Source organism: Takifugu flavidus, chromosome 11 (genome assembly GCF_003711565.1).
Source record: "Takifugu flavidus isolate HTHZ2018 chromosome 11, ASM371156v2, whole genome shotgun sequence".
In the NCBI taxonomy this organism is placed as follows: domain Eukaryota; kingdom Metazoa; phylum Chordata; class Actinopteri; order Tetraodontiformes; family Tetraodontidae; genus Takifugu; species Takifugu flavidus.
This window is the reverse complement of record NC_079530.1, coordinates 5,999,974-6,140,280: the sequence shown is the minus strand read 5'-3', so window position 1 is coordinate 6,140,280 and position 140,307 is coordinate 5,999,974. Positions and strand designations below refer to the sequence as shown.

The 140,307-nt window shown below is 41.4% G+C and overlaps 12 protein-coding genes and 1 long non-coding RNA gene across 19 annotated transcripts in view; 5 read left to right on the top strand and 8 right to left on the bottom strand.

Annotated features, from left to right (window-relative positions):
* LOC130534352 (uncharacterized) overlaps positions 1-3,245 on the bottom strand; it is a 7,636-nt gene extending 4,391 nt beyond the window's left edge. Inside the window, exon 1 of the long non-coding RNA XR_008952876.1 lies at positions 1,350-3,245. This is a non-coding gene — a long non-coding RNA (uncharacterized LOC130534352). The remainder of the gene's footprint in view (positions 1-1,349) is intronic.
* Positions 3,246-29,309: 26,064 nt separating this feature from the next.
* On the bottom strand, positions 29,310-51,914 carry anapc1 (anaphase promoting complex subunit 1). The gene is made up of 53 exons (XM_057048425.1): positions 51,707-51,914; positions 50,970-51,209; positions 50,650-50,814; positions 50,512-50,554; positions 50,329-50,426; positions 50,150-50,232; positions 49,950-50,023; positions 49,720-49,865; positions 49,482-49,639; positions 49,119-49,247; positions 48,800-49,018; positions 48,623-48,718; positions 48,416-48,506; positions 47,994-48,059; positions 47,762-47,899; positions 47,297-47,440; positions 46,726-46,786; positions 45,533-45,588; positions 45,308-45,439; positions 45,059-45,133; positions 44,590-44,712; positions 44,184-44,353; positions 43,072-43,163; positions 42,594-42,742; positions 41,967-42,045; positions 41,309-41,345; positions 40,715-40,782; positions 40,346-40,524; positions 39,852-39,938; positions 39,638-39,777; positions 39,177-39,295; positions 38,891-39,021; positions 38,604-38,744; positions 37,224-37,376; positions 36,930-37,011; positions 36,604-36,695; positions 36,262-36,396; positions 36,067-36,149; positions 35,730-35,808; positions 35,545-35,619; positions 35,132-35,184; positions 34,857-35,004; positions 34,559-34,752; positions 34,367-34,453; positions 34,145-34,262; positions 33,620-33,697; positions 33,418-33,485; positions 33,075-33,213; positions 32,074-32,160; positions 31,089-31,184; positions 30,797-30,986; positions 30,176-30,307; positions 29,310-29,859 (listed from the first exon to the last, which is right to left on the bottom strand). The coding sequence occupies exons 2-53, from the start codon at positions 51,183-51,185 to the stop codon at positions 29,717-29,719; spliced, it is 5,937 nt and encodes a 1,978-aa protein (XP_056904405.1). The 5' UTR covers positions 51,186-51,209; positions 51,707-51,914; the 3' UTR covers positions 29,310-29,716.
* A 5,330-nt stretch (positions 51,915-57,244) lies between these two features.
* vip (vasoactive intestinal peptide) lies at positions 57,245-60,733 on the top strand. Its single transcript, XM_057048229.1, has 6 exons — positions 57,245-57,395; positions 58,088-58,192; positions 58,560-58,664; positions 59,246-59,371; positions 59,681-59,792; positions 59,948-60,733. The coding sequence occupies exons 2-6, from the start codon at positions 58,098-58,100 to the stop codon at positions 59,954-59,956; spliced, it is 447 nt and encodes a 148-aa protein (XP_056904209.1). The 5' UTR covers positions 57,245-57,395; positions 58,088-58,097; the 3' UTR covers positions 59,957-60,733.
* A 5,288-nt stretch (positions 60,734-66,021) lies between these two features.
* On the bottom strand, positions 66,022-69,145 carry fbxo5 (F-box protein 5). The gene is made up of 6 exons (XM_057048218.1): positions 68,989-69,145; positions 67,696-68,306; positions 67,437-67,607; positions 67,212-67,302; positions 66,837-67,043; positions 66,022-66,724 (listed from the first exon to the last, which is right to left on the bottom strand). The coding sequence occupies exons 2-6, from the start codon at positions 68,280-68,282 to the stop codon at positions 66,464-66,466; spliced, it is 1,317 nt and encodes a 438-aa protein (XP_056904198.1). The 5' UTR covers positions 68,283-68,306; positions 68,989-69,145; the 3' UTR covers positions 66,022-66,463.
* A 772-nt stretch (positions 69,146-69,917) lies between these two features.
* Positions 69,918-73,149, top strand: mtrf1l (mitochondrial translational release factor 1-like). Its single transcript, XM_057047525.1, has 8 exons — positions 69,918-70,844; positions 71,063-71,142; positions 71,274-71,378; positions 71,593-71,671; positions 72,031-72,194; positions 72,307-72,424; positions 72,553-72,689; positions 72,809-73,149. The coding sequence occupies exons 1-8, from the start codon at positions 70,430-70,432 to the stop codon at positions 73,019-73,021; spliced, it is 1,311 nt and encodes a 436-aa protein (XP_056903505.1). The 5' UTR covers positions 69,918-70,429; the 3' UTR covers positions 73,022-73,149.
* A 283-nt stretch (positions 73,150-73,432) lies between these two features.
* desi2 (desumoylating isopeptidase 2) lies at positions 73,433-80,532 on the top strand. Of its 2 annotated transcripts, XM_057047527.1 has the most exons (6): positions 73,433-73,985; positions 75,746-75,812; positions 76,236-76,308; positions 76,417-76,510; positions 77,188-77,329; positions 77,836-80,532. In XM_057047527.1, exons 2-6 carry the CDS (start codon positions 75,798-75,800, stop codon positions 78,109-78,111), a joined length of 600 nt encoding a protein of 199 aa, XP_056903507.1. In that variant the 5' UTR covers positions 73,433-73,985; positions 75,746-75,797; the 3' UTR covers positions 78,112-80,532. The 2 variants fall into 2 exon arrangements, with proteins under 2 accessions (XP_056903507.1, XP_056903506.1); XM_057047526.1 differs by lacking the exon at positions 75,746-75,812 and having other exon boundaries at positions 73,434-73,985.
* Positions 80,533-80,914: 382 nt separating this feature from the next.
* Positions 80,915-84,786, bottom strand: LOC130533819 (cytochrome P450 3A30-like). Its single transcript, XM_057047524.1, has 13 exons — positions 84,543-84,786; positions 84,379-84,472; positions 84,239-84,291; positions 83,652-83,751; positions 83,446-83,559; positions 83,255-83,340; positions 83,009-83,151; positions 82,798-82,922; positions 82,316-82,400; positions 81,852-82,012; positions 81,556-81,782; positions 81,254-81,416; positions 80,915-81,173 (listed from the first exon to the last, which is right to left on the bottom strand). The coding sequence occupies exons 1-13, from the start codon at positions 84,653-84,655 to the stop codon at positions 81,099-81,101; spliced, it is 1,539 nt and encodes a 512-aa protein (XP_056903504.1). The 5' UTR covers positions 84,656-84,786; the 3' UTR covers positions 80,915-81,098.
* Positions 84,787-85,925: 1,139 nt separating this feature from the next.
* Positions 85,926-90,982, bottom strand: LOC130533604 (cytochrome P450 3A27-like). Of its 2 annotated transcripts, XM_057047164.1 has the most exons (13): positions 90,804-90,982; positions 90,605-90,698; positions 90,425-90,477; positions 90,016-90,115; positions 89,639-89,749; positions 89,434-89,519; positions 89,201-89,343; positions 89,005-89,123; positions 88,302-88,386; positions 86,953-87,113; positions 86,633-86,859; positions 86,377-86,539; positions 85,926-86,297 (listed from the first exon to the last, which is right to left on the bottom strand). In XM_057047164.1, the coding sequence occupies exons 1-13, from the start codon at positions 90,872-90,874 to the stop codon at positions 86,223-86,225; spliced, it is 1,488 nt and encodes a 495-aa protein (XP_056903144.1). In that variant the 5' UTR covers positions 90,875-90,982; the 3' UTR covers positions 85,926-86,222. The 2 variants fall into 2 exon arrangements, with proteins under 2 accessions (XP_056903144.1, XP_056903145.1); XM_057047165.1 differs by lacking the exon at positions 90,804-90,982 and having other exon boundaries at positions 90,016-90,129; positions 90,605-90,669.
* A 1,030-nt stretch (positions 90,983-92,012) lies between these two features.
* mrpl57 (mitochondrial ribosomal protein L57) lies at positions 92,013-92,324 on the top strand. Its single transcript, XM_057048299.1, has one exon. The coding sequence runs from the start codon at positions 92,013-92,015 to the stop codon at positions 92,322-92,324; it is 312 nt and encodes a 103-aa protein (XP_056904279.1).
* Positions 92,325-94,010: 1,686 nt separating this feature from the next.
* On the top strand, positions 94,011-116,131 carry kcnh1a (potassium voltage-gated channel, subfamily H (eag-related), member 1a). 5 transcript variants are annotated; one of them, XM_057047157.1, is made up of 14 exons: positions 94,011-94,304; positions 95,886-95,912; positions 97,052-97,175; positions 99,366-99,472; positions 99,706-99,834; positions 100,048-100,166; positions 100,256-100,648; positions 103,260-103,286; positions 105,069-105,226; positions 106,220-106,491; positions 108,737-108,936; positions 109,799-110,051; positions 111,675-111,871; positions 112,749-116,131. In XM_057047157.1, the coding sequence occupies exons 1-14, from the start codon at positions 94,232-94,234 to the stop codon at positions 113,610-113,612; spliced, it is 2,943 nt and encodes a 980-aa protein (XP_056903137.1). In that variant the 5' UTR covers positions 94,011-94,231; the 3' UTR covers positions 113,613-116,131. The 5 variants fall into 5 exon arrangements, with proteins under 5 accessions (XP_056903137.1, XP_056903140.1, XP_056903139.1 ...); XM_057047160.1 differs by lacking the exon at positions 95,886-95,912; XM_057047159.1 differs by lacking the exon at positions 103,260-103,286.
* Positions 116,132-116,385: 254 nt separating this feature from the next.
* hhat (hedgehog acyltransferase) lies at positions 116,386-125,786 on the bottom strand. Its single transcript, XM_057047163.1, has 12 exons — positions 125,616-125,786; positions 125,062-125,209; positions 124,890-124,954; positions 124,682-124,795; positions 124,405-124,599; positions 123,341-123,553; positions 123,004-123,181; positions 122,671-122,821; positions 121,310-121,345; positions 119,532-119,733; positions 119,104-119,248; positions 116,386-116,800 (listed from the first exon to the last, which is right to left on the bottom strand). Exons 2-12 carry the CDS (start codon positions 125,180-125,182, stop codon positions 116,715-116,717), a joined length of 1,506 nt encoding a protein of 501 aa, XP_056903143.1. The 5' UTR covers positions 125,183-125,209; positions 125,616-125,786; the 3' UTR covers positions 116,386-116,714.
* Positions 125,787-126,131: 345 nt separating this feature from the next.
* Positions 126,132-129,625, bottom strand: myoz1a (myozenin 1a). Its single transcript, XM_057048119.1, has 6 exons — positions 129,406-129,625; positions 128,053-128,139; positions 127,668-127,855; positions 127,271-127,535; positions 126,936-127,098; positions 126,132-126,854 (listed from the first exon to the last, which is right to left on the bottom strand). Exons 2-6 carry the CDS (start codon positions 128,135-128,137, stop codon positions 126,623-126,625), a joined length of 933 nt encoding a protein of 310 aa, XP_056904099.1. The 5' UTR covers positions 128,138-128,139; positions 129,406-129,625; the 3' UTR covers positions 126,132-126,622.
* Positions 129,626-131,389: 1,764 nt separating this feature from the next.
* On the bottom strand, positions 131,390-139,682 carry synpo2la (synaptopodin 2-like a). The gene is made up of 4 exons (XM_057048118.1): positions 139,304-139,682; positions 137,131-137,282; positions 136,298-137,016; positions 131,390-134,797 (listed from the first exon to the last, which is right to left on the bottom strand). The coding sequence occupies exons 1-4, from the start codon at positions 139,403-139,405 to the stop codon at positions 132,294-132,296; spliced, it is 3,477 nt and encodes a 1,158-aa protein (XP_056904098.1). The 5' UTR covers positions 139,406-139,682; the 3' UTR covers positions 131,390-132,293.
* Positions 139,683-140,307: the final 625 nt, after the last annotated feature.

The following is a 140,307-nucleotide window of genomic DNA, read 5'->3' as shown; positions in this document are numbered from 1 at the left end:
ACTCGGCTCAGGGAACGTTCTTCTTCATCACCCTAAGAGCAGAGGAGATGGATCAGCCCTTTTTAGCAGAGAACCACTTTGTTTCAGACGAGACACGAAGCCGTGAAAAATAGCCAGAAGCCCAACGTTGATAAATGAAACAAAAGGGAAACAAGCAGCAGCAGCTGATGCAGTACTGAGGACCTAAAGTGAGCGGGCGAGAAAGGAACTGCTCAGACGACGGCGTGGAACCGGGATGAATCATTGACTAACGGGACAGCTCAGAGCAGTCTGATGGATGACTGGCTGATTCATCTTCACGGCCTGATGAAGTGGAGCTGCCATCAGCAGCTTTAAACTCTGATTTTATGGAAACGGCTGCAGCAGGATGTGATAAAATCTTGACAAAGACAGACTGGCGTGCACCAAAATCCTTCTGCCTTTAATCGATCAGCCGTGACACACTGATGACGAAAAATAGTCAGTGGAAGAATGAAAGGGGGAAGAGGAGAAACCTCCTCTTACAGCCTTAAACTGAGAGCATGAGCACAGACTCGTGTCGTGACCCCTGAATCACAGTTTGTGTTCATGTTCTCAGTTTAAGGCTGTGAGCTGTACATCTACTCGTACATCAAACAGCGTCATCGTTGTCCTCCTCGGATAAATACAGGTGCAGGACAACATTGACCCATTATGATGTAGGAGTAGATGTTTTCCCCCAATGATGGAACGGGACAGGAAGAAGAGGACTTAACGCCAGCCATATGGATGGTCTGGAGCTCAAAGGTGAAGACAACAGACTACTGCCATGAATCTTTATCCTGTTAATCCTCCTGTAAATCCACCCATCTCAGCGTCACTATCACTGTTTCTAATGCAACAACACTTTCTCTTTTAATAATCCACATTGTACATGCAGCGTGATTTACACAAAGACTGCGAGGATGACCATCCGCCCTAGGTCCAAACTCAACAGAATATTTACACCAAGTTCCAAAATTACAGTTACGATTACAGCTTCAATATCAACATCTGGGCTACAGGCAGCCGCATGTCAAGGATAACACAACTCTTTCATGGAGAAATCCCTGGAGTTCCCACTTCGGGTAAGACCAAGGATATTTCTTCTTAAGCTTATTAATCTGAGCTGCTGCGGCTGCACTCGGAGCCCTGCAAAGGGAGGAAAAGACGGGAGGGAGGACAGGAGGGAGGAAGGGAGGACATTAGATCCAGGAGAGGAAGGAGAGAAGCAGTGTGTGGCAAAAGGTTTGGGTTTGGTGTTAACAAGCTGCTGCAGTGTGGTTACACTCCCTCATAAACCGCAGCAGGTCTGCGGCACATAAACCAGACAGGTCAGACACAGAACCAACCTGTTCGGACCTACGAGTTCACCGAGGGAACATGACCGGAGAGCTGTGATCACTCTTCATTGTATCCTAACAAAGAAAACCTTCTGAAAAGACAAAAAAAATCTCCATCCAATCCAGCACCAGTTCAGAGTGGGAGTGGGTTTAACCCTCTCGGTGCCGGCGTGTGTCATTTCCTACCAGATGGACACGGAGTCTGCGTTGGAAACCACACCACAGTTCTGCCAGTATGTCAGCGCCGCAAAACCAAGGTAAAATCATCATTTTATCAGATATCAAAGTCAACTTTTCACCAGCTGCTCTGTCCTTTAGCCAGCGTGAGAGTCAGGTGACAAACATTAGAACTGCCTGTGATTATATCAACATCAAATGCCTAAGTAGTGTGTCATCACACACACGTTTAATTTACTGAGAATTTTCCAGTTAGTATGTGGTGAAACCTCAGCACTCCCACTGGAAAGACAAACATCGCTTCAGCCGCCATTCTCTTTGCTTCCCGCAGAAAACCCGCAGTTTTCCACATTTGGTCAGACCTTTTTTCCTCGCCGTGATACCAGAATGTCTCCGCGAATGGTGTTAACCACTGAGAGATGCTGGATGACTACAGCTCCTTTCATGATTAAATGAAAGTTGCAGCCAAATGTGTCATAAAAGATTTGTGGAGTGTTAGTGTATGAATGGAGCCAGTTTCCACCACTCTTGAAGAGGTTTTCACTCATGCTTTTAAAGTTCATATTATCATATTATTTCCTGAATCTCCTCCATTGATCACAACATTTCATAATAGTCACTGTCATTTTGTGTAGAATCAGGACAATGGAAGACAGGACATTTTTACTGCAGAAAAGGATCACATGTTTTGGGGTGACAGGAGGGAAATGGATTGTGTAACATTGTCCTGCCAGTCTAACAGCAGCCATCATGCATGCAGTGCTGCAGGAGAAGGTGCAGACATTCTAATAGAGTCAGTTTTGTCTGTGTGAATGAGTTCATGATGTTCTGCTGCGAGTCTTTAAACACCAACTGGTGATTTTGTTTTACCCAAAACACGACGCCCACAGGAAGTGTCTCACACGTCACTCAGTAACAAACCGCTGTATAACCTGGTAAAAAAAAAAAGTGAAGAAGTTAGAATTCCAGTAGCATTCTAGCTGAAGAATAACCTGCGTAGCTCAAACAGATCACTGTCAGAGCCAACCGTACAGCCGAGCAAACGCACTGAAAAGTTAGGCCCCAGCTGAGACATGTGCTCAAGACAACGTGTCCTTTTCATCGGTAAGCTGAGCTGAGCGGAGCAGCCTCCAGTAAAAATAGCACGCTGCCTGGTAAACAATGCAGCTTCAAAAAGGAAGTGAGAGGTTCAATATCAATGAGCTGCTGAAATGACTGCGTGCAGGGAAAATCCTGCCCATGTGTTTCAATTCTCAGTACCTGCCTAGCGGAGCCCTGAGTCCTACACGAGTCACAGACAATGTCACAAACACTAGGTGACTGTTCCAGAAGAGCCGCTCGCTAATGTGCCCCAGGCGACAGTTTGGTTCACCACAGCCGGAATAATTATCCTACTCTCGCCTCTGGATCCACAGGAAAGATGCATTGCAACATCACTCATGCAGGACGTGCACACTGGCTTCCTGTAACGGCCTCCTGGCACTGTGTTGCAGCTCTGGGAAGTCCAACAGACACTACTGGGTAAAATAATGAACCAGGCTGAGTTTGCATGAGCTGATATCTGTGGTTGTGTAACGACATCAGTTTACAGGAATAATACTGCAGAGGCAGTGCGTTTATCTCTGTTATTGTACGTACAGCCTCACCCTGATGGTGTGATGCTGTGGTTCAGCATCACACTCAAGTGGTTGGTCATGCGTACAAATTAACACAAAGAGGAGCGACTATACGGACCTACAGGTCTGGCAGGTTCCTTCCAGCACGTCACAGTCTTCACCAGTTTACAGCAGGTGCCCCCGTGACAAGAATCTGGGAAACACAGTGACAAATATGGAAAATATGCCGTTAGGTCAGATGCATTTCCAGTATGTCCAGTTACTCCAGTGTGTTTACCAGAGTTTCATGAGGATATTCCAGCGGCTGAGAATATAATAAACATTATTGTTGCCTTTAAAAATGCAGCTGAGCAACTGAATTCTGCTGAATTTTCTATTAATTATTAGTGTGCATTCAAGTAAAAGCTCGTCATAAGACTACAGAATGTGGTGTAAATGTTTAGTGACAAATTAAAAAGGAATAATAAACAATTTGTTCATGAGCTACATTTCCATTAAGATCGCACCTATACAGAATTATAGCTTTGACTTTTCCCAACATGTGGAGGCAGAGCGGCTGAAACATCACCCGACTGAACGAACAGCTGCTGCACAGCAACACGACCGTCTTAAACAAAACAAGAATCCTGTCATGTGCCTCAAAGAATAATAAACAGTCGCTGATTTGAATGCGTAAATGTCAGCGGAGGCAGACGGATGATGAGTGGCGAGAAGAGGGAAGAAGCTCTTTCATGAGTCTACGCAAATGCAAATAAATTCACATTCACACATATGACAGAAAAAAACTAAAAGAAAAACAGTTTTAGGATTTACGATTATTAAGGCAGCACACACACGAAGGCGCAAGAGATTAAAGTTTACAGACGAGACCTTTAATTTCAGTAAACAGGAGGACTATATAATTCTAATTCACCATATTTAATTCCAAACATTCTATGATCCTGTTTGCAAGGTCATGACCTGTGACACATACCACATTTAACCATTATTTATTAATCATATTAAATATATTTCTGATCTTCAACATGAATTTGAGGATGTAATAGAGGCACTTAGTGTATTTAAGAATTACCAGTTGTTTGTACTGAAAACTGGGGGGGAAAAGTTAAATCTACCAAGACTGAAAACAAACAAACAAACACACACACACACACACACACACACACACACACACACACACACATACACACACACACACACACACACACACACAGACCCCAACTTAAACACATACTTAGAAATCAGCAAAGATCAACTACACAGATAAACACACACCTGTATAAAAATATGATGGTCTTCATGTGAGATTATACCGATTGTGAGAGCACACACCTGCAAATCTATATGGACAATTACTGAAATCACTCACACACACACATCAATATATGAAAATATTGTGTGCATAAAATGTCCCTCTGTTTTTAGAGTCGAGCAACACAGAGAAATAAATGTACACAAAGCACAATGTATTAAAACAGACATAAGTTCATGTTCAGAAATGTGGTGGAAACTTTTCACATCACTATTTTGTCATTTACTGTCAACACATAGTCAGAAACATCAGTGAAACATTGGTGAGACATGTTGTTGCTATTGAACCAACATAGTTAAAGAGCTACAGCCTTGGGGAAAAAAATCTACAGTGTGCAAATACCACTCACTTACTCACACACACACACACACACACACACACACAAACACACACACACACACACAGCAGAACTATAAGCTGTTAAAAAGGAATTGTAATATGTATAATAAAACATCTTTAGACAGCTGGTGCACATGCACACATGACCAGACACAATACGGATATTTTTCAGGCAGGTCAATACGTCAAAGATGTCGAGCATGCGCGCGCGCGCGCACACACACACACACACGAACACAACACGTCTGTGAGCTGATTAGTCTGTTTGATGCCACCCACGGACCATGAAGCACCGTGGCCTGAACCCGTGACTAAGATCTGATTTTTTTTTTAAAGTATGTCAAGTTCATTAACGCCGCTAATGTTACCACTAATGTCAATTTGATTGAAATATTTGGACACGGTTCAGTCATATCATCTGCTGCATTCAGCCACATTACTATTGCTAACTTTGGAGGCGCATGACTCATTTTAAAAATCGTTCAACATCACAGAAACAGAGATGACAAATAGCAAATGCGAAATAGTGTTGTACACTATTAAAACGATTCTGAAGTACTGCAGCAATTTCTTTCTAGTTTCACAATATAGATATGAAAATTTCAGCGATTGTCACTTTTTTCCTTTTCAACTTTTGGTTTGAAATGTGTTTGTTGCTACTGGAAAGGTTAAAAGATTTTTTTTTTTTCCAGTCGAAACTGAGTGGGCTCAAGTCAAATGTTCCCACATGCTTCATACTTCATAATTATCACTCCAGCATCATAGTTTCACTTTAACTTGAATGCATTTATTTATAGGAAAAAAAACAAAAGTAAAAAAAAGACGACCGGACCGAATCGAACAATAAAATAAAAAAAGGAACCAAAGCATTTACCTTCGAAATTGCGATTAAATAATAATGATGATAATCATAATAAAACTGTTGCGATGCCCAAGTGTAAGATTTTAAATTACTGACATGATTTATATAATTCACAGCTCAAAACGAATCTAAAAAAAAAATTATGAGAAGCTTTATTTTAATACCGGTGTGGTTAAACTGTTATAAATATGGCCGACAGCAATTCCACATGTCAAATGTTTTCATTTGTAACCTGAAGCATTCATATAGATTTTTGTTTTTTTTTATTGTGCAAAAAGAAGAAAAGAAAGAAGATTTGAGGACATTTTAGAGCTCTGCGCCCACACTCGGCAGGATCATCGATCAAAGAGATTCTCGGTCTGATTCACAGTTTCACAACTGCTGCAGACTTTATTTATTAAGAAAAACCCAAACCTGCAGCAAACAAACTTTGTGTGTGTGTGACAGGTCATATTTCGACGGCACAAAAAACACACACACGCGCAAACACACAACCCAGAAACTACGACATCATGATTTGAAATTGTTGTCTCTGAAAACGCTGGCGGGAAATTTCGGGGGGCCCGACTAAGAACCGGCTTCGGGCTACGATTGTTTTACTTTCAACTGAAGCTGCAAAGAAGAAGTCAGATCGCAACGATGCCGAACAATTTTTGCCCGGACTGCCGAGGCTGAATTCGGCTATGTGGCGCAAGCAGCCGCGGCCCGGGGAGCCGGGGAGCCGGGGGGGCGGAGGGCCGGGGAGCCGCCGGCTGCTGTCCCCAGCGACCCCTGGCAAAGCCGACGTCACCCGCCTGGCTGCGTCACGTCAACTACAAGTGAAATTCACTTTTCCTCTGTCACTTCGAAAATGAGTCAGAGAGCAGAAAAGACGGAGGCTAAAGCCCGATACGAGCCGCAGATAGTCGAGAGGATCAGACGCGTCTCCTCTTCCTCTACTCAATCTTAAATGCAGGAAATAAGCCTCTCCTTTCAGCCTTTAGCAGATAAAAAATCAGTTTGGAGTCTATCTTTAAATATCAGGTCTTTATGCTGATGGACGAAAATAAAGAAGCAGATTCGATTCTGATTTGAATTCGAAGCAGGCATTTTGCGGTGTTTAATGGAGCGTATTGATCATGGTTTGAATTTGAAAAGTCTGAATCGCCTTTAAAGCCTCGCAGATCAAACGAGCCTCTCGTTTCACGTCAAGTTTCACAGGCAGCAGACTGAAGCGTTTGCCCAAGTCTCGAAAGAGAAGAGTGAAAGAATAAAATGAGAAGAGGGAGGAAAGCGAGAGAGACCCGAGAGCGATGTGGGAGGCTGTCTGGAGGAGAGCTGTGGTCTCCATTTTGAAGTGGCACCAAAAAAAAGGCCCTGCACACCTCCACAGCAACTGAAAACACAGCAGGAGTCAAACTGCTGCTGGGGGGTCGCCCAGACTCACACACAGAAGAGGTGCACTCCCACTCTCCATGTTGTGACACACGATGCAAAATAAATGTGTGTGAAGCACTGCTGAGTGGAGGCGATCGCAGCATCGAGCCCGGAGGAGAGGATGGAGCTAAAGCACCAGCCTGGAGACTCTTTAACACCATCGGCCGCTCTTCACCACACACCTTTACACACTCTGCAAAGCTTTGAGGATGCTGAACTAGGTGACACAAACAGCTGCTGAAGGGTGGCCCAACACCACCTCACAGTTGCTGCTCCCACGTCCACTTGAAGTGCACAGGCTGACCGGCTTTGATGAACAGGCCATTAAACAAAATCCTCTTATAGAAACCAAAAGCACCTGCTGCTTCTAGGGGCAATGAAGCTTTTAGAGTGGCTCTGCTCTGACTCCCACTCTCTTCCTATATGCAAAATCTGAAGGATCTAAAAACAATCCAGCTTGTTTCACCACATACAACCAGCAGTATGAATCACCTCGATGCATTTATTTTCGTGTGTCTGTGAAATTTATATTGTCACTTGCACCTGAACGATTCCCCGATTCCCTGAGATGTCATGTGACGATCACCGAATTCCAGCTTATCTTGACATTTCCCAGCATGTTGGACTGGGTTGGACTGGAAAAGGTCATTTTGTCCTGGTGATGTCTTTTGCAACCCAAGTCTAAAACCAGCAATGCGGGGTCGACGTTGAAGCCTTCCATCCCAATAAGCTCTTTATAGTGTCTTTTTACAGTTCATAGAATGAAACATCCAATTTCCAACCACATCTGTAGTGTTCTTTTGAGTAATTTGTTGAGAGAAATGAAGATTGTTAGTCTTCGGGTTTTAGTGTCACCTAGTGGCCACCATTGGTATTACATCGAAATCCACTCACTTTAGCTACTGATACCAGGAAACACGGCAGCTAAAGCATCTCGCGCTTCAGCGTAACAGTGCAACTCATTTTGCATTTTATGCAAAACTATAAATAAATACAACAAATGAAAACAAGGCTGAAGAACAATTCAAAAATATCTTGCTTTTAGATTTAAGTTTGTTTTCTATGAGACAAATTTTATCTGATCAGGTGGGAGGTAAACTGAGAAAGGACTCAGTGTTTGTTTATTGGGTTATTTATCACAGAACTGCGAATGAGTGTGTGTGTGTGTGTGTGTGTGTGTGTGTGTGTGTGTGTGTGTGTTGCAGACATTTACCCACAATGGCGTGAGAAACTGCAAGCCTCCTACAGTCTGGGACATGACAACCACAAGTGGGAGAAGTATCATATGTATGCACACAGACACACACATACACACAAGCAGACAGACACAAACACAAACACACACACAGGATGTACATGTAAACCTCCACGTTCAGCTAATAAACCGATCTAGCGGATCACCTTTATTTATACGACAGCTATTAAGCAAGAGGCTGAGGCTGAATCTTGTGATTATTATATTTTTTTCCATGCACAGAAGGTCAGTGGTGTTTTCATTCAAAAACGAATGTAGCAGCGGTGATTCAGACATATTACACAGAGAGAACATGTCAACAAACCTGATTCATAGTCTGTCCTTGGGATTAAGCTTACTTCAACCAGATTGAAGCACTTATAATAACACTCGCTGATCACTGACCGTTTTACTGTAAATGCACAAACAAGAAACACCGGAAGCATTAAAAAAAGATACAAATCTGTGTGTTTCAACAATGGACAACCACTTTGTTCAAGGACATTCATGGACCTTTTACCTACTGGTGCCTGTGTGGATCAAAACTCTTTCACTTCCCACCTGAAATGGTTTGATCCTGCTCACAAACCCAAAGCATCATGGTGGATGAATGTTGCTTTGGGGTGCATATTGGATTATACAGATTATATAAATCTAGGTGAGGAGGATGCACAAGAACCTACATAACTACACAGGAAAAAGCTGGTTGAGTGAAAGGGAACACTTGAAAAAAAAAGTTTGACTTGTAAATTCATGTAAATTCCTCTGTGAAATGCAACAGGGTTGTCCTCGCCTGCTCCGGGTCGGCTCAGACCATCTTGGCCAGTCATTTCCACTGAAGAGGTCAGCGATGGGTCAAATTACGTAACTCTCGAGCAGTCGGGATGGAGAAACTATCTGCAGCTGGGTCAGTTTAGGTTTTCAGGGGGTTAAATCTGTTTCAGTACAACCTTCGGCATCAGCGGTCGCTAGTTCCTCTCACCTGAGTCCAGCTCAGACGGGAGATCGGCATCAATAAAGTGCTAAATTTTAAAAAAAAAAATTATCATGGAGAAAGTAAACTTTCTTTCAATTCATACCGTTGCAAAAATAAGTGCAAACTGCACTGTGGGTCTGTCGAGCCACAAAAGGTCTCTGCAACTCAGATGTGGATAAATGCCACCCACATATTTACTTTTAGTTTCTTCAAGTAAACAAAGAAACAACTCATTACTATATAATGATAATAAATAATTATTATGATAATAATTACTATGATCATAATCATTATTCATTAACAACAACTGTGTGTCCTTATTTGTAACTTTACATTAGTTCAAACATAATATAGGCCTGTAGAGCTAATTCGCCTCGATGGATGCTAGATTAAAATGCTAATAAGAAGCTAAATAAAAGCAGCTATTCATGGTACGTACACCATTAGCAGATATCTAAAGGAATGGGGCTGAATCAGAGCAAAAATAAGCAGGGCAAGTCTGAAGTACCGCTTTAAACTTTATACAGCATCAGATAAGAAGCAGGTCAGCTGTGGTGGATCAACACATGCTGAAATTTGCAGAATGCCTCCCCACACGGGGTTCCAACATTTCAAATAGACAGTTACAGCTACAGGGGTGGACCTATGCTGTGGGAGTGTGAAACACATCCTGGCTCAAAGCATATTTAGCCAGTGAAACAACAATTTTTGTCAACTTCTGAAAAACCAGACTGAGAAAAGGTTTGTGGTTTTCATGCTTTTTTACTATTCAAAGCGGCATCTCTGAAGGGAGGCAACTTTGACATTTAACATTGTGTTTATACCATCTGCAGAGCCCACACACTCCTGACACCTGATGCTTTCTTCTGCAGTGACAATAACACTCATGCATGGCCAATTTTGGAACAAACAAACAATATTCACACGGCTCAGAATTCTCAAAATTCTCCGTTCCCAGGCTTAATGTGTTGCACGTAGAAGATTATTTCTCTGCTGACTGACAAAGGAAACCAGCAAAGTTTTGTACAAGTGTCACCGGTTGGCGACTGCGAAAAACGCTGCCATCGCACACACCTGACTCTATTTTCACAATTTTGTGATGTCGCCGATTTAGTTGCAACTGTGCTGAACATCAGCTTCTTTTCATCATTTTAAAGTTCAAAGGTCGTGCACATGAGTCACTCAGTAGTTGTTGCTGCCACTGCAGACATTTTAATTACTGCTGGAGAGTCAGACCGCCGTATGCGTTGGGCTAACGTTATATTGGCTTTGTTGGATTTATGTCCAGTTCATTATCCAGCCACTTCGAAAAGGCCGGCCTAAACTTTGTAAAACAACAACAAAAATTCAAATATGTGCAGTTAAAAACCATCCCTGAACACACACACACGCAGGAGGAGAGGAGGATCAGTGGGGCCAGTGACACCATAAACCCTGGTCAACCAAACACACACACACACACACACACACACACACACCTACATGCATCCAACTGGTGACCACATCTACCAGTAACTATGAACAGAGCAGGACCATCATCCACTTGGCTCTGGTCCCACTCGGTGCATTGGCCATTTTACTCTGCATCTCAGCAGCTGGTAAACATACGTCAGCCCTGTCGTTGTCATAGTAACCACAATAGTTATAGTCTTGTCATGGTTCGCGGTTTGTCTGGGTGCAAGTACGGTGCTTTAAAACAGAACCGAATTGAAGATTCGGGGTTTTAGCATCTATGGGAAGAGGATTAATAGAAAATAAGGCAGGAAGATGCCGGTTTGAGACGCGTGACGTCAGGACGACCTCAGGATAATAATCTCTCATTTCCATATAGGCAGCAGGATCCACGCCTCATTTCCTCAAACATTTCACTCCGCACCGACCCCCCAAGATAAGATCTGCACCTCCATTTAAATGACGGGGTTTAAAATTAGACCAAAGGCGACAGAGCGAAAACACGCCGTGGGAGTGACGTGGTCGGCCGTCAACGCCCCAACACGCACACCTTTTTCACATTTATTCCAGAATTAAAATACAACATCATTTCATGCGTCCACCCTTGGGCACGTTACAGTTTTCCCTATTTGCAAATAATCGCTTTACTCAACTCTAACTTGTCTGGGCGCAAATGGCACAACAATGAAACGGTTAGTTTGCTCCTTTATAAAGACAAACTTCCGGCGAGGCCAGACATCGTTGCGGGGGGAAAAGTGCGCAATGAACAAGTGAGGCGCAAAAATAGCGAAGAAAGCACCAAAAGGCTCGCGAGAGGAAATAAACACTATTCATATTTAACGCTATTTTAACACTAATGTATTTCTAAACATTTCTAATTAACAGAATTCATTTTCCAGACAGACTCGCAAGGTAAACAATTAACCTTTACAGTGTTGTTGAGGTTTAGACAACCTGCGCGTTACGAGAATCTTCCACGTATTCGTGGAAGAAATAAACGCAACAATCTCACCAGTAAAGCGCCTCACAGCCACCACAGCTCCACTTGTTTAGCTTTGATGCCCACAGAGCTTTATCATGTGGCTTTGATCAGTAAACACCTGATCTTGGTGCAGGCACCAAGTCCACCATGAGAAGCTTAATCAGCAGTGAACGTTCGGGCCTCTGAAATTAGAATTGAAATAGCGCGTAAATTAGTTTCAAATTGCGGAACTTTCACATCAAATTGTGCAAAATGAGGGTTACACGAATACACATACTTATTTAGCTCACTAGTGATGTGAAGAGAATTCTGTGGAACAGATTTGTCTTTATTAAAGTTCACAAAAACGCAGCGACATTTCATGTGACGACGGAAATTTTCATCATCGTGAGAGTAAAGAAATCATCTTTTTCGCTTTTCTTCTAAGTCGGTCCAAAGTTTTATAGTACATTTCAGCATCACAACAACCCAAATATCCATTCTGCTGACTTAAAGCGAGACACGCACGGGCTGAATATTATCCTCCTCACGACCGCAGTTGACTCAGAAACACACAAACACACTCACACAAGAATAAAGATGTGAAACTTTAGATATCAAGGTTCAAAGTGAATTAACTTCAAATGCCGGAGCTCATTTCCATCAGCGGGCAGCAAGTTTGGGGATTTAACCAGCAGTTTCTTCGAGATGATTGAGACATGACATAAAAATCATTTTTGTTCGTTTTTAATCGATGTGCAGTTTCAGAGACTTTTCACTGTGAAATTCTACGACCTTTTAAATAAAACAAGAATTTGCAGGGTTTGGTTTTTTTTAGATTAGTTTCTGCACCCCCGTGTCTGTACCTCATGTCCACCTGAGTCATGAATCCTTGCACAACGTGCGAGAATGTGTGAGAAGGAAAAACAAATTTCAAATGTCAAACGTCTACTTTCTCATCACACAGGAAGCTTATCGGCCCGTGACATTTAGATTGCGACTTTCTTGCTGTTTGGTTGCCTCCAGGAGACTAAATATGTCAAGAGACCGACTCGGTATCACCTGATGTACAGAGGAAACCGTGGCATCTTTTTTTTTTTAATGTGTTATTAGCACTTTATTTGGATTTGCATAAGAACTAAAGTCCGTCGCTGCTCATTTGATTGTCTGAATGGCCGAAATAAGAGTCAACGCCTTTGTTTCCCCACTTTTACTGTAACTATTGATCCGAACATTTTTTTAATTTGTTCAGTTCTGATAGCATAGGGACCCGTTTTAAACTATTTTGAAATGTCGACGCAGAATCGCGCGGTGCGCCGAAATGGAGACGGCAATGGACTTGGGGTGTGAACAGAACACGAGAAAGAGATGTATTGGATTTATTTCTGCTTTTCACGGTTTCCTCGTTGCTTTAACCAACTTTCGGTATCGAATATTGTCAATGTTGGGGGCGTCCGTGCGTAAAACGCCTCCAAAGTTGATCGTTCTGGCCATCTATGACCCCAGGATTGCTTCTTCTCTGGCCTCGAAGGCTTTCCTGCAGATGCAACTTGAATTTTGTCTTCTCGCTGCAAGAAATCAAAGACAATATTGGGGATTTGGGGTGGAAAATATCAGATATCGTTTTGATTTTTGCGTAATCTGACCTCAAAACATGAACATATACTCTTTACACACCCAGAACAGGCGATTGTCGACGTTGTTCCCGTAAAGTCTAGCTCAAAGATTATTATTCTTATTTTTATACTATTACCATTATTATTACTATTATTAACATTAACAATGACATTAATAATAATTCTAATTTTTCTACTACTACTACTAATAATAATAATAATAACAATAATAACAACAATAATTATAATATTATAATAACAATAATAATAATAAACCGTCCTGAAATGTTTGAGAGTAGACTTGTAGGTTTGATAAATCGGTAAATGTTGCTATTCACAGAGAATTACCGTGATCCAACAGCGTCCCGTCAAAATTTCTCACACGTCTTTACTACCAGCATTGTTGATCGAAACTTGCTCACTCAAACGTTGGAAACGCATGACACGAAATATTTACTTTCGTGTGGTAGAATTTCCACCAAAAGATCCACCAGCACAAATCAACAAGAGAAAACGGTTTTTTTTCTCCTTTTGAATTGTGAAACTCAACAATCTTGTTGGGTTTTTTGTCTGTTTTTTTTGTAGCATATAGTGTCAAAGAAGGGCCTGGATTTAGATAAAACCTAAAGGACAAAAGCTGATTGTTGGTAGGATGCCAGCGATCAAATATATTTGTCAGTCGAAATTGTGCTTTAACCCTCAGATGACGGAGAGTTTTCAGGTCAAGAGCGGCTGCTTTCTGCGAGAAGATGCTGCCACCTTGTGGCAGGAAAAGCAAACTACAACTACCTTGTCACCTTAGCCAAAGTATATGACACACATGCACACTCACTCACACACTCACTCAAACCCACACCCACACCCACACCCACACCCACCCACACACACACACACACACACACACTCACACCCACACACACACACCGAACCGAGTTCACGGTGGGAACAGGCACCTCAAACCAATTGTTTCTCTCCGTTAGCAGTTTGAGCTCCAGAGAGGTATGAGACAACATGTCACAAAGCTCAACTATAAATGTGCATAGGATGGAATTTTAAAAGATAACCTGTCTACAAAGCAACCCGATTTTCACTGGCTCCTAAATAACATTTGCATATCAAGAAACGCATTTGTATATCACGAGACTGTGTCAGAAGAGACAGAGGACACTGGCCATAAGAACAGAAAACACACAACTTGGCACCTGTTGACTAATAAAAATAGATAATAATTCCATGTGAATAAAGTTTATTTAAGGAAGGAAAGAGGTAAAGCTCTGCCGGGAGAGCTGTGCGAAAAAATCCGCTGCCCTTTTTTCTTCCTGGCTGTATTTGGTGCAAGCGTTAAATGGTGTGATCTGATGTAAACCAAGGAAATATTTCCGGGTTGAGACACTTTACAATATAGTTGCAGTCCTTAAGTTTTAGAGTCTGTCAAAGTTTTTGCTGTTATTCGCCGTACTTCTTTTCCAGGAACACAAAATTGAAAATACCAGATATAATATTAAACCAATTCATCTCTGTCTCTGCAAGTAAGTCATTTTTGGACGTGGTGGTGTTCTTACACATTTACTGTTATCTCACACCAGCCGATGATGCGTACAGAGATAACAGGTCACACACGCCTGCGCACACTAGTGACCTACTACCGTTTTTACTGAGACAGGATATTCAGCTGTGACATTTATCCATTTGGTCCTGCCCTCTGACTCATGACAACATGCACACAGATGGGGTGCTATCACAGGTTCACAAAACCCCAAATTTGCCAGATTTAGTCAGATTTCACAGCGTCGTGTCTCCAAACTCATTTATATGCTAGAAAAACTGCAACTACTTCATTAAAAAGAAAGATTTCCTGGCTGGTACAGTTATAAAGTAGCACTATCCATCTTATGTTTGACCATGTAACCTGCAAAAAGAAGAATCTGTCCACATCTGCCGCCAGCTCAGCAGCTTCCTTTTGCCAAACGTCCACTCACTCAGTTCTGCTCGTCTCTGCAGAGCGCACGTGGAGCTGCACACACCAGAACTACGGTACTCTGATTCAAATTAACACCAAGCTACAACCAAACACTCATACATGTGATCGTCTCTGGAGGGAATTCTGCCCCAAAGTGACTCAATCTGATCCTTTACTCCCACATTTGTGATGAGAAATGATGTCATAGGGACAGAAGCTGATTTGGCATTAAGAGGATGGGAGAAGAGGACAGAAGAGGACAGAAGAGGACAGGATGGGATGGGATGGGACAGGACAGCCAGTCACTGATGGAGAATCAATATTTTATATAGTTAAACTGACTGCCTGGTGTTGACTTTTAATCTCAGGGACACGTGCCTGGAATATCTGGAAGGTTTTGACCACCTTAAACCAGACAAACACCAGTGAAACAAGATCTTCTACAGTGATTCAGTGAGTTAAACTTCACGTTTTGACAGAATTAGAACTTAATCTGAGATTTGGGGCTTTTTCATCATTATCAATATTGCTATTATTATTATTATTATTATTATTGGTTCTATTGTTACTATTATTATGGATATTATACTTATTATTAATAGACTAGAAGTAGCAGTAGCAGCAGTCATAGGAGTAGTAGTAGCAGTAATAGTAGCCGCAGTAGCAATAGTAGCAGTAGCAGTAGCAGTAGCAGTAGCAGTAGCAGTAGCAGTAGCAGTAGTAGTAGTAGTAGTAGTAGTAGCAGTTACAGTAATAGCAGTAGCAGTAGCACCAGTCATAGGAGTAGTAGTAGCAGTAATAGTAGCCGCAGTAGCAATAGTAGTAATAGCAGTAGCAGTAGTAGTAGCCGCAGTAGCAGTAGTAGTAGCCGCAGTAGCAATAGTAGTAATAGCAGTAGCAGTAGTAGTAGCCGCAGTAGCAGTAGTAGTAGTAGCCGCAGTAGCAATAGTAGTAATAGCAGTAGCAGTAGTAGTAGCCGCAGTAGCAATAGTAGTAATAGCAGTAGCAGTAGTAGTAGTAGCCGCAGTAGCAATAGTAGTAGTAGCAGTAGGAGTAATAGTAGCCGCAGTAGCAATAGTAGTAGTAGTAGCACTAGCAGTAATAGTAGCCGCAGTAGCAATAGTAGTAGTAGCGGTAGCAGTAGCAGTAGCAGTAGCAGTAGCAGTAGCAGTAGTAGTAGTAGTAGCAGTTACAGTAATAGCAGTAGCAGTAGCACCAGTCATAGGAGTAGCCATAGCAGTAATAGTAGCAGCAGTAGCAGTAGTAGAGGCAGTAGCAGTAGTAGTAACAGTAGTAGTAGCAGTAAGAGTAGTAGTAGTAGCAGAGGCAGTAGCAGTAGTAGAGGCAGTAGCAGTAGTGGTAACAGTAGTAGTAGCAGTAAGAGTAGTAGTAGTAGCAGAGGCAGTAGCAGTAGTAGAGGCAGTAGCAGTAGTAGTAACAGTAGTAGTAGCAGTAAGAGTAGTAGTAGTAGTAGAGGCAGTAGCAGTAGTAGAGGCAGTAGCAGTAGTAGTAACAGTAGTAGTAGCAGTAAGAGTAGTAATAGTAGTATAGGCAGTAGCAGTAGTACCAGTCATAGGAGTAGCCGTAGCAGTAATAGTAGCAGCAGTAGCAGTAGTAGAGGCAGTAGCAGTAGTAGTAACAGTAGTAGTAGCAGTAAGAGTAGTAGTAGTAGCAGAGGCAGTAGCAGTAGTAGAGGCAGTAGCAGTAGTAGTAACAGTAGCAGTAGTAGTAACAGTAGCAGTAGTAGTAACAGTAGTAGTAGTAAGAGTAGTAGCAGTAGAAGTACTATAGTACTACTACAAAGGGACGTGCAGATCTAGGTTGGATTTCCAGCGGAGGCAAGATGGCTGCTGAAAACATCTGTATTTTACCAACATGTGACCTGTAATCAGATTGAATCTAAAACGAGCAGCTGCACGAGCGTCATTTTTAAACTTGGTGGCGGGGGTGTGTTTGGTTATTCTCTACCCGGCAACAATAAGCTGAGTCATCTCTGGCACAGCCCTCCCACACCTACCCATGCTGCACTGCTCTCGGTCTCTGTCAGGGCTGGAAATGCATCGCCACGGAGACGATACCAAAACTAACTGCATCACTTGGTCCAAGCCCACAAACAACACAATGGTAGATTTACTGTAAAGGGGGGCCATGATGGAACAGTGCTGGCACGGATGTGTGTGTGTGTGTGTGTGTGTGTGTGTGTGCCTTCATTTAAACCTAGAAACAACCAGAGACCAAAAACACATCGGTATGAACAGTTTGTAAAGCGAATGACTGAAAGCGGTATTACAGATTTAAGTGGCGCAGTGAACGAACCAAATATCATTTTCACAATAACAGATGTGCATTACGGTTGTGGGGTTTTAATTTACAGGAAAGAAAGGTGGGGAAGGGGGGCGGAGAACCTGTTCAGAAAACCCATAGATCCCTGCTGAGGGGGGGGGGGTCTGAGGAAGGGCCTCTCGTTAGCTCAGGGAGAGCTGCCTCCTACACCCAGAAATTAAACCAAAACTACTGTAGATCGTAGAGTAGAGTAGAGTTTGAAAAAGTAAATTAGCCGCTCACCACCATGCTAGCATGTGACATAAAAGTTCCATGCCACCTAGTTCGCCCCCTGGTGGTGGGAACCAGTACAGAACACTAAGCATCCCACTGCATCAACAAGCTGAATGAGACCAAAGAGTTTTGTGCGTTTGTTTCTATGGATTGAATTGAAAGACAGCGTCACTCTTACTAGCAATGGGAGGAAGCAGAGATGTGTCACAGTCATTACATCTAAGGTGACAGCTGAAAAACAACAGACCACCTTTCTGCATCACGATAGTGCGCTACAGCCGCGCTACAGCAGTGGCGCAGCGAGCGCATCACCCAGACCGATGGCTTCACAAGCGTCTGAGAAGTCAAATTTAACTACTATCCACCAGGAATGGTGACTGGTGACTATTTTGGCATTTATGAGCAGTTTTTATCACGTCGCTTTCACAGCCGCCAGGAAATAACCCAGAAATGTTCCTCAAAGAGGATCCGTTTACACAAAATGGAGATCCGCCGCCTGTTTTTGTGGACTTCAGATGAATGAAATGAGAAAGTAGCTACAAGAAATCATGAGACACATCTAATCCAAATGCTTGTGTCTGGCTCTAAAAGTCTTTTTTCCTTATAATAACACAACAGCCCCAAAGAGAAAAAAGCCACATTTTAGTCCGTAGATTGAAGTTTTTAGTCAGTGTTACTCACCCGTCTGTCAAACTTCATTCTCTTCTTTATCAGAGAGCCTTTGCAGCAAACTGAAAGAGAGAGAGAGAGAGGGGGAGGGAGGAAAAAAGAGAGAAGGAATGTTTTAATCACTCTGAAGCTCGTTACAGTATCTTCCTACACACATTGTTGGGTCTCCTACCCTCTCTCTCAAACACACACACACACATCCTCTCACACACAGCATTCTGAAGAAAGGATGAAAGGAGAAAGGATGGAAGAGTGATTGAGAGGAAGACCAGAGAGAAATAAAGAGGCAGAGTAAAGAAGAATGAGTAGAATGCAGTAAGGGAGCAGATGACGGAGGGAGGAGAGCGCCGAGGCAGAGGAGAGGTGGAATGCACTGCAGGGTCGGGCTGAGTCATCTCTAACCACCGCTTCCTCTAAGAACTCTTTACTAATGAGTGGCCAACTTTTCTGAGGCAAGCACACAAGCAGACGCACAAATACGCATGGGAGTGGGCGTGGCCGAGACCAACGTGGTGACCTCCAGATGTGTGTGAGGAGAGAAACCACAAGGTCTAAAATAAGAAGAAAAAAGGCTTTTCCGAGAATTAACAGGCAGCCTCTCTTCACTTGTGCGTCTACACTGAGGTCTCGGCTTCGGCCTTGGCCTACCATTCTCCATGGCAACCATGCAAAAAGTCACCCTTACAGTTCACCATTGAATCCCAGCATGGTCACAAAGTGTTTAAACATATCATCTCATTGTTCAGCACCGTGCTGTAATTAGTGAATTCTGAAGGATGATTTTAAGTCTTCCGTGGGTCAGAATTTACAAGAACCTAAAGAAAGCTGATTAGCACAGAAAGGTTAGAAGACCTACGTCTAAAAAAAGACAAAATGCCATGCAGCATGTCAAACTGTTAAATTGTAACACAAATACAGTTTGTCATGTCATGTGTAAGAAATGGCACCATGAGAAAACCATGATACGGCATTTACCTTTGTATTTTAGATAAAAAGCCTGATTTTGTTCGCCGGAATGATGCCATCACGGTATTTCGGCTGTGGTGACTAGAATTTCAGCTGAATGCAGCAGTTTTGCTTTGATGCTTTGCTCTTTGGCTTTGATCTTTTTACATGGGAGCTCAGGAAACATCTCCACGCTCTACTTGACAAACACCGACTGAGACGTTCAGAAATGTGTCATCAAATTCAGAGTAAAGAGGCAGATTCATGCACACGCCTGTGATCCTGCCGGGCGAATCTGAAGCCAGTGATTGTGTATCTACAGACCAAAAGATTCGCCAGATGAGTTCAGGTAATAAAGCAAGCTGGAAGTCATCAAGCCACTATCATGCGTGCTCCCCTTTTATCAATCACATGTCAACTTCAAGTGTTCTTCCCGTCTCTCGTCCTGCTGACTCAGCAACCCACCTCCCTCCTTTCACCTCGGCATCAATGCTCTTCTGGCCTTCACCCTTCCAAAAGATCATCTTCACCTCCATCACTGGCATGTGGAGAGCATTCTCTTCTGGACACCAGTAACAGAAATAACCATTTAGGACAAACATCTCGGGAACCAAGCGACTTCAGCACCAACAAGCTTTTTCTGACACTTCAAACAAGACAGAAGCTTTTAAGACGGAGCCCTGGTGATGTGCTGTAGTTGAGAAGTGTGAAATGTGGTGAAAAGATCAGGTATTTTTTGGACGTTATTCCCTCTCTTTATATCCAGCACCTACGAAAGCAAAACTAAGTAGTGTTCTTTCAACCAAGTGCCCGTCGTGGGTGGATCGAGTCAACAGATGAGTAAGTGAGAGCTCGTTACAGGTGATATCACAACGAACACACCTCCTCTGTGTTTTCAGCGTTTATGTGGAAACCACACACAGTGTAAGTTGCAACAATGATGACGTCACATTTAAAAAAAACATGAAGATAACCCTATATAACGTATCTTTTTTTTTTAAAAAAATCACACACGCACAAACCCACACAATCACACACAAACCCACACACCCAGAGCACATCAGTCTGGTGTCGTGAGTCAGGGGTGTCAGGAGATCTGACTCACCACCCCACTTTGATGCTTCTCCGAGACGCTATTGTGTTGCTGATTAGCACCCAGACAGGGAGGAGGTGGGTTTGGGAGACGAGCGCATATTTCCAGACATGGGTAGCCTGGACGGTTGTGCGTAAGAGAAATGGAGACCACAGGGTCTGCTGATGCCCCCCCGCCGTCCCCCCGGCTCTGAAGAAACTGTGTCAAGGCTCCCCAAAAATGCTGCTTGATTTTTTTAAACACATCACATTAAATTCAGAAAAAATATGTGGTGTATTGACCCTAAAAGGCAACATCTCTTTTGCCCTGTGTGAAATGAAACCTCAATATTTCTCATCATTCTCTCCATTGTTGTGTCAGAGTTTGCTGCCTAATACCCTTCCGATCCATTAGCCCTCTGAGAGTTTAAAGGAAGCAGCAGATTAGCGGGGGGGGGGGGGGGGGGATTCTGTGGTCTGGCACTGACCAGTGGTCTCCTGGTGGTCTCCACCACTAGGGCTTTTGTGCCCTGCCGTCTTTATCACCCGATTGTTATTTGAACAGATTCGGAGGGGTCTTTGGTTATTATTTTAGATTTGAAAAGCTAATTTGCCTCAATGGCATTTTGTGGGCAAAATAAACTAGTCATCTGTTTATTCCAAAAATTGTGTATTACATCCTTTCATCATTTCATAGACAAAAGATTATGAGCTCTCACATTTATTCATCCAACTGTCTTGTCAACAGAAGAACAGGGAGCAAAGGACAGACCAGACTCTTTTGCACCCCATAGTGGTACCGATCATTGGTCTGTGCCATAGATAAGATAAGATATCGAAAGAGACCCACAGCCTCCCCAGTTAGAAATGAAATGTGGTGAATGAAATGAATCCCCAGTACAGGGGGAAAAAAATCATAAAAATGCACAGCTAGGACATCAATAAACATCAGTTCAATGATGAAACATCTGTCAACGTCAGTCTTAATGAAACTGGTTGTTGCCATGACAATTGAAGTCAGCTGATGGGGATTATTTTGTTTACATCGCCCCCTGTTGGTAGGTTTGAGAACAACCCTAATCCTATCCGAGGTAGTTCTCTCTGTCAACTGGACTGTGTTTCTTCTCCTTGAAGTTTCGCCTTCTACCCAGAAGGCTTCTTCAGTTCTGAACTCGCTGGGGGCCGAGCTTGAAAATATAGCCCCCGTGGACCATTGGCATGTTAATGATCTGAGTGGTCACCCGAGAGTCGTTGGCAGGGTCGTTGGTAGGGTCGTTCACCTTAGGTGAAGAAGCCTTCTGGATAGAAGGCGAAACGTCTTCAAAGAGAAGAAACACAGTCCAGTTGACAGAGAAAACTACCTTGGATAACGATGACCTGGATGATTGAGAATCTACACAGACAACCTCATCCTACAAATATTTACTTTAAATGTTGCTTTTGTGCATTTCTTATATATGAGCATGCTAAACACATTGCTAAATACGGGTTCTTTCTTCCAGGATTATAGCCTGAGCATGCCCTGCCTATAAAGATTGCTACAGATTATTCTAGGATCTATATTAGTCGATATGTTGCATTTTAACCAACTCGTGTTTTTCTTCAAACCCATGATTTTACACCTATATAATGAAATTACACGTATATAATTTAAATTCAGTGTCTAGGAGCCCCTCTGTCCAAATTTCAGATAAGGATTTATATATTTAATTTTACTTTTTAACGCATTCTCCAATTATGACTAATATTGGCCACTGGGTGGCAGTATAAGCCGGAGTACAGTGACAGATTGCTACATGAGCCTCAGAATTTTGCAGACCGTTATAAAAAAATACATTTAATCTAAATTATTTACAAACAATATTATATGGAGCAAAAAAGCTCCATTCAAAACTAAGTAAAGGTTAGATTCTTTCCCATTTTGAATATTTGCACATGTGTGGTTAGGACACCTAGGTGACTCAGATGTAATCTAATCTAATCAGCTCTCATTTTTGTGTGGCAACCACTGACCTTTGTTAAATTCCTGTTTGTTCACAGCTAAAACTGGAACATCACTGAGATGAAATAAGCAGCAGATGAAGCGCAAATGAGCCAAAAAATAAAAACTGATGAAAATGAAAAGATAAGAAGAGGGCGCGTGTTTAGGGCTTTGTCGCCACCACTTCCTCTAAAGTGAAGCCACTGGTTGCGTTGCTTTACTGGAAACCAGTAGCTATGACTAAAAACCCCACAGTGACACTGTACAATGCACCCACTACACATTATGAGGCAGTTAACCCCACAGTGACTGCTGTGCAAAATAACTGTCATCTTAACAACACGATGAGACCACACCATACTGGAAACCAGGAGAAATAACTGCAAATATAGCCCTACCTACAAACGGCCAGTTCAGTGTGTGTGTGTGTGTGTGTGTGTGTGTGTGTGTGTGTGTGTGTGTGTGATAGAGAGAGGCTTACATTCAGAGCTGATAGCAGCATTCTGTGTAAAGTTAGGATGAGAAAATCAGCAAAGCTCCAGTTCCTGTTGTCACTTCACTTTCTTAAGCAGAACTGAGAGAAACTGCTTCCTCATCGCTTCATTGACCAATGCACAAGATTTACAGCACATGCCAGAAACACAGGAGAATGCTGATCCAGTGAGGACACACTGAGTATTCTGGGATGTCCCGAAGTTTCAACGGGAACTGCTGGAATGTCGCGCCAAGGTCACAAAAAGGAAAGTCCTGCAGCATGTGGCTCTTCTGGCAGCAATAGCTGTGATGTTCATGTTCTCTGCAGTCAAACACCTTCATAAAAAACTGAGAAGACACTAAACTCTGTTGTATCAGTCCCAAAGCAACAATTTGAAAGCCAGTGATAAGAGAGGAATGCTGCTGAAAGCTCAGCTTGAGCATTCCACAGAAATCACTCAGATAAAAGCTGTTTGCATCTCTTGCATGTGTGAGGATCAAAAGCTTTCCTCCATTTTCTCAGTCATGTAAAACGTTGAAGAGACCCTTAAACTGTGAACAGAAACTGCTGCTGAGAGCAGTGGAGCCGCACATTATTTAAAAAAAGAGGAAGGAGAGCCGAGATCCTGTGTAACGTCATCAAATGTGAATAAAAGAGTGGTGCACAGAAGCACGTGGTTCCTCTTCGAATGCAGAGAGATGGAAGGCATGTTGGAGTTTTCTGACTATTATTTAGTGCCACACTGTGGTGGGAGATCTTTATCGTGCTTGGATGACGACATCATTTTAGTGCCTGTGTGATGAAAGAGACGCCTGTGCACACACGCATCCCTTTTATTTGAATGAGCCTTTGGTGGTTTGCATCTGCGCGGAACTGAAGCTGCCTGTCCCGACTGCAGGCTCATCCTGTGTGTTGGAGGGAAAATGGACTGAAACTGAGCTGCTGGTTGCATGGTTACCGGTGCTGGGCGACATAATCTGCTGTCACATTGGAAGACAAACTCAAGGAGTTTTGGCAGGGGCCGATGATTCCGTCTGCCTCTGTATCACCATAGCAATGCCCCTTATGTTTATTTCCTCAAGTTTATCTATAGACACTGCACACAAAGGAACCCATAATCATGCAGTTCCTGAATGCTGTTGTTGCCACACACAGCCCAGACTCACAGTTCTGCTGCTAATTATAAAAGCTATCAAGGGGAAAATACTGTTTACTGCTGTAATAACCACAATGTGATTCATCTCACCCCGGTGACTTTATCCCGCAGGTTTATCCCCCGCATTCAGTCACATCTACATCAAGCAGGCCAGTTTCTCTGAGAACCTTTGTCGTCAGGCCGCGGGTCGGATCACTGCTAAAAATATTTTTATGACATCAGGTAGCAGCAGTTGCACATCCTGCACAAATCAGGCTGAAGAGATGCAAAAGGGTGCAGATGACAAAGGAAGCTTGTGCTGCCTGGGTCACAAGGAAACCCAATGAGGAAGTGAATGAGCTGCTGACTTTTATCACTTTGGTTCTCTCTCTTTCTTACTCACGCTCACATTTGCAGTCACAAGCTCAAAGAACAAGCTGCTATTAAATTACAGTTGTGTAAACCTCCAAAATTAGTTTCATTTCACTGTACTTTCTCACACACACACACACAGACACACACAGACACACACACTGAAGGTCTCAATCAACCACGAACCATCCACTTCATATTTGGGCTGACAGATCTTTGACTTATTAATCTTTCAGCAGCATGAATGGAGGAAACAGGATGTAGGGAAACCCCCCCGCCACTCATCATGAAACTCTCTCTGCCCCTCACTGTGCGGGAAAAAAGAAAAATCTGACTGAAAAACTGCTGCTATGAGTTCAAGTCAGGAGAACTTTCCTTGATCCACTCATCCATGATTGATTCAAGTCACACTTTAAACAGTTTGACATAAAAAAAACCCTTGTTTGTTATTCTTCTCTCTCTTAGATGCAGACAAATTTCTTAATTTGTGGTTGCAAAAAGAATGAATCATGTTCCACAACTACTGGACAGAAACACCCTTCAAACCCACCTGTGCGCGCGTGACTGCAGTATTTCGGGAGTTAAGAGACGCCCCCTGCATTTTAGTACATGGGACCGACGCGCAGTTGCCAAACCTCAAGCATTAAGAAGTTGAGCCCTCAGTCAGGGGATCATTTCTGTGGGATGGGAATGCTGTGCGCGCAAAACTCCCAGAGACTGGAAAAAAAAGGCGGAACCGGTCATATTAAAGCATTGCTGGTCGTGTCATTCAATAACTTCTGTACAAAAGGAAGAGGAAGACCAGGTTACTATCTGGGTTTGATACCGCATACTTCCTATCTTTACGAAATCCGCCCATTACGCACAAGTGCGCGCTGCTCGGCCCTGAAATACTTCTGGACTTTTCACACTGATTATCAGTTATATGGTGACTAAATCTCCCCCTCAAAAGGTGAAATTCGTGTGTCTGAATGCGTCAAAATTAAGTTTGATCACCCCAACAGTCCGCTTTCCTTAATGAGAGCGCAGCGGTTCATCTTCGTCACTTTTAGTCCTAATTCAGAATTATTCAGAATTAATTATTAATATAATGTTAACTTACCACTTCATTGTCGCGGACTTCCCGTCCTTCCCTGGTTGAGCTCAGCCAAAAGTTGGTGAGCGCATCTTCAACTATTTGACCTGAGAGACTTTCTTTCACTTTGGAACTTTCTCCCAAATTCGTCCTTATCGCGGCGCCCGACGTGCGCGTCTTCGTCCACTGACTTTAACTGTTGAGGCATACTTGTCCTCTGAAGCTCCACCATTCATCTTGAGGGAACCGAAAGACTGGCAGTGCGATACATTTTTGTACTTGTCACACCCACCTCCTGCCCCTCCTTCCCTCCCTGCTGCGCCTCCATTCATTTAACAACGGCTCATGCGCTCACGCACTCTTGACCTTACCAAGGACGAACCTTCCAGTCATAGATCACATTCCATTTTATTCCCAATGGAATCCAAGCAGAGTGAAAAGTTTGGTTAAAAACCTCAAATTCTTGTGTAGACCACCTGATGATTGATTCAGCAGATTTTCGGATGGCGTCCCACTCTAATCACGTGTGTGGCCATAACAACACGTTGATCCATCGATGAAGTGACCACCATTAACAAGACCTGAGAGTAACATGTTAGTGTCATAACACTGGGTTAGAGTCTACAGAAAACTGCAGCTGAGGCTGAGCCTGATATTTTTCACCCAACAGGAAATACCAAAGTAATAGTGTCGATAATAATCAGACGCACAGGCTTGCTGTGGGGATGAGAAGGGAATTTTGAATAGACCCAATGAGCACAGAAGTAAAAATGGTTTAAAAGCAGAAGTTTTAGCCAGAAACCAACAGTGACTTCAGGCAGCTCGTGTCACTCAACTTTGAATAAGTTCCCCAAAGGAGATGTGAGCTGTTCCGAACAGTTGGAGGACAAAACCAAAGTGATGATTCAGGCATTTTTAAGGGGAAGAATATGGGGGGGGGGGGGGCAGGAGAGCTGGAGTCTTGGATTTAATGAACCACAATGACCCTTGCAAAAGACATAAAGGGAAGTCAGGACATGTCACCATTTCAAGATTACAAACATCTTACGGCAACAACGTGTCACATTGTTGCCACATATGTTGTATTATGAAAAGAAAAATCCTTCTTCATAATGCAAAATGTCCATTCCCTGTTTATTTATGGGATGCAACAATGAATAGCCACTAAGAGGCCCCACCTTGTCAAGGACAAAAATGGGACAATTATTGAAGCAGACTGGAGAGTTTTACATCAGGAAATTGGAAAGGTAAGAGGAAGGGGCAGGGGCAGGGGTACCCCCCCACCACCACCACCACCACCACCACCTCTTAAACTTTAGCCCTATTGCCATAACAAACACAAAATGATTGTTTTCACTAAACGCTCAATGCAGACAGTCTGGTGATTCAAGGTTTCCCAACACGAGTTTCAGCGACAGACGTCTGGAACAGAAACACCCTCCACATCATTTTCCAATCATCCACTCTGGAGAATTATAATCAAAAGCAGAATATAGTTCAAATAGAATGCAGCTTCGATGGCAGGAGACGATCTTCCTCTATTTCGAGAGGAGTGAAGGCGGAGTGGTTATTTTTTTTATTTCTTTGGTTTCTTGGGCTTTATAGCAGCATTATGTCAGAGGAGCAAACGTCTACTGCTGTAACAAAGATGGAGAGAAAATTAGGTTTGCATGAAACGTTTACGAATCTGGAAGAAAGTAAAATGTCTGCAGGCAAGAAAAATTCAAAATATTTCAAGAAATTAGACATGCTAATATGTGCCACAGTATTAAGGTTTTTACCATCATAAAAAGAGGATTTAGCTATTACCAACCATCTAAGGTTGTTCCTGGTAATGACTGGGATGAGAGTGGCAGAGGCCCTCAGGCGCTGTAATTCTTTATTATCTTTTGAAACACTCCACTCATTTTAAGTTCAAATGAAGACTGCAGCTGTTAACCTTCTGAGTAGCTGCAGCATCTGTGGAAAACTGGAGGACAAAAATCCAGACTGACCTTGTACTCCTAGTGTATCAGGACACGTCAGCTTTGGTCATTGACGTGAGGATTTCACTGCAGTCCAGCTTTACTTGGATTGCTTCTTCACTACATTTTTGTGTGTTGACGACTTTCACAGACATTCCGCCTTTTTTCTGGGGAAAATCAGCCTAAAAACAGGAAAAAGACTTTCGAAAAGAATGTTAACCGGCTGGTAGTTTAACATAGAAGGCAAATAAAGTCTAATGAGGACAAGATAAAGCCAGTGCTGGTTAAGTTTAATTCCAACTCTTATCTTTGGTTCCTCATTGATTTCCCTTTTTAATCTCAGACCCTTGTTGCAGCCAGGCATCCAGACGCATCATCTATACATACTGCATGGAGTTCTTAGTATACAAACAAGCATAAATAACCTGGATCCACTTAAGAGCAGCAGTTATTAAAGGGCTTTTGACAGTCTCCTCGTCAGCAAGAGGCCTTACTTTCCTCATAAAAAGTGTTGCCTTTGCTGAAATTCCCTGTATATCTTATAGCACACAGCCTTAAGATTGGAGCAGGAATGGTTTTAAAGTTTGAATAACCTTAAGTAACACCGGGGTGTTTAAAACCAACACTTTGATCAGCAACACCCAGAGGCTGTGGCTGTTCCTGTCTGTCCAGGACATCCAGTTTTGTTTTCTTTTTTTCAAATTCCATGTGACATTTCCCTGAAATGTTTGCTAAGAATGTGTGTCAGATGGAGCCAGTGCACATTTCCAGTATACCATATACGCTATCAGAAAAGCAACACCGGATGCCCGATTATCTTCCTGGTATAGATACAACATGCTCTTCATGGTTGGCATGTTTGCAAACCCAGGAGGAGGAAGAATGTTGACAGACAGGAATTATTGATACACAAGCATGTTGCAAGCATGCAATTCCTGTTTGTTTGAATGCACTGCAGTTTATCTGCATTTCATAAAGTCACAAACTGCCGCTTTAATAAAACACCAGACCATCCCAATTTATTGGAACCAAAGCTAGTGAATAAATAAGTATGAGTCATATCTGGCTGCCATGTGAGAACCTTTTCAAAATGCCAAGAAATTCCTGGAGCAGTTTAATATTTTATAAGGACTTTGATACTTTAAGCATTTAAATGTGGGTGGACCAACATATTTAGAGATTAAGAGATGTCAGTCAGCACAGTCCACAGGAAGTAAAATGGGTGTGATAAAAGGAGGGTTTAAAATAAACAAAACGGCTGTTAACTCATCAGAATGGAATGATGGATGATCGCTCGATGCAGTGGTAACTGAAATAGCCCCATATGCTAAACTGATAAAGATGGCATTTTTAAGGCCTAAAATAAAATACAAAATATGAACCATTGAAAGCATCTCATGTCTGACTGGGGGTGCGTGCTCGTATGCCTTTATTTAGTTTGAAATGTTAACTGTGCAAGCGTGCAGTTTTATTCTAAAAGAGTATAGGATGAAATGAAAGGAGAACCAAACAAACAAACTGCTTGACTATTATGGACTGTTTGTTTTTTTCTTGTAAACACTGTTAAACTAACAAATCGCACAAAGATCTGCAAGTATTTCTTTTTTTAAAAATACTGGTTTTTGTTAAGAACCTGAATCTTCCTAATATTTACAAATCACACATTTATTACAATTAAGTTCTAATTCTGTTGAGAACACTCCCTAGCTTCTCTGGGCCCAGGTTCTGGAAGAAAAACTTTTCTTTAGTCACACCACGATTTCAACCATTTCTTCCCAGAGAATTAAGGTACCGTACAAAAAAAATGTGTCATTGTCCAATTTATTTACTGACCTGACTATAAAAGTACCAGAAAATGTAAATGTTCTATTTTTATTGGAATCTTTTTAACAAAGAATTGCTCTCTGGTTCACTTACTGTACAGCCAAAATCATTTTGAATTTCCACAGACTGGTTTGTTCTGTCCATCTCTGGTGCCTCAGGGAAGATTTCAGCCACAGTTGCCATAAAACCCCACATTGTGGAGTTGTTTTAGGCATGAATGTAACATTTTTAAACAGTCCTCCAGAGAGAGAGAGTGAGCCACAAGACCTCAAGACCTACTTCTTCAGTGCTCAGCTAAAAATCAGACATCAGTCACACACCCATTGTGAAGCCGTGAACAGTGTCTATCAGAGTGGTCCTGTAATCCAAGGACCAAACATCAGGATGATCAAAATGCCTGCAGTGGGACGCTCTGCAAGAACTGTGGCCCAGACGCAGAACCCAAAAGAACTGGTGCCAGCCTCAGCAAGTCTCTGACAGGGACGCCCATCTGGCTGCTACGTGACAACAAATCTCCGAGGGAGCGGCAGCCTGCAGGAGAGAGACCTTCAGATCATTCTTAACCCAAAACAATAAGATGTAATACACAGTTTTAGGAAGTATTACAAGGCAAAAACTCTATTACTGACATAAGAATTCATCTTAATATATACAGATTGCCACAGTTATGGCTACTCAAGATGGAGAAAGGTTTTCCACAGTGGAGCAGTTTAATGGAGTCATAAGATAAATTTGAGAGGGAAACAATAAGATAAGATGTGTAGCTTGGCATAAAACAGCAAGGGTTTCTTTCCCACTACATTTATGGAAGAATTTCATCAGTTTAAATGAAATATGATTGTCCTACCCTCCAGCTGTATGTGAGTGTGGCGGAGACAGGGGATGGAGCGGTACACCAGAAAGCAGGCCAGCATGGTGGACAGGGCACTCTTGGGGAGGGCTTCACCCCTCAAATATGACCTCAAAACTGAGCTATTACCTGGGAATGAAAAGACAAATCGGGAAAACAAGTGTGTTGCTTTTGAGGTTTAAGTGCTCCAGCAGTTAGGCAGAAAATTAAATCCCAAGGTACTGAAAGTTCCACTCTGCATCGAATTTTCAGAATCAGAATTGTAATAATAGATAAAAGTGACGAGAGCTGATAATCATAAATTAGCACCATAGTGCTGCAGGTGTGAAGAGGCATGATGATACCTTTGACTTGTTTTCGTGATTACAGTCGTGTCCAACTACAATACTTCACCTGTTTGCCACACCACCAAAAACAGGTATTACTTTGATTGTGTGTGAGCACAAGTCTTTGATCAAATGTGATTGTTCAGTGTGTAGTACACAGCCTGTCCTGACATGACTGTGCTGCACAAGAACAATTCAGGACACGCATTCAGTCAGGTGACATCTGAAGATGTAAGAAAATGTACACGTGTGGTTTGAAACCAAATTGCATCCATCTTCTGCCCTGTCTCACCTTTGAGCCAGGTGTCTAATGCCACGTCCACCATGTTCTTCATGACAGGCAGAAACTCGGAGGTGAGCAGGGCGTCGTGGTGTTTAGCGGGGCCGCGCATCACTCTGCTGTTCCACAGCTCAACAACCAGACGCAGCTGCCACAGGGGGAAGGTCTGCAGCAGGTCGCCCCGACTCACAGCACGAACTGCCTGAGCAACACAGCAGGAATCATGAACGCAACATACATTTAATAATGTCTTGTGCTTGTCCAGGTTGCATTCAGGAAGTCAGTTTACGCATGTTTGTGTTACCTGCTCAATAGCAATATATGTAGGCAGCATCTCTGGACATTCCTGTGTCACACATTCATACAGCATTGCAGAGAACAGCAGCAGGGAATCTGCTCTCTGCAAAACAGCCCAGAAATTGTGCTCAAAACACATACGCTGAAAAAGACTCTACAAAGTAAATATCAAACACATGTTGTACTTCTCTATTAAAATATGTACAAACTGTATATGGTGCAAAACAAATTCTAAATAACTGCCATTATTGAATTCTCCAAGTTGTTAAATTCAATTATAAAGCGTTATGCTAGAAAATAGGAAAAAGTTTCCAGTTTAATAGGAAGGCTGGAAAGCATGACCTCCAACAATCCAACAGAAATTACCCTGTAGCTGCGATGAAGCAGCCTCTTTACTTAGAAATCAGGAGTCAAGTGATTAATAAGCAAATTAAGCAGTGAACAGGACAATTCTGTTGAAAGTGTTTATGACCTTCTGAAGGAGTCACGTCAGAGAAACTTGACATGAATATAAAAGGCAAATTAAAGGTACTGAATATAAGCTCAATAAAGCTTTTATGCTGCATGCATCTTTATTTTATAAAAATCATGGAATGTGCAAAATTTCAACCTTCTCTCCACCATTTTTAATCATTCACCTCCTAACTGTGAATTATTTGCGTGAGCAACAGTCTAAATGTATCATACAAGCATGATCATATGTGTTTTAACAGAAAGTGCCTATTTGTGCAGCTCAACACTGAAAGAGCACTCTGCTTTTACATTTTAACTTACAAAGGATGGATTATGACGAGTTAACCCTGAGTTCAATCCTTTAAACTTGGCCACACATCATTCTGTTGTGATGTATACATCTAAATAACACGGTTCAAAGTAAGCCATGATTCTGTAATTCTGGGTTTTAGACACATCAAACACGGCCCAGGCTAACTGCGGACAGTAAAATAACTCCAGGAACATTCATGTACGTCGATTTCAATGTCTGAACTTACAAAATTGTTGTCTTCAGATGTTTTACAGAAAAATTTGGCAAAGGAAATCAAGGCAGGCTCCGAGGTGAAAGTGGAGATGGCTTCAGGCTGCAGAAACATAACCGAAAAATATTTTAAATCCTGAGTAGTGGGGGGGGGGAATGCAGAAGATATGAACAATGGTCACCACAAAGGGACAAGGAGAATTAGCAAAGGGAAGGAAGCTGAAAGACATACAGGCATAACAGTAATAAGAGAGAACAGGTGGAATAAATTGAGGTTTTTTGTCCACCCTGATCAGACCTGCAGGTGTGCTGACGGCAAACACTGAGGCCATCAGGTATCCAGTAATAGTCTGTCAGCTCTCAGCTGCCCAGTGAACCAGCAGTGACAACCTGACAAACCACTGGGGAGGAGCACAATTCAATTCCATTCACTTCTGCTTGGACTGTGTTTCGGGAGAGATGCTCTTAAATGTGTTGCTTCGGTACAAAGCAAACTTATCAAAGATGATTATTTTAGAAGGCAAAATCAAACTTATGATCATAACTTACAATAATTGTTTTGTATTACTGACAAGTGATAAATTTATGCAATTGAGATGCATATATTGTGCTTATATCTGGAAACCCTGTAAAGATCAGACACTAATTTACACCAGAGCGGCCAGAGGTGGTGGTGGTGTCGATTACTCCATTATGTTGCCGAACCTTTTAGGCAAAACAAGAATTATCCCAATCAGATGCTCAAACCACAAGTCCTTTGCTCCGTTTTAACACAAGGGAGCAGCTACTCTACTTGTTTCACATGTCTGAAGGGCCGAGAAAAAATTCTAGGGAAGCTACTCTGAGGCATCAGTGATCTCATGACCATCCATGATGGGTAGAGCAGAGACCAGCTTCACCTTCATGTCTTAATGCCGTCCACACCAGTGGTCCATTACATTGCTGTTATGTTTATTTGGGGTCTTTGAATAGGTATTGTTTCTTTCTTCCACGGTAAGACCATTTCACCAATCTCACCTTGAAAGCTTGAACTCCAGAGTTGCGTTGGTTAACGGTGGAAGCCAGCAGGCTCTTCCAGCCTTGAGGGTCATCTTTATAGGGCAACTGACCAGCACGAAGCTTCACGTACAGCACTCCATCTCTGGACAGGATGGACCTGAGGAAAAATATATAAATAGTGTCCCTTTAATCAATCAACACAGGTGCAATCAAATAAATAGATAAGATTAGACCTGCTCATTAAGGATAAAGACTGCTTTTATTGATGAGTGACTGCTGGAAACCTGTGGTTTCAATTAACACGTTTGTGGTCAACCGATTATATATAAAAAATAAAAAAAATAAAAAAGTATTCTCATACTTTAGATGCTGTGTGTCTTTGCTGAGATCTACAGACAGTTCCCAGTATCTCGGTCCCTTCACCTTCACCTGAAACACAGTAAAAATTAACAAAAAGGTAAGAACATGCTAACATCATCTACAAATAATGTGCCTGGCAGATAGAATCGACTAATCCAGCCCCAGCAAAAAATACTCAAGCAAAAAGTGCTGTCAGACTTCACCCGTTTGAGAAGGTGCAACTCAGGAAGCAACGTGGGAGCCATCAACTCTATCGTCGTCTCATCGTACCATCTTGTTTTCTGAAACAAAGGTGGCAACAGAATAACTCAACTATACTTCCATGATGGAAAGCTCCAACAGCACTATGTAATGAGTGCGTGTCAGTTGCTCCTCAGAGAAGAGGCCTGTTGCACATTTGCTTTTCTCTTTCATCTTTCAAATGATGTAGGTTTTATAGAGTTCAACTTTTTTATACACCAAAGAACAAATTACAGAGCTACAAAATCAGGATAATGAGGAGAAAGGCAAAAGCAACGTGATAAATGATGTTAGTGTGTATCTGGTGTACAGCGTTCTATGTCTTAAAGTCCCACAGTAAAGCCTGCCCCCTAGTGTTTAAGACAGAAAGGATCGTGTGAGGTACAAGTTAAATATTTGCACGTAACAGAAGTAACTTTATGTTTGGGAATGCACATTTTTGTTGATTTATTTTTCCAATTCTTCGTTGCCAATCCCCCCCAATTCACCTTATAGGTGACTTCTAACAGGGCATAGCATGGTTTTAGGTTGTCAACATCCACAGGGACAAGCAGGCGTGGCTCTGCAGCCAGAACAGCCAGGTGACGCAAGGCCTGCAGGTGGTACCTGCAAAAATATGAGTAGAAAAGTTTTGATTACTGCAGTTACCTAAGAGAGAAAATTCCAGGAATAAACAATATTAACAAAAAAAATCAACACTTTATTCTCACCGGTTGTCAGTACTGTGAGCTGGGAAGTGTGGATACAATGCACACAAGAGAGCAGCAATGGCTGAATTTGAAGTACTCAAAGTGTATCTGAAGCAAAATAAGATCAAACACCTTGAACACCTTCATTGTAGATGAATACTAACCTGTCGTTGGTTCTGGAACGACAGAAGTATACGTGAGCACAAAACTTACCTGCCTCCTCCCAAGAAAAGGAGACCCAAAGCCATGTGATGAGCCATGTGGAATCCGTAGTTCATCTCACCACCAGTTCGCTTGTGTAAGAAGCGACAGAGCTGCAAAACCTTCAGGTTCCCAGTGCCAGACATCACCATGGACATGGCCAGCAGAATCATTGACAGACCAGTCTGTAGATTGTAGTAGCCTGTCTGTTACAGGGACATGTTGATATGTCAACAGCCCGAAGAAAAGAAAAAAACTTAAAGCCAAAAATATATAACAATGACCCTTGATCATCAACTTAAGCACTTACAACAGCAGGTGTGCTAGCAAAGAACATGTTCTTCATAAAGGTTCTTGCAAACTCATACAGACAGTCAAAGGCGTCAGAGTTTGCAGAGCCAGCAAAGCGTAAACCCAATGCCAAACAAGCCCCCGCAGTTATGTAGTCCTGAACTTGGCTGAGGAAAAAACACATAACATGTCAGAGATGGGATAAAATTTAAGTTGATTCTCTTATTTTATGTTTTAACGTAACAATGAAGTGATGCCAAAGGAGAAGATGTACGGTAATGACGGAGCACTCACGTCATTGTCTCCACGTTGATGTCTTCTAAAGGGTCAACTGACTCTCTTATAATCTAGAAGAAAACCCCAAAACAATCAAGGCTTACATGTTAGTGACCCAAATGTTTTTTCCTGCTGGTTTTGAACAAATCCCAGTGAATATCAACTGGTGAACAATTACCGTACATCCAAACAAATTGTTTCTGTTTCAAAAGAATTCAGTGTGATTTAGAGCAGATTTGCTGGTGCAGTGAGGTTAACCATAATATCAAATACTGTAAAGGCTCAAAAAAATCAACATCAATCACTAAAATTACTGAATCTCTTGAATAAGTGAGAGAAAGAACTTTTACTAGACAAAATTCTTTACATGTCAGAGTGACTTGGTGTTTAAAATTTGTCAGAGCAATCTGTGTGAATGTGTGTGTTCTCACCTGAGGCATATTGCTCTTGACCCACTCAGCATTAGGCAGGATTTCATCCCACATGATTATACTCCGAGCAAGAGTCTGTGAGGACAAAGAAAGACAGGATATCAGGCAGACAGACCATAGAAAGGTGGCAAAAGCACAGACAGGAAAATGTGTATGAGCACACACTCTCATAGTGGCACACTAACCCTCAACAGCAAGAACTCGGGCTTGATAAAATCCAGTAGGAACCAGGTATCTGGAGGTTTCAGCCAATCAGCTATCGCACTAGCGAGCAAAAACAGGAAGAGACAAGAAGGTGTTAATGTCCACCTTTGCAAAACTCTCAACCAATACACAGACAGCATTATATGAGGACTAAAAAACAGAGGAACCTCTTGACCAAAACCAGGAAACTACAACTACAGTTACTGAAAAATAAAGTTTTGATTTGATCCCTGTGAGGTAAGATTTGCGCAATGCTTAGCTGATGAGAACTAGATGATGACTATGGCCAACAATTAAGCACTTCTTCCAAACAGACACCTGTTGTTGGTCTTGAGGTAGATCATGGCAAGGGCCAACGTGGCACCGGGGCATGTCACATCTACGTTTATAGTGTCACCCTCCTGGAAATAAAGTATTCACATTTGAAAATGTTTTTCTCTTGTTGAAAACATAACTATTTATTAGATAAAAAGAACAGAAATTACAAAATGAGACAAGGATCTATCCAATTACCTTGATCTGGTAGCTTGGAGATTTGTGTCTCTCCCTGCTGGCTCCAGCCTGAGCTCTGCGGTGACCCCCCACCATATACTGGTACAACTGTTCTGGGACATTCAGGTCTGTCATTCCAATCAGGTTACTGCCATGCTACAAAAAAATAAAAATAAAGACATGGCGGTTGCAGGGAAAATGATCATAAAATTGACACAACAATTAGAGTAAAAAATAGGAAGAAGCAAAAAAAAAAAAAAAAGTAGATATAATCCTTTAAAGTATGTAATCTATTCCGGCAGAAGAAACTGTGCAGTTACACTGACACAGACATGAGAATAACAGATTGTTGGTGTGAGTTACCCCGAGGCAGACCATGCCCAAGGCCAGACCAGCAGCTAACGAGTATGATTCTCTGTCCGTGCAGTACTCCATCTCTGGTCCAGGCGGACGACCTAAGAATCCAATGTTATGAAGAAAACCCAGGTTAGGCAAGTTTGGCTATGTTTTTTTCCCAACTGTGACTTTTATGTAAGCATTTTATATAAGTAATCAGGCAGTGAAAAATATTAAGACACAGCTGTTCAGTTAACATATTAATTCTAAGAATTCAGAGAACTTGAAAGGCAAATAAGCATACAAATCTAGGAGATGAAATGTAACACACGCTCACAGACACAGACACAGACCTATCTCAGAAAGCAAGACTTCAGCATTGTGTCTGTGTCCTGTTCCCTGGTACACCAGCCCAATACCAATTACAGCAGCAACCTGCAGAACAGAAAACAGGAATTTAAAAGCCCATTCAGAATTTAATTTCTATTTGTGTATGTATATAATTGTGCGTTTTTCCACACTCGTGTGGAATAATGAACACCGACACGCTATCAGCCATGTAATCCACATAATCACCATGTATACCAAAGTTTGACTGCCCAAATCTATTGTTTTCTTCTAAATATCCTCCCCACTCTTTAAAATACCTGAACGTTGTGTGGAACATCCAACTCGGTGGAAGTGGGTGGAAGAAGTGCAGGGATGTGTATGCTAAGCAGGCGAGTAATTGACATGTCCATGGTGCCCAGTTTGGCTGAAGACACACCAAGAAGAAGCCCAATGCTGGTCATCTCGTGGCCCTGATGGTGTCAAACAGAAAGAAAGTTGTTAAGTAACTGTAGATCTTTAGAAAATTGAAGACCAAAACATGTATTTTACTTTCAGAGAAGGGACATTTTGGGGATGTAAGGTCATTTTGGCTGGTTCTCACTACGTTAAAAGTCTCTTTGAGGGTTAAGCCTTGCTTATTAGGGTAAAGATTCTAATATGTAATATAAACGAATAGCATTTGTTGTGATGGGTAGGGTTAGGGTAGGAATATGTGTGTGTCTGTGTGTTTTCTGACTTCTGAATAAACTAGACCCAAAATTTAATTGGATTTTCTTCAGAGGAGAAATATACTTGTCTTAATCAATTCTACAACATGCTAAGCATATTACACACGAATAGTAAAACCACAGGTAAACTATGACAAACAATGCCACAGTCTTCACCTGTATTTTGCAAAAGGTATCTAGCTGAAAAACTGGAATGCTCAGAAGATGAATGCAGAAACACCTCCACATCCTCTCAAAAACCACAGCCATAGAAAATTCTAATGAACTGATAGAAAGTATGTCACAGAAAAGCGTCACACAAACACAGAAATTCTGAAACCAACCTCTTTTTACGCTAGACTCTTGTGTGCAAACGTTCGTCGTCAGTGTTAGTAAAAGACAACATTCAAGGACGACAAACTGATCTATGTAATTTGTGTTCATCTTTTGAATTCAGTTGAAAAGCATAATTTATATAAAATAAATAAATAAAATATATGCAATGATGTCAGATAGATTTAAACAGCCTCTGATCTAAACTGTAAAAAAAATGTAAAGAAATTGCAAATAAGGACTTAATTGCAATGATAATTCTTTTGTTCTTTCATAGGAGTTAAATTGCAGGGCCAGCTTTGTCTGTGTTTCAATGAGGCAGAATGGTTACTCTATCTTAAACCGCATTTCTAGAATCTAGTCTTTTGTAATCTGGCAAAAACATGGTTTGACATGCGCCATCCTGTTGTTTTTCTCACATGAAAGGTGGGACGATTCAACTCAGTTCGAAGTTCTCAGAGGACTAAGTTTCATTTTGACTAACTGCCTCGCTTCTCATACAACTTTACATCTCTCATTTACTGTCATATAGAAAACAATGTGTAATTGTGTGTGTGTTAAATGAGGACAGGGTAGTGACAAGAAAAAATATCGACAATTATCACTAAGCCAAGGTGTGAGCTGCGTAAAGATCTAAGTGTGTTTAGCACTCTGTACCTTAGTGAGGTAGTCATGTATGTTGAGCGTGGCTAGCTTAGTGAGGTGGCCATTGAGGCCCAGAGCCATAAGAAAGCCTGCATATTCATTGGCAAGCTCAGGGCTCTTTGGCTTGTTGTAGGCTATCCAGGCTGAATCCACCTAAAAAAAAGGAGCAAGTTTGCAATGTAAAAATAAAGTGGAGCAAAAATTTCTTTTTGAAAATAAAAATAATGTTTATTATTGACTAGCATGTATTATGTTTTTACTTTCAAAACGGCCTAATGACCACAAATGCTGACACAGACCTGTGAAGCAGGAGCTATTTTGAGTCCAGCAGCTACCCCATTATGGAAGCTGGCCCAGCTGGTCATGTTGGGAGGAACATCAATATTCCCGCTGTTCAGATCTACTGTAGTGTTCCTTGGAGGGGCTCGGCCTTTGCAGAATAAAAAAAAAACATTTGTACAAAAAATCCCGAGGTTGTGCAAAGATGGGTGCATTATACATGGACTCAACGTAATATGTACGAACCATAGCCAGTCTATAAACCAGGCATTTTATGCGAGTTAAACATCAATACACTAAAATTACCTGTAAGGTTGAGTTTTGGAAGAGGTAAAGGGTCCGTTGGTACCGGTTGATAGGAGAAGAGCGTAAAGAAGCCTCGGCCAACAGGTAGTGCCATGGTCCTCTGGCACAGCTGCAGGAGTCTGAAGAAGACACAAGGCGTTTATGTAAAGATCAGGTAAATCAAACTCCGGAACACGTACAGACTCTGAGTCAAAATAATCTATATAATTGACAGAAGATGACGGCCACCCATGATTACAGGAGGCACCCAAATGATTTCTCCTAAGATAGAGTCCAGGAGAGGACAGAGCTTGAGACAAGTACGAGATCTACAGCTGAAAACTGATCCATTTTCAGAATGTTTTTTCCTAGGTGGGAAAAAACCAACTGACGGGATAAAAAAATTATACATTATAATTTCAGATTTTGTCTCAATTTTGCTGAAAAACACTAGTCGGGGCAAACAAAAAAGTGATACTCACTTGTTCTCTTTCTCTTCTATGTACTCATGGTCAGAAACCTCCGGTAACTGGACCACGTTGACCCTCACTGGCCTGGAACTCTGCAAAAGCCTCCTAACTTCTTGGACTCTAAGATCATGACTCCAGATTAGTCCTGTGACCTGGAATAAAAAGTTGAACTCAGGCCTCTACTGACTTTCTGTTGAGAGGTAAAAGTGATTAAAGCACTGGGTACCGCTTGAATAATGTCTGACATCCCGTCTTCTTCCTCATCTGGCTCTGTTGTTGCAGGAGGCTCCAGGGGTACCCCAGAACCAACAGACTGGAGACAATTTATTCCACACATTCAAGTTAAAGCTACCCACCAAACTAATATTGGTATAAAAATAAATCAATTTTGGCTCTAAATCATTTCAAATTAATTCAGCTAGACAGAAGCCTTTTCATATATGTAATTAATTATAAGTGAGTTAATCATTTTTGCAGATGCATTGCTTGTAAGCAAAATGGGCCCTTCTGACAACACAGCAAAATGTGTTAAACTAAGCATATACAGTATCTCCCTCTATGGTCTGAGCTCAAGCAGCAAATAAATTTGTTCTGCTTCAACATTTCATAAACAATGGCAGGTGAGTCGGGGTCATTCATACAATATTACATTGTGACCACAGTTAGTGGAACATGAATTCTAGCAGCCAGGATCAAGAGTACGGTAGCTGTTTCACTCACAGATTTGCTCTTCGCCAGCGTCATTTTATGGGCTTGTTTGGTCAGATCCTGTCGTCCAATGAGCAAGCAAACATCCTCTGACCAGTCAGGGCACGGCTGCTCCCGGCAACGATAGATGGCCTCCCTGATGGGCAACGCCACCCCAAAGGGGACAGACTCCAGGTCCTTTAAGGTGAAGCCTAAATCACGAAGTAAAACAATCAGGAGAAAATAAAACAAGTGACTTTCAGTTGAAGACTGCCTGCACTGAATTAAACTTGTTTAGATCATCAAAATTATGAAGTGTGAAGTATGAAATGTCTACATTTCTAATAATACCTTCTCTTGCACATTCCATTTTAGATTTCTTAAACACCTGCTGACTCTTACCCTCTGAGGTGAGCCAGACCACCAGCTGCTCAGCCAGGTTCCCACTGCAGATCTTCAGGTTGCTTGGTCTAGATTCAAAAAGCAAAAATCACACATACAATGTTCAAACAACAAGTGAAGAAAATATAAAATGGAAATGAAAGAAACTTAAAATTCTTAAATCTCTTTCAAACTACTCAAAAAATTATTTTCATGATTTTTCATACAATGATGTATGAAAAATGGTTTCAGAACTACCACAATCTGGTCTTGAAACTTTTTTAAATACCGTATATGCATGCAGACTTCTACAGTTCCCTTTTTTGGATGAACTGGTGGCAAATTTAATTCAAAAAGAAGAATCTGGATCTGGATGGTGACCAAAATCAGTTGCTCAAGAGCATTAATGCATTTGATCAAATCATAGTAATAAGCTATTACTCAAATAATACAAAATAAGGTAAATGATATAAATTCACAAATCTGATGTGCTTTTTTTTTTAGTTCTGTTCTTTACGAATAAAATTTTAAATAAAAATATACAGTAAAAATATCTTTCATAATGAGTAAGAACTTGTAAGTATTGTTATTTTCTCTATTTATAAGTTGAAGTACCTTTTATACAGCACATCACTTGTGCGAGACTTCTGACCTGTGGGAAGAGAATAATGATAAAGATAGAGATAAGAGAGACAGCAGGTAAAAAAAAGGTCAATGGGTTTACTGGTCTTTTCTCATTTTACCCTGTTAAATTATACCCAACACATTTACACTGCACTTGAAGGAAACACCTAATCTGAGCGAACTGGAGTATTTTCAATTGTTGCTAAAATGTGGTACTGAACAGAAGAGGCACTCCATCTACAGGTTAAATGAAGGTGACAATTTGTTCCAGATGAGTGGAGGACAGCAGGTCACGTGTGCACGTTTGGTTTTGTTTTGTTGCTGAAAAATGTCAAGATAAAGCAGGGAGAGAATTCCCACAAAGTCAATGACCACTTCTCTGTCATACCTCCAGCAATTGCTGTCACCTCAGCAATATACTGCTTTGCCTTTTGTCAAAGCAAAAACAAGCAAAGTCAAGTGACCGGTGAACCTGCGTCATTATAATTCACCTTTCTTTCTGTGTTATAGGAGCCTGAAGCAGGAACTGATGGGGCTGAGATGCAATAATGACAGCTTGTCAATACATGTGCACAAATGCAGACAAACAATGAGAGGGCTACACCAAACATTTACAATGATCCCCCAAGGTAAATGATAAAAAAAATACCTGCGGAGACCTTGGCCAGGTATTTTGAAATATCAGTTGAAGTAGCATTTTCATCTCCAGTGATGTAAAGAGCATAACTCTGAGAAGAAAACACAGGCATATTTTCAGGACCATGACCAATACAGAAGCTCCCATTTTTTAACCTACATTTATTTCATCCCATCTAGGTGCTTTACCTGTGGAAGGTACACACATATATATATATATATATATATGTGTGTGTGTGTGTGTGTAATATGTGATGTAAGGCAAAACAAGGAAAAACATTTTTTTCCAATAGTTAACCATGAATCTGAAGGGTTTCCACTGTTTATCTTGAACTCAACACTCTCTCTCATCTGTCAGGAAAATAACCGCAAAAATACTAATCACACATGTACAGTACATACTGTATCTCCAGCCATACCACTTCATAATTGCTCTTTATCTATAGTATGTACAGAAAAATAAATCAGTTACATGGTACACAAATAGATTATCTAACTGTCTCTACTAAAACTGACCTCTTTACCCTCACTTGCTTAGCAGAAAGTCTAAGAAACGGTGACCAACTAAGACAGCACAGACAGTGGAGTGTTTATTATTAAGAAGACAAGACAAAAGTTTAGAATGAATGTTTAGTTGTACCAAAACCAGCAGCCTGGTCCTCCAACAAATGCCAGGTAGGTAGGGGAATGGCTCCATATTGTCACCCCGCAAACAATTACTGAGCCAGCCGAGCACACAAGGAGGCTCCGTCCTCAGGAAGGACAGACGCTGCATCTGAGCAAAGAGCGCTGAGGATGGACCAGACGATAGGCATTAGGGAACACATCACAACATTACTCCATCATTGCTCAGCTCTGCTGTGTTAGAATAAAAGTATAACCAAGAAAAATCTTTCACCTGCAAGATAAAAATGTCTGTTTCATTTTGGGTTTCATTTTTGGGGGATGACAGAGAGCATCAGTACTTACGCTGATTTCTGGTAACTCTTACCGGTAAATTAAAATTCAGACTCCAATTTATCAGTTCTTCAGCTGCAGACCATTTAGCCTTAATTCAAAATGTCTGGTCTGTTTCCTGATTTGATAACTCATACAAGACTGTTAAAAAGGAGCCTTACTCTGGTCAATGATGCAGGTCTCATTGCAGCCAATAATTAATGAAGGGTAATCTCTCCAGTAAAGATCCACATACTCTTCCAACTGGAGATCTCTGCAGAAAAGGGAAAAACATTACATACATTCTGATACAATGGCAGATTTAATCACATATGCTGACAATATACAGCAGTGATTTTTGTCCTTCACTTCACCCACTGAATGAACAAGTATGTCTAATTTTCAATTATTGCATTTTGCTGCAGTAGTGTAGACAAAACACTCCCTAGCATCCAATTTGCTTCTGAAAAGTAATTTAACACAATTATTGTGTAAAAAAAGAAGCAGGAAACTAGCTCTGAGTCATTAGCCTTCTGCTTCAAATAATCAATTGCTTTTAATCTTAGTGCAACCAACCAACAACCTCAATTGCATATGTTTATGTGTGAAGAATTAATAAGCAGTGATTCAATTCAGTAAAAGATTCCTCTGGGATGAATCTTAAATTGTTTTGCTTTTCTTAATCCTTTTTTTTCATCATATCCTTTTAAATTTTTTTAGACAGATTCTAGTGCATTGATTTTTACAATACTAATGGCCACACAACACCATTGATTTGTTTTAATTTTGCCACTTCCAAAAGTCTTCTACAAGAATAGTCTGAAGATACAAGGTGATCTAAGGTAAATGTAACTTTATATTTGTGTGTATTGCATTCCCTTAAAAATTCAAAAGAACTTTCCTCTTATTTAAATAATATTTTAAAAAAACTGCAATAAAATGCAGTCCACAATTTAACAAGGAACCAATTAGTCTGAAGCGTTCCAAACCCTCCCACTTAACCTGTTCATTTACTGTCATTCTCACCAATCACAGCGCTCACTTGACATCGTGTTCAGGCTGGTTGCTATAGGTACAAATCATTTCAGACTTGTACACATGTACAGGCACAAGAGAAAAGATTGGTAAAAACTGCCGCCATCACTTTCTAGAATTATGAAGCCCAGATTCTCATAGGGAAGAAAGGTATTTTTTTTAATAATCATCAGATCCATAATCATTTTTGTACTCTATACCTCCCTCTTCTTTATAATCCCAAACGGTAGGATAAAATATGAAAACAGGTAGCTATTACCTGGCCAGCTGCTGTAACAGACAGACCAGCGACGCAGCCGTTTCTCTCTGCAACTCATTTAGTTGCAGTTCCTGATAGAGCAGGTGAAGAACGTAGAAAAGCCCTGGGATGTGAGGGAAGAGTGGAGCTGAACTGTCCAGCTTCAGAGATGAACTGGTGGGAGCAGACATCTGCAAAATACCAAAGGTGGAATCCTTTGATTCAGTTTTTACATTCCCAAGACCCTTTTTTTGTAAGGCTAATCTGGCCTTTAAAAACAACATGGCAGGTTTGCAGTTTGTGAACAAGTTTCCAAAAATTAACATCAAACTCCAAAAAAAAGGTACAAACAAAAAACGTTTTAAAACATAAAATGTTGGGAAATCAAGTATTGCAGCATCAGAACCACGAAAAGTCAGTTACTTACAGTGGGCAACTCGCCAGTGTCAGTTCTGCATGTATTGCTGGAAACACTAGCATCGACCGGGCCGGAGACCGGCTGGGAATTTAACTGACGGTGGTAATTAGACACCAGTAGGTAGTCCCAGTCCTTGAGAGGGTAAAGAAATAAAAATAAATTATTATTATTATCAGGGCTTTCTGGAAAGGCCACATTTGCATTTTAAACTTATAAGCAAGTTCCAATAATTTTCAATTTGTGATTTAAATATATTGAGAGCATCTAAAGACATTCCCAGAATATTGTCTTTTTCTTTTTAATCTGTGGAGATCTGGGTTATTTGAATCTGAGTATATAGTTTGAAAGTTTCTCATCGTGTTTTCTGAACCTCCACTGCAGTTGAGACTCCTCTAACCTGGGCCAGCCTTCTGAGACTGCGGGTCAATTTGGACGAGACAATAACATCAAGATAAAGGATCAGATGTTCATGACACACCTCGTCAGAGCCTCCGTCAGAAGGACGAGCTTTCTTTGCAGCAATCACCGGTGAGAGAGGCAATTTAAAGTGTAGCTTCGGTGGGGAGAAGGACAGATGAAAAAAATAAAACATTTCAGGGTCAAATAAGAACTTGGACATTACATTATAGATTTATTTCATTATCAGTTCCACTGGACATTTTCTAAAGTTGATTTTTGACAGAGTGTCTCCACAAATACAAATTGTGAAGACTCTTGACTGACTCACATTTCGCGTCCACGTGAGGCGTTCAGTGTTGTAGCCCATTAATGTCATGAAACATGTGACAAACTGGTTCCACTCTGCGTGAGCACTGGGACCACCGGGGGCATTGTAGATGTTATACCACTTAACCAAAACCTGCAATATAACAGGAACAGAACGTATCATATCAGTCAGTGAAAAGTCATATTTCTTTTTAATTAAAAGGGATTCTAGTACATGTTGACAAACCTTCATGGCAGCGTCTTTGGGCAAGATGAAACGAATCGCCTGAAGGCATTTCCTCACTGAAATGTATCAAAAGAAAAAGGTAACTTTTGGCTTAAAGTTAAAAAAAAAATGAACGAGGACATTAAATGAGAACCACTGATACCACAGCAATTAGTGTTACTCTTTTCAATTCTGACTAATAAGACTTCTAATCACCTTTACCAGGATATCTTAATTGGACATCATTGGTTAAAAAAAAGAAAAAAAAGAAAGAAAGTCAATAGAAAGGTGGATGGATACCACTTAATTAGGGTGAGAAATGCAAGTCCAGAGGATTTATTAATAAAGGAGAGCAACACACAGACACAGACTTTCAACAGAGAGAAACCTGGTTTGGTCAGAACAGATGAGTAGTGGACTTGATTGTAGATCTAAACACTATCAGAAATTTTACAGTTCTAGATAACCTGAGAGTGTTTCACAAGCCTTATATCTTATCGTTCAGTTTTTTTTTGCAAATGGTCATCTGGGAGTTTTGACTGAAATATAAAAACAGATTAAAAATTAATTTAAGGCTTCAAATTAATATGCCACGATTTCATGGAAATAAACACTCACACACACACAGGTAGATGGGTAATCTTTGCTCTACCGCATTGTACATATACCACAGCTTATGTATAAAGATAGACCTGTTATGAATTTAGGAGTAGATGGATTATCACAAGACATTTCCAAACAGATATTACAGTAACACTCAATTAATCCACAATCATAATCCTTCCCAGCTGTTTTAAATCATTTACTTGCGCTAAAATGTTAATTTACAATTTATTTGTGAAAAGCCAATTTCCAAAAGGAGATAACCTTCTGAGTTAAGTCACATTTGATATAAAAATATAAAAAGCATATTTACCACCCATAGTTGGGATAAGAAGCAGATTAAAAGATGTACACATTATTTCTGGTGTTGAGATGCAGCTGACCTTATCTAGAAGGTACATATAGAATCTTTACTGATGTCACAGTCTGACCATCAGCAGGAAGCTGCGTTTGAAAGCATATTGAATTTATCTAAATTATGTCATCAGCAATTTTGATCAGCCCTCAAAACCAATATTTCCGACCCATCCAACCACTAAACCAACCTGTGTAGATTGTTTCTGGCATCAACAACTAGAAGCATTGTCATTATACAGTTTGCGTCCACTCACCAAGTTCTGAGGTAGCAATCTCAGGAATGGAAATCCTCAGCATCACGCCACTGCTTAGCTCCTACACAGACGGCAGATAAATTCAATTTATACACTTTCAGTCCAATTTCAAATCAATATGGCCGGATTAGCTCTGTCTGATGGAAAAAAATTGTGCTTATCTACATTGTAAATCTTCACTGATAGCAGAGAGGAAAATAAGAAACACCACATAATTGTTTTTTACAAGCAAAGCAAGCCTGATGCTAACATATTTACAGTGATATGTTTCTATTTAAGCGTCTCAGGAGGTCCTTAACAATGCAACAACCACCTGACTAAAAAGACACAGAAACAAAATGAATTTTAGCCACACTTACACTTCTACTATTATGCAATATTATTATTCAAAATACATAAAACCTGGTATATTTTATCAAGTCTGGAGCTGGAAAACTTAAGGCACTATAGCTTTCGGACATTTTGTGCAGTTTTATGGTCAATTTCAAGTAACGTGATACTTTCCGTGCAATCTCATTCTAAATTTCCCTTCAAGACACAAATACACCCACATTAACTGAAATGACCCTACCAGTGTGACCCTGTTTGAAACCGGATCCCGTAAGGCACGGATGCAGGGTGAGGCCTGTTGGAAGGTGTAATCTTCCAAAAACGAAGCTTCGTGGTGTTTAACGTTTAGACCCCTGAGCTCTGAAACTGGTGAGGGCATAGCAGCCTGAAAGAGGGCAAAACAGAGAAGTGATGCAAAAACTGGGAAAATGAGAGAAAAACAGTAAGTGAGCAGCCACAATTGGGTCACATAAAAGTCAGTAATAACTGTAAAACAAAAGAATAAACAAGAGAATGTACAATATGTAACGCTGCAAGATCCAATGAATTCCCGGACATTACAAAGAATAGAATTATATTTTTCTGGAAACTGTTTACAAGACAAGAATTTCAGCGGCCAGGGAATGGTGCCAGGGAACATCTCGGCTCAAGGCACCCAGATATGTTAACACACAGAACCTTTGGATACACAAGACGTAATCCTCACCTCGTCTAGTCTTTGGAGGTGCCGACTGCCAGCATTAGCCGGTGTGCTAACATTGTCCACGGGGGCATTCGGATGAGAGAGGTGATTTGGGAGGCTGAAGTTAGATGAGAAGAGGCCCGAAACAAACACTTTACTGACCTAGAGAAATTCAAAGATCACACAGAACAGAGTTCATAGCAATATTGTGGAAAACTACAGTTTAAATTAAATTAAAATGAGTCTTACTGCTTACCCGGGTGATCCCAGTATACAGCACCAGACTTCCACAAGCCTCAAGAATCAACATGGCATCTATTGTCTGTTGTTAGGAGGAAAAAAAAAGTGCAATGGTAAAAACTGCCTAAAACATAAATTGCAGCTTGAACAAGTGTCATACAAGAATACAAGAATTCAACATACTACATTAACAATAAGTCACACAACAAAATACCCTCCTAAATCCACTAAAGTTGATATTTCCCAACATATGTATATCATAAAGTCCACATCTATAAGATTTTTTATATATCCATTTTTTATATATCATGGGCGCTGATCTGGCAAATAGCAGAAAACCGTAAACATTAAAAGGTCTAACTGGAAATGATCACAATATTTAATTCCCTTCCTAACGATGCACTGTTTGGATATTAATAAACTATAAAACTAAATCACCTGGAGCGGCTCTGCATCCTTGGCAGGGATGGTTGTGACAGAGGCAAAGATGAACTGAGATGTATCGTTGCTCTCAATAAACTTCACACATCTGTAGAAACGATTTAGAAAATCTTTTAAAGGTCATTAAAGGTGTAATAGTTATCCACGGTGAAAAGAAGGGGTGTGCTGTTTGAAATGTGGCTGATATTAACATTAACTGTTGACCTTAGGTGTTGATGAGATTCCACCAGGAAACAGAGGTAGCGGTTTTCACAGAAATCAGAGGTCAGGAAGACTTTAGACGCCTGGCTGTTCAACTCCCTGCAGGAATAAATATACGTGACAAGGGCGTAAATCGTCAGCAGATTTTTTTTTGCAGGGGGGGGGGGGCAGTTGTTTTACCTGCAACAGCCAGCTGTTACTGTCTCGCTCCACACCTGCTCCATGCAGAGGTCAGGTATGATCGGCGCCATCTCCGGCACCAGCATGGTTTCATTGATCGTGCTGTTGGGGGAAGGCAACACGCTGTTCTGACCCCTGGGGTGCGGGCTGTGGAAAGACGCGTTGAAACGAGACGTGCTTGAAAAGGAGGGAGCTGCCATGCCTGGGGAATGAGCGCGGCTTAAAAGAGAGAAAAACGATCAGAACACTCGAATGAACTCTGGTACCAACTCCAAATGACGTCACATTTGGATGATTTCTTCACAATAAGCACTCTTACCTGAGGGCAGCCATGTTGGATAATGGAGAGTGAATCCGCGAGTGATATCCAGGCGAAGATGTTGTCATCCTGCTCTGGTGACTGTGTAAAGGGCTGCAGTGGAGAGGAGGCGTGGTGCCGACTGTACAACTACATGAAAAAAGAAGAAAAGGACCCGGAAATGGACAATACTGAGATCCTTTCACTGGTCTCAGACAGAAATGGCCTTTTTGCTATATTTTAGTGGCTTTTTCACTGTAAATGTAAATACATCCAGAAAATAGTGACATTACCTTTATTTGACCAAAAAGGCCCAAAACACTTATATCTGCAAGACTGATTCTTTCATAATATATTCAGAAAAAGAAACAACGTATCACAAACCTTGGACCAGTTCCAGAACCAAGCCCATGTGCCCCAACCCCACAAGGAGAGTCCAGGTTGGACATGTTACGAAGGTGAGAGGTCAGAAATCCTGACGCCATCAGACGTAATGGTGTTCCGACTGGATCGACTGGGCACCGCAACACTGACGAACGCTCCTTGAGTGGTAAAGGAAATAGAGTACAGACGGCTGTATTTGTGTTTATGCACTTGTGTGTGTGTGTGTGAGATCTCTTACATCACACGTGACCTTGCGTAAAACCCAAACAGAGTGTATTGCCTGGACCGTGTCATAAGAAACGACCAGAGAGGGCTGACAACAGCTGAACACGATGGTCATGGTGGCATCCGAGGCATACTGCACACGTGACCCCTCAAAATGACCTAGAAACCACAGAGGGTGGAATTAAATAGGACATCTGATTCAGACAGAGAGGAGCAGAAAGGGAAAGAATGCAGACGCGTTACCTCCTGGTTTACACACAACTGGAGCAATCTCATCCAAAGGATGAAGCATGCTGAAAATTGTGGGCAGAGGTTCCCTTTAGAGGACAAGAAACAATTCTGTAAGCTGCCAAATCCCAGTTGTTTGTGTGCAACTGCATCATTTCACAATCCTTTCATGTGTTATTTGTGTGTGGGGGGTTAGATTGTGATGCTTTGCGTACCCGGGGGGACAGAATTGTGCCTCCGTTGCTGTGTTTTTTCTTTCTAACAAAAGTCCAAATTTTGTCACCCAAACTTTGGAGACCTGGATGAAACACAGACGTAAAGGTGAATTTAAATTAAGATGTTTGTCGGAGATTTTCAACTCATTTCTGGCTCGGATCAGCTTCCCCTCTCTCACCGGAAAGGGCAGTGGCGGGATGAAATCCTTCCCAGTCATCGTGTGGACATTGATACAGGCGCTTTGAACGATGCAAACGGTTTTCTCCACTTCTTCCTCTGCAAAAAAAATCCAATGTAGCATTTGAAGAGTTGATTTAAACTTTAATAGCTTGATTATATAAAAAGATAGATAATGGAATACCATTCTTTTTAGCCTGAGGAACAGCAAAATCACACCATAAGGCCTGTCAAACAAAGAAGGAAGCCCATTTGAACTTGGAAATTCTTTTTCAAAGAATGCTGCTTTAAAATATTCTTAAAACAATATCCAGTAGCCTACCTGCTGCACAGGGCTGTCAACGGTAAAGGCCTTGTACACATTGGAGGCTTGGTTCCGACTGCCCTGGCTCCAGACCACCACAGTTCCTGCTGTATACAGCTCCTCTTCAAACTCTATATCCTCTTCACCAGCCCCAGTGCAGCCTTTCCTTAACTGCCAGGACTCCTACCAATGAAACCATTCAATTAAATATTACACACAAAAGCGACATTGCTAGATTTCTGCTTTCTGCTCCGTTGACTTTAAGAGTTAACAAAATATGAGCTATCCATATATGTAAAAGTTGAATCTTTTTGGCAGTAAGAACAATGCAGTCCAACCCCTTCTTTCTCTTGTAGGCTAACTTCTTGCAAGGATCCCACCAGGCCAGCAGCACCATCTGAGGACCAGAGCTCTGATGCAGGCTGGAGCTCTCTCAGCTGCAGGTTGAAGGCATTTGGATGGTTCCTGCAGTGTTCACGTCCAAACGGGACAAACGACTGCAATTCCCCTGCTGCAATCATTGTGGCTGTCTCTTCATACACAACTTCCGACATGAGTTCCAGATATCAGCATTATTTCTGACATGAAGACATGAAGAAACTCCTTTAGAGAAGATCTTTGGTCATACCTCGATCACAACAATCTTCAGCAACCAGACAGATAAAAAATACTGGTAGTGTTACCATTAAAGCACTTTTGTAATGTGATTTAAGAAGGCTTTAAATTACCCAATAGGTGACTCATCCTTACCTTGTTGTCATATGTTTTCGGGATTATTATGACAGTTTGCGACAGTATATATATATATACATATTCCAAAACGCTTTCCTTGTCTTTAAAACTCAAAACCCGTCTAAAACTCGGCTCTAACGAGTTCATGTGATTTTATAGGACATAAAGTAACATGTTGACAGTTAGCTAGCGTTACCTGGGGTAGGGGCTAAAAAGTATTATAGCTTTAGCATGCTAACGCTAAAATCTCGCAGCCTTCCCTTGTTTTTTATTGGCTTGTATACGCTAGCTGGGGTTAGCCCAAGCTAACTTTGAGCTAGCGGGGAGACAGTTAGCCGCTTACCTCATAATAAAGAAAAGTCTAGCTTTTGTCGCGGGGTCTTTGTCGTTCTTTCTTCCAGTGCGTCTTTAAACACAACGTAGCCCCAAGTGACAGCATGAAATAGGTCGGATAGAGAAGCCAAACTCCTTTTTGGGCTAAAGCAGTTTTCAAATCAGCGCGGACATCATTGCCGTCCCGACATCCTCTTCCTCCACGACTCAGCCAATGGGGAGGAGCTTAGCACAGGGCCGGTCAGCGGGGTGTCTCCGGCGGGGGCGTCAGCTCGCCACCCCGCTGTGATGGTTGAGCGAGTAAAGTTTAGGACAAAGTCCGAAAAAAATGACTTGTGGAAATGACTGGGCACCATTTCCAGTGCATCGGTTGAAAGTAAGCCTGGATTAATGTTGAGGCTAATCATTGTGTCTCATACAAGGCGGCCTTGACCATAAAGGTGATTATATTAAGTGTTGTATAGTTCACTGTCACCCCAGCTGATCAGTTGATATTTAGTGGGGAAGTGGTGGGTAATCAAGTGGGTCTGTTCACAGTCACACCCCCATTCAGTTATAATTATCTGATCATCTCTTGGAGGCCTATACTGCCGTTACAATGTAGAGGCGTATGGTGTACAATAATTAATTGGAAAATGACTAACTTTACCCTCTTTTGCAATATTCTCTGTGATATTAGATATTCATAATGGGATTTGATTAATGTTACAGGGTAATTACACTGTAGCACAGTGGAGTTACTGTCCCCTCAACATCCTTTGATGATGATGATGATGCACCCATGTTAGAATTTAAATTAAAAGAAAGAAAATACAGTGTGTAATGAAATGACTGTACACTGCATGAAGCAATATAAATTAAACTTCGCATTAACTTGCAACCAATTGGGGCCTCGACTACTACTGACATGCTCCCCAAAACTTTCCACACCTCCAAAATCTGACAAATGCGCTTCGTTTCATTTTCTGAGACATCTACCTAAAAACATTTTGACATTTCCAAGCAGAAAAGCCCAGCCGCAGCTTACAGCATCCGAGGCGGCGCCGTTATTTTCAGGTGTGACCCAGAAGAGCAGGACGACGTCAGGCTGGAAGCGCTGCCATTACACCTAAAAACGCCTTAAAATTTGGACAAGATGAGAGGAAGAACCCGTGAGGCACTTTACACATCCGCAGGCACACAGACAGACAGACAGGCAGGTAGACAGGCAGGCAGGCAGGCAGGCAGATAGATAGATAGATAGATAGATAGATAGATAGATAGATAGATAGATAGATAGATAGATAGATAGATAGATAGATAGATAGATAGATAGATAGATAGATAGATAGATATAGATAGATAGATAGATAGATAGATAGATAGATAGATGGATAGATGAAAACAGAAAAGTACTCGGTGTAACTGATGAAGCTTGGCTGGTAATAGGGGGTAATAACAGGTCTGAGCTCTCTCCCTCTCTTTCCTTCTCTGTCTGTCTTTCTCTCTCTCTCTGCACTAATTAAAGTCTCAGGATGGCATTGCAGTGCGTAATGTCTGCCGTGGGGCTGAATCCAGAGCAAATGTATTTATGTATTTAGTTAATTGAGGATGCAGTGAAGAGCTCTGGTGCTCTAATTGATTTGTACAGGAGGCCGTACACCAAAAACAAGGCCCCCATTAAAGTTACCTCCAGGGACTCTGATGAGTGTGTACGTGTCGCTAAGTAACTGGAGAAAAAACAGCCTCCGATGACGTATGTGCTGCTAAAATGCCATGAAATAACACTATTTCTATTTACTGTGAAGCTAACATTTATTCCTATAATTTAGTGCAAAGAAGATATCTAACGTGCTCAAATTTCAGTCATGACGGAGTTCTTTACACACATTTGTGTGGTTCACATATTTACGTTACAGCGTTACTCCAGCTGGTCTCCTGTAGCAACAAACCAGGTTTAGCCATCAGGAGAGTTTGGCCATAATTTCCACATTCATCATTGGCCTGCAATCCATCACAATCCCAACTGGGTCCAGCAGCGGATGAGCCATCCCACACGTGAAATGCAACTCACTGACAGGCATGACGACAGCGGCCGTAAATGCCACTCGCAGTGATGTAATGATGATGTCATTTCTTCCAACTAGTTTAGCGTGATGAGTTATTGGTGCACATGACTTTATGAATGGAATTATTCTTCTCATTTAGCGCAGACTTTACTACAAAGTACAAGTAACAAGTACCTTTAAACACAGTAAAATTAAACTATTGTGGAACATAAAGCAACATCAATTCTTTCATTTATAGTCTAAATGAAAAAAAGAACAAAACACTAACTTCAGAGGATTTCCTTCAGGTATTTTTGCTCTGTGTCTGCCCTACTTTCTGCCATTATACTGTCTGTCTATATCAGAGGGGCACCTGCCATCACTAATCTGCCATCAGAGTTGTCACTGTGTGGTCTGCTAATTGGATAATGTATTGCAGAGGAGGCATTCAGCAGGCAAGGGATTCCCTTCATCGCATTGATTGGTGGAAGAGTCATGAGGGAAAGTGTTTTATTATCGAGACATGGACCATTCAGAGTTAAAAGTTTGGTATTGAGTATTGAGCTACCTTACTGCACATGCTATACTGAGGCAGCGGTCAGCAAGAGTGATGGAATCTAAAGCACCAGGTCCAAAAAAGTAGGCAAGAAAATTCAAATAAAGAAGGATGGGCAGCATTCAAGGGGAAGATGGGGAAAAGTAGGATATAGGAATTTGATTTGTGATGCAGACAAAAGGGAGAGATTTCAAATGAGTTTTATTGGTTTGGGATTAAGAGCAAGTGTGGGTGGAGTGAGTAATGGTGAGATCAGCATGAACTCTTATATGGCCAAACTGTTTTAGATTTATACATTTACGCAACAAATCCCGTTGAAGCATGCAAAAAATGACAGGAAACACTATCTGGAACCTTCAGGACCTACGACAGGGAGCTTCAAGAATGTGACATAAGTGGGGGATATAGGAGTCAAGTGAATGTGTCAGGTGGGCAGCTGTAAATGAAGCCAAAATGACAAAGATCGGAAGGTCTCCCGGAAAGCAAGAGGTCGAGAGATGTGGGAAGAAAAGGTGGGGTGACAGAGAATTGCACCAGAGCAGCTAATGCTAATCTAACAAGGGAAAAGTGCTGGGTAAAAACAAACGCTTTGTCCGAGTCTGGGGTCTTGAAGTGGAATCTGTGAGACTATTAATCTGGATACACATGATAAAATGCATTCCCTCTTCCTATATTTCATTTCCACCAACAATGCAGATTTCATGTATGATATTATTTGCTAAACAGGGGTGGAGGGAATGGAAAACAGGGTTTTGGTGGGGTTCTTCCACAGTAAACGGGTCAGGAACTAGAGTATGGCCAGCGGTGCTGCTGAGAGTTTCAGTTAGTCAACGTACTAAAGAAAAAAGCTATCATTCCAGTGGTCCTCTGTCCTGCCTGCACATTTTTTGAGGCAGCCTGTTCCTCATCTATAGGAACGTTTTCATCCGTACATTCCATCAACATAATAACGTTGATATTTCCTCTATGTGTTTCCTCTTCCTGAAGGGATCTGCCTCCGATCACCGCTGTCAATTAGACCTGCTGCTTCTCCCATGGACTTCTGCGTAATCTACTTTCTTTCTGGGCTGATCACATTAAGGTTGAGATGGTGCCATCATGGTTGGGGGGTGGGGGGAGGTGGTGGGGGTGGTTTGTGGGTGGGTGGGGGGGGGGGTTCATCTGCTGACTGGGAGGAGATATCAAAGAATCAGGATGGCCAGAGACGCTGTTGTCATGATGTAGTGGCAAATGAAATTTGCGTTCATTGTCCGCCATGTGCAACTGCACCTGAAGAGAAGAATGAATCATATTTTTCTGGAAAACATTGCTCAGACTAGACATGTCACCAGATCCCATTTGATGCTTCACAGCTTTCCTGGAAACTAAATGTTGATAAAATATTAGGCAGATTTGTATTGGACTTGTTTTATACTTCAACTTCTCCAACTAACTGGGTGGAAATAAGCTCAGCATTAGACAGACCACACCTATCACACGAATTAGCGAGTTGAAACGGAGCAAATGATTTTTAAAAAAATGAGCAGATCTAAGCGAGTAGACGTTCAACTGAACACGGTTACGTCACCACTGCTCATCTGTTAGAATCTCTCTAATCACGTTGATGGACATTTTCTTGACTATTTCCTCTTCTGTGCAATGAACTAGAATTTGAGGAGAAACAAAGTGACAGTTACATTGAGGGATATTTAGTAAGCTGAGGAGTATAAATGTAAAGTGACAGTTCTAGACAGGACGAAGTGACAGATCACAAGTGGTGTCAGACCACACATTTTCCTTTTCACCTTCCTTTCTTTGCGCCAGTCTCTGCAGCCTCACATTTCCATCTTATGCCAAATCAAGCAAGTATTTTTTGGTCATTGTCGTTGGAGAAAAATGGTCATGGATGGGTGGATGGTGGCCCGGTCAACACCGGAACTGACTTACAGCTCAGACTCACAAACACCTCAGTCGAGTCCTTTTGATGACGATCAGCGAAACTTTAAATAGAAAACATTATCTTGCAAGCAACCTGCAAGGCTGTTTTTGTATTTCAAATCTATAAGACCTTTTTCTTTTTCAACCTGAGCCTTCTACAGAGAGGTATAAATAGCTGCGGTCGGATTTCAATGACATTGTTGTGGAATTAGATAAACGTAAATGGCAAGACAATAAACCAGATGGGAGAGGAAATGAATATAGGCCAAAACTATACTGGTAAACATGTCTTTTCAGCCTATATATGGTACAAATGATTGATAAATCTCCACTGCCCACCCAAATGACCTTTACAGGACAGTTGGGATGGTTTTATCAAAGTCTCCATTTTGCTGTTCCAGTAGAACCTGCAATGAATTACCAGCTGTACATTTCCCTGATGAATTCAACCACTAAAATGGCTCGTTTCAACGAGAAGGATAAAAAATTCATTTCTTTCCACACTCATAAATTATCCATAGCTTAAAAGGAAGGAAGTGCTGATTATCCTAATTTCTTGTTTAGATTTATTTTTCCAATAGTTTTGTTTTTGCCAAAGGAAAACTATATTGTTGGTTTTATAAGAGACGGCTTAAGTGAAATATTTTTTTAAGAAATCCACAGGAAAAAAGGTTTTCAGGTGAAAGTGCATTTGCCCATTTGACCCTGCCATTGAAGGTGCTATTCTCCTATTTCTTCAGACAAAAAGCAACCAATGTCTGAGTCTCCCCTAATAGATTATCAACCCAATGACCATTTTCCTCCTTGCTGTCTGTTTGCAGCAGACCACCATGTGATGTAGGAGAAGGAGTAAATGAGGTAATGGCATCAACTTTAGGATACAACCACTGTTAAACAATTAGTTGGGGAATGAAAAAAAAAAACGTACTAATTTTAACACAGGCCTCTTTAGTTTCAGACCGTGAGTAAGACTGATGACGGAAGCAGGGACCTAATGACGTCCTATAGGCCCAGATCGAATCCTGTGCCCCCCTCCCCGCTTTGTGAGAAACATCCAGGTGTATAAAATGGGAGCAGACCCGTAGGAGCAAAGGAGAAAAAGGCAAGGGGGAAGAAGTGGACATACAGAAGATCCAGACTTTGAAGAGCACAAGAGGAAAACACAGAGCCAAAGGAAGAGAACTTTTTCTGAAACACGGGTGAGATGTTAAATTATGTCTGCATTCTTTTTTTTTATTTCATTTTAGAATCTTTTAAATAGTTTTATGTTCTTGATCATTTGCACATTCAAGGTTTTGATTTTCAACTTCATAAAAGCTCTTAAGATATTTAAATATAGAATATGTTATTAGTATATGTAATATCAACAAGAAGGTGATATTTGGAATATGTTTAAAATAGAAAGTACGATGATGTTTAATGTTATTATCACGTTGGGCGTAAACACGCGTCATTGTATTTAGAAGATTTCTCTCAACATTCACAGACCACCAGTTTACGAAATGTATTTAACACCCAAAACTCTTTTTGAACTTTTTCAGTTTACTTCACAGTTTACTTTAAGGTTAAAGGCTTAAATCTTCAAAACTTAAATCCGAAAGCGAACGAAATACAGAAATCAGCCCCAGTGCGCATCGATTAATCATTTGGATTTGGCCCATTGTGATCTTGAAAACAGTGTGGTTAATAACTAAATTGGGAATATACTTTTCTTTTTGCAAGCTTAAATCAATATGTAAGTTGAATAATGTAGCAGCAGGGTTGGAGGGGCAATGTTTTGGGCTTCTCCGCCTCTGCGCAATTACGCGCTGGATTCAATTGTATTTTGTCGGATACTTCTAATAAAACTTTCAAGTTAGAAAAAAAAACCAATTTAATTTCTGATCTTTAGGTGAAGAGCGATGTTACAACGTACCGGCCCCCAGCTACTTTTCCTGATAGCCCTGTGCAGTGTGTTGTACACACGGACCCTGAGTCTGCCATACACATCCATGAGGTAAGACGACCCCGGTAATGTCTAAATTGTAGATTGAGAATGAGATTGTGAATCATGTCTGCGTAACAGATGCTGCAATTCAGATTCGCGATTTTCTGATTCATATCGGTCTTGTCAAAACATTTTATAAACTGGATAATTGCAGGGGTTTACGCATGCAACTAGTCACAAGAAATTTTAATTGAAACATTTACTAAAAGCTGCAATCACTATCTGCACCCGTTTCTATTTATTTGGACGTCATTATTGTGATTAATGACCAATAAATGAACTTACAAGAAGAGCTGGTGCGCGCGTCGTCGGCGCGTCCTCGTGTGGCGTTTCATAGCCTCAGATTTGATCGCGGCTGTCTTGTGATGCTCTGCAGACCGACGAGGCACGCAGATGGTTTGTTCACCAGCGGCTACAGCAAACTCCTGGGTCAGCTGTCAGCACGGAGATATCTGGAGTCTCTGATCGGGAAGAGAGTCAGGTGGGTGATTTTCAGGTCACGGTGAATCTAGGAACCCGGAGAAAAAACACGAGCAAAGGAAAACCTGCCTGATTATTTGTTTATTTATAAACTGTGAATATATAACTGTAAAATGATCTGTTTTGAAAGTTGTTAAAACAGTCAAAAATGCTAAATTCCCTCAAAATCATGCTTTTGGGACCCAATTGTGAACAATTACAGTTCATTCAGACCTCATACATCAAAAATGATTGCATTTTCAAATTGTACTTCATCCAGGCAATTTAACGAAATATCTTAGAAATGTGCTTCAATGCTGTATTTAGCAAGTTACCCTCATGTCAGGGCAAAATTAAAAATAACCTGAAGTTTAACATCCGGAAAATCTCTGACATTTTGCAGTAAAAGACCTGCCTGCTCAGCCATGCGTTTTGTAATTGACTAAACATTTTTAAAGGTTAATATACGCCATTACCGCTTCACTACATGTTTGCTATAGCCAGGAGGGACGCAAACACATGTCAACTGACACATGAATCACAATTAATTTAAAGCTGTTAACGTTTGTGACTGAGGCGACCTTCATTGTTCTCTTGGGCCAGTGATGAGCTGATGGAGGAGCCGGTGAAGCGCCACTCAGACGCCATCTTTACAGACAACTACAGCCGCTTCCGCAAACAGATGGCTGTCAAGAAATACCTGAACTCGGTCTTAACAGGGAAGAGAAGGTAAATGTCGACCACACCATCACTGAAAACAAGAGCATGTACTTTAACTATGTAGCAACACCACTTCCCCTGTGTGTTTTTGGATTTAAATGCCATTAACTTAGCACGTGCATTAAGTTTAAAGTATTCATGGGCTTGTTTTTATGATAAAGAAGGAATTGCTTGTGTACAAACTTAAAAAGACTGTTAAAAGCTTGTAAATGAAATTATGGGACTCCTAGAAATGAAAACAGAGAAAACCTGTACATAATAAAGAAATAAGATACCTGCAGAAATCTTAAAATACTTCATGTCTTCTCCTGCAAATAGTCTAGAGGATCCTGGAACTAATGACCTGGAAGAGTCCAGGGAGGAACCCAGCACTTTCCAGGACAGCTACAATGACATTGATGTAGATCACCTTCTAAACAACTTTCAGCTGGTAGGAACACACAACACCCACCCACCCCCACCCCAACTGAGTGAAAGATCTATCATTAATTCCAAGTGATAAAAAAGGGGAATGTTTTTATCATAAGATTTTACTGATTTTACATTTTTCTCTGATTGCCTTCCTTTATCCCTCTTTTTTTCCAGCCTCTTTGAGGAGGGATCCACACACCTGTGAATCTGCTGAGTCATTCTCATGAAACCACCTGTTCCAGACACAACACCATAATATTCCAATGGACATTTTCAAGGCAAACCAATCAATACTGCTACCCATCTACTCACACCGCACATGTTTACGCTGTACACTCACAACATAGATACAGTACAAATCACACCAGTTTGTCCAGGAGACTGTAAGAAAAATGCTTCTCTGTGTGTAGTTTGATCATCAGTTTTCAGGAAACCAGTATTCTGTTAGATTTGTCCCTTCAGCCAAAAATGACCCACTGAATGTGGAAACAGGCGACTCATTGCAAAGATGCATGTTTCTGATTACAGATCTGATTAAATAAACTTCACTCTGACTTATTTTAACAACCAGACTCCAGAGAAAAATTGTTTTTTTTCAACAATTTCAGCTTCTCAACACTCTGAAATGGAGTAAAATCACTTTATAGTGTTAAAAATGTGTTTTTTCCCCAGTTCATTCTTACATCTTTAGTTGCACTGAAGTCTTGAGTGACACATTTTTGTCATGCAAATGCTATACAGGGACAAGTTTAAAAAGAACAGCTATGGGTTTCCAGGAGTGGTTAACGATTCCAGATGAGGTGGAACCCTTTGAATGGACACAAATGCATATAATCACTTTATACTATTCGATATGTATAGAGCAAAGATACTTTAACTGAGCAGAGCTCTGCCTATAGGTCATTTATTGATGTAAACCATTCACCAAATAAAAGATGTTGGTTTATTTTTCAAAGCTGAGTCTTTTGTCTGACTGATTGTTTGACAGATGAGCACAGATTCAAACGCAACGATTTACCCTCAAATCAAATCAACTGAATTACCCACCACTGCTGATTAAACTAACTCTGCCATACAAAGTAAATCTGATCATAAGAAATGATCTGCATAGTTATTATGAAGTTATAACTTTATAATGGGCAGACATAAGTGTGTGATCGATTGTAAACTTCAGCACCCTGGACAGCAGCACTTTTTTTTTTAGCTTTACTTGCTCAGTTCTGTGTGACAGTTCCTCTTTTAATCCTGGAGTATTTTCCTTGATAAAGTCATATAGTAATCTAAAATAATCAGTTTGTGGCTGGTTTATGGACTGTGCTAATACCCTAAAACTATACAGTTGTTTGACGTAGAAAAAACTATCTTCACATGTTTAATTAGAAAGAGGATTATGACAAAAACATAAATTAAATCTGAGTAAAGGAGACTTTTTGTTGTAACTGTGTCTCACACAAACCCATCTGAGGTTTATCAGAATGTTTGGAAACTGCTAATGGACTGAATGGCCAGAAAGTAGTGGTTCTGCTTTCAATCATGTTATTAAAGTTCATGCATTTAACAGACATTTCCAACATCAACCTGTGTGTTTTCTCTGTTCTCAGTGACTCTGACTGTGGAAGGAAACTGTTTATCAGATGCAGACAAGGAAATATTAATGGAAATGGACTATTTCTGTCCACAGATGGTTTCTGGAGAAAAACAATTGCCAAAATCACTCAAGTCAAGTGACGATGTGTGAATGAAAGGTTTATTTTCACTAAACCAGGGAAGCTTTAAAAGCTCTAAAACATTGTTTGTTTGTTTGCATGAGGGACAATTTGATTTTTCTGGGACATAGTTAAAATAATGACATATTAATAAAAAGAAATAAAAGTGATAACGCTTCTCTCTAAATGTTATTCCATAAAAATCCCAGCCACCAGAGCTTAATTAAATTAGTAAACACGCTAAATGTCCACAGTGTTTGAGATCACCAGTAACAAATAAAACCGTAACAGGACAGGAAAAGACTTGCGTGAGTTTTCACCACTTTTTGCATGTGATAAAGCAACATTACATAAATGTTAATGCTGGAGATCAAGAGCGGTGAAATGACTTGAAGCATTTTTTAAAGTTTCATATCACGTAAGCAGGGTGATTTTAAAGTATGATTCCAACACTCTCTCGGGTGACCCACTGTGTTTACACAGCAGATGTTTGACTCATAAATGTCATTTACAATTGTCTGCAGGGCAGCGATGAGATCAGAGAGTTACAATTAAATGCAAGTTGTCACTTCACAATTTACTGATTTAGCATTTAGCACCTCCTTCAGAATTAACCTCAATACTGCACAATTTTAAGTTATTTAGTTATTCAAAAGTATTAAACTTTCTGCACAGGCACAAATGCAGAAAGTTGCATTTTAGAAGTATACATTAAAAAAAAGATGGTGCTGAGTGGGACTGGGATTAGTGGGATCACTGGGAAGTGTCAGATCTCTGATCTGAAGATTAAGAGTCAGCTGTTTGTCATCCTGTTGTCATAATCACAATGTATATGTCTTTTGTGGGTGTGTGTGTGTGTGTGTGGGGGGGGGGGGCGTGTGTGTGTGTCCACTCTCCAGCATGATTACTGCCTGCTTTGTGGAGAGGCTTCACTCATTAACTCTCATCACTGCTGATCTTAATGGACCAAGCAGAGTAAAAATAGACACAGAGAGAAAGGCTGCCGCCTTTCAACACCAAGTACCGAGTATGAGTGTGTTTGTGTATGTGTGTGTCTGTGGCGTGACAGAGCGAGCGAGAGAGAGATGTTGAAAGATTCAAGTAGCTCTGCTGCAGATGGCCACATATGTACAACCAGCAAATCCAGCACTCTTCACCCACGTTGTTAGTTTTTTTGTTAGTATATTTTCATGCATCTAAGGCTGCATCTGTATTGCATCTGAATAAGAATCTTTTACTCCTTGTGTGTGCAGGTTAAGCACCAAATTATTTTTGAATCACAATACACAACACAGGACACAGTCCATATTCAAGAGTCCAGTGCTTCATTTTATATATCTCAAATGTGCATTTGGTAAATTAGAAACATGGTTACAACTATAGGTCTGTGGTATCTTTTCAAGCACAGAGATGATGAACATACTGCTGAAAAAGAAAACAAACAATTTATTTTTTTAAATCTTCATGTTTCCAGCCAGGAGTCATTTCCCATGATGCACTTCCCACTTTCTTCTGATTCTCCTGCAGGCGCAGAAGTGACAGCTTCATTTCTGGGATTTACCCGTTCGACTGGCTGTGACCGACTGACACGCGGAAGTCGGTACACATCAAATTCTCATTGTGAAAACACACATACACATATTGCTCATATGGACCCAATGTGTTTTTTACGTTGTAAAAGGCTACTGTTACAGCCTGTAACAACAGCTCCTGCTCACCTTCGAGCTTTTCTTTACTTTTTTCTTTTCTCCGCACCTACTACTTTTGTTTTTGTGTGTTCTGGATTACTGTAAATATACATCCTCTTTGTATATTCCGAATTCTATTCTATTTTATTTTCTATCTTAATTATCTCTGCGTGCTCTTGCTGTTGTTGCGCTGTAAATTTCCCCTTGTGGGACAATAAAGGACCTGAATCTGAATGTGGCACTGAACAATCCCCCGTCATCTATCCTTGGGCAGGAATGAGCTATTGACGCAAAAGCAACGGAAAGAAATGAGAAAATAAAACTAAAGCGTAGTGACAGCAAAGAAGAGAAGCTGCCCAATGGGACAGTCCTGTTTTCCCTTGGCAGGAAAACCCTAATGTCTCTACACTTTAGATGTTAGATGGGGGGGGGGGGGGGGGGGGGGGGGGGGGGGGTTGTGGGGTTAAAAGCACTTGCTCAGAGTGACTGCAAACAACTAGTTATGAGCACAAACAGTTCTTAACAGTGTTACAATCAGCAGTTGTGACTATGTTAGAGGTGTGTCTCTGCTCAGAAGTGGATCAATAAATCTGCAGGAAAAATGAGTCACTGGAGCAGAGAAAGGCCACAGACTCATCAGTCCACCACAGCCACACACACACACACACACACACCACACACACACACACACACCACACACACACACACACACACACACACACACACACACACACACACACACACAGAGTAGCTCCTTTTTTCTTCTTTATCTCTACTTTCTTCTTTATCCAATGCTAAAGCAGGAGGCAGAAGTGATCGAAAACGACAGAGGGACCGAGCTGGACAAAGGTCCCATCATTCCAACGAAACAGATCAACTTACTGACTGAGACAGCGTCAAATAACTTATTTACATCCAGTAAAAAACACCATTCCACCCAATGTTTAGTTGTCCTGTGACTGAAATGTTCTTGATGTCTCTGAACTGGGGAAATATTTTTTAAAATGGCAGAAAAGGGGGGGGGGGCATGAATGTCAGGCAACAATCAGGTCAAATGTTGCAGTGAATAATCCACTTTACAATCTGGATATACAGAAGAGGCTCTTCTCTGACCCCTTTCACATCCCCCCTCTGTCTTGTGCCACCGCAACACCGAGCCATCATCATTTGGGTCTATACGAGGAAAGAAATTAGATTATATGAAATAATATTTCAGAAAAATGTTTCAATTATGTTTTTGGTATATAGTATTTAAAGTGAGCAAAAAAAGGGGGAAATGACATTTATAACAGCACTGAAAAGATAAGTCATTCATCAGTTTTCAAAAATTAAAGCCTGTTTTTTGTTTTTGCCCTACGACTGAAATCGATGCTTCTTCACATGTTTTGGAGAAGATTGAATCCCAGACCTTTAAGAGCAAATTAGAAATTACAGACAATTTCTTATGGAAATGGAAAAGGTTAGAAGAGAGCAGAGACATTTGTTCATTTGACAGTGACATATGAGAAGTGCTGAAAATCACAGGGGGCACACCAAAGGTCAACATCCATGTCAGAACCTTTAACAGAAATTCATGCCTGTCTTGAAAGGGATGGCCATTGTTAACTGCTTAAACCCCAAGGTTGATTAATGAAGCTGTTGGGATTGAAGGGCTGCGCAGGTAAAAAGGGGAACGGCAGAAGCTCGGCCACCTTTTGTGTTTTGCACCTCTGATAACAACTGACTTGCTGACCTCAAACCTCTGGATGATGCGTGAACGTGAAGGAGTTCAGCAGAGGTGCCAAACCACCCAAGAGCTTAAAAAGAAGTGCAGAATTTTCAAAAGGAGTACTGAAGCCAGAGCAGGGAGGCCAGCACAGGAACAGGTGACCCCACTGAGTGACAGTGACTTTTACGCGTTAAAATAAACCACACACACCAAAACACACAAGTAACTCATCTGTAAAAGAGACACAAAATGGGTCATGCTGAAAATGTCAGAGGTACACATCTAATGCCAATGAGGCCTTTTGCAGCTTACTTCTTCAGATCACAGATGAAATTGATTTCCCCCTGTTGTCTATAATTATCTCCGACACCGAATGAACTTTTTCCAGATTTACTCCTGAAGGATTCATGACAGTTGATTCTGCTGATGATTAGAGACACAAGAATGGTCTGAACTGATTATCGATGCTTTTCAGGTGAAAATAGGAGGGATGACACCTCACTCAACAGATGAAAAAGCCCTCTGTGCAGATTATACATAAACCCTGACCAGTAAGTATTGATTTTTCATCTATTGTCCTAAGGACCTGAGGATGCTTCTGTTTGAGGCAAGAAAACAAACTAGGCTCTAATACATCACTAGACACACACTTGCGCAGATAATTCTCACAGGAAATTTCAAGACAACCAAACGGCCTAATTTTACATTATTTCAATGTAGGAGGAACATTACCACGGAGAGAGCACTCCACAATGCTTCAGTTATACTTAATCAGTTTACAAACACGACGGTGAGACAGAGGGTGTGTATTGCTGCCCTCTAGTGGGCAACATTATTTCCTGCTAAAGACGACAAATTTGCTGTGATTCAGCGACTTCTGGCATGAATCTTGCAACCACTGCAGACCAATTTCGGCAAACACAGATTCAGGAGAGTTTAGGGATTTAAAAAAAAGGCTGCTTCTCATTCAAGATTGTAGTTTTATAAGAGGATCATTTGGTTTACCTTTTTAGATTTTCTATTTGAAGGGGATGACTTGAGCATAGCTTATTTTTTAGGGCACTTGCAGAATGAGGATTCTTGGTCAGTTTTTTTCCTGCTTGTTTTTCACATACTCAACTAAAACACTTTTTTTGCAGGTCAGAGTCAAAGAAACACAAAATAAATTTTATGAAGCATCTATTTACAAACAATACATGTCAAGTAAATATGAACATTTAAAGACCTCCGGAAGATTAACATTTATTTTTTTATATATATATAAAAAAAATAAAATACAAAACTTTTTAAAATAGAATAAGATTGATTTACAATCATTTCAATTTAAAACCATAATAAAAATGTACAGTTTAAAGCGTCTTTTTCCTTTTTTTGGCAAGAACTGTTTGTTCCTCACAGTTTGAGCCAGGTAACGTCTGGTTGATTGTCCCAGTAGTATTTTAACAATTCGTTGAACAGTTTCAAAGTTCAGTGTGCAAACTTTAAATGACCGAAAGTTTGTGTGCAACTTCTCTGCTTCTCTGCTGGGCAAAAGGCCCAGCCAGCACAAACTGACCACCAAAAAACAGCCTGAATAAAACCTCAATGGTCACAGTCGCCTGATATTCCTCTTGCTGCGAGCGCTGCCCGGAACGTGAGGGGTGGACTTGGAGGTAGGGAAGTGGGATCTTGGCTGCACCGCCCTACACGGGGTTGAGCCATGAAAGCACTCCTGGCATCGGGTGCAGAAGTCAAAGAGGCAGCTGAGGCGAGTGCACATTGCCCTCTGAGCCTCAGCCGAATGCTTCGCTGGCGAGCCGCAGCGCTTGCAGGGACGCAACGATTCGTGCTGCTTCAGACTGCTGGCAGCCTGGACAGAGAAGCAAAACCTTTAGTTTAAAGGTGTAATGTGGTGTAATAATTAACTACAAGAATTTCTAAACATGTTCTGAAGTTACACGCAGGTGAGAACATAAACTTACCTTTACATAGTCGCCGAAGCGCGTATACTGTGAGGTGGGTGTGCCATTATTCGGGGATGCTGCTGTTCGCCTGTTGACCCTGAAGCTGGATGAGGAAGACGGGGTGCTGGAAGAGGCCAGAGTCTGAATGCAAGATAGCACCATCCTGGATTCAGCCACATCTCTGGTCAGCCAGCAGTCAGGTTGCCTCAGGGAGTTTTTTGATTCCTGAAAAACAAAGCAAAATACATTAAAATATATTATTGACAAGATAAGACTAAAAACCGCATCTATAAATGTGGCTTTGATACATTATAAATGTTTACCAAGAGTTTTAGGAAAATGCGCTGCGTGTGGCTTGTACTGGTTTTACACGAGCACACCAGATCTACTCACCTTGAGCACTTGCTCTGCTTTCTGACATCTGTCTAGAGCTGCTGCATCATCACAGATGATCTTCCTCCAGGTCCTGCTTACTTTCTTACAGCTGCAAAAAAGAAAGATACAATGAACATGATTAAGTCACCCATGGTTAGATAAACTAAACATGTGACTACTACATTCCTCTAAAATCAGTTAAAATAGACTGTATAGTTCAACAGAGGCAGGTTGCATTCGTACCTGATGAGGTCCATGTCTCCCAGCAGAGCCAGAATACTAGTGAGGAGGTTTTTCATGTTTCTTGACAGAAGCGACGAAAACATGTCGACAAATTCGCACCCCATGTGACTCCCGATTACCCGATCTAGCAGATGATCCTCTGCTACCTTTGTAACGATGCTCCAGTCATATCTAAGACAAGACAGATGTTTATTATTCCAGTTCAAATAACATTCATAAGGAATCTGGTAAATATAAATGCACAGTATTCAAATCTTACTTCTTATTTTTTCGATAACTCTCTGTAAGCTCTTCACACACAGCCTTCTGGAATTTGAGTATTGGCAGGGTGGAGTTGAGATGGTCAGATGGCGTAGAAGACAATGAAAATGTTGGTGGTCTCCTCCTACAGAGGCTCACAGGAGATTCTGCCAGAGGCACAGGATGACTGCAGTTTGCATGGGCTTCACACTTGGAGGGGGAGTTCTTTGGAGTCTTTGTGGCAGCAGTAGACTGCAAAACATTAACAGTTTTCCCCCTCTTGTGTTCATCCTCTCCATCACCATGGTGCTCATCAATCTGACTGTTATGCAACGACAGATAGCCACTGTCCTCAAACCCCTCGTCAAGGCTCCCATCGTAGTTCCTGCTGGTACTATTTTCTTTGTCGTGCACTGTGCTTGAGGTGTCCAGAGGGAGCACTGTTAACGCAGCTACAGGCGGAAAGTGAGGTTTGATGGGGGAGGGCACCGGACAAGCCTTGAGGTGAGACACCATAGAATTTCCTGCAGAGCTCTTGTCCGTGCTGAATGCCACGGTGACTCTGTGCGGAGGACATTTCATGGTGGCTTCTTTGCAATTAAACATTCACTCTGGAAAGGGTGTAGGTTTCTGTACAAAAGGAGACAAAAATATATCAGGTTTTTAAACGTGACGATCAGTGCTGTCAAAGAGCACAAGGCTTCCCTCTTCCCCAACTTGGCCGCACAAAGATCACAACTTTTCCACAGTTGTAGGATAACCTCCCCCTCAAAAGCACCTAAACTGTATACGTGTGTTTTAACTTAGAAAGAAGTTTAAGTTAGAAAGAATTCCGTTAAATATTTCGAAAAGCAAATCGATTTTGGCGCGTTGTGGATTTGGCGGACCGGTAGCTGTGACGAAAAGAGCCCGATGGGCGCCTTCTGAACAAACTTTAAACTAACACGAATGTTAAAAATGTGTGGAATGCACATCAGGAGAAATTGCATTTTGGTGTTAAATAGCTTTGATAAATAGTGACTTCATCGTTTCCTATTTACGAGCGTGCTGCTGATATGTGGAAACAGTTAGCAAATTAGCTCGAATTAAGTCGCATTATCTTTGTCAGATATTAAACATTTGCATCAAGTATTTGGAAAAATGGCAACAGTATGAAAAGTTCTTTGTACATTCATATGGCTTTGCACCCTGACATTTCCCTCCTTAAAATAGCTGGGTGACACATGTTCTGCTGATCCTTATAACATGAGCTATCCTTTTGAACAGAAGAGAAATACAGTACAAGTATCGCATATTGAATGAAGAAGATTACCTTTTGAAGTTAGGCTTGACTACAATAAACTCCTACTCCCGTCCTTTGAAATGCTGACCTATGTTTCACGTAACTCCCGCTCCTTCGTCTGAAGAATTGAGCACATTTCTGAACGAAAGTCCGCCAGCTGCAGTTTTGTATTTGAAATCCTGGGGCAAAAGGCGCAAACCAATCATCGCAAACCGGAAATCTGACCCTTTAAACTACAAACCAATAGGATTGAAGGTTCTTTCTGCCGCGCGACCGATGTAGTCCCACCGGTATTTCCATCCGGCAAGAAACAAAAGGGAAATTTGACTCACTGAAGCTTGTAGACTGCTTTAAAATGTATTTTACAAGATAAACGCTTAAAAAGCCACGCTTGGTAACCCATCATATTCAGCTCTCAAACCTACTATGTGTGTTGCAAATCTGATGTTTTGTATCTATTTATTATATCTATTGCTTTTAAAAAACAGATTTGCGGTGTCAGATTACTTCATGATTCCGACAGTAAATAATTCAAAAAGGCTCAACGTGTTTTTTAATTGCAAACACGTGTGATTGCAATTCAAGATAGTGGGAAAAAAACAAGAAGTTTGAAGATTCACTTCACACCCTTTTCTGGAATGTGTGAAGTGTCCCATCAACTGAAACTCGGCTGGGGGAGGTTAAAAAGCGCTGAATCTAAAGTGGCCACAATATACACAAAACTTATAAATCTGAAAAGGTCCAACTGAATGACAAATAGGCAATTAGTTTGGATTGACAAAACAATGACCAGAAGGCGATCAAACCTACACTTACAATTGAATTTATAGCTGTTCTCAACTGTGAAAGGTGTATTCCTGAAATTTTCAGTTTTTGTAATTCTTATAATTCCCATATGTCCTCCAATCCAGCGGGGGGCGACACTCAACACAACCAAATGTCGCCCCCCCCAGAACCAAGTGCGCATGCGCTGCACTCAACATGTCTGCGCCCAGGAACAAGGGGGTAAATGGAAAAATAGTTGATAGCTTATTTACGATAAGGCATTATTAGTTGCTTGTCAAACTTATCCAAGATAATCTACTGTTGAACTCTTTCATAGGAGCCATTGGTTTTTTAATTTGCGCAGCATTTAGATATGAGATGTTAAATTCCTACAGTGTTTTTTTTTTTTTAGTTCTGTAAATTAAACTGCAATCTTTTTCGCAACGATAAAGGGAAGCTGTCATCTTATTGCATGGTGGGATTTATCAAACCTCAGTCTTCATCGTCGCCTACAGAAATACAACTAGCTCAATTATCTCAATGTGTCTCACGGAATTATTCGTTGTGGTAAAAAAAAATTGTCTGTTTAAGGAATTAAACAAATAATGCTTCTTGTGGCTGTATGATGGCTCAAAACTACCCTCAAAAGTCAAGTCGCGTCTGGATCGTGACGTGGTGAATCTTCTTAACACAATCGCGATTTACAATGGCATACAGAAGAGCTGTGGACCTTCTTCCAAGAGGAAGGAGCTCTGTCTGCATGTTCTGGAAAACTCCATTTGAAAGGGCTTTAAAGGTCAACTGCCAAACCGGTGGATTTAATGAATACTTAAAAAAACAAAGTGCCAGAACTCTGCACACTGGTTCTTCAATGATGGTGGCCAAGTTATTGTCGGTGGAGGAGCTTTTTGCCAAAAGGTCTCTGCAAGGGTATCTGAAGAAGATGGAGATAGATTACCGTGAATGTTTAAAAGCAGTTGATGGAACAGAGGAGCGCTGCAGCGAGGATGAACTGAGGGCCAAAAGGACCAGAGTTTCACTGCTAGCTCCGCTTATTCACAGCATCAGGGAACTGGAAACAAAACAGAGGGAGCTGGCTGAGACAGAAACACTGCTAGAAGGTGAGGTTCAAAATATACTCTGGCAAGGGAGGGTTTTCATTAAACCAAATGAATACTATGCTAATTCCAAATTGCAAAATCATACTTGCCACTCCTGTTCAGCTTACTGCATATGTAATTCTGAGTATATCCAAACTTTCATGACTGTAAAGAAAATGTTTCATTCTTTTCCACTGCAATAATTCCAGCTTATTGTGTGTTTTTGTTTATCCTCCAAGATGAAGACCCAGCCCTGCGTGAACTGGCAGAGATAGAAAGAGAAAACTGTCTTAAAGATATCCAAGATCTTAGTAAAAAGGTTTTTACCTCCTGACATTTACTGCTGTGACACTCTTTATCAGCAATGAAGTAAAATTAAGTAGCTCGAGAGCTGTATACACTCACCATTGTACGTGTAGCACATTGCATGTTTCTGTCTCATTTTATCAGATTCTGGAGCTGTTGATTCCCGAGGAGGAGGCTGATCTTAGTGACCTTGTTCTGGAGGTCACAGCTGGTGTTGGTGGTCAGGAAGCCATGCTGTTCACTGCTGAGGTCTGGAGTTGCTCATGTGTTCTAGAATTATATTCTTCAATAGGCTAAATTTATAAATTACATCAGACTGCATCTTAAAACCATGTTTAGATAATGATTTGTAGGGAAACATTTTAATGGACACAAGAAAAAACCTCAAGGTTAATGAAAAAAAATAAGTACATTTCTAAATAATTTCTGCTTATGAGCTTGTGCCTTCTAATCTCTTTTATAGGTGTTTGATATGTATCAGGGCTACGCTCAGCACCATGGCTGGAGCTTCGATACCCTCGAGTACATGAAGAGTGACTTAGGTCAGTGGGACAAAAGCACTTTCAGTTATTGTGTCCAAATATATTAAACTTTAGAGCTTTTTGAGCTGATGATTGAAAGTTCATATACACTGAGCAGACATATACACATGTAGACTGTATACATATTGAAAAGATACTACATGCATTATGATCAAAAACAAAAATGTAACGTAAATTTAGAATTGCATTGTCTGACTGCAAACACAAGGGGAGACCCTTTTATGACAAATATTACACAGCACATGTGCGACATCTCTACTGTGGCTTGCCTGCATATACATAAGTGCATGATTAACCAGAGGCATTGACTGTACATGTTTAAATGGAAAATATTTATGTTAACCTGTTGCCCAAAATAGGTGGACTTCGTCATGCTTCAGCCAGCATCAGCGGCCCGCTGTGCTACAAGAAGTTCAAATTTGAAGGTGGAGTCCATCGAGTTCAGAGGGTTCCCAAGACAGAGAAACAGGGACGAATGCACACCAGCACTATGACTGTGGCTGTACTGCCCCAACCCACAGAGGTACAAGAAATGGTTGGCAGATGGGACAGCATTTTGATATTAAAATAGAACCCTTCACGCTTTAGACTTGGATTTAAATGTAACTTATCTCTACTTTGCATGTTGGTGTCAGATATCTTTCACAATTAACTCAAAGGACCTGAGGATTGAGACCAAGAGGGCGAGCGGAGCTGGAGGCCAACATGTCAACACCACTGACAGTGCGGTCAGAATAGTTCATCTGCCCACAGGTAGAAAAAACATACAAAGCCAGGACCAGTCTGTCTGCTAACCCTAATCCATCTGTCGACATATGCTTGTTGGAAAAATGTGCAGCTGGAGGGTCCTTACAAGAATAATATTTAAATACTTGTCTCAGGTGTGGTTGCCGAGTGTCAGCAGGAACGATCCCAGTTAAAGAACAGGGAGAAAGCCATGAAGGCTCTAAGGGCTAAACTGTACAGCATGAAACTTGAGGAGGAGACCAGCAAACGCTACAACCAACGAAAAATACAGGTCTTTTTTTTTTTTTAATTCTTATTAAACTATATGATTGTATTTTATTAGTCAACATTAATCTATTAACAAGCTCTGGGATCAAGTGTTCAACCAATTTGGTTCTTTTCACATTTTAGATTGGAACAAAAGGCAGGTCAGAGAAGATTCGAACCTACAACTTTGCACAGGACCGTATAACGGACCACCGAATTGGCATGACAGTTCATGATATAAAGAACTTCCTAATGGGAGAGGATCTACTGGATGAGATGAACTCATCTGTATGTGAACTTTCAAACCAGGAGGCACTCATGGAGCTACTAGAAGAAAATGGCCAGGACAACTTGTGACTTTGGTTCACCAGAAATTTGGTTTACAACAGAAGAGGAAAGAAAGTTCTTGCAAAATACAATTGTATTGCGTTAATAATCAAGATATTCATGATGGCAGTGGCAAATAACATTATTGAAATCCACTATCCAATAGTGTTTTGTATTGATTCCATTTAAAATGTTACACTTGTACAATTTTGTCTCCAACAAGACAACATTCTGTTATTATGTGGTGAGTAGCTCCAGTCAACTTGTTGATTGTCCAAGGACTATTTTATATAGTCTGGGGTATGCTCTTTAAGGACTTTACTCAAGCGTAACTCGTCTGTTACGTTTAATCGAAGAACTTCATTTCCCATAATGCTCAGGGCATTGAGGATAATTAATCGAGTGTAGATTTATCGTACTGCGGCGCTCGCCCACACACATTTTCTCCAGTTGCATCCTGGTTGTCAGCCTCAGAGCTACCGTTAGCTAGCCCATAAAAGGGGGGTAGTCGCTCTTTGAAGATATTCTGTTTCTATTACTCGGTGCTATGAGATTTTCCATTATATTATATTGAATATGCGTTTTTTCCCCCCAACGGGTGCAACAATATCACAATACCGCAGCCCCTCTCTAAACTCCTGTGTTTTCACTTCGTCCTCGGTAGCCGAGACGACTTAGCAGGTTGGTTCGTTTTAACAAGCGAGAGGCTCATCTGTCCGCCGCTGCTGCCACCGGTGACGGGCGGGGGGGAACCGAACAAAGCCGATCAAATGTTGCTCGGTCAGATGTTGCTGTTTTTACGTCAGGTCGTGAAATTTAATAATTAGGCTTATCGCCCGTCGCAATTTTACCAGGATTAAGAGGTCGAGAGTTCAGGAAAGGGAAAGGGTTTTGACCGGAGAGGTAGACCCGGAGAGAAGAAGCGACCCAGGCGGAGACAACCCCGATGCCAGTGATGGCAAACGAACCTATTATCCTAAACGTCTATGACATGGTAAGTACAGACATTTTTAGTTTATTTTAATTTAAATGTTTTGGCGCCATGGATGTAAACAAGACAGGTAAATAATAATACCAGAACAAAAGACCGAGCCTCATTATAAAAATACACCAACCTGTTTTTTTCCTGAAAAAAATAACAATAAAAGACTGCCGGAAGGTCTTATGGCACGCTTTTTAAAGGGAAATTTACTTCCAATTAATTCTTAAAGCGGTTAAATCTGCACCCTCCAAAAAATATAGTAAAAAATAAATATATATATATATATATACACAGTTCCCTCTCGTTATAATTGGCACACACTTTATGATCCAGGAGTCACTGGGCCAGGTCCAGTGGTGCACAGTGTTGTCAGATGCGTTCAGGAACTCACTGGTCCACACTGTTTCACTCATGCAATGGTGACAACAGCAGGCTTCCATATCAGGAATGGAGCAAACTGGCCCTCCTGGGACTTTTATAAGCTGCTGCTGTGAAAACAGAGTGACATAAAATGTTCAGAGGTCTGCAAACCTTCACACACATGTGAAAGCACAGATTATTCCATTATGTCTGCACTAGTGGGATTCTTCATCACGGAAACAGGTTGAATTTTGAGTCACTGTGTTGTAACCCTGAAGAATGAGTCAGGACTGGCTGACCTGTCCGTGAGTCATTGATTCATATGGATTTTTATTGAGAGCGCATTAAAAAAAAAGCTGAATTTTATTTTAATGCACGTTAACGTGACAAACTGCAAACGTATGCCAGGTCTTTGTTGCACACATTCGCGGATTTTCTGCCAATCATTCCCTTTTGTTTTACCACAGTTTAGAAGACATCAAGCTTTCTACAAATCTTTCAATGTGGGCTTTATATCCTCTTTACAGAGGGTGTTTCTGAAGTCTTTTTATATGAATCAGCATATCTGGAGTTGCTGCATCCTCTGAAAATTCAAAAACACTTTCATATGGATTATATGAGAAGAGGATAAAGTTAGGACTTTGACGTCACTCATCTGTCTTTAATTTCAGCCTTTTCCTCATGTCTCATGCTCATTTAATTTTCTTTGGTTCTCTCATTTCATTGGGTGTATTTTTTCCATTCTGCTTGTGTTTCTCATTAGTTTCTGTTCGATAACCACCAAACCAAAGTTCCTCATCTGTGACTAACTTCCAGTCATATGACCCCAGGCTGCCGACTGGCACACTTTGACCCGCGGATGTCTTCAGATATTGCGTGCAGTTAAGCTGCAGCGATGCACTGGAGAATTAGACCATGGATGTATTTGAGGACATTAGTTAACTTTTGGGTGTCTTCACATGCAGATTTCCTTGTCTTCATTGTAATTATATCATTTTATTTGTGCTCTCAGGAATGGCACGCAGCCTATTAATTAGACTCTCTGTGGCTGGTACATTGATTATTTCCAGTGTGTTTGCTATTTTTTTCTTTTTGTGACTGTGATCTGTGACTTATAGATTGGTAGTTGCAATCTGCACAGTGCGAATTTAAAGGAAATAGTTTATTTTGCTTTTCGGGAAGAGTTACAGAAGAGACTGATGCCATTTATATTATTTTTGCATAGTTGCTGCAGAATAGGCAATCTAAGGCACATCTTTAATGCACCCAAGAGATGCTGCGCTCGGTGCAAAACTGTTCTTTTTTAAGAAATCTGCCTGTTTTCCGCTTATCTAAATGTCAGCCAAAACAGAAAGCACTGATCAGATGACGGCTTATAGCTGAAACAGGAAGTCAATTATCTGATCACGCAGATCATATCGCTGAAGAGGGCCGGGCCAGAAACGCTGCCGTATCTCCATCAGAATGCGCTGCCTCCCGGTCAGTGGTCTTGGTGGTGCTGTCGGGGCATCTGCCCCTGTTGGAAGAAGCGGCGCCTACATTCTGTCTGTTCACAGTAGCGCTTCGTGCTGCCAGTTAAGTGGATTTACTGGTCAGCTCTGAGTGCTTTAGGACGCAGCTCTAATACGACAGCGTTATCTGCACACCAGGCTGCCTGCTGCCATCGCTTATGTGTGAAAACTGTTCCTTTTTTGTGGAAAGATGGAGCAGAAACAGCACCAGTAAAAAAAAAACCACATTATTGCCACATTATTATGCCAATGATTTACCTGATTGATAAATATTTTGCAGTACTATTTTGTATACATGTGATGCAAATGTGCTACAGTCTAAGTGAGTGCTGAATATCTAGTGGGGAGAATCTATATGTGATGTTTTTTTTGTCTCTCCCTTTGATCACAGTATTGGATCAATGAGTTCACCAGCTCGCTGGGCATCGGCGTCTTTCACTCAGGGATCGAGATCTATGGACGAGGTAAGAGAACTCGTAAACATGGTGCCACATATCAGATGATGCTGCAGAGAAGGATGCACGGTGACTAAAAGAGAGTTTCTCATGTGTGTGTTTGTTCTGTGTGTTTAGAGTTTGCTTACGGCGGACACCCGTACCCGTTCTCAGGGATCTTTGAGATTACACCAAGTGATGCGACCGAACTCGGCGAGACCTTTAAGTTCAAGTGAGTGTGGCTGTGCAATTCCCAGTTATTTATGTGTGGGACAGTTTTCCAGCGTCTTCCCAGTCTACTCTGTTCTCACCAATGTCAGCATGTTAGTGAATACAATATTTAACTAGTCAGAAAATCTGTATTTTAATGAGCTTGCTATTAGATGGTGAATGTTTCCATTGAACCAGAGTTTTTTTACATTATAAACTGTATTTTTTATAGTTTTTATATGAGTGGGGGATCGGGAATTTCTATAAAGTTAAGGTTTTTTTCTTTTACTCACTGAAATTACAGCCAGCTGTGTTGATGAGACAGTAGGTCACCCAGTTGGTTCAATCGGTGTTTCCCAGAATGAGCTGTCTGTGTGTGTGTGTGTTCCTGTGCATTACTTCTGCTCTATTTGATCTGCCCTGTGGCCTCAGACAGACACTGGGCACACTGGCACTCTCCATCCAGACCACTGGACCATAACTCTGGATTATGTAGCACTAAAGACCATATAGAATCAGTGGAATTTGTATCTGGATTCAGCACTAGTGGCCACAGTGTTAATGGCCAAGTTTGTCTAGTTTAAATTTTCACTGGAATTGATTCCAAGTTGTGTGAATCGTGCAAATTAAAACACCTTGGAGTGATGTTGTGAGTTGATCTCATAATATTTGCATCTATGTCCTTCCCCATCTCTACAGAGAAGCCATAGTTTTGGGCAGCACTGACTTCACAGAAGAAGATGTGGAGCGGATCGTGGAGGAAATGGGGAAGGAGTACAAAGGCAACGCCTATCACCTCATGCACAAGAACTGCAACCACTTCTCCTCAGCACTGTCAGAGGTGGGTCCAAACACAGGCTGCATAGAACTGAATTTACTGGAACTGAAAAGACAGGATGTGTAGAAAAAAGCGCTGCAACTGTGCGTGTGTGTGTGTGTGAGTCAGACAGACAGAGAGAGAGAGTCAATGGATTTGTGAACAAGTGTACTTGCAATTGGCTTATCCTGGTGTGACTAATGAGCAGGGAGTGTTACAGTTGGCATCTACCACTGAGATGGGGATTAGGACACAAGGATGCAAGCCCAGGCTTGCAAAGCCAGCTGATGCCCGCACTTGCCACATACAAACACACACACACCCACATTCAAAGACCCACACTTTATGACACAGACATAGAAAGGTGGGTTGCATCATTTTTCGGATGCGTTGAATTAGTATAGTTCAGATCAATTCATACAGAAACCCAAGCAAAAGCAGCGCTCCGGGCCCTCAGGATGCATCCACAACTGTGCGCTGAGTTTTCCAAACACATTCAGCCACCTCTCAAACCCGCCGTCTCTCCTCAGATCTTGTGTGGCAGAGAGATTCCTCGCTGGGTCAACCGCCTGGCCTACTTCAGTTCCTGTGTGCCGTTCCTCCAGAGCTGCCTGCCCAAAGAGTGGCTCACGCCGGCCGCCTTACAGTCCAGCGTCAGCCAGGAGCTGCACGGAGCCGGGGAGCTGGAGGAGGCGGAGGACGCCGCCGCCACGGCCTCCCTGGCGTCCATGTCGCCGTGCTCGCCCTCAGCCTCCTCCAGCCCTTCCTCTCTGTCCCGTCACTCTCGCCACCAGCCCCGAAGGTAGGCGGTGCGGGCTGGGCTGACAAACTTTAAACTGGTTGCAAAGATGGACAGAGGACTTCTTGTCTGACTGCATTCACCCCGTCTGGCTGTCACAGCAATGCCCAACAGGGGAAACTTTTTTTTTTTTGGTTGGGGGGGGTTTGTGAATGGGAAAGAAGTCTTGGTGCTGAAGGTGGGCTTCCAGTGATCATCTTTTTGATCCAAACCTCCCTTTTCCAGCCAAAAGCAGAGAGAAGTGTTTCATGAATTTGTTTTCTGAATTTACCAGCTGTTTGTACCAGTTTGTAGATGGTGCTAATCCCCTTGTCTGTTTCCGTCTGCAGTCAGGTGCTTTTCTCCATCCTGACACCCTGAATAGTTACACGTCAAGTCTTGATTTAAACATGGTTGGTTTTATTGGAGGTAGGATGTTCTGGACCTAAACCAAAAGATAAAAGATATTTCCAACAACTTTTACATGTGACCTTGGAATTGTTTCCACCATCTGCAACATGAAGATGAACATGATGCTATATGATATATATTTTGCATTTTACACGATTTTAACAGGATCAGATTTAAAAGCAAACGTTCAGGGATCACGCCATCATATCAAAATGTGTCAACAGTTAATTTAAAAATCCGGATCGCTGAGTACCTGATGGATCAAGAAGACCTCCGTACAAGATAGTTAAAAGGTTTTTTTCTTCTTTGGACTGCCGAGGTGCCTTTTGGCAAGGAGCAAAACACAGAGGCGACCCAGCAGCCAACAGTAAAGGGGTTCTGGCTGCACAGGAGAGTCCCACGTTTTCATCTTGGTAAATACAAATGAGTTTTAAAATCTCTAAATGTGAGCAATGATCTGGCTTCTTGAAGAGGATGAAGACAGTTTGAGTTGGAGATGATTGTTTTTGCCCTTCTCTTCCGTTGTGAGCATCTCATCTCACATCTTAAGTCACGATTTTTGTTATTCATGAGGCACATATGAGTTCCTCACTAAAACTAACCCTGTAACAAATCCACAATTATTTGCTTCAAGTTTTTAAATTGACAGAATTTTAGCGATTTGAATTGTTCCAACTTGTTTGTTGGTGGTTTTTAAGCAGATTCTCGAGATTGCAAAACAAATGTGATGCTTTTTCTGCTGCTTCCACATGTTATGTGCATGTCAAGCACAACTAAACACCTGTTATTGACTAGCTTTCAGACTTAAATAAAAAATAAGTTAATTTCTATTTTACCGATCACATATTCATAAATGAGGGCCACCTGATTTCAGGCTGTGTGAACTGGCCCAATCAAGAACCACAGACGTGTTGAAGCTTGCTCCTGTTTATTCCTGTAATGTATTTCTATACGACTCTTGTTTTGTATGTTGGTAAACTCAGGAACTCAGAAGGCTTTGTACTATAATCCTTTTTTTACTTTTCTATCCCACCTTCTCTATTTGTGTTGAAGTTTTTCTAATTCATCACTCCAGTGGGAAAAACCCTGCAGTTTTCTACAGTTTTGATACGAAAACAAGCTTATGTTCACTTGACAGTTTGTACATGAGCAAGTGCTGCTCTTTGTTTTTCATGAATGAGTGTGTATCTGTGTCTTTGCACACTTGTTTTATACGCAGTTAAGATCAACTGACCAAATTTCTCTGAAATTCACACACTTTAGATCCACAAGAACTGTAGCGGAGCTTCCCAACCTCACACAACTGGTTTCCTGAAAAGTATTTGCAGTGACGTTTACTTCAGAGATAGATTTCAAAGATTATACTTTTGTTTTCAAATAAATGGCTTATTTATATACACTGGAGGAAAAGGTTCAATGTCTTTTTGTCGACCTCTTAATTTTTGCAATGCATAGAACAAGAGCACCTGGAGCGCCCCCTACTGACTGTTATTAAAACGTTATTTAGAGACAACATTAGGTTGTTTTAGATGGCCACATTTTATTTAAAATAACAAAACCTTTTAACCTTAATTCCTGATGCCAAAGACTGCTGCAACATCACTACTTCTCACTCTTTATTTCACCGGAAGAGCCTGAATGGTAATTACACATCCAGCCGTTGCTGTTATGTTGTAGATGTGGATTTCCTGGCAAAAGTGTAAGACTTCTGTACAAGTTTTATGATCTCCAGTCACCCTTTCAAGTGCACATACACTTGTATAGGTCATGTGTTTAGGAGGACTCATCACATTATTTCAAATGTGTTTCTTCAATTTTAATCACAGAAACAAAGTAGTTTCTGAGATGTGTGAGGTTTTGCATGATCTGGTGGTCTCTACATGATCTTTGCAAATGTATGTCTACACAGCTGACGGTCAGAATTACAATACAGAATCTGAAACGGTTTCCAGCTACATTGCAGTAAGTTTCCACAGAGCCTTCTGAGTGTATTTGTACCTTAATACAGATTTAATAAAGTTAAAGAGTACAACCTTTAGTTCCTAGTTTGTATTTTAATGGTTTCAATATTGAGAATAGAGATGTGTGATTACTGGAATGCATGATTGTGATTATTTTCACCTACAGTGTGCAAGTCTAACATCTGCACAATGTGTAAATGTTATTTTTTTTAAGTAGTGCAGGTGCAGTAAATATAAGTGCATTTTGGAAAATCTATGATCACTGCAAAAGAAAATTGATATATTTTTCAGCTGAAAATCTAACTTAGCTCAGATCCACTGGAAGGTTTCACTTAAATGCAAGTATTTAAATAATTATCTAAACTACTGAGTAAAAAATCTAGGGCGATCAGTGGATGAACTACGATAAACCGCTAGGAGGCGACAAATGGCCACCGAACACGTCCAGAGTCAATGAAATGGCCTTGTAGCTGCCCATATATTTGAAATTTTGATTACCAAGCTAATACAAGCAAATCAAACATTTCACAGCTGCACAATATAACATAACATTCTATTATATAATACTCATACTATGAGACAATTTCGAGTTATATTAGAAATCCAGGATTGCATTGTTGTTTTCCAACCGTCCCTTTTCCGATTATTTCTGTCTGGGAATAAAACTGAGTTTTATCGGCTTTAAAGGCTGAGACTTCCAGTCAAACTCCAGGGGGATCTACAGGAATAAAACATTGGCACGTGTTAGCTGACGTGTTTGGTGGTCTAAACACATGAGAACTGTACTGCAGGTCCTACCATTGTGTCCTTGCATGTTTCCACAGTGTAGCTCTGCAGGAGGCGAACAATAAGCATCTTCATGACAAGGATAGCGTAGCGCATTCCAACGCAGTTACGAGGACCGAGTCCAAATGGCATGAAGGCGTAGGGGTTCACCTCCTCCGTACTGTCCTTACTGAACCTGCACCAAAAATCATATCTTTTAATTTATGGAGCAAAAGGTTAAGACTATCCAATAAATGCCAATACAATAGTTGGCTGCACAACCACAGTGAATTAAAGAAAATGTCTTTCTAAAAATAATATTCACTTAGCCTCACCTTTCAGGCCTGAATTCTTCAGGGGAACTCCAAAAGCGTGGATCCTTGTGGAGGAGGTGCACAGGAATTCCAACTATGGTTCCCTCAAGGATGGTGAGGCCGTGAATTTGGACAGTTTTTTTACACGCCCGCTCAAAACGAGGGGCAGTCGGATACAAGCGCTGTGATTCATTAAGAACCTGGTCCAGGTACTGAAGACCCATCAGATCCTCGTACGAAATGGGGGCCTGGAAGCAAAAATGAACAAGTGAAGAAACAACACCAATCATTCAAGCTTAAGCATAAAACAGCCGCACATCACTCGGTATGTTGGTGTCGATTTCCTTGTGCAAGGCCTGCAACACATCAGGGTTGATGGCCAGGCAGTACAGAACATTGGTGAGAGTGGTTGTGGTGGTCTCGTAGCCACCAAAGATGAAGATGAAGGCCTGGGAAAGAATCTCGTGTTCAGTCAAACCTGTAAGAGCCAAATCGAAAGACAAGCAGAAGTATTTATTTCAGACTCTGCTTACATGTAACTGGGGTTTGTATTCCTTACAAGAGGAAGTTGCATCTTCACAGATACTATCTAATAATTAGAGCTACAACAGTTAAGATCTACCATTTTCTGAGTTCTTACTTCACTATGAAGCATCCAAAATTTGTGCTTTGTGCAGATGCCTCTCAAAACAAGCATAAAAGGTACCTTTGGTGGGGGTTCCTCAGTTAAATTTGGTTTAGCTTGTTGAGTTTATTTTAATGGCCTGCTCATGGAGTGTACCTTTAGGTGGCTGATCTTGTTCACTCTTGATCTCCGATTGTGGAATCTCACTCTGAATCAATACCTGAAGGAAATCTCCTCGAGTCTAGACAGGTATGGGGGACGATTAGCAACAAAAACACTGGAACACAACACTAAAACACATTAATACCAGTCATGCCTGAAGTTCTACAATTTATGGTGATATTCTCACATGAACAATTTTAAACCGCATAAAACTGGTAAAGCGGCTCTCTGCTGTGTCCAAATATCTGTATTTATTAAATATGTTAGCCTTAAAGGTGCTAGCAGGTGTTGGACAGAGCCAAGATGCTCTTTCCCCATTGTTGGGAGATTTGATGCAAAGATAAGCAAACCACCGTAACAGCCAGCGTCCTTTGACCCCATGCAACCAGTTAGACATCTACTGATAACAACTAAAAAGCTAAATTGGGGCCTTGAACATTGTAAGTGGTTTAAACTGGTTCCCTGACAATACTTGCATGTTCATCTGCGTGATGCTGGTCTTTGAAGTTCTTGATGACATTGTAGAAATAATTCACACTGGACCTGGGTATTGGGTCAATACCCAGGAATTGAAACAAGCGGGTGCAAAAGGGGAAAAATGCTGAGGGGAGAACCAAAAGTTGTTAAGAGTCCATTATCAAATCACCAATATCATTAGAAAAATAAAACCAAAGAAAACATCCATACCTACTAAAAAAATCACCACAAAATTGAATTTAAAGACCTTCTTTAAATTCACAATGAGTGGATCATTGGGATTATTTATGGAATCTGCCTCAACACTGAAAGATACACTGGTCACAGCATCCAAACTGTAAGGAGCCAAAAATCTACCGCAAAAACAAGAGAAGATGATTTGGTTAATTCATTGATAAATAGTTGACTCCAACCAACAATAAATAGATGAACTAAAGAAGCAGAAGAACTTTGTACTCTTTGACATTGATGGGCTCATCCAAATTGGATTGTTCAAGTTTCTTTGTGATTCTGTCTGCATAGCGAGCGACGATGGGAAAGGCCTTCGAGTAAAAAGTGGTGGGACAATTAAATGCTGAACGTGCAGAGACATCACATGAAATACTGGGTTTACTGGACTTTTAAAGTTTAAAAGTCTTTTTACTGACATTTTTCAGTCTGCCACTGGTGAAACATGGAGAAATCGTGCTCCGGATTCTTTTCCATCTTTCATCCTTAACGACGCTGACTGAATCCTCCAAAGGTCCTGTGAAACCACTATCCTGTGAACACAGGGGGAGAATCCCAATAAACAATAATCCCAATAAACAGCTGAAAATTGGGACTAATAAATGGCTTCTTCTCTGCTACTCACCCTGCGGTTGGTGAACACAGAGTAGCACTCCTTCACCAGCACAGTTTTGAGAATCTCTGGATCCGACACCATTAAAACTGGTGTACGCCCCTCAAACATTCTGCACAGAACATAATGACATGATTAAGGGATCGACTGTAGCGTGACTAAACGTGACATCCAGACAATTAAAAGATTTACCCTGTCTAATCTGATGTGTTTGATTTTAACAATTGTAGTCATTATGTGAAAGATCCAGTATTTTGCCAGCCACAGGCCAGTTCAACCGTCGGTGACACTAACCAGAATGATGTGGTAATATCAGCAGTTGGGAAATCTAACCACAATTTTGAAAAGGTTTCTTATTTCCTCTTCATATTCTACTTGTCAAAAGAATAACTGAATATAATAAACAATGAAGGATTACAGGTCATGTCTTTTACATCAACGTATGTTATTCATTTGAGCTTTGTTGTCCAAAAATCCTTTTTTTCCACTTTAACCAACTTTTCCAGCTATCTAGCTGTAGCTTCTGAACTTTGATTTGATTTAAAATACATTTTACTCCATCAGAAACTTTGATAGTGTAAAAGTGTAATGAAACTCACCCCCAGACATCCCCATACTCCGCTTGGCACCAATTCTCAAAAGGAATTATTCCCTATAAAAAATAAATTCCAATATATTGATGAAACTTTTTAAAAGGCAGAAACAAGCTTAACTGCTACAACATCAGTTCGACTCTTACTTTCCTATAGTAGAATGTTGATCCCATAAAAGGCAGTGGTCTTGGTCCGCGTATTCCCAGCTTTTTAAAGTGATGATATGGCCAAACGCCATACCTGTAAAAATAGACAGTTACCTGTTCAGTCATGTCCCCGTCTTAAATAACAGAGAAACTGATCAACTCACAGTAACAACAGCGCGAAGAAAAGGGCCAGAAGAGCCCAAGTGGTTCCGGAAAACAACACAAACTCAAACATTGTGGCCACGACTGGAATCAAAACGAAGTAGCAACACGACATTAAAACTCTGCGAGCAGATTACGTCACCACAGTGGGAGGGGTTTAATTTTCGAAAACAGGAAGTGAAAAGACAAAGGTCTTGACTATAAATTGTCTAAAATGTTCTCCTTCGTCCTCTGACCTGGTTTAATTTGTGCTGTGTCGGTTGTTACCCCGTAATAATCCCGTTTTTCCCACGTTCAGCTAATCTCTCATGAGTAAAAAAAAAAAGCTCTGACAGCAGCGCTGCCGCGTTTTCATTACGTCATTTAATTGGATACCAAGATAACGTGACCCTGTTTGACCCAGTACCAACCATAATCCCCTATTGGCCCATCACTCAAAACCTGAAGATGTGCAGTCAAAGATCAGTGGTCTTTCATCTGGTTTGATTTGGGTTATGTTGGTTATTACCTCAGGTTGTGTGACATATTTAGCAAAATAAATCAAAAGTTATTTTGATGAACAGATTTTGAATGACATCAGAAATATGCTGATAATGGACCAAGGTTGAGCTCATTCTATTTGGTGGGACTTTGACCTACCAAAGATCAGGGGACTTCAATCATAAAGCAACCATGTTATGCAAACTTGTATTACCTATACACTGTGTGTACGCCATATAATAGATGTAAGTCACATTAAGTGGGAAAACTAACGATTTAGTGGAGGTCTGAGCTCTCTGAGCTCTAGTTGACAGTGTAAACATATGCTTTATTACACCCATCTTATTTTTACACAGTCAACTAAGCCCTCCACAGGAAAACAGGTCTTACATGAGTGCAGTAACTGAGTTAGTGAGTTAAAGATGAGTCTGATTGCAAAATAGGGCAGCTATTCCTTTATTATCTGGTTTTGTTGAGCTGAACTCTGCTTTTTACTGTAGATAACCAAGTGTCATTTCATTGCCCAAAAAATAAGATACTTTAATTTTATCAGACTTTAAAAAAAAAAAAATTAGATCCTTGAAGTTTCCTTTTTGTATAGAGAGAAATGGTGTTGATTCAGACACAGAGACAAACACAGTTAAAGCTTTTGTTTCATTCACAAATTCTTCTCTCAGAAAAAGTGACTTTTGTGCTTCAGATGAATTTCATGGAGTGCAGTAATCCCACAGTTGTGTGGGTCAAACAGTACCAAGCACCTGCACAATTAAAGTAACTTCTGCCCAGTACCAACCACACCCACCTGTAATGGTCCATTTAGGGCAAAACCTGAGGATGTGAAGCCGAAGGAGTCAAAGATCAGTGCTACATGTCAAATAAAGAATCAGATAAAAGACAATCATAAATGTAGTCATCTGAAAGATAAAAGCTTTATTATTTGATAATTCTGTCTTATTTACAGATGTGTATCAACACATAAGACACTAGAACATTAGAAGTATATAAATCTTTTGGTACACAGTTTGAACTACATCCTTGCTGATAGATATTATAACAAATATCCACCAATGATGGTGCTACAGATAAGTACTGTACTTTTATGTGCACGTTAATATCAGCAGCTGCTTGAACGCTTCTCTATTTATTAGATCATAATCCTGAAACAGCTACTTATGTGATTATTTGGCATGTCTCCTCTCCAATCACTTCTGTCTGGGAACAAGTCTGAGTTTTATTGGTTTTGTTGGCTGAAGCTTCCAGTCAAACTCCAAGGGGATCTACAAAAATAAAACATTGACACTCTTATCAGAAGTGTTTGGTGGTCTAAACACATGAGAACTGTACTGCAGGTCCTACCATTGTGTCCTTGCATGTTTCCACAGTGTAGCTCTGCAGCACTCGAACAAGAATCATCTTCATGACAAGGATAGCGTAGCGCATCCCGATGCAGTTACGAGGACCAAGTCCAAATGGCATGAAGGCGTAGGGGTTCACCTCCTCCATATTGTCCTTACTGAACCTGCACCCAAAAGCATATAAACATACCTAAAATATTTAAAATCTTGATGAAATGTTGAATTTTTCTGTCCAGAGGTCTTAGTAATATGCTCACCTCTCAGGCCTGAATTCTTCAGGGGAGCTCCAAAAGCGTGGATCCTTGTGGAGAAGGTGCACAGGAACTGCAACCACGGTTCCTTCAGGAATGGTGAGGCCGTGAATCTGGACAGTTTTTTTGCAGAACCTTTCCAGAGCAGGAGCAGTTGGAATCAGGCGCTGAGACTCATTAAGAACCTGGTCCAGGTACTGAAGCCCCACCAGATCCTCATATGAAAAGGGGGTCTTAACACACATACAAACACAACAAAGGGTTAAAATAATTTGTATTACATTAGTTCATATTAGTGTAAATTAATTTCATGCACAACCACTGACATCTTTTGGAAAGTTGGAATCAATTTCACTGTGCAACATCTGCAAAACATCTGGATTGATGGCCAGGTTGTAAAGAAGGTAGGTGATTGTGACGGTGGTGGTGTCATAACCACCAAAGATGAAAAGGACGGACTGGGAAAGAATCTCCTGTTCAGTCAGACCTGTAAGAAGAAGTTGAGAATATCTGAATGGTCTGGTGGTGTCTCAGCCAAGCCAACGTTTAGAATCTCATTTTTTACAAGACACAGACATTGTTACTCCTTAAAATATCCTGATCCCAGCCTCTCTGGCCTCCCAATACAACAATGGTCTAAATATGTTTCTCAACTCTCTGAAAACTTTGTCTGTTTCCTTTACTCACACTGCTCCCCAGTTTAACCCTGAACTCTGGTCAATGAAAGCAAAAGCTCCACAACTTCCACAATTCTACATAAACTCTGACCTGACTGAATGCACAAAACCCACATATTAAATAATGACTCCACTGCTCGACACAAATTCTGATTACTATTCCGGTCTAATCAAATTTACACGAAGACTCAAACTCACAACAAAATTCTCCAACCAAATATTACCTCACCCGACTGCACTAATTCTTTGCCACCCCATTAGTGAAAAAACCTTGTTAAGACCCCACTGATAACAATGACCTCCACCCCATTTCCCATCTACCTTTAATCTGAAAATTCTTAAAAGATAGTTGTCACTCAACTTCCCCATCCACTCATTAAACTTACCAGCGGCATTGGTACTGCAGCTGATTCTGGCTTAACATATTCATGCGCCCTGATCTGATCTTCCTCCCCTGGCATTGCTTACACCCACCTAAACTGGTTTAGTTCTTATCCAGCTCAAATGATTTAAATTCCACTCCCTGCCTTTGAGGTTTGGTGTTCCCCAGGGCTCTGTCCTGGGACCACAAACTTCGCCCAGTCACTTCTAAATCTACACTATTCAAAATGGATGGATTTTCCCTCAACAAACACCTCAACCACGTCCCTCTCCTCACAGCTTAAGATTGTATTTCACTCGCAACACCTCACTGTCTTTTCACTTACACATTAATCACATTATATCTTATTTCCACCTATGTAACGTCTCCATCCATCCCAAACCCCTTCTCCTTTTTTGGTATTGTTCACAGCCTTGTTTCTTCCCAGGTTGATAAGTCCAAGGTAAAGTATCCTTGTGTGTCAAAGGCCACAATAACAATATTTGTGAAAAGAAAATGAGAAATTCTAGATTTCAAAGTTTTGATAATGTTTAGACTGAGATTCAAGTGTCATTTATTTCACCTGGTAAAGTGCTGTATATCTTAAGTGGTTAAAAAAATGGTTCCAACATCATACCTTTCGGGGGCTGATCCTGATCACTCTTTATTTCCGATTGTGGGATTTCATTCTGGATCATCACATGAAGGAAATCTCCTTTAATCTAATCAGGTACAAATAGACAATCAGCATAGACAATAGACAATAACACATTTTTATAGTTTCATATTTTATATTTATATTCTATTTTTAATTTATTCTATTTTATTTCTCATTTTATTATATTTTTATTATCTTTAATAGGTTTAATGGGGTGTAATGGTGGTGGGAAATTTTGTACAGTGCTGTACGTTTTTTTGGAGATGCTAATTTCCCTGATGGACACCCCCTAAAGGGATCAATAAAGTACTCTTGAATCTTGAATAAAAATTCAAAATGCATAAAAATACATGTAAAATAAATGAAAATACTACTATTGTGTACCAATATGAAATTAATGATGTGAGGGGATATTTACATGCTGGAATACAGTACAAGTCATCTGGAAAAACCTACAATGTGACTTTTTTACGTTTACTTCACCATCAAGAAGAATGTTCAGCCAGAACCGCTGTTTTCTCTATATATTTATATCTGATGCTAACCAAACACTTTTAAGATAAAAAACGTTTTGTTTTGTGAGTTAATATTTGACATTCACGCTGACCTTTTCATTCACCATTTGCCAAAAGAAAACAAAGAGCTTTTCTATTCAGCAGATTATTTTGACTATTTTACTTACAGATTGATCATGCTGGGCTTTTAACTGCTTGATCAGGTTAAAGAAATAATCAACAATGGATCTGGGAATAATATCGATATGCAGAAATTCGAATAGGTAGGAGCTGAAAGGAAGCACATCTGAAAGGAGAGCGGTGGATTGTCAGCAAAAATATCATCCAGAATTCAATAAATGATCAGTTGAAACTATTGTATACTTTTTATAAGCAAAAGCCAAAAGTTCAAGTTCAGAACTTTCTTGATATTGATGATAAATGGATCATCTGGATTGTTTATGGAGTCTGCATCAACGCTGAAAGATGAACTGGCTATAACATCCAGACTATAAGGCCCAAAAAGTCTGTAAGAGAAGGAAACTTCTTAGATTAGACAAATATTATCCAATAATGATGTCTAACAAATGTTGGAATACACCATAATAAAATCATACTTCTTGATATCAGTTGAGTCCTCCAACTTAGTCTGTTCCAGTTTTGCAATAAATCGGTCTGCGTAACGAGCAATGATGGGAAAAGCCTTCAAAAACAGTGCAAAGTTGATTATGTATTTACGCCAATCCTGCCCCAATGCATGCACACGTATTTGAGACGGTTGAGGTCCCAGTAAGCAGATTTCAGATGTGAAGTCCAACTAACCTGTCTCAGTCTACCGCTGGTAAAACATGGAGATATAGAGGTCCGCATCCTTTTCCACGTTTCATCCTTAGCTGAAAAAACTGAGGTCTCCAGAGGTCCTGAGAATATCTCCTGTGAACATCAGAGGATTGAGGACAGTTGCAAAAGAAAATGAGAAATTGGAGATTTCAAAGTTTTGATCATGAGTAAACTGAGATTCAAATGTCATTTGTTCTTCAGTAGACCAGAGATTTTTCATCTCTGTGAAAGCAAGAACAGAGGTAAGATTACCTCAGTATGCAATAAAACAGCATGGAGTTGCCATTTCACAGATAATGAATGAATCATTGACTGTAAATGCATTTAACCAGCCAAGGTGACAACATGAAGACTCTCACCCTGTGATTGGTGAACACAGAGTAGCATTCCTTCACTAGTATAGTTTTGATCATCCCAGGATCTGACACCATTAAAACTGGCGTTCTTCCTTCAAACACTCTGCATCAAACACACTAAATCAGTAACATGGAAAGTGGAGATTATTTTTTGTGAGATACTTTTTAAGGTCTTAGCATAAAACAAATGAATAGAAATATTTTTTTTTAAACGAAACCCAAAAGTACTATTCCTGATAATAATTTTGACAATTACGGTAATAACTTTACATTTATGTTGTAAATCACTAAGGCTCTGCATAGCTGCATTAACCTAATCAGTGTTCAAGGACATTATATAAATCTTTTTGCCACAGTGCTTATTGAATCTTGATTATGTCATATGTGGGTGAAAGATGAAGCAATAACTCACCCCCACACATCTCCATACTTGGACTGGCACTCACGGTCAAAAACCATATTTCCCTAAAATGAATTGTACGAAAACATGCTGTAAATTGAACTTAAAGCTGTTTTGTGTGCATATATATAAAATGTGTTTTATGATAATGATTTCATGCATTTTTATGATAAACTATATGGAAATTCCTACCTTTAAAATGTTCCACATTGTTCCAATGAATGGGAGAGGCATTGGCCCAGGTATTCCATTTTTTCTAAATAATCTATATGGCCAAATGCCATACCTGAATTAAAAAGAAGAAAAAAAACAGATATAAAGAAATCAATCACAGAACAACAACGAAAGCTGGACAACAAAGGTAAACAGTTGCAGACACAGATTCACTCACAATAACAGCAGGGTGGAAAAGAGAACCAAAATAGTCCAAGTGGTTGCCGAAAAACACATAAAGACAAACATTTTGACTGCTGCAGAGAAAGCTGGACGATATTAAAAAGGAAAAAAATAAGGTACGACAAAAGAAGTGACCTGCAAACAGAAGGAGGAGCAAAGGGAGTTTTGCAGTGTAGGGCTGAGTTTAGGAATTAGGATTGCCACGATATTGCGCGATTGTTACGGTTAATTTAATAAACAATACAATAATCAGTGATTCATGGTGCATGAAACTGTCCCAGGAAGTCTTGGTTGTTTAGACATTTTTGCCATAATATGCTCTGATCAGAAGAGACATAATTTTGAGCCTTCTCCCACACCGTAGAAATACCGGAAATACTACGAATGACCTCGCTGTGTAATATTCCATACTTTGAGGTTCTCTTCATTTATATTAAGTTCTCTCTGACATACATATAAGGTGAGTTAAGGAACAAAATATGGCTGTTGTATTTTGTATGTGTCATAATGTCGTTCCATGTTCTAAAGCACATGTTAGCTTGTCCTTGCACATAAACTAGCTAATGCTAGCTAACGAGCATCTTTTAGACTGCAGCATTTTAGATATATTAACCATATTAACATTGGAGTAGCCTCAAAAGGAAACTTAAAAAACTAATTAATTAGCTTTTGTTTCCACGTAAAACATCAATCTAAAATTTAGGTCTAACTTATTAGTTTGGTCTTTTATTTTGTGAATAATACCTGCAAACATTTTGTAGATACAAATACTGAATTACGTTCTTAAATATGTATAGTTTTACTGGTTTCATTTTTTAAACTGTTAAGTAAACAGAAATCAGTATGAACAATATTACCAACGTCTACACTAAAATACCTATATTAGTAAAGTGGTGAATATTATTAAAGAATTGATAATAATTAATAAATTTGTAGTAGTATGCTGGATATGCCAAAGTCATCCATATGACAATGTTGTGTACAGAATTTAACTTCCATCACCTTAATAATACTCTAAACTTTAGCTGAAAAATTTTATCATCCTTTACTGGTTATTGGTTTCACTCTGCGTAACCTGAGTCAGTGCCTTATAATTTCTTCCTGATCATGATTTGTATGGTCATGTAATTGTCATGTACAGCTTTTCGACATTGACTGGTCTGTATTTGCCTTTTATTTTTGCCTTTGTCACAGATCTTCTGCCATGTTCCTCACACTTGCCTTGTTGCGGAAAGGCATCCCTGGTAAACAGTGGATCGGAAAATACCGCCGCCCACGAAAAATCACTTGGCAGATGAAGCGCAATATGCTGAAGCATCTGGAGCGCGAAGCCGAGAACGAATACTGGATCAGCAGACCGTACATGACGGCAGAGCAGGAGCACGGCCACGCCGCAGAGCGTAGAGCCCAGAACTGGCTTGGGATCAAAGAAGCCAAACATGCTAATTTCCCTCAGCATAAACTCATCTCAGATCATCTGAGTCATCTCAATATCACCAAGACCTGGTCAAGTTAGCAGAGACTCCCAGTATAGCATGTTTATGTGCACAAGAAGCCAGTGTTTTATTACATTTGTTAGCATTTGTTTGGACTTTGAGCTGAAAAGCTGCCAAATCCCCAAAGGAGTGTTTTGATTCTTTATTAACGCTGAAACAGCGCTCTACTTGCCTCATTTTCTTTGCTGCATTGTTTGATTAAAACTATGCTGTTGCACATTCTTGTGTCATTTTTACAAGACGCTTCCAAAGTGAAAAAAATACAGGCTTCCCACAGGTTTTGGATCCTCTAATTATAAGAAGTATTCAAGTGTGGTGTCTGAGATGGAAAAACTGGCCTCATTGAGGGAAATGAAAACAACTATGCAACTTTACAGCATTCGGTTATATTGGTAAAACAAGCCAAAGCTGAGTTCAGCAGAATGTAATTGACAAGTCATCATTCACATGACATGAACATTCTTGTGTAGTTTAGCTTGTTTTCGTGGTTCATTTGTATTTGCTTTCTGGAAATATCAAACTGCTAATGATTTACATGTAGTAGCTGAGGATGGACACATTTGACCCCTGCATGCAACACCCTATTAACCAATAACCAGTGCTGACTGCTGGTTATTTACCTTTTGTTTATCATTTGTGTAATGATGTCATTAAAAAGATTAAGTGCTTTGGATCCAAATATACAGCTTTAACACCTTAACCTACAATAATTTGTATATTTTCCTTGTTTGAACTTTTATTGATCCAAGGCTTTGACCTACAGAATTCCATTTGAATGACTCTTCTTTTTAACATTAACAGAAATGAGTTCTCCTGCAGTTGATGTCGAGCTGGTGAGTGTTAAATGACCTGTTTGAAAAAGAAAGAATTCTCACTGCTGCACCTTCTTCACCTACAATAACCTTTTCTAAATAGCTGCTAGTCAAATGTGTTCAGCATGTTTGTGTCCTTACTATTGTTACAGCAGTGTGAGAAACAGTTTAAACTGAAGGGTGTTCACTCAGTTTGATGAGAATATTCCCACCACAAGCATTACTGAAGTCTTTCTGTATGGGCACTGCGACCTCCAGACTGATTCAAACAGAATTGACAAGCGGGGGTGGGGTAAAAAGTCAATTCTATTGGGGGACTTTACATCCTTTGGGGAATTAACTTCAAACGCCTGGCTTTAAGCAATTAATCCATTAGAATCTATATCAGAGACTTGAATTTGCCCCATCAAAACAATGAAATCCACTGAACCATACCACAGAGGAACTTAACTAGGGTTTATATTGAAGTGTGTATTTTAATAGGAGCATATGTGGATTCAGGAGTCAAAGTCATTGTCACTATATAGCTGCAGTAAACAATTCAACAAAGTATAGCGGCACCGTATGAGTGACAATAGAGTGAAATAAAATATAATAAAATAAAGTCCACAATCAGTTTCTAAATGAAAAAGAATAAAAAATAATCATGTATACAAATGAAAAATGCAAACGCAATAAACTACAGCAATTAATATATTATGTTTAATTAAAACTTAATCCATAGCTATGGTAATATTTTGCATAAAATATTTGAACTGCATTTCTAACCGAAGTTAATCTGCAGCTACTACTCCTCTTATCCAACAGAGGGCGCTAGAAGGCCTGCCCGCAGCGCAACGCAGCCGCGGATCCCGTGTGGCGGAGCCGCTGCCCCCCCCCCCCCCCCCCCCCCCCCCGCATGGTACGTCCATGCGTTGTTTTCGTCTCCTGGAGGATGAAGGTGCGTGCCTGAACGTACCGCACCAGGCTGAGGAGGAGGCAGAGCTAATGAGGAGAGCAGGCAGACAGCCCAGCACCGACACATCCCCGCAGCGTCTGTGAGCCGCAGACAACCATGAAGAGCCGCTGCAGGGCGCGGAGCGATTTACCTGAGGACGCCTGAGTGCGGAGGCAGAATGGCGGGGGGTCGGAGGGGACTTGTGGCCCCTCAGAATACTTTTTTGGAGAACATTGTCAGACGATCGAACGGTAAGAATGAGACTGTATCTGAAGCGGACCACTAACCATAAAACTAAATCTGGACCCGTCTTAAATCCACCAGAACAATTAGCTAATTAACGACTAGTTTCCTCCTTCATCAATTAAGCGTCATAATTAATGCGACTAAAGGGCTGCAGATTAAGTTCCTTTTTTTCAAAATAGGGATGGCCCATATCAGATGTTGCACAGGAACGGTAGACGGTTGTGTTTCAGCTTATTTGGGGTCTAGAGACTACAGGACCGTGAGGAGTGTGGAAAAGACAGTTGATTCAATTTATTATTGATCACTGATGCCACGCTGATTGTCTCATCAGAATGGAAAAGCATTCCATTAAGTTTCTGGGCGTACCTGATCCCATGAAACCTGGGGAATTTGTCATTATGGAATTTAATTATTGGCTTTTTTTCTTTTTGTATTTGATGTGAACTGGCCTTTAAACAAACAAAATTAAAGCGCAGCACACCTCCTGTCTGTTGCATTATGATCCTGTTACACACCCCCTTTTGACTGCTAATCTGGAAGCTGCCACACTGGGATGAGTTATTATCTAAACAGTTGTGTCAAGTCACTTTTATTTGAATCATTTCATGTTTTCTGATTTTTCTTGAGCATCCTACAAAGAATATTCTCTGTTCAGACTTCAGCCGTGCTGCAGAGTTCTTCATCGGTTTTAGTGCATTTTGACATTTTTTTTAAAAGTAAAATGTGTGATGAAAAGTGACAGCAGGGCAGTTTGCAGAGTTATGGCCCTCGATAGCGTGTGCGTATACGCGCGCGTGTGAGTGTGTCTCACACATTAAAATGTGTTATGATTTGAGGGAACACCTTGTTCGGGTGAGCGTGTGTTTCCTGAGCAAGTCTTTCTTTGGCTCAACTCGCACAGAATTTGGCTCTATATGGTGCATAATTTCATCCAACAAAGGAAGAATCCAACACGTGCACACGTTCGTCCTGTGACCTTGGGTGGTCTGCAGCTTAGCCGGCAGTAAATCTCCTAAAAGCTGGGAAGAAAAGAGCCGTGGCTGTAATCTGCAGGATGCCATTGAGAATCAGTGGGATGACTCGTGAGAAATCTGCTGGTGGATGGGCTTTCCTAAACATCCACATATTCCTTGATGCCTGGTGTATCAGGCCATGAGGACTCATGTAGATCTAGAACTAGCAATGAACTAGCCATCAAGTCTACTGCCCCCTAGGGATAGATTGTAGTAAGACATTAGCTCCGCCCCCCAACCGCTGCAGTGTAAATTGCGCTGACCAAAGTTTGAAGTCGTGTTTAATATTTAATTGTGTAAAAATTTGACAACAGTTGGATTCTGGGAGGTTTAGCTCACGTTTTTGTCGAATGGACATTGCTGGGAAGCGGCCGAGTAGCTCAGCGTTGTTGCTATGCATTACAAAGTTAGGTGTTTCTTAGCTATAGGCGAGCCTTGCTAAACCGGGGGCAGCGCTGTCACCACCTGTCTATTCTTTCTTTGTGTGATGTGACTCGTCTTTTTCTGATTTTCAGCTGATGTTTCACACTGTCATCTATTAACCTTGATTTATTTTTGTTTTTTCAAATTCAGTTTGGACACTGTCACATAGACAGACAGGTACTACTACTGAAAACGTAGTTTGATATTTTCCCTATAGAATCTGTGCCACTGAATGTTCTATACCAAATGCTGTTAATTTACAAACCCTGTTAATTTTCTGTTCTTTACTTAAATATAGGAAATTAAAAAAAATGCATTAGAGCAGCAAGCCAATAAAAAGCAGCTCTAGTGATAATTGAGAATAAACTTTATGCTACAGTTTATGTTGTAAAATAACAGGTTGGCATGGAACGTCTTCAGCTTGTTCTGTCAGTGTTCTGTCAGTGTTCTTATGTTCTTAGTTGTCATTTCTCTTTTATTTTAATTCTGTGTTGGAGCTTTTTGATCCGTGGTTAAAATGCCGTTCCTCTACATTGCAAGTGTTTATTTTTCTTTACCTGGGTGTCATCAGATTGTTGTTGTGTTTGTGCATAAACTGTCAAGTTTTTTAGCTTTGGCATCTGTCATCCAGACATACATCCATTTTTGTTTACATTTTGCACCAAGTTAGTTTGTGTGGACCGATTATAGATGTCAAAGACGTGTATTATCCTTAATGTCTTCATTTAATCGGCTGCAAAACAGCTGCTTCTTGCTTTTAGGCCTCCGTTGATTCATGCAGTAACTTTTGTTTGGTATAAATTGCCAACGTAAAAATGGAGATTTTGCATGAAATATGATGAACTGCTTTCAATCCAACAGAAGCACTATTGGCAATTGTCACAAAGTGCAATTGTTCAGTATACTTTTCATTCTTTTATTCTTTCATTTACAATAAAGTTGTAATTGAATGGTTATTGAATAAAGGTTATGCACAAAAGTGGATGTTAGTCAGAAAACTACTGAAGTTAAACAAGAGTCAATAATCATGTAACCTTGTTGACTGAATATTTCTGGCTCGGAGGATTACTGACATTTAAGGATGTGAGTCTGTTGTGTTTCAAAGACATTTAAAATGTGTATTTTGATAGATATGAATAATAATACTGTATACAAGAAGAACAGTTCATCTTAACATCTGAGTATGGCAGTACAAGATGTTTTAAATAACCCAAAGAATAAACGCGTTAAAGAAAATTCTGTGTACTGTCGAGGTTGCAAAGCTGTTTTATTTGGCTGTTTTTTTTCTATCTTTTTTCTTGTTTACAATTAAACAGATACCAACTTTGTCCTGGGGAATGCCCAGATTGTGGACTGGCCCATCGTCTACAGCAACGATGGTTTCTGCAAGCTCTGCGGGTACCACCGAGCAGAGGTGATGCAGAAAAGCAGCACCTGCAGGTAGGAAGAGGCGCTCCTGCTCTGAGGGTTAAATAAACAGGGTAATCGCACCGGGTTAATCTGGACCAGCAGCAGAACCCTGCAGTCAGACACGAAGATGGTCCAGGTTGGTTGTCTCAAAACACCACGTAGTCACGGAGTGCTGCGCTTGTACATGCATCCATGGCGCTTTGACCTTGTTTTAGCTGAGATAATTTGATTATGTGCCAGATTAAAAGCCCGTTTCAGCACTTTGACGAAGAACATGTCTAAGTCTCACTTCCTTTTGCCCCACCACTTGAGTCTGTGAAGGGACATGCAGATCTGTGTCTGTTACTCTGGTGTTCTTTTAATTTGGCACTCATAAATGTTGATGCCAATAATTCATCAAGGTTTGCATGCCGACAACAGCGACCGTAAATATTGTAGTGTCAGTTCTTTTTTTTTGTTCCTGTGAGTTAACAAATAGATTTATCGTTTTTCGTCCAATACCAGAAGGCTCAGGCTACTCTGGCCTGATTGCAGCACACGTGTTGTCAAGTTTATTTTTTGCAGTGATTAATGAAACTAATCAGGATCTCGCTCACAAACACAGTCAGAGCTCCATTGATTTAGCTGGTTCTGTGTTTTCTCAACCATCAGATGTAGATTCCTGTCAATAGCTGGTAAAAGCGCTTCAACGCGCCCGTCGGTTTAAAAGCATCAGCTGTGTTTGAGCGAGCGGCGTTTGGATGCGCGTCTGTGACGAGGGTCGCTCACAGGATCACACCGAAACAGTCGGCACTGCCAGATTTACAAGCCGTGGGTGTTTTTGTCTGTGGTGGGAGATGGCGGCTGTCACGGCAGCTCGCACTTGTTCAGACCCTTGGGTCTCTCACACATAAGCTTCAGAAGTCCTGCCAGTGAAAATATGAAGCGTGTGGGTTTTATTTTTAGTTTCTGCTCGGAGGAGCGCGTTTGTAATTGGAAGAGAAACAAACCTGAAATCTGCCACCTCTTCTTAAGATGGGTCTGAATGTGCTAATATACAAGCTTTAATTCCAATAACCGGTCTTCTCTGCAGTCAAACCTTTTGAAGGTTTTACCAGTAGCTCTAAATACAGTGACTCCAAATTGGAGCCTGGTGGAGTAATTAGATTGTAACTCGTCCAATTCAAGCACAGTCTCAAAGTCGAGGCTTTAAAATATTGATTGATCGGACCCTTTGCGGTATAAATATTTCTGCTGCTGACTTGTCTGCAGGTTTCTGAAGGTGTTGGAGGTGTCTGTTTTATCCTTTATAAATTATGCTTTCATGTTTTATCACCTCCTTTTATTAGTTTCCACATCTTCAATAAGTTGAATCATTTCTTCTTTGACAGTTACATTTTTATTTGCCCCCAAATCATCGTTTCCAGCCTGATGACGGGGTAATGAAATATTAAGAGCGCGGGTGTTTGATGTGTTGCAGGATAAAAACTCTTTCCCCCCCTCAAGTGTTAAAGTTTAATATGTGAGCCGTTTCTGCTTTAAAGCTGTGCTTCAGACATCGTTTCCATCCCTCTTGATGCATTTTTTATACTTTTCTCCAGATGTACAGTCCTGTAGCGTTTGTATTTTCGGTCAATTCAGGATTTGTTTACTTTAAAGAAACTTATTTTCCTGCAGGTTCAGATGGAGAAAAGCTGAGAACAGCCACGCTGCTGCACTGAGCTATGTTCTGAAATGTGTCAGTGTGAGAATGTACTCATTAAATTTAGACTTCCTTTCGTATTTCATAACAAACTGGGAGCTATTTTTAGCTGCTGCTGGAACAGGCAGCTACTGAGGGTGGCAGTAACAAGCAAAGTGGGATGGATGCCTCTGCAGCAGCAGCAAATGTGCTCTTAACTCATCGAACCGGCTTCGGGCCTAGTTTTGGTTCGGAGGGGAACTTTTCATTTGTTCCATCAGTCTCATTTCAAGTTTTTTGGATGCATGTTAAGGGAATCTGTGGTTATTAGAGGCTGTAAAGTTTTTACTTGTGGTAACGTTGAATTTAAAAGGGAAAGAGAGGAAAGGGTGTCGGAGGGGTTGAGAGCAGCACGAAAGCAGAGAATGCCTGGCAACACATTAACATAATCACATATTTAAGCCTCCATCGGCTCTCTTCAGCGGCAGAACGAGCACACTTGTCTAACGCGCTCCGGCCTATTAAATATTAATTTTGTTATTTCCCATTCTGTTTTGCAGCTTCATGTATGGGGAGCTGACGGACAAGGACACTACGGAAAAAGTGCGACTGACGTTCGAGAATTATGAGATGAATTCGTTTGAAATACTGATGTACAAGAAAAACAGTAAGTTTGAGCTCTGCAAAGCAGCAAAGTTTTTCTTTTTTTTAGTATGCAAATTTATTCAGAGCAGACCTCAAAGGCAACTGGGAACAGTTCTACCACAGCAGAAACCTGCTAATTGGTCAAGGACCTTCCTCAGAGAACGTGGATATCTGTACCCATTGCAGGTGAAACCTGTAAAGTCCAAAAAAAAAGTCAGCCGATGCAGCTAAATTTGTGTCTTCCGGCTCTTTTAGGGACGCCCGTTTGGTTTTTTGTGAAGATTGCTCCCATTCGAAACGAACAGGAGAAGGTGGTCCTGTTTCTCTGCACGTTCAGCGACATCACAGCTTTCAAACAGCCCATTGAAGACGATTCCTCTAAAGGTAGCAAAGAGATCACTGTGACGCTAAATATCAACATATTCCAGTTGTGGTTTCTAGTTGTAACGAAGAATGTAAAACACCGTTTTTAACCTTGAATGTCTGCATGCCCTGACGACTTAATTACACTTTTCACACTCCACGTGCCTGGAAAAGTGCTCCGATGCCCTGGGATTGACTCTGCTGCAGGAAGACTTTGTTCCTCTTAATTTGCAGGATGGGGGAAGTTTGCTCGACTGACGCGAGCTCTGACGAGCAGCCGAGGCGTTTTACAGCAGCTGCAGCCCACAGTTCACAAAGGAGAGAACGTCCACAAGCACTCCAGGCTAGCTGAGGTATGAGGAAACGGCTCATTAAGGACCATCTGATTAAAGCTCAGGTGGGTTTTGGGTTTCTCAGTTTTCCTCTTCATGGTTCCCGACAGGTCCTGCAGCTGGGCTCAGATATTCTACCTCAGTACAAACAAGAGACCCCCAAAACTCCCCCCCATATCATCCTTCACTACTGCCTCTTCAAGACCACGTGGGACTGGGTCATCCTCATCCTCACCTTCTACACGGCCATCATGGTGCCGTACAACGTCTCCTTCAAGACCAAGCAGAACAACGTGACGTGGTTGGTGGTGGACAGCATCGTGGACGTCATCTTCCTGGTGGACATCGTCCTGAACTTCCACACCACCTTTGTGGGACCGGCAGGGGAGGTGATTTCAGACCCAAAGCTGATTCGGATGAACTACCTGAAGACGTGGTTTGTTATCGACCTGCTGTCCTGCCTCCCGTATGACGTCATCAACGCGTTTGAGAACGTGGATGAGGTGAGCGCAGCGGCCCTGAGACGGCTGGAATCACTCATAATCTGTCTTTAACAGCTTCAAGTCATCTGCTAGCTGTCGCTTCTCAAATGCATTCCTGTTTTCCTGGCTGCTTTATGGGCATTTTAGTCATACAGTTGTTTTTAAAATCATATTTCTGCACTTGTCTGTAAAAAGATCACTGACTCATTGTTTTGTAACAGTGCAACAGGAGGTTGACGTTGACCTCAAATGCCTTTATTCTTATCTATTTGTATTGTTTTCCCAATACCACATGTCAAAAAAAACAAATGAGAGGATAATTACATCCTGTGGAAGATTTTTGAATGTGATGAAATTATGATGTAAATCTTATCTTGGCTTTAATTTACAGTTTTTTGCAGACTTTTTGGAAACCAGCAGTAAAAATCCAGGCTGTTTGAGCAGCGGCAGTAAAAATAGTTGTAGCCAGCAGCGTAATAATGTGCTTGTTTGTGAATTCATAACGTTGGACGGTAATGAGGAGCGTTTGGTGGAGAGGTTTCACAGGATGCAGAGATAATTGGCACATTTTAATTGGGGGAGAGTGGTAGAGTATTAAACTGAGATCCTCATCAGTCCGCGGTTGTGATCCTAAAACCATTAACACCTCATGACTGATGACAAAAGGCCCGAATCACAGTTCGAGATGCCAGGATTAGGCAGATTGTGTTAGAATTGACAGCAGATCAGAGTTAGATTAGAGAGAAATGAGGTCACAATTTTGTGTGTTTGTTATTGATATCTGGATTCTCGTATGGCATATCTCACTCTGCCTGATGGAAAATACTTTAACAGCCAAAGACCATCAGGACATCAGATGTTTTCAGGAGATCAGTGCTGTTTCCTCCCACATGCTGATTAAGTGGAGCCTCAGGGCCTTGCACATGCCACTTTTCATTATAATAATGCATCATTGTGTGCATCTGTGCGCGCTTCAATGTCTCACATCTCCTGATGCGTGTGCGTGGTATTGTGATACTGTGGCTCAGGAAAGTGCTGCCATTGCATGTAAGATGACCCACGGGCGGCGCCTCTCGGGGACGGTCGGATAGCGCGTCCAGGTTGCACACGAGCTACTGCGTTAATGCTTCAAAACCGCGTCAGCGAGCGGCGAGCAAGCCCCGCGCCGTTACAGCAGATGCAGCGTTTCTCTCCAATCCCAGATGGAGTGGCCGAGGCAGGGGCTTTTTTGGGTCGGCTGAGCTTCAAAACAACGGGCCTCTGTGATTTAAAAGAACTCTGTCTGCCTTTCAGGAGAACATTCACTCCCACACCAAGTCCTGCTTCTCGTTGTACGAACACTGTTAAAAGAAGAAAAGCTGCGAGCAGTTCTAGTAGGACCCCTCATTATCCTGAACACAAGCTGTGTCTGAAATCTCACGTTCGTCGCTCTGTTGGCATTGGCACTATTTATATTAGGAAAGATTGATTAATCACTATTAATTGGCAGCGTCCTTCGACTTGGGGCTACGGTCGGTTGCCTTCAGGGAGTTACAGAGTGAGAAATAAAGTGATGGAGCTGTTAGTCAGCACAAATTCAACTTCTCAGTCACTGACACCCTCAATCGGTTCCTGTATTCATGGTCTTACATGAGCAGGCCATGAGAGTGCCTCAGGGCCATTTTCATGGTAATTGATTGATGTTTGTCCAGCATTGTAGATCAGAGTTGGAAAGGATTGTGGAAGTCTTCAGCAGGTGTTATGTTTAAGGGTTTAGTTGATGGAGAGGAACTGCAATATTGGCTCTAATGGAGGTGCTGTACTGGGCCAGGGAAGATGGAGATTAGTGGAGGTTGCCGGGATCTATAACCTTCTTCTACAGGCAGGATCTTCTTCAGTGGTCACTGTCAGGAGGAGATGGTGTGTTGAGACACAGGAACAGGAGATAAAACACACAGGTCAGGTCAAAATAAGCCAGCCAAGGTGGTTTGTCATTGCCTGGATGCATCCCATTTGGATGTCTTCCAGGAATTCCAAGAGGGAATAGCCCAGATCGTAATAAGTTCAGTAAAAAATGAGTTTGAATCTGTGATAGCATTAAAGACACTGGTGTCATCGCCGCTCCCTCCGTATTTCTGTGAGACGGTCCGTGCCAGAGTAAATGAGGCTGTTTTAGCAGTGTTTTTAAACGCCTTGCTGCTGCCACAGACTAATGACTGACGTGAATAATTTGGATGGCTGTTTTCCTCAACAGGTTTCCAAATATGGAGCAGAAGATCATTAGCAAGAAGCGGCTGTTGTTCTTGGCAATCTTTAAGGGCCAGTCATACCTTCAGACTGTCTGGACCCTGCTGTGTTTAATCAAGTCTAATGTCTGAGAATTCAAAATGGGATCCAAGTGATTCACGTTTCAACTGAGCTAAAGAAGCTAACGGAGCTTTCACCGCATGCTTTGTCACACTGCACATGGTTTCTAGTCAGAAAAATGAGTTTTGTGTTGTTTTATGTTTAGTTCATTCATCATTTAGCTCTAATTTAATGTCTTCTCTCTTTTGTGTTCCATTTCTTTTTGTTTTCTTCCATCCCTTCATTCTGTTTGCATGCCCCCTCCTTCTTCTTCTGCCTGTGTTCATGCATGGGACGTGATGAGAAGAATTGGAACCACCGAGCTGTCACTCAAGTAGGCTTCAGTTTGATTGGAATATGATAATGATCACTCTTATTACTGCACCTAATAACACCCTACACCAGCTTTCCATCAGACTCCACATTTCCTGCGATACAGCAGAAGCACCAAAGCAAAATCAGGAACTTTGCTGCGCGTCCCTGCTTTTCCTCGCTACCAGATCACGGCCAGAATGTTTTTGTCAATTCTAAAACTGCATCATTAAAGTTGCATGAGAGCTGATTCAGTCCTCGTCAGCAGTATGTATATGTCACTGGTGACAGAGCGACTGTAGCGAACATCTGAAATGTCACTGTCACTGTGAAAAGATGGTTTTAAAGAGGGGGAGTTGAAAGAGAGGTCAGGCGGTGATATCGGAACAGTAGCAGCCAGAGGAATGCCTTCATGATCAAACTAACTGAAACATGTATGAAGTGCCTCCTTTTCATGATGGTTTGAGCATCATATTGATCCCAGGAGCCATGTTGTCATTTTGGATTTGCATCAGGTCGTTCCAGATACTCAGATCTTCAAGTGTGGTTTTGAGGAGGTCTTTTATTCCCCCCTTCACTGAAAAGACTTAAATGTTTTAGCCGGCTTTTGTCACTTTTAACAGGAGCGGCTGTGCTAACTGATGAGTCCTACAGCTGCCAGAGGGGTATTGTTTTCATCCCAGTTATATGCTCAGCTAACTGCCTTTAGTTCCATTCTTGAAAGCTCTGACAGGGAGATGCATCGATCTATTTTGATGCAAAAAGTAATGTGGGCTTTTCCAGAACTCTACAATACATAGACCAATATACTTTTAACACCTACAATATTTAATTCCATTTCATTTAAGAACTGTTAGCAAAAAAAACCCAAACAAACAACACCTGACTGTATAATAACACAAGTTCTTGGGGTTTTCATTGGTTTATTGTGTGTAAAGCTCTGTGGATGCGGGGTATTGAGCAACAACAGCTTTACTTTTAGCTGCAAGACCCATAAAAACAGACTTGATCCGTTTGTTTCCTCCCAGCTCATGTTTGCAGTCTTTTAGCGCAGAAGTTTGAAGTCGAGCGAAGTGATAACTGAATTGTTTTGGAGCTGAGGTCTGTAAAATCATTTTAGAGAGGCCGGGGTGTCGGCTGGTCAGCTGGAAGATATCAAGTGACAGCGAGCGCTGCAGTTGTACTCAGAGTGCAGACCACAGCACATTAGCAGAATCAATACCCAAACTGACACACACGAACACACATATAGGAAACACACAATACCAGCAGCAAAATGATGGGCCCCTCTGCTTGAATCACCGAGTGGGTGCTTCAATTTACAGTTGAGCTGAGTAGACGTTTTGCTGGCGGTTATGTAACCCCTGGAAGGTGAAAGATTTCATTGCTTTGTCCAGAAATGTCTAAAAGGAATGCAGCACATTAAGTCCCCATCTTTTCTCATCTTTATGTTTACACTTTTGTCATTTATGCGTGAGGGAAGACACTTCTGTGCTTTTGTCTTTTGTTTTTCTTTCACATAGCATTTGCATTTGGAAGGTATTCAAAAAAAATGGAGCTAATATATTTTAGAGCTGCATCCGTAGAGCGTCAATGAACAGAGGCTGTAGCTGACCCGGGTTTGAATCTGGCTCTGCATTCGCACTTTTCGTGTAAAAGCTGTGAGCACGTGGAGTCTGGTGTGTAAATGCATGCTCAATCCTCATATAGTCAATTTTCTGAAGCAGAACTGTGTTGAGACTAATATTGAATTCAAACTTTGGGTCACGTGGACCCACATCTCCGCCTTTCTGTCTGTTTTTAGGGCATAAGCAGTCTGTTCAGCTCGCTGAAGGTGGTCCGGCTGCTCCGACTGGGTCGGGTTGCTCGCAAACTGGACCACTACATTGAATATGGGGCAGCTGTACTGGTGCTGCTGGTGTGTGTGTTTGGGCTGGCTGCACACTGGCTGGCCTGCATTTGGTAAGTTCCTGAGATTTGTGATGAATTTAATCATATTTTCATTACCTCAGCGGCACATCACCTACACGGGCTGTAAGTTTTAGACAGTTTCTTGTCTTCTGCTCACTTGGCACAAAGGGAATTGAAAGGGACATTTTTAAGTTGTGTTATCGTGCTTGTGCACATGGATTATGTAACGCACTCTGCAATCTCTTCGATGCATTAACAGTCAATTATTATAATGAGGGCATTGATGATGCTAATTAATGCAGTAATTAACAGTTTTGTCAACACACTTGTTTTTAAGTATCATAACTGAATGTAGTTTCATACCTTGGGGCCAGAAAGCAGATAGATGTTGGTTTCAGGAGATTTTGTTTACCTCATCAATATGCAAATTTCTGTTGCACAGGGGCTTTAGAGTCTAATCAGATCATTAAGTCTACGGGGGGCCCGTTGGTGGAAACATTAAGTTCCATCCTGTGCTTGAGTTATGATGTTTTTGAGAGAGACAGACACACACATGAATAGGCAGTGTGATACATTTCCAGCTTTACAGAAAGAGTCATTTGTTTGTAGCATTAATTCGCTAATAAAAGAGAGGTGTGATTCAGTTATCTAATGGCAAATGTTAAGCTAACTTTATGTCTCATGTCAGGTTTATTAACCCAATTTCAAAAATGTTAACCTCATCATTCAAACCCACAGCGGGGAGCCCACGGGACACTGTCACCGGCGTGATGAACAGTGTTTATTGAGCCAGACAGCATAATTAAACCAGACTTGGATATCAATAAAAATAGCTCCTGTAGCAACATTTCTCTCAGTAGGGTTCTGCAGTTGCCATGGTCACCACAGCAAGTTGAAAGTTAAAACATTACCTTAGATCACCGACATGTAATATGAGAGTTAAAATCCTGCTGCACCGACGCTTGATGGTTTTGTTCATTTAATTTCCTAAAACAATAAACTAGATTTCCTTTTTTACAGAGATGTTTTCTCCCCACCTTGCAGGTACAGCATCGGTGATTACGAAGTCATCGATGAAGAAACCAACATCGTGCGTTCAGACAGCTGGCTGTACATGCTGGCGGAAACGGTGGGCACGCCGTACCGCTTCAACGCCAGCGGCACCGGAAAGTGGGAGGGCGGCCCGAACAAGCAGTCGGTCTACATCACCTCCTTGTACTTCACCATGACCAGTCTGACCAGCATCGGCTTCGGCAACATCGCCCCGACGACGGACGGGGAGAAAATCTTTGCCGTGGCCATGATGATGATCGGATGTGAGTAAAAGTGCTCGATCTTCCAGCCGCTGTTGCAACTTTGATTCCATATGCTCTGTAAATTCAGAGATAAATGGATGAATTATGGGCGGAGCCACTGAGGTTCAGTAGGTTCCCAACAACATTTTGGTTCATTCGGAACCTTAATGGTGCGTTTTTAGTGGCACTTTGGAATATTTAAGTGGAATTAAAGCCTGACAGAGGAGGTGAAGCTCCACATGCAGGGGAGAGGATGAGCTCCCCACTTTCTAAATGGTTTTTATGGGTTTAATGGATGAATCGAACTGGACTGTAAAGGTTGATTAAATGTGACTAAATGCCATGGGCCTGTGGGCCAATGGCTGTGGGATTTTCAGAGTTTCTGAGATGATTTGCCATTTGCCACCGATTGTCTTGCTAATATTAGACTTAAAACTCCTCGGCAAATTTGTCCTGGATTCTTTACAGGAAGTTATCCTCTTCTTCAGGTTCCCCTTGTCCCTAAAATTGTGACAAAGAAGGAATATTAAAGTGGCCCATTTTATCAGAGCATGTCTCACACATTTATGAGTCTGTGGCGCCCATCAAATATACAGTTATATGGAAAAGTTGTAGCAAACATCACAGCTAAATGGCATTCTTTGTTTTTTTTCGACTGAATTCTTCCAAAAAGGCTAAAGAGTAATCTGCTGGATGGTTCTTGAGCAGCGTGCTCTTCTTCCAAGCGTCTCAATATTAAACATTTATGAGGCAACTCCTGCTTGTGTAGCTCCTGATACTGTGCACAGCGCAGCACCATTATGTGTGAGAGCAACACCTCGGAGCAATAACTGACGCTGTCGGATCAATTTAGCGCAGTGCTCCCTCCGCTCCCTCAACGATCAGCGCACTCCTCCCTGGACTTCTTTGAGCCGCAGTCCCAAACCCGAGGTGATTGGGACTGATTGTTGCGCCTCACGCTACCTTTTTTGGGCTGTGTGGGTCTGTTTTTTTTTTTTCTTACAACACTCCCGGGGGAGTCTGCAGAACCCATCTGCAGCCTTGTCTGCATTTTTCACTGTGAGATGGAACTCATCATAAATATCTAAAACCCAGACGGCCTCCGGACGACCATAGTAGATGCAATCTACAGTAACATGCGGCTGTTCTTGATGAAATATGAATACGTTGATACCGTTCTATTTTTATCATCGGTGCAGGCAGTAGAAGATCGCGGCGAGAGGAGGTATTTGGCGAGGTGGCATGGGAGAAGGGGCAGCGTACATATGTCCTGTTTCTATAGCAACCGTTGCCCTGGGGCTGGAGTTTCTGACTGACTTTAACTACCTCTGAACACAGCCAGCTGTAGGATGCTGAGCAGTGCTGCAGCGAAGTTGCGCACGTCAGCGAGTACAGAGGTGATGCTGGTGACAGGATGGAACTCCGCGGGAAGCGATTGGGTTTCTTTTGCCGTAGCAGGTTTTTTTTTTTTAACAGCTAATCACAGAAGTGAGCGGGTCCATCTGTGCTCACCATCCAACTTCAGAGAAACACTCTGCTGGAGTTGTCCGAGTCCAACCAGAGCGTTAAAAACCGCGGCGCTTGCAGATAGGCTGCACTGAGAGCATGAAAATAGAATCTTCTTTACATTATGCAATCAGCTGCAGATTCTACAGCATTTCTTATCGCGACTGCACAAATGAGGGATTCTAATGAAGGGGGGAACTTGCCCTGAAGGAATTCTGAGCCTCTTTTATTGCCGGTGCACTTTGATGGAGCACTGGGGAACAAAGGCAGAGAGGAATACACACCCAGGTTACTGTCATCATCTGAGGAGGATTACATGTGTAGCTGCTGTCTTTTTCTCTTTGAATATTAACTAAAGCTATACACACACACACACACACACACCAGCTGCTGGACCAGTTCAATCTCCCAAACTGCCTCAGAGATAAAAACTGATAATGCTTTATTTAACACAGACCTCAGTGATTTTTCATTTTGAACACTTCAGATTGCAGGTCTACATTTCTTACATGGCCGTTTTAAGTAATATAATGTTCAAGACTTAATTCCCTCCATCACAGTTTCATTCAGACCTTATGTGTCCAGGAGGGCTTTTAATTGCCGACATCTGTGATTATGCTTAAATAACCCTCTGAATAAGTCTTTCATAGCCTGTGGTTGCATTTTTATAACCACATCTTTTGCATTAATCTTCAGATTTGTCTTTGCCATGCAAAATAAAATCCTGTCATTCAAATTTTACATCTTTCCCCCCCCCCAGCTCTTCTTTACGCCACCATCTTTGGTAACGTGACAACGATCTTCCAGCAGATGTACGCTAACACCAACCGCTATCACGAGATGCTGAACAGCGTGCGGGACTTCCTCAAACTCTACCAGGTCCCAAAAGGTTTGAGTGAAAGAGTGATGGACTACATCGCCTCCACATGGTCCATGTCGCGGGGTATCGACACCGAAAAGGTAGGTCAGGGGTCGACTTCACGGGTGTATTTTCTTTTTAGAGCTTTAATGTGTCTTTATTTGTTACAGCAGCTGTTTAAATGGGTGATTCTGGCCTCTTTATTGAAATAATTTTCAGTATTGTATTTTTTGTTTTTTCCGTTAAGCTTGTCAATAGTGACATAGAAGCATCATTTTGAAACCGCTGAAATGCTGCTTTAAAAATCGGGTTGTTCGCAACGCTGGCGTTTAATGGAAAGCGTGACTGTGATGCATGAGGCAATTTACAATCCTGTTAAGGATAAATGTGTTAAAAGCTTTTTTTGTTGTTGTGGAACACATAAAAGCCTCTAAGTTTCATTAGAGTGTCTGAGCTTTGTCACTGGGATAAATTGTTAGCCACCTTTATCTCTTTATACGTTTTGCTTGCACAGCGTGTTTGTATAGTTTATCTGAATTTATCCATTCGAAGGGTGAACAACTTGCTGTAATCTGATTGTTTGCCGTTGGTCTTTAAAGAGATGAGTTTTACAGGCAGAACAGGACGAACCTTCCGTTTGTGGTGATCCGGTTTATTATGACTGCATTAATCCAACAACTCTCAAATCAAACAGGAAATAAACAATCGCTGTGTTTTAATCCAGTTTCTCTAACAAAGTTCTGATTTTAATAAAATCTGAAATGGATTCACAATTGAAGCAGTTTGAATACCTTTTGGGGACAAAAGACAGAAGTTAATTTCATTTATTCCACGCCAGGAAGTAAGAATTAGTGCAGCTCTGCAGCAGACTCTGGTGATAATCCATATTTTTCCGTCATATAATCTGATGATCCATCAGGAGAAGCCTGGTACGGAATCGCTCAGCTTTCCTTCCTCTTCCAGGTGCTGCAGATTTGTCCAAAAGACATGAGAGCGGACATTTGTGTTCATCTCAACCGCAAAGTGTTTAAAGAGCACCCAGCTTTCCGCTTGGCCAGCGACGGCTGTCTCAGAGCGCTGGCCATGGAGTTCCAGACGATCCACTGCGCCCCCGGAGACCTGATCTACCACGCTGGCGAGAGCGTAGACAGCCTCTGTTTCGTGGTGTCGGGGTCACTGGAGGTCATCCAGGATGACGAGGTGGTGGCCATTTTAGGTGCGTGACACTTTTTCCACACTTTCCATCTTTACAGGGAGGAGTTTAAATAATAAAAGATTCAAATTCTCCCATTTCAGCAACTGTCAGAGGAGCTACCCCAGATCTGCTCACTCTGGATGTTACAGAAAACTCAGGGCGCTCTCAGAAGATGTTGCTCTGAATTAAATATATGTGGGGTAAAAACAGTCGGTCACCACAGCAGAAGACAGTTTCCTTTCAGACTGGCCGCTCTGCTGTCAGGAAAAAAAGGTTTTACAGTGACAAAATGTTTAGTTGGAAGCTTTACGTAACTCCTCCATGTTTACAGTCTGTCTTCCTGCAGTGAGAGTAGCTGTTCTGGAATCAGTCAGTGCTGAGCCACGGACGTTTCTTAAGACTGTGTCTTTTCCGACTTGATCCACCATTTTTGTGAATTCTTTATCGGCATAAAAACAAAAGCTTTGTATTCTTGGTTGATTAGTTGCAGCAGAATCTCACAACTGAAAATTGAAGAGCAAATATTTGCTGTAATTATGATTTCAGCAAAGAAAACCTCAACCGCCAGATTGAGCCCTCTGTAGGTAGATTTTGTAAATTTATGAAGCTTTCAGCTATTTTAAAGAATACAGGGCACAGAAATAGTAAATGTCTGAAATAGATTTGCAATAAACAAGAAAAGCAAATGGCAATAAAACCAGTTTATAAATGTAAACCCTGATTTTTGCACACTGGCAGCAGCACAGGAACCAGAGTGAATTTTTCCAAACCGCACACGAGCGCTTCTTTTTTCCTCTTTTTCCCTTAATTCTGAAAAATGAGTTAATTCTGTCCCCAGAATCTGATCTGGACCCCCGCTGGGCGTACAAATACACATTAATTCGGAGCACATCTGTTTTCGTATTCATGTTTTTCAGATTCAGTTTCACTCTAAATTTTCTTAAAGTGTTCCCTTTTTAATTCCCAGTATTGGCTTTTTAAATCAATAGATTCCTCCTGGATCCTTCTGCAGCGATCGATACACGTCAGGCTAATCCTGTCAACCTGGACGACTGTAACGGAGTTTGCGTGATAAACAAGTTACTCATGAATCAGTCTCATTAGGCTAATGGCACCGCAGAACACACTCATGCATTTAAAACACACTTAAAACTAACATCTCCTCCTCAGCAGGTGCAGGTTGGCTGCGTCATACATTAGATCTTTACTGTTCCATGTCGATATTAATAACAAATGCATCATTGCTGTTCAGGGGTTATTTGATTAACACTAAGAGACTTTGGAATCTGGGAATTGGAATATGATCATTTGAAATAAAGCCTCAATAAGAAATTCTAGTAAACAAGGATGAGTGACTTATGAACATTGAATTGTACCTGAAGGCTTTGAAGCTTTAATCGATGCATCAATGGTCAACTATGAACTAAAGACAAAGAAAAATTTCCAACAGTTGCGGTTGCCATGGCCTTTTTAAATGTTTTAAATGCTGAGGCAACAATAACTAACCAGACTTGGAATTGCCAGTGTTTAATCCAGCGAATTCATTATCTAGTTTTTTATTGGGGGGTGTTTTAGGAGGCAAAAGTTAATAATAAAACCCACATGTGGAAGATTAGCCACTTAAATGATGTCTTCTCTCTTCAGGGAAGGGAGATGTATTTGGAGATGTTTTCTGGAAGGAGGTGACTCTCGCTCAGTCCTGCGCCAACGTCCGAGCTCTGACCTACTGCGACCTTCACGTGATCAAACGGGACGCCCTGCAGAAGGTGCTGGAGTTCTACACGGCGTTCTCCAACCACTTCTCAAGAAATCTGCTGCTAACCTACAACCTGCGGAAAAGGGTGAGCATCTCCACACCAGAAGAATCACTAATATATGGAAATGACAGGTTCAGACGACTGCATTTTCCAAGTTTTTTCAAATTTGTATAAACAAATGACATAAAAAAATGCTGACTTTTAAGTAAAATCACAGTTCCATTCCATATTTTCATTTGTTAAAGCACTACTTCATGTCGCATTCATAATGTACGGCTGTGCACGACAACTCAAGTTTATCTGCCAATTGTAATCTAGCCAGTTGTAATAGAGTTAGCCATCTCCAGAGCGTTCCAGGGAGATTGGACAGCCTCATATCAAGAGGCAATCTCATCTACAGCACCGAAGGAAGCGTTCATCAGAGTCCCATACTTCCCCGATGAATTCAGCAGGGAATAGACAGAGGAATAGATTGGGAATAGAATCCTGCACTCGATCTCTGTTCAGTCTGATTCCTTTATGTTTTGAGTGAAGGTTGCAGCCGTACATCACAGATGAAAATCTAATGTGTTTCCTGTTACAGGCTGTCACAGAGTGTCTCAACTTTCTGTCCAGTTTTCACAGGAAATTGGGTGGAATTCATGACCCAAACTTTCTGTTGATAGAGTCCAAACCATGACTTACATTAGCTGTTGATATGCTAAAGCTATTAAGACAGTTTGATATTAGCATTTTGGTAAGCCAAGTGAGTGTCTTCACCCATGAAGCTGGAGGCGTTGTGTGAACTTTCCCTCTCTGTGCTGGGAATAGCCTCTTTTGGGTGACATTTACACACATCTTCATCTCATAACATTCACCTGTAGCTTAAGACGTATCTGGTTTCAGGTTGACGTGACATTTTTCACTGTTGGTTTTACCTAAACACTAATGGTTCGTGGTGTTTGTGGTTATTATTTTGTAGATTGTCTTCCGAAAGATCAGCGACGTGAAGCGAGAGGAAGAGGAGCGACAGAGGCGCAAAAATGAAGCTCCTTTGAATTTGCCGCCGGATCACCCGGTAAGAAAACTCTTCCAGCGTTTCCGACAGCAGAAAGAGGCCCGACTGACGCCCGAGAAACCGGGGCTCTCTGAACACGATGTGGAGAAGGGCCCCGCCTACGTGGAAGTCCCGCTGGCCAACACGGCCATTACCACCACCAGTATCATCACAGTAACAGAAAGCCCAGCTACACCCTCATCTTCAACGCCTTCCTCTTCGTCTCCAACCAACTGCACGCCCTCAGACAAGGTCAAGCTCCAGGTGCCACCTCCCGCTTCTTTGGTCGGAGGTCGAACTGCAGAGCCGCCCAAAGTCAAGGGCTGGGGCCGCTTCAAGGAGTCCATGGACAAAGCCGACAGCTGGAAGAAAGTGTCTAAAGCTGAGTCCATGGAGACGTTAGCAGACCGCACAAAGGTGCACGAGTCGCACATGTCTCTGAAGAAGACGGACTCGTGCGACAGCGGGATCACCAAAAGCGATCTGCGGCTGGATAAAGTGGGCGACTTCCGCATGACGCACTACGACCGAAGTCCGGTCCAGCCCCCCGAGGGCAGGCACAGCTTCTACCCCATTCCAGAGCAAACGCTCCAGGCCTCACTCCAGGAGCTCAAGCTGGAGCTGAAGGACGACATGAAGAACCTGAAAGCTCGAATGTCTGGTCTGGAGGCACAACTCAGAGAAGCGCTTCAACTCCTCAGGAAGTCCGATGCTGGTTCCCCGCAGCCTCTGTTTGACATTTCTAGACCAACGTCACCAGACCAGGAAAAAGACGACATCTTCTCTTGAAGGATGGAAGGACCACCAGGTAACATTTATCTCAGTCCCAGATTCCTGGGAGCGCTGAGGCTCCACTGGGCACACAGGCTGGATGAGGCAGCACTGTGGTTTTGAGGACCCAGCAGCCGTCTCCACCGGAATAACGTGCCATCGGTGCCGGCACAGTTGAAGTGGAGGTTGCAACCCAGATTGGTGTGATTGCACTAATTATTCTGAGGTTAAACAGAAACTGGGAGCTCCGTTTGTACATATTTTACTTTTCAACTGCACTTTAATTGAAATATTTATTCCCAAATTGAGATTTTTTCTGAGCCTCGACGGGAGAGTATACAGTAGCCGTGTAAAAGCATGACGCACCGGTACGCACCGGTATGTTGAATCATTAATGACATTCTTTTGCATGTCAAAAATAGACGTGTGCCTCAAACCACAGATGGTGCATATCTGATTCACGGAGGCCGCGCAGCAGGACGTGATTCCAGCAAAGGAGACGGTCTTTGCAGCGTAATTCCCTCAGACAGCCGATGAACTCCATCGCGTCAACCGCCGGCATCATTAGGAGAGATGTGACCGATCACTCGCATTCACACACCGGCTACGTAACTTCCATAAAGCACGTCTAGATGGGCTTCCTGACAAACCCATTAGTATCTCATCCATCTCTCTGGCATCGGCTAGCTGTCCTTCCCTCATTCCACTATAACCAAATACATGTTAGGCAAAAGTGTGTATTTGGTCAGACTCGTATGCCTTTTAGCATAAACGCTTTCATGCATACAGTTGTGGGTTTGCTAGTGTAAAAACTACCATCGCAGTCTGTTGGAGGCTGTTCTAGAATTGCTCTTCCTTTTCCTGCTGCGGAGGCTTGTGCTTGTCTTTTATTTCACCACTAAGCATGACTTAATGTGAACTGTCTGCACATTTGCCAAAGGGGGGAAACACCCCAGGATGACCCATTTTCTGTAATGGGTCAGTAGGAGAAAAAGCTAAACACAGAAATGTTAGTTTTCATTTTCCTGTATTATTGTGTTACAAATTCTAGTTTTTAAACAACCGTGGAGGCGAATTCAGATGGAATGAATATCAAGTAGATAAGTAGAATTTCTTTAAGTATTTTCTCACATCATTTAGACAGATTTAACAAAAAAGAGCTGACAAGAGAAATGTATAAAAAATATATGGAGGGAGATGAGTTCTGCTATGAAGGAACATTTCTGTATTTTCGGCTGGAACAGTTTAATTTTATAAAAATAACAATAGAAGAAAGTCAGATAACTTTGCATATTTGACTAGTTTTTAGTGCAGATGTCCGTTATAGGTTCAGATTCAATTCTGTTCATGCTTTTATCAACAATAGTGTGTTTCAAACTGTTACAATCAAATATTTCTTCTGAAATCTGTCTTTAGTCCACATTAAGTGCTTTCTTCAATGCTGCACAGAATGGCCATTGTTCTAAATTATATATTTTTCATATGGATAATTTATGTTCTTGACATGTTTTCGGTCCTATGGAGGCAGCTGAGGTGGAAATGGAAAAGAGTGTTTTCCTCTTCTCATCAAGTATTCAGAGATCTCAGAACTTTTTATTTAACATTCTGGGTTTATGGACCTGGAAAGGTAAAAGGAAGGTGCTAAAATCCCAGTTACTCATCGAGCTGCTCACGAAATGCAGCAAAAAACGGAACGTTTCCAGGTTGAAAATGATGAAAATCAAATGTAAAGAAAAGAAATGCTGTAAAAATGTGGGGGGGGGGGACTGTAAATGTAAATCCATTTGGCTTTGGCACACTAAATTTACCAGCTCAGAATCCAGAGTTGGTGCTTCTGAAACGATCAGCGCTAAAATCCTTGAAACTGATATGTAGCCTTGGTGAGTGCCGAAACAGCAGAAAAAAAAACACGCTCCAGTGCTCTTGCACCAGTCTCCAGTCATCATTTTCTTATGGTCGTTACGTTTGATTGTACCTCGGACGCATGCAATACTGTGCCTTCATGATATAACCCATTTTTAGGCCTGCAGTGAGAAAAGATGATGGAACCGTCGACACTGCCGTCGCTCTTTTCCAGTTATTAAACAGAACTATTTTTGTAGTCAGCCATCAAAGGCTGCCAAGTCCCGAAGCCCTTCGTATACATGGTATACGCACATATGCACGTGATCACGTAAAGGTCCAGTGCAGGCTTTGAAAAGGATCACTATAACACATCATTTTAATGAATTTAATTAAACGTCACACATATATTCTGTAAATAACCCCGCCACTAAAAGCTATGCACAACATAATTTGCTGCAATGCAATAAATTCTTAATTTTTTTTCACTAAGAATTTCCATTTCTGCCCCTTGAATCCACCACACTGGACCTCTAAAGGCTCTGAATTAAGTGTATGGTTTGATGTAACATGCATATGCCTCTATGTTCACGTGTCGCGTGGTGAGAAATGTAACCATTTCAAGCACAACTGGAACTCTATGGATTGAAACGCTGTACTGTTCCTAATAAATATTTTATATCTACTGTACCCTCTTCGCTGGGAGACGTGTCAGCTTGTGTGTCGTAGCTCCTCTGATGGCGCCTGCCAGTCAGCGTTTTCCTCCCCCTCTCGCTGATCGTCTCACTCAGATAAACCTCGGTTTTGTGTTCATTTAAGAGGATTCCCTGTTGACAGCCACGCTCACGTTGATCCTACTTAGTGCCACTCGAGGTGTGATAATCCCAAGAACAGAAATCAACTAATGAAAAGACTCGCAGCTCCGTAGGATAACAGACTCCAGACTCCATTACTTATTTACATTATTTATTCATAGATTAAGGCAAACCTTTTGAATGGCTCTAAAGAATCACACTGATTTCACCCTAGCAGATGTTTCTGCAGCCTGCGGCAGGTTTACGGTGGTTTTGGGTTTTCGGGAAAAGTTCTTCCATTAATGAACCAGACTCCAGACTCGGCGCGTCCTTTAAGTCCTGTCATTGAGGAGGGCTTTGCTCAGGCAGAGCCGCTCAGCCGCAGTGGCTGTGAGCCAGCCTCACCATGGAGACTCCGGATGGACAAAGCGGTGGACTCAGCACGTCGTTCTGGACTCTCGCTCTCCTACAAAGTCAAGGTGACTCACGGTGGGTGAGAATTCCACTCCAGTCCGACCTGTGCAAAGCAGTAAAGGAAAGCCAGCATAGGTGGAGCCACAGTGGACCAGCCTGAAAGAAGAAAAAGGCATCGGATTCACAGATTTACCTGCAGAATAATTAAAACAATTTAAAAAAAAAAAAAATCCAATCAGTGGTAGTCGTGATTGTAGTAGTAGCCTGGTGAGTTCTACTCTGCACTATTGTGTTATTGTTCACTCTGTTTACATCTGTTACTAACAGGGTCAAACAGGCAGGTCAGGCCAGCTGTGTGTCCTCGGATTATTTCCGTAATCTGCACCTGCGTTCACAATGTGATTCAATGGGCTATTCTTCTCCATTGATGTTAAAATCCAATTTACACTCACACAGGGGCTGCTTCATGCACAGCTGTAGTGCCATTGAGCTGCCCTGCTGCAAATATTAGCATTTGCCTCCATGAAAGCGGAAATCCAGTTTAAAGCAGGATTGCGTGTAATGTGCCCTTTTTCTTTTTTTTAAATAAAATACAGCTGTGGAACGAAGAGTGATCCTGGCTGAGCCCGGAGAAAGTCTGATCGGGCCAAGATGACTCGGGGTCGTGGCGTGAAGTTCATTAGCGCCATCGCTGTGCAACATATGCATGGCACACCCCAAGCTAACAGGCAGAGCGCTAACCAGCTGTATCAATCTGAACTACTGTATCCCAGAAAGGGGGCGAGGAGTGGGAAATAGAAAAGAATAAGCCCGTTTCCACCAGAAGCACAAAAGTGCAGCTCTAATCAGCCACCTTGGAAATAGCAACGGTTTCTTTTGTCAGTTGATTAAGCTGATGCTCAGGTTGAGGTGAGGCCAACAGGCTACCTGAGGAAAGTCAAAGCTGATTAGACTGAATCATCACAAGGCTGCAAATGAGGCACAAACTCGAGCTGCAGGTTATGCTACAAACCTGGAGCAACTGGTGATTGGGGTCATTAAATTAGCTCTTCTCATCTGTAGAGATGTTATCGCTGACTGGAATCATGTCACAGACTAAACAACCATCACTTTGCTCTTGTTCAGGCAGGCAGGAGGATGAGCAAGTGCCATTTTTATGGTTCAAATGAAGCAAATCCTCAAAAGCACAAGGACATTCAGTCTCTGCATCTGAATAATTTACCACATAAATGCTATTTTCATACAACTACTTTCTGTTTTAGATGCCTGTTATCTTATTTAAACATGACACTTATGTTTGTGTGGTCAGGTGCTAGCAGGAGCAGATTATTGCGCTCAATTTCCGCTGAGGCTGCCAGGAATAAAACCGTTTCTACTTCACACAGATTTCTAATAAACAGAGTAAAGTCAGCTTCCAGAGAAAGAAATGAGTGAAGGCTGAAGTTGTATATATCTTAGATGTGGACAAATTGCAACTCAACTGACATTTTATAAGAACTAATGCTAAATAAATGGTGTATTTCAGTCTCAGAGATGAGTATATTTGGCAGCTGGACTCCCCGTTCATTCAGCCCAGCTCCTGCCAGCAGTGAGGGTTCAGCCAGATGCTGCATGTTTATCTAATCCTGAGCTGGGAAACGACAGGCTGTCCATTGAGATGGACTCCCAGAAAACCCAAATTTGCAGTTTCCCCTGAACTCCTCGGCCTTTTCAGCTGAACCTTTTCACTCGCAGGAGCCATAATTTCCCTCACCAGTTGCCCAGTGCTGTGGGCTCAGACAGACCAGTTAGTGGCTGACCTGTGAGGAGTGGAGCAGGTAATATCTAGAAAGATTTCCTTCAGGGCTTGAGTAAAAACAAACACCTCACCAGCAGAGACACCTGAATGCAACATCTCAGATAACAAAACTTCAGAAAGCTCAAGTTCACATCAGAAAACAATAGATACAGGTTTCATCTGCCCCCTCTCCTCAAGGTAAGGGTTTATTTCTACAATATCACACCCTAACAGCAAAGCTAAGTTTCTCCCACCAGCCAGTGCACCACTTATAATGTTTGAAAGGTTTTAGACCAGCCTGCCAATTTACTCTGGAGCAAATGAGCCAAATAAAAGACATGGGGAGCACAGGAAGAGCTGGCACGTCCATGGAGCAGATGTCTCAGGAAAATGTGGCTAAATATGCTCATGCAGATGCATAAAAGGCTCCATTAAAGCCAGAGGCAAAACGCTGTGATTACTGTTGGAGGAGGGTGTATATAGAGAAGTTAGAGAAGATATTAAACCATTAATGGACTGTTTCTTTGCCTCTTAATTGGGTTGTTAAGTGAATGTCCCATAATTCATCTGCCCAAGTTATAATATCACACGTACTGGACACAAATGTATGAATGCAGCTGAAAGATTGGTTTTAAAAGCCACACCATTATTTCCGAAATATGTGTTATGGCAGGCAATTTACCTTGAATAAAGACCCGCTTCCAGAATATTCTAGCGATGTGTGTCCCTCCGAGGAACACCAAATTAGACAGGATGAGCATGGCGGTGGAGAAAGCAGAGAGGAAGGCGAAGCAGCGTCTTTCATTCGCTGCAGAAATATTTTGCTCCTGGGAAATAAGCAAAAAAAACCGTACATGGATGCTGGAGAATCACACAAGGATTTGGGGCAGTGATCTAACAAATGAAACACCGCGGGGCCCCGACATTAATAACTGGGGTGCGATCATAAACTAGAAAGAGTTTAGAGAATATCACGGAATTATTACACTTCTGAGGAGATGTTGTCTAAGCAGAGCTTGAACACGTTGGTATTCTTATTGCATTAGAAAGATGCTGGTAAATCCATGTGGCTGGACAAAGGCTTCTCATTTCCACTCATCTCACACTTACAATGAGTGGGCGGATAAAGGATGAGGAAAGGAGAGACTTCAGGCCGTTTTCCACCAAAACTCCAGCCCAATTCATCAGGGCCCAGAGCTGTAAGTAACCATGGCCGCCATGCCAGAGGCAGACATAGCCAAACGCCAGGCCGGTGGACGCCATTTTGCACAACTGACCATGCCGCGACCCTCCCAAAGGCAGGTAGATGTATCTGCACACAAAGAAAAAGAGAACATTCTATTGTTTCAAAACCTTTTTATTAGAAATAAAAACGGACTGACTGGTTATTATAACTGGACTTCAATGGTTTAACATGATTTCTATTTTTTTTAAAAATGCCATTAAAATAGAATAAAACAGAAATCAATGAAGAAATTGCCATGAAGAGTCTTTACATTACTCAAACCGCCCACAAATATTGGTCTGTGTCTGTTGTTGTTGGGTTGGGGACTAATTATCTCAGCCACCCTGTGGCTAATCAATGTTCCTGAAGGATGAGACAGCATTTTCTGAGAGTCGGCAACTTGGCCGAGGATTGAGGAAACAGATGGAAGGGAGCGCGTTAAACCCTGGATACCTGGGCATATCTGAATTATTTAGACCAGCACCACACAGATGTTATTCAAATTAGAATTATTTTTAGATGAACATAGGAAACCCTGATAAACAATTCCCTGCAGGACCAAACACACACATCCTTCACGCATTAGGTGAAACATTATCCCGTCGGCGTGCAATTTTCAATGCACAAATAAAATCAGTAGAAACCCTTTTTGCGGCTAATAAGAGCATGTGTAAAAGAGAACCTCAGAAATGTCCACTTCCATGTGGGACCGATGAAGCATGAGCCACTTAGCTGCCCTGGAGACAAGGTGTTGCTAAGTCACGTCCTGTTCATCATCAACACCTCCGCACTCATCCAGTTCTCTTCAGACAACTTCAACTATATTTCAGATCTGCATTAAAAGACCTTCACAGGAGGGAATACGTGTGGGATAATTGCTGCTGTCACCATTCGGTACAAGAAAACAAATTCCACCGGAGGATTAAAATAGAAACATGCATGCGCGGTCTGAAATCTGAATCTTTCATAAATGAAGCAGAGCAGAAGCAGAGAACTCGAAAGACACATATATCCATATGTATGACAAACAGTCAACATAAAAAGTAATTAGCAAACAATAACCACAATAAGGGAGCAAATTCCCTGGTTGCCAGAGTGGTTTACTGACAACCGTGCAGCCTGCTGTCTTGCTTTAATGTAGCAGAACACCTCTACTGAGCAGACCATAAAACCCCAATAGGCTGTATTCAGCAGCGTGTGCATCATTAAAAAAAGGGACAAACTAAAAACGTGTGCGTGGACTCATAATACTCCATTACGTATGCACATATTAAACAAGGAGGCATTTCTCCAGGGTGCGGAAATAGTCACACAACAGAGGAACTGTTCGCTAACAACATGCAACCTCATAATCATGAGAAAGCCTCCATGCAAATGCTGCAGCCTTGTTGATTAGAATAAAAGGTGAGAGGCGGCGGCAGGAAAAGCGAACCTTTCTCAGATTATTCAACCGCATGTCATTTATTACATTAATCCTGCAATAGCTAATGGTGCCGCTAACAGAAATACAGGTGCACCAGTGGATAGTTATCACAACAGCCAGTCAGACAGATTCTCCATGTGTGTGTCTCTGAGTTATTATTTGATTTAAATGACATTTCAACATTTTAGAAGGCTGTAACATCTGAATTAGTTTGTCCATTACAGATGAAGTACCTCTTACCTGATGAGCCATCGATACAGACCCTCATCAAAGTGCCTGAGAGCAAGAAAAAAAAAAGCAAATCTGAGTCACATATTTGCATAATAATATAGGGCTGAGAATGAAACACCTGAGGTCTGGTGCTAACCGAGCCTGTGCTGCATGTTTGACGCATGTGTCTTCCCCCCGTCCTCATTGAGGAGATTAAAAACAGACATTTTATGTTATTTATTTATTTCCAGGCTGCCTGTAAACTCGTGGTTCTGTCAATGTCGTGGGTCGACAGCTTTATGCATTCCATCAATGTTGTTGACATTGGCCAGCTCAGCACACGCAGGCTGGATTGAAGTGCGCTGGTGTCAGCACTTCGGTCCATCCAGGCTACAGCCACTGAATCTTTACACGGAGATTCCATGAGCTCAAAATGAAATGCACATCTCCTCGGTCCTGATCAGAAGTGGGCACTGTACACTGAGATGCTTCAACTTCTGAGTTGAACCACAAAATGAAAGACTATTTTGTATTATGAGCTTTGTGCTTGTTAATTTTCTTAACAGTGCACCCGTGGCTTACGTACATGCAGCCTAAAGGCGTCAATAATAATAAAAATAATAAAGTTGAAGAGAAATGCAAATAGAATTATCCATAATATAATTTACTTTCTTTTAATATGTTTCATGTATTTCATGACAGTGACTGAAATAAATCAATCACTAACTTAAAATGTTCAACAAATTAATTGTAACAACCATCAGAGGAGCAGTTACTGATTGCTGGAACAGTTTTAAAAAGAAATAAAGTGGACTACAGCGTGAACATTCTTCTCCACTTGTCCGAAAGTTGATGTGAATCCAGAACAGCCATAAGTGAAGTCCTACGGATGAAGGGTGTTAACCCATTGTCCGTTTATTAACCTGAGCAAGTGTGACCCCTTCAGTTTCAAGCAGGCACTGTAGATCAACCTTGATGCCTTTCGGCAAAACAATCGAATAAGATGAGTCGTATCATCTCATTTAAATAGGAGTCTATATAAAAAATGCTAATTCCTGATTGAGCTTTTGTTACTAGTATGGATTTCTTGCAGAGAAAAAATGATGTAAGTAAGTAAATCTCTAAACGCATTATTAATGACTTCCTGAAAGAACGACTGAACGCTCCGGGTGCAGAAGTGACTTGTTGTTCTGATTGCCGGTAATGACAGAAGATGAGACAAGTGATGGGGGCAGTTATGTGGCCAATGCACGGTGAGCACTTGTGGCACTTGACCTTACATTTACCTCTTCCTCAAGGATAAAAAGGACGCTCCTTTTCCCAGACACTGTGATGTTAAAGAAAGGCAGCAAAATCAATACAATGCTGTATCCATGTCGGCGTGAGCTTACCTCCACATCTCTGTGAAACCGTGCATAATGCTGACGCAGCGAGGAAGTTTGGGAGGAAGGACTTTGTCCATCGTAGCTAGCATGGACGGAAGACCAAACAAAACCAGATACTTCACGTAAAAGAACTGGACGAGGGCCAGAGCGAGACCGCCTGTGGCACAAAATGGTCATTTTTCAATCATTGGTACAAAATGAAAGTAATAAAGACAAAATGACAGAAAGGTCAAAGAGTAATCCTGTAATCACCGCACTGATTGAGTTTTTGTGTGTCGAAGAGAGCACGATGCTGTAGTTTACACCAAACATCAAAAATTCATACAGCCCGAGACTTACCCAGAGCCCAGGGAGGCAGCATTTCCAAGTAGGTCTCATTAGACTGGATGGAGTGCATGTACATGGTGTGGATCAGGCATTCTGCCAAGCACCACCACAGAATGATCCGCCCTGATCTGAGGACCAAGTATCTGAGAGCAGCTCCGTTCCTGTCACTTTCCTCAGCAGGTCTCTGCATCTGTAATGATCCGTACACAGGGAACAGAATTCCAGGAATGCTTCTGCTGTACACATGTACAAACATAAACAGAATATGTGAATTAAAGCACTGAGAAGAGGCCATTTCATAAAATGAGATGAATTTAGAAATTTCAGGGCAGTTTGTTTCCTGTCATACCTGCTCAATATAGTCTTTGTACAAGATAATGGGTCCATTGTAGAAAAACGGATGATAGAAGGTGTATGAAAACAACCAACAGAGCTGCACAGCTCCACCACGGTCCAGAGGAGACCAGCAATGCTCCAGGCTGAAGCTGACGAAGCGTAGACCACAGACAGCAGTACTGAAGAGCAGCAGATAGTGCTCCTCCTCAGTCTCATACCAGCCTCTCTGTGAGATAAACAGAAGGCCAATTCCTTATTCTCCAGGGAAAACCTCATATTATAGAAGTGACAGTTTGACAAATTTTAAAAATTCCCTGAAAAATACCCTTCATTTAACATCAGACATTAATGGGAGAGACAGATAATAAAAATCTGTCAAACCATAATAAAAATACGCCTCAGACAAATGAGGTCTGATTATAAGAAACAGAATTGCTGTCAGACTTGTGCATTAGCAGCAGCATGTCACTTATAGGATTCTGCACTGCAGCAGAAACAGGCCGCCTGGCTGTAGACGTGTATAATACCCTAAGATATACAGAGATACTGCACAATTAATGGCTATTCTAATAACATTGGACCGGTAAATACCAGTAAATGGAAACTCTGGCAAGCTTCACTTGCTTTGCATTTCACATAACTGGGGAACATGTCATGTCACAGCAGGATATGGGATAGCAATACCAGTTCAACAGAAGCACTTAGGTTATTGCTCATGGGGTAAAGTGCAATTCAATTTCCACCTCAGATCTAAGTGCACTGATGCTCTTTAGTGTACAGTGTCTTTAGCCCTATTTACTCTGATACTACCTTAATTCTTGTGTAATGGATGGAGCTATGTTTTTGATATCTGTCAGACGAGCTAAAGCTCTTCTACAGCTGTAAAACCAAGACACCTCCCTTCATCTCCAGCACCCCCTAGCGTCTTTTACAAATATAACACCCAGGAGCATATCTTCATACTCCAATAGGCGTCCAGTATAGCAGCACATAGTTTTTGTGTAGTTCTGTTCTTTTATATTCCGGGGGGGGGGGGGGACTATTTTTTATAGTCATAAGACATCCAAGTGAACCCACCTGTATCTCCTGTAGTGGTTTGATGTGAAGTGAGGAGAGCAGCAGCATATTGCAGACCCATGACAGAGCAGGCTTTTGCACTTTAGCCACTGAAAAGTTTAGCCCTAGATGAACCAGCACTACACTCACACCTTTAATCCCCAACACACTGCTGGCTGCTAAGAAGCCATATAATGTGAGTGCTGGTACTCTAAGCTGTCAATGAAACATCAAAAGATGCGAATGAGTGAAACATATCCTATGGAAATATTGTGTTATGCAGCAGCTTGCTTCTTACCTTTGGACAAAAAATGTTCATGAGACCTGATAACACACCATGACCAGCTAAAGTCCACAGCAAGGATTTTCTACCCCAGTCAGTCCAGAAACTCCATTCAAAATCTAATGGGTCCTGAAAAAATTTAACATTTTATATTACATTTATTGTAAAAATCAAACCAGATTTTTGTGATTAAAAATCACCAAAAACATGTTAATAAACATACCCTTTTAAAACCCTTAAAAAGGCCCTTTTCCAGATGAAATTCTCTTTGAATTCCTGCTTCATGCTCTAAAATGCAAGGTGGAAGATGAGAAAATCAATCAATTAATTGAGGGGGTCTCAATCTTTACAATAAATGTGCATCTTCCAGAGATCTGCAGAGGGTGTTCACTGACCTTTAGAAAACTGGTGAACTTGGTAGAACGAGTATAGATGAGAGCCAAAGGACAACACCCAATAAACCAGGACTTCTGGCCTCGGCAGGCGAGCTAACTGGGCCCTCCCTTTAGATGTCATTCAGAAGAATGACTGTTAATAGAGCATCTGAAACACAGACAGTCAGTCTATTTAAGCAGAACACAGTGCAAACTGCATGTTTTTTCAGCTAAAACAAATGAAAGCATTAACACATGAACACCAGCAGAAAAGATAATCATGCAGCACCACGAGTCTTCCAAAACCTGCACATCATAATAAAGACATTTAAATGTCTCATCACTTCTGCTTAGTCTGAAAACACATAACTTTAAAACTTCGACAGCAATTTAAATCTGTAATATTAGACCATGAATTATGAAATACTATAATAAATAACTAAAAGCATTTTCTAAATTTAAGGTTTTAGTTTTACATGCATGAATTATTTAATTCTACGAGCTTTCCTATTGGGTAACAGAAAGGCTAACGTAGCTAGGCTAAAGAACGATACATAAAATAACTGCAGTTTTACCAGGAAAATGGCTGTTTCCACTGATTTCTATGAAATACAGGATAAGGACAGTTTACTGTCTACACAGACATTATTAATGTTATTATTGTTTTTATCATCAACCGGCATCAATAATCAAAGGTCCTGATTCCGAAGTTCTTCTTCGTTCGTCATCGTCCTCGAAGCAGCTCTTCAGCGCTTTATCGCCCCCCAGAGTGCGGGAGTACCCAAAACACGCTCGCCATCAGACCATTAAGACCGTTATTGTTTTGGGGTTATTTCGACTCAAATACCAAATTATCTAATGCATCATTCTAACTTTTACATTATATATAATAGTAGTAAAATAATATATAATAGTAGTAAAATGTGACCAGCAATGCCTTCAAAAATCTTACCTACCTCTGTAAATTGAAACTATTACATTTGAGCACATTTGTGCTTTTTTTTGTTGTTAATCAGAAAGATAATGCTGACTGTAGTTAAGCTCCAACCTGAATATAAACAAGAAATTTACCAAAACAACAATGGAGGAAATTGACATTTGAATTACTGTGAGAGGAACTTTGGAAACGTTTTATTGTGAAGAAAATATGTTGGATCAAGGCGTGAAATTAAGAGCTGTCTTTAAGCATGCATGAATGGATTACACAGCATCTGTGTTGTTCATATTACGATCAGAAAAAGAACACTATAAATATGGTAATGAGTTCACATTCCAACATGCATAACAGTAACATATGTCTTCTCTCCATGCTTCTTCGGTCTTTCCTCGCTAACAAGATCTGCTGCATCTCACTAAACTTGCTCAGTTCATAAATATGAATGTTTCCATTTCCTATTACATGTATCTAGATTTTCTTTCAGCACCTTACAACTGAATATGCTCACAGTTTATGTATATTTTCATACATTAAGATATTTAACTACAACAGTACATGGTTAGCTCATCTGTTGTATGTTTATGTTCAACTGAATGCAATGCATTGATGCTGGTATATATGCACAGTCGGTGGCTGAAAACTTTTTCACAGCTCATCAGTCTCTCCATCAAAAGGCACAGCATTCATATCCATGTGAATGCTGCTGGGTTCACTGCAGCCCACCCAACCGATGGGAGTGCGGTTGAAGGAAGGCCGGCAAGCTGCGTCGTGCTGGTACACCATTGCAGGCTCTGGGTCCAGTTTGGGGGCTGGTTTTGGCACCTGAAATTTCATGAACTGGTTGGCTTTTTCAAAGCCGCCAAAGGGCATGGCGCACCTGGAAAGACCGAGGCAAAGTGATTATTAAATCCAGCGGTAGACACCAAGCAACTACAGAGTCAGGTGTTAAATGAAGGACCTGTTAAAACTTTTCCATTTGGGGATATCATGTTGTGAAAGAGGTCCAGGCATTGAGGCTTTTAGAGTGGCTATCAGTTCTTTGTCACCCTTCATGGCTTTCTCCCATGGAGACACATATGTTTTCACATGTGGATACTTGTTTTTGCCATCACTTCCACTTCCTGTAAGGATAATACTCATAAGTAAACCATATGGCATACATGGCTATACAACAGGAACTCAAAATTCTGCCCTGCTTTGAAACCAAATTGTAACAAATCACAACAAATCACATTTTCATCCTTTAAAGGCATTTAATGGAAACATCCTAAATTACCTCAAGTTAACACCAACCTTTTAGTGAGGAGCTCCCTCCACCTCCTTCTCCTTTTCCCGTCTTTTCAAGGTCGCTTTCTCCCTGCCCTCCTGCTCCTCCTTCTCCTTTTGCTCCCGTTCTTTTGCTTCCAGGCTTTGGAGGGGGCACAGGAGGCCCTCCTCCAGGATGTAACCCTACAAAATTCAGATGTCCTGCCTCTTTGCTAAGGAAATGCCCACCAACATTTATCATTTGACCACCCATCTGACCACCCAGAGAGGGAACAAACTTCTGGAGATTGTCCTGAAAGACAATAACTATCATAAGAATCAGTATAACAACGGTCTCACCGTATTTGCTCACATGTCCTCCTGAAGGTTGGTCAACAGCAAAAAGAAGCGTATTTGGATGTTTGCCCCTCAGCGGTGTCCTCACCATAGATTCAGAAGTGAATATGTCAGGGTTGTTCTCATAGATGAACTTCTCCACTCTCTTCTGCCTCATCTTGAACATCTTGGATCCTCGGTTCTTCATCAGAGAGAGCTCCTCCAGCATGATTTCTTTGGGAGTCTTGATCTTTTTCCCCAGGTCAAACTCAGATGCCTCTGGCTCAGACTCATACTCTTGGTAAGAGACATTTCAGCATATAGCAAAACTAATCATCAAATCAACCAATTATCAATCTTTGCTTGTCTAATTACCATACACAGAAGTATCTCCATATTTTTTTCCTCCTACTTTTTTCTGAAATAATGTCACAAACTTTGATGTATTAAAATTGCTATGAAAAGTGTACAATCTCTGCAATTGCTAAATTTACCATCCTGTGTGATGTGTGTCAGGTCAGTTATGATCTTGGGGGGCTTCTTCCGCTTGTGAAGGGGTGCAGGTGTTCCCATGGGCATTTCTGGAGGTTTAGCCAAGAGCGTGGTGTTATAATAAAGGAATCAAATGGCACTCTTTTAAAATGAGCACTCCCAATCATACTGAAATGAAGGCTCTTTCTCACAACAGACAAAAGTAAGGTATAAAATCCAGACAGACAGACGGACAGACAGTGTGGACCCTGCTCATTTTACAAGTTCAAGGTGGATGTCAGGCATCTCAGATGCTTCACATTCCCCAGTAAAACCAACATCTATCCTCAAAGCCATTCATCACCAGTTGTGTGTTTGTTTGGGAGCATCAAATGTACACATGGATTCACCCACTTTATGATTCTTTCCCAGTAAAACGTGTTTAATTTTAGGACTCCAGAATCCATGCTTGTCATTTATTTTGATGAATGTCCCAGGAATGCAGCAGGAGAGCGAATTCATACATTAAAATGCAAGAAGCGTCTGATGACTGCAACGGTTTATCAACTATTAAGATAGCTGGCAAATGTATGGAGTAACAGATTAATCTGGATCCGTCAGCTGGAGCTTAATGAAAGCAGGATCTGATCTTCATCAGTCTTCAGCCTGCACGGGAACATGCAGCCGTTGAGCAATCACTCGCTGAGGGAATCTAAAACCATTTACATGCATTTGTTCCAGCCTGTGGCTCCAACTGAGTCTGGTGTCTGTGTTTTTTAATGCTCACTATTTATTATGTACAGTTTTTCTTCTTCTTACATGATTGTATGTGTTTAGCTTGACAAGCTTTTCTGTAAAACCAGTCAGGGAAAACATCACATCACATCTACTGGCTGTAACTTAACCCACTGCTGCTATTTTTAAAAGCCATTTCCAGCCAAGACATTTCAGTAACACATAACGGTGCCATTGGACTATCAAATGGGCTTGACACAACTCTTAGGAACATTATGGACACCTTTCAGAATACAGTTCTGACCTGCACATTTAATTCTCTGTCAAAACAGGTGTGAGAAGATGATGGATGCTGATAGAAAAGCAGTTGGACCATTAAATCATCAAACAATGGGCTGGGCGGAGAGTTGGCAACCCCTGTCAGTTTGAGGGCACCATATAAAATCACCCTGCAACACCCACTGTGAAGAACAGCCAACACACTTGGGAATTTGACTCATCCCAAAAAAATATATCGAGTGTACACAGCAACTAAAACAACAAATAGGATACTCTGCAAAAGTGTTGCTCCTTCCTGACGAAGCAACACCATTAGTTGATTGATTAGTAAAAGAGAGCAGACAACTGAGATGCAGACTCACCGGATTTTATTGTAATCCTGAGGGAAGAGACAGATCAGAAAATTCTAAAAAGGGAATGACCCAGGCTTAATTTCTGTGATCTTGATCTCCCTCGGTACCTCTGACCCCTCGTATAGCTGCACCCAGGTCCTGGGAACCTCAAAACCCACCCTACCATCAGATGGGAGATCTGTCAGGAGGTTGGGGTTGTGGGTGGAAACACTGTTGGTGTCAAGACGAGGAGAAGGAGAGGTTGTGGTTAGACGTATGAATAGAGAATTGAGGAGGGGGTGTCATTAAGGCAGGGGGAGAAGTCTCTGTTGGCCAGCTGAAAGTGCTGATGGGGATATTATAGGAACAAAATCATTCTCACAGATGGTTCTCGAGACTATATTTAGACCCAAAGAACGAAGGAAACAGACCCGAGCTATAAGATAACCTCAAAGGACTGTGTTTGGGTTCCACACAGAGAGCAGGTGTAAATGTGAGTAAAGTATGTGCAAGTTCACGGAGAAAGCTAAAGTATATGTGTGCATAGTAAAGCTGAACATGTGGAAAGCTGAACACTGTCACATGAACTCCTGCAATGTTTGTTACCTGACACCAAAAACTTCCTATCAGCTGACTTTTTCCTTTCTTTTCTGAATTCTCAGTTGAAACATGAAAACACACTGAAAATCTTGTAGCCAATAAAAGCATCTTTATTAACACTGGAAACACTGTAGTCACTATTACAGTGATTTAATATTTTTACAGTGGTTTGCACAATACTTGCAGTATAAATTACTAAAATCACTGGAACAAAAACAGTCCTTAACTAAATGTGCATGAGATATAATCTTAGTTATTGTATGAGAAGCCTATTTGATGGTTTTTGGCTTTAATTGTTGAATTTGGAATAAAACTGATGCTGTAACATTATTTTGCATTATAATGCAAATCATTGTATTTATTTACTTTTAGATCTAACTTGGGAAAAATGTAAGTAACTGTGGTTTTCCTGGCAGTATTTTCCCCTGCTGACTTGCAAAGGACCATGGAAGTGACTATACATGGTGTTTTGAATACTTATTGAAATAGAAACTTTCCATAACCTGAGAAGCATTTTTATTTTTTAAGTTTGTTCTTTATTTAGGAGTTAAATTAAGAACAGGCTCTTTTAATTAGAGTAGTGCTGAACAAAATGTCATTTTATCTCGTTATATTCCGGGCTATTAACAGCCCTATTTATAGACACCCTGTACATTTGGAGATTGGCAAATAAATGCATCTAATTGCAGTCCGTTAGGTTCAAACTAGCACCCTCTAGTGGAGTGTACAGGTTAGTGGGCTACTGTCTGTATTCTCGCACCCGATTTACGTTAGAATTTTCTTGTTTAAAACAATAACATATAAAATCACTTTTTGTAAAATAAACTTGTCGAGACAAATAAGGTTCTTACAAATAATTTCTGTAAGTTTCTTTACAAATTCTATCAAATAGTCATGAGGTGAGTCAGATAATCCACAATTAATCAGGTTATCCTTTTAATATTAGGGTAGTGTTTTGACCTAAGTCTTAAAATTATACTACTACATTGGTATCTATTTCATTTTGAGTAAAAAGCCTTTTAATGTGCGTACAAATTTTACCGTAAGTTTTAATGTAGATTAAGCATGTGAGGCTCTGTCCTTTAAAGGTCATTTTTAAGTGAAGTTGTGAGCGAATGGTTTTGCAAAATGTTTAGCAAAATTCTATACATTATACATATTGGCATTAATTGAATGAAATACTACTACTACTACTACTACTACTACTAGTACTACTACTACTACTACTACTACAATAACAATAACAATAACAATAATAATAATAATAATAATATAATAATAATAATAATAATAATAATAATAATAATAATAATAATAATAATAATAGACGATTAAGAAGACCTGTAAAATCAAAACTGCAGGGTAACACAATGACCAACAGGGGGTAGAGTAAAATCAGCTGTCGGACAACCGGGGCGCTCACTACTTTTTATTAGTGTTTTTGCACATTCACACATTTTCCAAATCGGTATAAACATTTAATAATAACAAATATTTTCAGTCTTACTAAAATTACATTGACATTATTATATATTGCAGCTCATTAGGGCTACTGCAAAAGCACACTCAACATTATTTAACATTACAGAGACAAATAAAGTCTAAGATAAGTTTTATTTTCAAAGTGGTAAGAAAAACAGCTGAATGCAACATGCTTCATTAAAATATACATTTTCTATGTATATACTGTAAGTATATATCATTAAAAATGTTGCCGTTATGCCATTGCCCATGAAAGCGATCAACTAAACTTCTGCTTCGCTCCATCAGCTTTAATGTTACATCAGATAGTAAACTTTCCAGGCCATCCTTCACCAACCACAGGCTGGGGGAATTCTCAACTATTAATATCAACTGTATTCTCTGTAATGGTGCATGAGTCCAAAACAAGCGCCTGTACACCATCTATATCTGCCCTCCTCAGCCTATCTCGTGTATTCAGCCCTTTCATTAATACTGGTGCCTTTCTGTCAGTCAACTTACCATCTTACTTCTTCAGATTGATTCATAATCAAAACAGCTCATTCCTTCATAGTTGGTATTTGTTTAATAAAAGTTATGAATTTATCTACAATCAACCTGCAAAAATAACACACACAGGGGCAATTGGCAATGTGATCTGGTGACAAGCATAGCAGATTTTAAAGACAAGATACTCAGATCACTTGATGCCCTCTTTAGCTTGCATATCCACATTTTATACAACCCTGCTACGATGACAGCATTTCACTGTGGGGCAGTGCTACTATTCATTAACAGTTTCACCGCTTAATGCATAAAAACACATTGAGATGTGGTTATGCCTGGTTTAGAAATGTTCACATTGCCCCCGGCCTCCAAACACGGGGTTGGACACCTCCTTTGGTGGCAACAAAGCGCGGTTTGGGTGCCTGAATACAATTAGACTTCAGGGGAGGCAAAGAGGCGAGGACACTAAGCTCAGGGGCACTCTGGAACTGCTTGGCTGTCTGAAGTCCAGTGCTGATTGGAACTGGGGTATAAGCTGTGGAGAGGGAATAAGGAATGGGATTTGGAACGGCGGTAGAGGAGAATTTCGGCAGGGTGGGCAGGCCAGCTGGTTTTGGGGGAGGTGAAGTCAAAGTTGTGTTGAATGCTGGTGCTGTTAAAGGAGTTAAAGGAGCAAGCGGTGGGGAGACCATTTCAGAGTGAGTCAACCGTTCTCCGAGGGTAGTGGCTGAGCGGGGTGCAATGACTTTAGGGGCAAGAGTAGGAGCTGACATGGGTGTAGGTGTGGAGAATCGCTTGACCTCATAGACTCGAGCTGTTTTGACGGGGATCTGCTTCGGTGAGGCTAATGAGCTGCCCACCATTGTGTAGTCACTTTGCTGCTGCCTTTGGTATGAAGGCATACCTGACAAATTAGCAGCACTCCCTCCATAGTTGAACATGGCTGGGTTCAACTGGTAGGGCTGCCTTCTCATAAAATCAATTGCTTTGATCCCATCTCTTTGGGATCCTCCTCTAGCACCGTGATCTGGTTTGGTTGAACTTCTCTGAGGCCCAGTAGGGATAGAAGGAGCCATGAGCGGGTTGTAACCAATAGGTGGCGGGGCACGGACATTTGGAGATAATTTCCATTGAGAAGGTAAAGAAGGACTTGGAGATAACTCGTGGAGCTGAGCTGCGCTGTGTGAGGCGACATTCTGTGCGTGATGGGTCTCAGGTGGGGTGTCTACAACATACATACCCATGCGGGTCTGCCTGCGTGCAAACAGCTCGGCCCCCTTACCCCCTGCCTGAATAAACTGTGGAGTTTCCTGAATGACTTTAGGTTTGGGTGCTACAGGAGGAGGTGCTCTGCCCATGCCTATCTCCCCTTTCATTGCTTCTTCTCCCCCATCAGTGACAGTATCATTGATTGGTTCGCCAGGTTTCTGTCGAACAAACCTGTCATCCATTCTTTGCACCATAGACAGCAAGTCTGGATTGGGGGATTTCTTTACAACTTCAGGTACATTAAACATGGGCTTTGGTTTCCCACTGCGTCGTCGTGCTTCAAGTAAGATGCCCGTGCGACCAGTTGGACCAGGAATGGGGGTTGGAGCAACTGCCTCTGATTGGGGCACAACTGAAACAGAACTTACAAACATCAGTGGAGATTTAGGCAGAGGTGGCTGAGCAACTGGCACTTGAGGTGGAGCCATTGGGGCATGTTGATCAGCTAAACCAGTAATTGAGGTTGCGGCCATTGGAGGCTGTGAAGCCATTACCACAGATGGCCCATTTGCTGGGGGAGTTGAAAATGGAGAATGATGAACAGTGGACATCAGTGGTGACATTTTTCCCATTGATGTAGAAACAGCCGGAGCATGAAAGGAAACAGGAGCACTTGATGCTGGGCCCAAAAGGCTTGGTGTTATAGAAGTCGGTGGGCAGATAATTGGTGGAGGACCAGACTGTAGCTGTGGTGGTAGGGAGGATGGTGCATTCAAGGTCTGTTCAGCAGCAGTAGAGAATGGTGGGTGCACAACAGCTGCCGAAGAAGGTCGCTGGGTTGTCTTTGTGACAGGTGGTCGGAAAGTTACAGGGGCGGTTGCAGATCGAACAGAGATAAACCCAGGGGTAAATGGACGTGCTGTTCTGTTAAGAACATTGCTTGCAGATATTTCTTGTGAAGGTGTTTCAGCTGGTTGTGCCGGTGTAGTCAGAAGAGTCACTGAGGCAGTCGCTGGTTTGGGTGCAACGGGTGGAGGTGACATTGGGACATACTCCTTTTGTATATCGTGGGCTTCAGGAATATGAGAAGGCTTTTGTTGCATGCCCATTTGAGAAGCTTGTATGACTGGCTGTAAATGGATGCTTGCCTGTGACTGTACCTGGCTTTGGACTTCTGGCTGTGGCTGTGCATCCTCTGCCTTTTTAGTGTGCTCAGCAGCCCTTTTCCTCTGTTGTTCAAACAACTGAGCTCCTTTACCTGCTGTGTCGCTCAACCCTGGACTCACAGCAGCTTCGGCTCGATCCTCACGGCCTTCGCTTCCAGCAGTTGCTCTCTTCTCCAACATATCTAAATAATCACTATCCCAGGTTGGGTCAGGAGCTGCAGAGAAGCCCTCATCATCGAATTCTGATTCACTGCCTGGAAATGCCCCATCCTCCTCTTGTGAATCCCGATACCTATCCTCATCCACACTACCGAAACTGGTTAGGGTGTACTTCTTGGAGCGCTGTCTTCTCTTCTTGAACATTAACACCCCCTTAGAGTGAGGGTTTGGAGCATCTGTCAGGAGGGATGCAATTGTTCGACACTTGCTTTTTGCTTCCTTTACATTCTTGTCTTGAACGTTATCCCCGCGATTTAGCTCTGCAGATTATAAAAGTCACAGCTGTTAGTAACCATTTCAAAAAGGCACACATTATCCAATGTTTTAAGGTCAAAGAGGGTTGACAACTCATAAGCCCGTCTCTATGTCTTCAACAAACATACATGTGACATGTGCTGCAACTGGAGCACTATGGGGGAAAATGCCAGGCAAGCCTTGAACCTCTCAAATTAGCCACCCTGACAAATAATTTGCACATTATTAGTCTTGTGTACAATGACATGAAACCAAATATATTTACATGCTGATGGAAAGTTGCATGTTGTAGGTGACTGGAAGGAGAACTTCAATCAGTAGCCTCACCATATCCTTTAACGTGTTATGGTATAAAGCGGATTATCAATGGCAGCTAATGCACAACCACGTGAAAGGAATTCAGCCTGAGTAGGACAGCGCATTATGAACCATCCCTGCATAATGACAGGTGGGATTTACACGTGTATTTAGGTCCTTTAAACAACCCACTGACTTCTAATTGCCCCTCTTTCTTTTTAACGGGCTCATTATACATAATGACACAATGACAGGTTTGGGAAAGAAAGCTTCGTCAGTTTTTTCATCTCTCTATCTAAGTTTCTAATGTAGGCCTGGCATCAGGACTTGAATGTTTTTAGACATTCTGATCCTTGCATCTTCCTTGCCTCTAACACTTCTTAGAGGCAAGTTAAAAAAAAATTCGGCTGTGTCTTTTGATTTGGCAATCTAATGTTTTTTTGGTTAGGGTTAGGGGTTACTATGTACGCCTTTAAAGAATTATCCAGAGGCACATTCCCGCTCAAGTGATTGCCTCTGTGATTGCTTATTCAGGGTAAAGTAGCTCAGTGAGCCACCGAACACCAGCCCCACTTCAAGCACGTCGCCTCAGTCTGTACACCTAAGTTTGCCAAAACTACAACAAGCTTCCCATCAAAGCTTTATCTGAGCGCCAGAGGCAACAGGATCTCCAGCCATGTGGACTGTTTGGACTCAAACTCAAGTAAGGATTAAACTAGAGTGTTTAATAAACTATTCACTCACAAAGGTTAAAACATATATATATCTATAAACAGAAGAGGGGTGGGACTGTAAGAGAGCAGCCATGCTTTGCTATTTGATATCCAAAAGCAGCTGTTGGTGCTTTTCAGTGGACCTGGATTGATTAATGGATTGTTTACACACATAAGTATGGGTAAATTTAGTAAAGCCTTTAGGATTTGCTATACGTGTGTCAACAAGTCATTTGTTCTGCTACCTTAAAGAAAACTGTTTGATGTTTGACTGGAATGAATCAACAGGACCGAAGTCTTATTCTAACAAATACACACACTTACTTTTTGTGTAGGAGAAATGTAATGATTGGAAAATTGGCTTTTAAGAGACTTATGATAGCAGTATGATTTTTCAGTTTTAATAGATTTATTTATCTTCATCGGGTAACATCAGGTGTGGAGAACCTTTGTGAAGGACTCAATCTGTCAGTGTCATTCTTTAACTGTACTTACTGGCTTGTTTTGCCTTTTCCATGTAGGTTGTACTGAGCTCCTCATCAATGGGTTTATTCAAAGGACCCACCATAGGCACAAGCTGGCTGCGAGAGCTCAACATCAGGGCCTCCTTTGCCTTTTCAGGGGAAACCAGTGGCACGTTAGCTGGCTCTAAAAAACCACTATCTTCCTCTTGCCCTGCATCCCGTGGACCCTGGTCATCTGCTGAGGAGATGATGGAGGAAGTCTCAGTGGAGGTCTGAGAGGACCACAGTCCTTGAGCCGGAGGCTGGTAAATCACCTCTCGACGTGCAACCCCTGGTAGCCCACCACCTCCATCTCCATTTCCACCGTGTCCATCCAGCAGTCTGGGGAAACCCTGTGCATCTGGAGCACTGTCATAGCCACTCATCTCTGATGTTTCTCCACCCTCAGGGGATGTTCGTCCGGTTGGTTTCGCCGGATTGGAGTTACTGGGACTGCGACGTTTCTGACGGCGTTGCCTCTCATAGCCCGCCACATCTGCATCGCTGTCCGTCTCACCATAGTAAGCCTCACTGCCAGGTGGAGATGTCAAACCACTGGTCAGGGAGGAGCGGCTGCGGTGAACCTCGCGGACGGGGGCGTGGTGAGGACTGGAAGGGGACATTGCACGTAGAGCAGCACGGTATTCTTTGTCTATACGGGGAGATGGAGCACGGGTCACAAGCACCACTGACTGGAAACTGGCGGGCACCCTGCAGAAACAAATATGGAGTTACTGGGACTGGGTTTTGCACACTGTAAATTTTGTCTGTTTTCATTCAGACCTGACACTTTGACATTCGTTTTTTCCCCTGTGCTAATCTGACCTTTTGATCCGGATGTGCAATATCCCGGGGGAGCTGTCGATGAGGTCCATGGCCTGAGCATGTGACAGCGTTTCGCATGGCTGTTCATTAATTGATACCAGCTCGTCGGCCTCCCGCAGCCCAGCTCTGCACGCTTTGCTCCGTTTGCGGACCTTAAATTGGCAGAAATTCCCAGAATAGTCAGAAAATTAAATAAATAAATACATACATACACGCCTAAATTTCACTGTTGGAAAAAAAGTATATAAGGTAGTGATGTATTCAGCTATGAAAAGAAGAAATACATTTATATTGTGTATATTTTCTCTTTCTGTGCATAAAGTCAAGGCAAAATCTGAGGTCCTGAGACTTCAAAGAGCTGAAATAATCAGACTTCAAAGAAGAGAGCAATCACCAATGCAGAGTGAGAGATACCCAGCTGACGGAAGAATTCCGGGTCTTGTCTTGTTTTGAAAAAGTGAGTGATACTGGGCAGATTTTATCCTGAGAACTCCATCTTGAAGTGGACACGTGCCACATATTGCAGGGCGAGTTGTGCTTTCACACTCACTTCAACAGGGAAATGTCAGCCAACAGCCATCTTCCTTTGGTGCTTTGCTATTTGTGCCCAAGGTCTGTCAGGACTGTGGCTTTCTGCCCATCTTTAACTGCCTCAGGTCTGTGTAAACAGCATCAGCATGTCCCATCATAATTTCAAAGTAATTTTTCAATGTCACCAGCTTTATAGCACTCAGTTAGGCCACTGCCACGTTTTTGCTCATCAGCCCATGTTAGATTTCAGATTCTTTGGCTAATTATTTTGCTGTAATGAAATCCTTTCAAACTGGCTGGGGTCAGTTTGCAGGACTAAATGTCATTTATTCATTCCGTTGCTCACCTTGTGGTTTCAACTGATGACAGTAATAACATGTCTGTACATGCTTTGTCACCCATACCACGCAGAGTGGCAAAAAATACACGCATGTAAATAATTATAGGTTTACATTCAGGTCCAGAGGACTGGCATTGACACAATGACTCTTTTAGCAAAACCACAAAGTGCTGCACCTGTTTTGCTCCTGACACCATAACACCTTCCCGATCTCAGGGGTGAAGGAGCATGCTGTTTTGGACAGTCGGACAGAGACAACTGTCGTCCGCCACCATAAAGTTAATATGGTTTGATGTAGCTCTGTGTATGTATTTTGCATCCATGCATTGCAATGACAGTGTTTATTCTTATGGGAATTAAAAAAGAGGGTACTATGGTGAATACAATGTTGATTTCAGAGATGTATTTCCAAGAGCTTTTGGAATTTTATTTTTTGTAAGCATGTCAAAGAAGTTTTTTTTTGTGTTATTATTTAAAATGTCTGACAAAGGCATGCAGCCTCCCCACTTTTCACAACCTAAAGAGGAATAATCTGCAATATAAAACTGCTGGTACTCTAAATAGACGCATGTTGTTCTCTAAGCTCTAAGATATAAAGTATTAAACACATACACCAGAATAGTATATGATGTGATTATATTTATCCCATAAATACTGAGCTGAAACACACACCTTTGCTGACCCCGTGACCTGCTGATTCTCTGTCAGAAATAACCTCCTGAAATAGTAGTTCTGCTTGGTCATCAACTATTCAGAAAGATCTTGATAAATATGTGATTCTGTGTGGTGTAGCCAGGTTCAGTGATTTCTCAGAGGAGATGTGGAGTTAAATGCAATACTTTTAGGTCTCTAAGCTTTTTAAAATCTAAGCTTTTTAGATATTTGGCTCTTCTATTAACCTAAATATATCTTATGTAACTTGCCACCTTTAGCATGACCAAGCATGGCTGGAGCAACTTGAGCTTGCAGGAAACATGCTAGTTCAACAGTATAAATCAAGCTACATTTGTGAGAGAGCTCTCTGCAATGAACCTAATGAACCCAGAAAATGACCTAAATGTTCAAACTGTTGGTAATTTCACAACCTTCAGCACAGACAATGAGAAAAAAGCCATTTCACATTCACAAAATTTGAAGTGACACTTGGCCCAGATCCTCAGGATGAGCGTCCCTGTCACATTTGGTCCAGCCAGTCAATCAGCGCCTGTTTATATTGGAAGCGCTCTCGCGCTGACTTGTGTCAAAATTAAATTTTTCCTCTCACCAAAGGAGGACATTTTTATCCCCACGTGTCTGGTTTACCTTAGCCACCTGTAGAGGCTTCTGTTGCTCCACACCTCCCTGGAGACGAAAGCCCCATGGCGCTCCGCCGGACAATGTAATCACCACTTCCTCCGCCACCATTGTTTGGCTTTTTTTCCTTTTCTTGTTTTCTTACTCACTTTTTGCTCTTCTTGTTTTGTTTCTATAGCAGGGGGCCCTCAGTGCTTCAGCCCCATGCTCAGCAATCAGGGCCCCCTCCAGAGAGCTCTGACCTGCTCTTTGCCTGCAACGCTCTCAGGGTGCTGAGCTGAAGTCCAGCTTCAAGGCCCACAGTCACACCTGAACACACATCCACAAGGACTCATGTCCACCCTCCCACACCCAGAGTGGGTCAACCTTCATAGAGAAGCATAGAGAGAGAGAGAGATTGAAGGACAGGGAGTTATGATGGGAGGGGTGTGTGTCTGCTTACACCAAGGAATGCCTGCCCCCAAAGAGTGGGGGGAGTGTTCGGTACAACACTTGTCCCGTCACTCAGGTCTATGTCAGAAGGTTGTTGATAGCCCCTCCAAAAATAGGACACCACCGCCACCACCTTTGCTGCCTCGCTCGCTCATTTGTAGCGCAACGCTAAGAACGTCCAAATGGCACCGTTTCATGGCTGCAGAACATTGCGGTCATCATTAACCTTTGGTGAGGCCCGCAGATTCCTAGCCTTGTATTTGACGTCATAAACCTTTTCTTCTTTGTTTTAATACTTTTTTCATTTTGCCACAATCAAATATCTGTTGGTTTAGTTGTGAAGTATAGATAGAATTTGCCACTCTGGATCCCCCAGCTTCTCTAAATGTGGAGGCAGTCTGGGCTGTCATCACACATTTTTTATATTTCCTGCCCAGGAGAATCCAAGACAAAGATGACAATTCCATCCATTTGAATGGATGCCGTTATTGATTAGGGTAAAGTCATCTCCTCCTTGAGTGTTTGTTTTCTTGAGCTTATTTAATCAAGGTATCATAGGATTCCTTTTCAACCTGTTATTA

Coding starts and splice junctions, on each gene's coding strand:
- anapc1 (XM_057048425.1), bottom strand. CDS start 51,185: ATGTCGGAAGTTGTGTATGAAGAGACAGCCACAATGATTGCAGCAGGG. Junction 49,019..49,118: donor TCCAACATGGCTGCCCTCAG/GTAAGAGTGCTT, acceptor CTCTCTTTTAAG/CCGCGCTCATTCCCCAGGCA. Junction 41,346..41,966: donor CCTGGCCAAGGTCTCCGCAG/GTATTTTTTTTA, acceptor CTCTTCCCACAG/GTCAGAAGTCTCGCACAAGT.
- vip (XM_057048229.1), top strand. CDS start 58,098: ATGTTACAACGTACCGGCCCCCAGCTACTTTTCCTGATAGCCCTGTGC. Junction 58,193..58,559: donor CTGCCATACACATCCATGAG/GTAAGACGACCC, acceptor GATGCTCTGCAG/ACCGACGAGGCACGCAGATG. Junction 58,665..59,245: donor CTGATCGGGAAGAGAGTCAG/GTGGGTGATTTT, acceptor CTCTTGGGCCAG/TGATGAGCTGATGGAGGAGC.
- fbxo5 (XM_057048218.1), bottom strand. CDS start 68,282: ATGTTTAATTGCAAAGAAGCCACCATGAAATGTCCTCCGCACAGAGTC. Junction 67,303..67,436: donor GGAGACATGGACCTCATCAG/GTACGAATGCAA, acceptor TCTTTTTTGCAG/CTGTAAGAAAGTAAGCAGGA. Junction 66,725..66,836: donor GCTTCGGCGACTATGTAAAG/GTAAGTTTATGT, acceptor TTCTCTGTCCAG/GCTGCCAGCAGTCTGAAGCA.
- mtrf1l (XM_057047525.1), top strand. CDS start 70,430: ATGGCATACAGAAGAGCTGTGGACCTTCTTCCAAGAGGAAGGAGCTCT. Junction 71,672..72,030: donor GTACATGAAGAGTGACTTAG/GTCAGTGGGACA, acceptor TGCCCAAAATAG/GTGGACTTCGTCATGCTTCA. Junction 72,195..72,306: donor TACTGCCCCAACCCACAGAG/GTACAAGAAATG, acceptor TGTTGGTGTCAG/ATATCTTTCACAATTAACTC.
- desi2 (XM_057047526.1), top strand. CDS start 73,938: ATGCCAGTGATGGCAAACGAACCTATTATCCTAAACGTCTATGACATG. Junction 76,511..77,187: donor GGCGAGACCTTTAAGTTCAA/GTGAGTGTGGCT, acceptor CCATCTCTACAG/AGAAGCCATAGTTTTGGGCA. Junction 77,330..77,835: donor TCTCCTCAGCACTGTCAGAG/GTGGGTCCAAAC, acceptor GTCTCTCCTCAG/ATCTTGTGTGGCAGAGAGAT.
- LOC130533819 (XM_057047524.1), bottom strand. CDS start 84,655: ATGTCGTGTTGCTACTTCGTTTTGATTCCAGTCGTGGCCACAATGTTT. Junction 83,341..83,445: donor CCAGTGGCAGACTGAAAAAT/GTCAGTAAAAAG, acceptor TTTTACTCGAAG/GCCTTTCCCATCGTCGCTCG. Junction 82,923..83,008: donor TGTGGTGATTTTTTTAGTAG/GTATGGATGTTT, acceptor TTCTCCCCTCAG/CATTTTTCCCCTTTTGCACC.
- LOC130533604 (XM_057047164.1), bottom strand. CDS start 90,874: ATGTTTGTCTTTATGTGTTTTTCGGCAACCACTTGGACTATTTTGGTT. Junction 90,116..90,424: donor AAGTATGGAGATGTGTGGGG/GTGAGTTATTGC, acceptor TGTTTGATGCAG/AGTGTTTGAAGGAAGAACGC. Junction 88,387..89,004: donor AAGCCCAGCATGATCAATCT/GTAAGTAAAATA, acceptor GTACCTGATTAG/ATTAAAGGAGATTTCCTTCA.
- mrpl57 (XM_057048299.1), top strand. CDS start 92,013: ATGTTCCTCACACTTGCCTTGTTGCGGAAAGGCATCCCTGGTAAACAG.
- kcnh1a (XM_057047157.1), top strand. CDS start 94,232: ATGGCGGGGGGTCGGAGGGGACTTGTGGCCCCTCAGAATACTTTTTTG. Junction 105,227..106,219: donor CACTGGCTGGCCTGCATTTG/GTAAGTTCCTGA, acceptor CCCACCTTGCAG/GTACAGCATCGGTGATTACG. Junction 108,937..109,798: donor GGGGTATCGACACCGAAAAG/GTAGGTCAGGGG, acceptor TTCCTCTTCCAG/GTGCTGCAGATTTGTCCAAA.
- hhat (XM_057047163.1), bottom strand. CDS start 125,182: ATGACATCTAAAGGGAGGGCCCAGTTAGCTCGCCTGCCGAGGCCAGAA. Junction 122,822..123,003: donor GCTGCCTCCCTGGGCTCTGG/GTAAGTCTCGGG, acceptor TTTGTGCCACAG/GCGGTCTCGCTCTGGCCCTC. Junction 119,734..121,309: donor CTGTATCGATGGCTCATCAG/GTAAGAGGTACT, acceptor CTTTGTGTGCAG/ATACATCTACCTGCCTTTGG.
- myoz1a (XM_057048119.1), bottom strand. CDS start 128,137: ATGCCCATGGGAACACCTGCACCCCTTCACAAGCGGAAGAAGCCCCCC. Junction 127,856..128,052: donor GACACACATCACACAGGATG/GTAAATTTAGCA, acceptor TCTCTTACCAAG/AGTATGAGTCTGAGCCAGAG. Junction 127,099..127,270: donor AGGGAGCTCCTCACTAAAAG/GTTGGTGTTAAC, acceptor TTATCCTTACAG/GAAGTGGAAGTGATGGCAAA.
- synpo2la (XM_057048118.1), bottom strand. CDS start 139,405: ATGGTGGCGGAGGAAGTGGTGATTACATTGTCCGGCGGAGCGCCATGG. Junction 137,283..139,303: donor AGCCTCTACAGGTGGCTAAG/GTAAACCAGACA, acceptor TGCCAATTTAAG/GTCCGCAAACGGAGCAAAGC. Junction 137,017..137,130: donor TTGCACATCCGGATCAAAAG/GTCAGATTAGCA, acceptor TTGTTTCTGCAG/GGTGCCCGCCAGTTTCCAGT.